Source organism: Dasypus novemcinctus, chromosome 9 (genome assembly GCF_030445035.2).
Source record: "Dasypus novemcinctus isolate mDasNov1 chromosome 9, mDasNov1.1.hap2, whole genome shotgun sequence".
Classification (NCBI taxonomy): domain Eukaryota; kingdom Metazoa; phylum Chordata; class Mammalia; order Cingulata; family Dasypodidae; genus Dasypus; species Dasypus novemcinctus.
The window spans coordinates 123,842,797-123,968,676 of NC_080681.1; the positions used below are offsets into that span (position 1 = coordinate 123,842,797).

At 49.0% G+C, this 125,880-nt stretch overlaps 2 protein-coding genes across 4 annotated transcripts in view; both read right to left on the bottom strand.

The window, feature by feature from the left end:
- TMEM201 (transmembrane protein 201) overlaps nt 1-13,378 on the bottom strand; it is a 22,255-nt gene extending 8,877 nt beyond the window's left edge. The window contains exons 1-6 of the mRNA XM_004470603.5: nt 13,201-13,378; nt 7,331-7,451; nt 6,430-6,624; nt 5,125-5,295; nt 3,601-3,953; nt 2,867-3,070 (exon numbers count right to left, since the gene is read on the bottom strand). Coding sequence (XP_004470660.2) covers nt 2,867-3,070; nt 3,601-3,953; nt 5,125-5,295; nt 6,430-6,624; nt 7,331-7,451; nt 13,201-13,313 — 1,157 coding nt within the window. The 5' untranslated portion in view covers nt 13,314-13,378. The remainder of the gene's footprint in view (nt 1-2,866; nt 3,071-3,600; nt 3,954-5,124; nt 5,296-6,429; nt 6,625-7,330; nt 7,452-13,200) is intronic.
- A 3,208-nt stretch (nt 13,379-16,586) lies between these two features.
- On the bottom strand, nt 16,587-61,524 carry SLC25A33 (solute carrier family 25 member 33). Of its 3 annotated transcripts, XM_004470600.5 has the most exons (8): nt 48,566-48,673; nt 46,252-46,305; nt 37,357-37,536; nt 26,515-26,592; nt 23,873-23,973; nt 22,080-22,146; nt 18,668-18,948; nt 16,587-17,065 (listed from the first exon to the last, which is right to left on the bottom strand). In XM_004470600.5, the coding sequence occupies exons 2-8, from the start codon at nt 46,263-46,265 to the stop codon at nt 16,863-16,865; spliced, it is 924 nt and encodes a 307-aa protein (XP_004470657.1). In that variant the 5' UTR covers nt 46,266-46,305; nt 48,566-48,673; the 3' UTR covers nt 16,587-16,862. The 3 variants fall into 3 exon arrangements, with proteins under 3 accessions (XP_004470657.1, XP_058160446.1, XP_071073897.1); XM_058304463.2 differs by lacking the exons at nt 46,252-46,305; nt 48,566-48,673 and adding an exon at nt 61,301-61,524; XM_071217796.1 differs by lacking the exons at nt 46,252-46,305; nt 48,566-48,673 and adding an exon at nt 58,789-60,986.
- Nucleotides 61,525-125,880: the final 64,356 nt, after the last annotated feature.

The window sequence follows — 125,880 nt, forward strand, 5'->3', positions numbered from 1 at the left end:
ACAGCGTCTAAGGCCCGGAGTCGCATGTACAGTGCTGGAGGGTCACTAGACAGAGTCCACGGGGCTACACGCGGGAGGGCGACGGCGGCGGCTCCTTCCCCGGCAGGCCGAGGCGCACCTGGTTGCCGGGCGGGTGTTACCAGAGGCGCCTTCTCAGGTAACTCGTTTTGGGAGGGGCAGGGGTGCAGGAGGCGGACCCCGGTGTCGCCCATCTCCACTGAGGGTGGGCTGGCAGCTGAACCCGGCGGTGGGGGAGAGACACGGGGCCATGTACCCCAGCTAACAGGCCACAACCCCAGGGCCACTGGCACGTCTTCATCCCCTCGACCGAGTCAGAATATTCTCCAATTGATGAAAGCATAAGGGACAGACGGAAAACGTTACGCCTTGCACAAAACCCTAAGAAGGCCAGGCCTCTGGGCGCTCCCGTCTCCTGAGGGCTTTCCGTGCCCTGCTAGATGGCAGGGCCTCCTGGCCAGCGAGAGCTGGAGATGGTTAGTGTCAATAATTGAGGTTAAACACACACGTACGCACAGACGCCCTGTTCTAGGCAATGCCAAGGAAAGCCGGAACTGGCCTCATACCATCCGCTTCCTGGAGCTACGGCACGGGTTGGCGCGGCCAGCAGGCTGCGCGTGTGCCCCCGCCACCCTCCCTTGTGGGCTCTGGCCCGGGGGAGGGAGTGAGGGGCCAGTAAGTGGTGCCTTACCCTCTCCAGGATCGCCCCCTGGAACCCCGGCTCTTCCTCCCCGCTGGACCTGCAGGAAGGGCTGCCCCCCGTCCTCACCTCACCCCTGCACAGCCGGGGCCTGACTTCCACCCCACAGCTGACCCTGGAGGAAGGGAGCCAGGGACCTCAGGGCTCTCCTGACCTTCCTGAGCTCTCCCCGGCTGCCCTCCGATCACAGGGGCCAATGGGGTAGGGCGGCCGCTCAGGTCCCCCCAGCTCGGTAGCCTGGTACCAGCGGGCTGGGGCATCCGGCTTGGGTCCTGCCGGGCGCCACGCTCTCCTGCCCACCTGCCGCTCAGACCCAGCAGGCTGGTGGGCCCTGCCGGTGTCAGCCGTGGGCATGAGCCATCTGCTCTGGCCTTCCCTGAGTTGTACGAGGTGGAACGGTGGGGCGGGTGAGCCCCAGGCCCCTCCTGTGCTGGGGAGGGCAGCCCACCCGGGGTCACTGGAAGGCACCACCAGGCGGGGGGTGGCTGGCCCACCTGCCTGCCATGGCCCGAGAGGCAGGCCGGGCTGAGGACTCCTCTGCACGTGGACAACATTCTGTTTCCAGAACACACCACCCTGCGTGCTCTTCCCCACAGCTCACGATGGGAGGCACTGGTCTCTTGGTGCCAAAGGATGGAAGAAGAAACTTGGGCCCAAGGAGGCCACAAGCTCTAGCTGCCCAGGACTATGAAGCAGGTCCGCACACAGGAGGCACTGGGATCCAACTCTCCCAGCTCTCCCGCTGGTGCACACCCTACTCCTCGCCATCCTCTCCAAGCTCTGACCCTGGGGGACAGGGCCAGCCACCAGGGGAGGGAGGAGAGCTGGAAACCCACAGGGGCCAGCGCTTCAGGGGTCTCCCCAGATGGTAAACTGAGGCTGAGCACAGCAGGGACCTGGTCAAGACCACAAGCCAGCGAGTGGCAGGTCTGTGCCTGGCACAAAGCCTTGGCCACACACAGGCCTCTTCCCCGGGGCAGCCGGCGTTGGCAGGTGGCACCCCTGGGTGGCCTTCCCTTCCCCCCTGACTCGAGGTTGGGGGGCAGGTGGGCTGCTCCACTGTGGAAGTGGCTGCCAGGGGCCTGGAGGATGGGTGATGGCCACAGGCCTGAGACGACAGGGCCAGGGTCATTGTGGGGGGCTGAGCTCCTAGGCCTTGCTCCCAGGCTTCCCATGGGATGTGAGGAGGAAACTGGGGACCCAATCCCCCAACCCCCCGACCTCAGAGCCCATGAGCAGCCGGTTGTTTAGGGCTGTCTAGACCAGGAAACCCCAGCCCTGGCAGGAGCGGGAGGGGCGTCCAGGGAGCTGTAAGGCGTGCGTGCCCAGCTCTTCCTGCCTGGCCTACAGCAATGCCCAATAAATAATTGATGAGTAAAAGAAAGAAAATTAATCCTCCCTCAACCAAGGAAGCTCACGCCACAGCTTAGAGAGAAACGGGTGAGCACGAGCAGCTTTCTCCTGCCTCCTGGGACGGGTCTCTCTGCACAAGCTCACGGTCAAGGCCGGGCTGGGCCCTGGCCCTGCGAGCAGCTACGCCCAAGAGTTGCACTCAATTGCTAGGGGAGGAGGCGGAGGGATGAAGGGGTTGCAGGGAGGTCTCAGGGCGCGGGGAGCCCAGCAGCAGCCCCTGGGGGCAGCCCTGCTGGCAGCCAGCAGGACCAAGGGACAGGCCAGATGCTCTACATGGGGATGGGGGCAGGCGGGGTCACCTGCCGAGTGGTCACTGCCCCTGCCCAGGCTCTGAGATGGGGCGAGGTGAGGGCAGAGGGTGGCAGGGCCTCCAGCCTCCCCTGGTGGCACCAGAGCCAGGAAAAGGGGTGCCCAGAGCTGTCAGCCAGAAGCCACAGGTTAGAGTGGGCTTGTGGTCCCCGGGGCGGAGGAGGGGGTGCAGCGAGAGGGTCTTTGGCTAGAGAGGAGGCAGCAGTGGTGAGCAGCTAGAGGCCCCTGTCCTGGCGCCACCGAAAACGGGTGCAGGGCCGACCCCTCGGGCAGGTGGAGGGGCCAGGCCAGGACCAGGGGCGCGAGGCGGGTGGGAAAGGGGGAAGGAGAGAGAAGAGGTGCCCTGCTCCGGGCCGGGGGGGCAAGCGCTGGGTCTGTCCGTCCGTCTGTCTGTCATCCCCCCGCAGTCACTGCTGCTTCTCTGACCTGCGGGGCCGGAACCTCCGCGGGCCCATCGCCTTCCTCGTAGCCACGGCGGCGGCGAAACCCACCAGGCAGCACAGGGACGTGAGGCCGAGCTTGAGGGTGCCCAGCCAGCTGGCGGGGGCTGCCTGCAGGTGCTGCTCGGCCAGGTGCAGGCCCAGCAGCAGGGCCCACAGGCAGGAGGCCAGGGCGTCGATCCGCCGGAGCCTGCGGGGCGGGACGGGCGGCCTGAGTGCCTGGGTGGCGGGTGGCGGCCCCTCTCCCCGCCTTACCCCCCACTTCCCGCCGGGCCCGCCGCAGCCCACCCTGCTGCGGGGACGGAAGGGAACGTGGCCCTCTCAATTCCACCCTTGATGCCCCAGGCTTTGTGTCCGAGCCGGCCAGCGTCCGCCCCAAGCCTGGGCGCCCAGGCCGGCTAAGTGGAGCCGAGGACGAAGGCTAGAGGGCAGCAGATGGGCACGCAGGTTTTGGTGCGGGGCTGCTCAGGGATCAAGGAGGTCCCGCTTACACCCCCCACCATCGCCCGGAATTTACAGCCCGAGGCAGGGAGGAGCGAGGCCACCGGGCCCCAGTGCCAGCAGGCGCCCCTTAGGGCATGTGGCCTGCTTGCCCCCCACCCTACCCGCTGGACTCCCAGCGCCTGGGGAACGGGGTCCACGCCCCGCCCCGGGCTGGGATCCCACAGGGCCTCTCGGCTCCCGCCTCGAGCGCCGCCCACCCCCCTGGCCCACACCTACCCGACACGGCCGGCCAGGAGCATGGCCAGCAGGCAGGCGAGCAGGCCCAGGGCCACGAGGCCCGGCTGGTGGCTCTGCCCGAAGGCCCAGGCTTCCTGCAGCCTCTCGGCGGCGTGCTGGGGCAGGAGGCCCAGCAGCTGCTGCCAGCGCTCGGCCCCGGGGCCCGTGCCGTTGTCAGGCACGGCCGAGCCGTTGCTGCCAGGGGGCAGGGCCGGGGGCAGGGCGTCCCCTGGGGCGGAGGGGTCTCGGGCGCCGTGCAGGGCAGCGGTCAGCAGGAAGGCACAGGCCAGGAAGGCGAGGGCGCGGAGCGCGGTGGCCTGTGCCGGGGCCTTCAGCGCGGACGAGCAGAAGCTCTGCGGGGAGAGGAGGGGGGCACTCAGCCAGGCGGCCACGCCTGCCGGCGCCCTCCCTGGGCGCCCCGTGTCCTGGGGCTCTGGACACTGGGGAACCAGGGGCCCACCCCAGCCTGATGGCCAGTGACCCTGTCTTCCCCCTGCACTTGATCCTTCTACGCCCGTCCCTGTCCCCAGATTGGCAGTCTGCCCCTCGACTCCTCGCGTCCCTAAGCCTTCACCCCCAGGGCCCAGGACGGTGGGTAGGCAGGTGGAAGGGTAGGGCTCCCCCCTCTCCTGTCAAGAAACCTGATGCTGCAGTGACCTTGTTCTTCCAAACAGACTCTTCAATCATTTAGTCAGGCTCTCACCCAAGAGCCCTCTTGCAATTTTAATTGCAGTTGCAATCAACGGATGGAAAACTCTAGCAAAAACTAGTGTTTAGTTCTTCGGTCTAGAAATAAGCTGGGCAGGAGGAGGGAGCCCCCTCCAAAACGAGGGAACCCCAGGCAGACAGCCCCCCCCCAAAAAAAAGGGAGCCCAGAGGACAGTGCTTGTCTTGTTTTCAGCTTTGCACATTTGTGCCAATGGAGGTAACACGGCCACGAGGTTGGGGCGGGCTGCAGCCTGGAAACTGGCCCCAGCTGGAAACGGTTCCCAGGGCGAGGGGCTTTGGAGGGGCAGTGGTCCTCACTCCTAACGCTACCCACTACTATCTCATTTTTTAACTAGAATGTCCCATGAACTGTGTACTTCACTTTTAAAAGTCAGGGTCAGGTTTTAGCCGGACATGCTGGGTTCCAGTCCTGGCGTCCCTGCCCAAGGGCGAGTGGCCCTGTATGCCGTGAAGTCACCCGATCCTCCCGGGTCTGGTTTTGCCAGCTGTCAACAGGGCTGCAGCACCTTGGTGCGCACCCTGGGGCGGCCACGAGGAACGGACGCGATGGCAGAGGCAGGTGCCGGGTGCGCAGACAGCCCGGTGCTGGAGGCGTCAGACGCGGCACTGGGCTGCCCCCCATGGGCGCCCGCTGGGGCCAACGCCGCCAGCAGCCTGGCCCAGGAGAAGGGCTTCCCCAGGGCAGGGTCTCAGCTCCAGAGCTGGCCTCGGGTCGCGGGGGTCCGGCCCTCGGGAGGGGCTTCCTGCCTAGGGAGAGTGCCCCCCTCCCATGGCCTGCCCCCGACCCCCGCAGACCTGCGTGCTGTCGGCCTCCCGGCGCCTGAACTGGTGGCTGAGCAGCAGGGCGCGCAGCTGGCGGTTCTGGTGCTTGATGTAGTACTCGACGGCCGCCTGGCACGGCCGGCACAGCTTGTACATCTGCTCCAGGTGGTGCCGGTACACCTCGATCTCCTCGTCGTACCTGCCCTGCAGGACGGGCGACAGCTGCTTGGAGCGGGCGGACCTGGGGCCACTCTCCATCGATACCCGCCGGGGCTCACGAGTGGGTTACCGTCGAACCCGTTCCTCCTCCACCCAAAAGACGACGGCCGCTGCGCAGGGTGACAGAGGGCAATGCCCAGGGCCCACCTTGTGGGTTTGCGCAGGCTGCTGGGAAGCAGGGCAGTAGAGGCTGGAGGCGAGCAGGGGCGCAGCGGGCAGGGAGGCCCGCTAACAAGGCCCTTTCACCCGAGGAGGCCCCTGGAGGTGCCCCAGGCCGAGCGCCCACCAGGAAGTGGGTGCACCACGGAGAAGGGGCACCCTGCCTGCCGCCGCCTGGCTGTGGGCTCACGACCAACCAAGCCCAGAAGACCCTGGGCCCACCTCTGCCCCTCCCCCTGAAGCCACCAAGGCACAACCCACCCTGTTTCGATGGGAACCGAAAATTCCAGGCAGTAGTGGCCGGGGCGGTTATCGGTTTGCTCTCCTCCTGCAGGAGCCTGATGCCCGCCAGGAAGAGGGGAGGCCACCCTCCTCGCTGCGGACCTGTCACCCCGCCTGGCCCCGGCTCACCTTGCTCTCCTCCCTCCACCTGGCTAGACCTTGGGAAGCCGGGGATTCTAAGCTTCTGCTGGGATCTGGCTCCTGAGGCCATGTGACCCCCGAGCCTGGGGGATGTCAGGCAGAATTAGCCGGAAAACAAGGCCCTGTACCCCACAGCGGACTCGGGGAGCACGGAGCTCCCAGCTTGGCCAAACACTGAAGGTCAAGCCTGCCAGTCCTTCTCTAGGAGGCACCACGAGCATCTGTCCCCAGCCCCGCAACAAACTGCCCGGCAGTAGATGGCACGAAGGCCTCAGAAGGACTGGGACGGGATGAGTCTGACAGGGCTGGTGCGGTGGAGGAGCCCATTTCCCCCCACCCCCCGGTGCTGCAGGTGCTGTGGGGCTCTGGGGCTTGGAGCATGCAGGAGACAAGGAGCTCGGCTTGGGCCTCGGTGGAAGAAGCTGCACAACCTGGAAGGCAGGGCCAGCATGGGGAGGGGGGGCCTGGCACCAAGGAGAGGCCGGAGGCCCAGGGTGGCCCCGGCCAGCGCCCTGAGCGCACGCAGCCCTGCCTCACCTCCTCGCGGGGCGTGAAGGCGGCCAGCTGCTTGATCTTGGTGGTCTGGTGGTGGCTGCACCTCCGGCACAGCAGCACCTGGCTGCTCACCCACTGTGGGGGCTGGGTGAGCGCGTGGGGGCTGGGCGGGCTCCTCACCACGTGGTTCAGGTGCTCCATGTACTGCGCTGGGATCGGCTTGTTGTAGTCACCATTCTGGAGGGGGCACCTGTGGTCAGTGGGGGGTCCTTCCCCAAGGGGATGGTCTCCCCAGCACCTCTGCAGGTGGCGGGGGGACGGGGACCCAAAGCAGCGGCCCCACGCCGGAGGCTCTGGGGCAGTTGGGGTGGCCCACGGCCCCTCTTTCTTTTTACGTGACTGCTGACACTTCTCCAGAGAAGTTTTTTCTGTTTTTTCAGGTACCGGGGCGGGGGATTGAACCTGGGACCTCCCGTGTGGGAAGGAGGCGCTCAACCACTTGAGCCACATCTGCTCCCTCCAAAGAAGTTTTATGTGGGATCCTGATGGGCAAGATGCTGAGGCCACCCAGCCCAGAGCCCCCGGTCACTGCCCTCCTGCGCACCGCGGCCTGGAGCAGGTGCCGGCCCACTGCAGTGTGCTCCCGCGTCCACGCACTGCCCGGCCGCTCCAGCTCTCCCACGGCCGAGACCGAGCAGCCCGCGGAGCCTGGCGGCTTTACCACCTGCCAGCACAGACCACGCTTGTTGAGCCCTGCTCTGGTGCAAGGCAGAGAAGGGGCTGCGGAGCTGGAGACACCGCGGCCCCAGCCGACTCCATCCCTCTGGACAAGTCGGCTCCGCTCCCTGCTGCCTCATGCGCAGACGAGGGGCCGCGCCAGGGCTGGGGTGGGGGCGCCCCAGGGGGCTGCGCGGAGGCGAGGGCCCGTGCGCAACGCACGCACCTCCTGGAAGCCGTTGTACTGCTCGCAGTGGGGGCAGTCCCAGCAGTTGCGGTTCCCGTAGGGCACCACCGTGTCCAGGTTACAGAACCAGCAGTTGACGGTCGTGTGCGTCGGCTTCTTCCTGGGGACAGAGAAAATTCCGAGTGGGACCAGCCGGCAGCCCTGGGCTGGGTCAACTGGGGTCCTGCGCCCGGGCCACCAGGGAAAGGGTGACGGGAACAGGACCTGGGGACACGGAGCTAGAGATGCAGCCGAAGGAGACGATGGCTCCAAGGGAAGTGGCCCCGTGGAGGGCACAACAGGGACGCACACGAGGTGCAGCCCCACAGCCCTCGGGGCCCACGCCTCCGGGATACAGCCTGAGCTCACTAGGTCCCCCGGCTCTGGCGTGTCCATGTGCAGAAAGGGGCCACCAGCCCCTCCATGGGGCTCAGACATGGGGGGCAACCAGGGGGAGCCGGCCAGGCCTCGAGCTGACGGGGCTCCAGGACCGCCCTCCCCCGCAGGCCCCCTGGGGTCACTCCCGGACAGGCTTGTTCCCAGGCTGCGGCTGTCAGCGCTCCCCGGGGAGCCATCCAGATTGAAGGAGGCCTCCTGCGCTTCCCAGCCCAGGAGGCCGGGGGCAGGATTAGTGACAGCTGCTCGGCCAGGGCCACCACCCCCGCCCGGAGGCGGGGACCGGGCAGGCAGGCCCACGAGCGTGGACAGGTGGGGCTTATGGGTAATCCCGGCCTAGACACTGGGGGTCTGTGCTCTGGGCAACCCCCCCAGACCTGGTCTCCTGGGGAGAAGGGGTGGCAACAACTGTCCAACCAACAGCCCCAGGAATCTAGAAACAACACGGGCAAAGGGCAACGGGCGGCAGCTGCGTGAGCCCAAGGGCCCTGAGCTGCCACTCCAGCCTGCGCAGGGGCCACCCCCAGCCCCGGGCGGGCCGCCACACCACACCTGGATGGCCCTGGAGGGAGGGCAGGAGCACAGCTCGACCGACTTCTAGATGTGACCCTCAAAGCGCCCCCTCCCCCTGGGTCTCGGCACCTGACGGAAGGACAGAAGTTGGAAGGCTCTTTCCACGCCAAGGGCCGGCTGCTGTCACGGACCGGTCCCTGGCCTGGGAGGAGGGTGGCACCTTGAGAAGGTCCTGCCTCCTGACACCAGCAGCCTCCACCTGGCTTGGCCCCCCCCACCCCGCACACTGGTCACGGGCAGGTTCCTGGGGACACCCAGAAGACCTCCCTCCCGGCCAAGAGAAAATGCCAGAGCAGCGGCTGTTACACAGGGTGGCGGGCCAGGCCCCTGCAGCCCAGCACCACCCCTGGCTCAGGCCAGGGCCAAGTGGACTGCGGGGGGCCACCACCTTGTCCCCAGAGGGCCCAGCAGGCCACACAGCAGGACTGGGTGGGATGGAGTAGGAATCAGTCACATGCTTCATCTGTCAAATAGGGACCGCGACAGGCCCTGCCCCAGGGAGGTCGCTGTGAGCGAAAGACTCCAAAAGGGCCCCTGGCCTGTGCCGGGGCCTCCGACAGCACGTGCCTCCGACAGCACGTGCAGTGGTGGGGGAGGCTGCCGGGGCCGGCCGGGGCTGCAGTCTGGAACCTTCCCTGCCGAGGTGCCGCCTGCCCTGGGACGCGGCGCCCTGGTCCTCGAGCCCTCGGCTTTCTCGTGGCTGATCTGTACCTGCTGCCGGGTCCTCTGCAGGGTGTGTCGCCGTGGGGAGGGAACCCCCTCCTTGGACCTGTGCTACCCCCGAAGCCCTGCACCCAGGACGAGGTTCTGCTCCCGCTGCCTCAGTGGGAAAGGGCCCCCCCCTTCTCACTGTCTGGAAGGACCGGCCCACCGCCCTGGCCCCGAGAATGATGAGGGAGCCGCGGAAGGGGCGAGAGATGGCGCCCTGGGCCCTGGCCGCCCCACCCAGGAACCCACGACGAGGAGGGGCCTGCCCCGAAGGCCCCTGCACTCCAGGGAGCTCCGCCCCGGGGAAGTGGTTCTGCCCGTCTCAGGACCAGCCTGTGCTGAGGGGGGAACGAGGGGAGGCGGGAGATTAGCCCTTGTCCCTGGGGGCCGGCAGCTCCAGCTCCCATCACTCGGGGGCCTGGTGATCTCCGCCCAGGGCTGGGGGACCCCTCTCCAGGCTGGAGCAGCAGCCCACCCTGGCTGGGTGGGGGTCGAAGCTCCCAGGCTCCCTGGGGGCAGCTGGGATGCACAGGTGGGGGTGGGGTGGGGAGCGGAGCTCTGGGGTCCAGCTCGGCTGGGTGGGAACTTGAGCTCAAGTCCCAGGGCTGTGGCCTCCCTCCCTGACCCCCATCCGTGAGGCACGAGTGCGAACGCAGACACCACGGAGGCCGCACGGGACAGCCGCTCTGTCACCCACAAAGCCTTCACTGCCAGCTGGGGTGGTGGGTCCTGGCCTCTAGGCTGGGCCCACCTGCACCTGGTCCCAGGATCCTGCTTTGGCTCAGGGAAGCGCCCCCAGCGCCCCTCAGAACCCCCTCGCCAGGATTCTCTCCCCCAAGCCAACACTCCCACCCCGACGAGGCTGTGGGACAAAGGGAGAAAGGACCCTGGTCCAGAAGCTGATGCGTGGGCCGAGGAGGCCCGGACGTCCAGGCCACCGTCCAGGGCGGGCCCCAGCGGGCGGCAGCCGGGGGTCGCTCACACCAGGCTGCGGCCACCCTGTCAAGCCGGGGCTCTGCTGGCTCCAGGGCAGCTCCGCGCTCGGCCCCTGCCCCTGTTCAAGCCCGAGAACCCACCCTGACGGCACAAGAGGGGCCATGGGCGCTCGAAGGCTGAAGCCCCAGGCAGGTGGGCCCTGAGCCCACCACTCCAGGGGGCCGGGCGATGTGGCAGGTGCAGGCCCCGTCCTGGGGGGCAGGTCTGCGGCCACCCCTCTGGAAAGCCCCAGGCTTGGCTCCCTCTGAGGCCTGAGGAGCTTGGAGCAGGGCTCCAAGGGGACACCCTGGGCCAGCCTCCCAGGTGAGGAGGAGCGTCCTCCCGGGACCCCCCTGTGGCTCCCTTGTTCCCGTGCCTCAGGTGCCCCGAGCACACCCACACTGAGCTCCCCCACAGCAAAACCAAGGCACCCCTCATTCCACCGAGCACGGACCTCCCGGGCTGCAGCGACAGCACCAAAAGGCACGCGGCACTGCTGGGACCCGGCCGGACCCTGCCACCACCAAGACAACACCCCGAATCCACCCCCGGGGGAAGCCCCGTAAACCTCTGGCCAAGCAGCGCTCTAAGAGCACCGCGCTGGGCTTAGAGGTGAGAGCTGAGCGAGACGCTCCCTACTCGAACTCGAAAGAGGACGAGAAAGACGGCCCCACAGGCAGGTGGTGACAAACGCCACAGGAGAGGTCAACAAGCAGGGCCCCTGCTGTCCCCTAAACAAGGGTGTGCCCACCAGCGGGGCCACCTGAGAAGGCGACCTTCAGGCAGGTGCGTGCGGGGGCAGCATCCGCTTGGCTGGGGCGCACGGCCCTGGAAGGTGGTGGAAATGGGGAAGGGGCACGTGAAAGCAGACTGGGCATGTCACGATGAGGCTCTGGCACATGCCGGGGGCGAGAGGGTGGGGGCCTGCTTGTCACCTGCATCCCAGTGGCAGGCCCTAGAGTCTCCAAGCGGGATGGTGGCAGCCTGCAGAGGGGCCCCAGGCAGTGTGGAGAGCGACAAGGCTGTGCCAGGGGGTGGGGGCCTAAGAAGCCACAGACCCTCAGGACCACCAAGCAAGTGCGCCAGCGGACAGGGACCTCCGCCCTGGGATGTGCCGACAGGGGGTGGGGCTGCCAGGACCCCCGAGGTGGCCGTGGGCACCCGCAGGGCTGAGCATCTAGTATGCCGCCAGCACCAAAATTCCGCCTGCCACCATCGTTAACGGTTGTCCAGTTGGGGCTCCCGCAGGGAAGTGACCTCTTGCCTGGGCCAGCCTTCAGGTGGCGGGCAGCAGGCTGGCAGGAGTGCCCCCAGAGAACTCCCTCACCACCCCAGGCCCCTCTCCCGCCGGCAGCCCAGCCTGCAAATACCCACCGGCCAAGCGGCCTTCTCAAGATAAGTCTCCTTCCTGCCCGCCCTCCCGAGGTCATTCAAACCCCAGCCGCCACCAGAGTCCACGCTCATCCCCCTCACTGCGTTCTCCTCGGCCCCTGGCCGCCTGGAGGGACGAGCGCGCAGACGCTGCAGGCCTGAAGCGCGATGGTGGTCCATTGCCACCTCCAGATAAACCCCACTGCCGCAATGCGAACACCCAGGGGCATCCCAGGAAGGGACTGATCCTTACCAACCACGATCAACAGCAACAGTCCCAAGGCCCCCTGCGACCCCCTGGCCCCCGGCGGTCCCCTTGCTGGAGTGGAAGGGCCTTCTGGGTACACTCCTGGCTCCCCTGGCACCCCACTCACCTGACACTTCAGGCCCAGATTCCTGTCTTCAAGAGGGAAATTGGCTGGAAGGCCAGGGAGGGAAAGCAGGGCCCCCGAGCAAAGCCACGTGGCACAGGTGCAAGCCCCAGTGCGACTCCGGCCCCGCTACCCACGACTGAGAGCTGGAGGGCTCAGAAACGACGGCAAGCCAGAGCTGCTACCTGCGCCACGGGGGCTCCGGGGAAACTGCGCCCCTGACCCAGCTCTGCTGCCATCGTGCCCGGGGCCTGTGCAGATCGCCTTGGGGTCTGCACCTCAGGTGCTCTGTGCGTAAAATGCTCGGCTTAGGCCAGGTGGTCCTGCAGACCCCTCCAGCTTGTAGAAACTGGGCAGTGTAGAACTGGGCGCTCAGAGGCCCCGAGTCATGGGTCCCTCAAATCCCTGCTGCCCTGGCTGCCTGGCCTGCTCCCCCATGTGCCCGTCCCCTTTCCTGGAGGTCCCCCCTCCTCAGGCCGCCAGCCAGGATCATCCTACAGACCCCGCTGAAGCCCTTGTGGGGTGAGCAGCAGTACACAGCAGGGGTTAAGGAAGAACAGGCGGCCAGACAGCCCCGGTTCAAATCCCAGCTCTGCCACATGCTGCCCTGTAACCCTGGGCGAGTGCCTTCTCTTCTTTCCCCTGAAATCGGAGCTTTGCCAGCCACTCTGTCCCTAGAATGCTGTCACAACCGCACCTTTCCTCCCTGACCTTATCTCCTGCTGGGGCAGGAGACCATTAAGCTTTTATCCCTGATCCCAGAGGCCAGCCCTGAATACAGGGGATGGCCCGATCTTGGAGCGCGGAGAGGAGAGTGTCCCATGGAACCCGGAAAAGTAGCCACACTCCTTGCCATCCTTTTAAAGCCCTTTGATGCGTCTCCGGCCTCCCTAACATCTTGAGATAGAAATCGGGTTCCAGAGTCGGCCGGCTCGGGTTCAAATCGTGCCTCTGCTACTCAGTAGCGACCCATTCATCCTGGCGCGCCCTCGGGCTCCCCAGAGAGCACAAGGCTGTGACTACGAAATGAGCCACCATGAGGACAATGCTGGGGGTGTCCGCACGCAGCAGGCCCCGAAGCGCCGGCTCCCGGCTTCACCGATCCGGGCGGGGGACTAGCGGCAGAACGCAGGGAAGGGCCCCCGCCTCCATCCTCGGTCCCCCGGCAGCGTGGGCGGCCTGGCGCGGGAGGAACGCGGCCCGCGCAGCTCACCGCGGGAGAAGTTTGCGCCCAGCACGCGGCGGCTTGGCCCGCACCCCACCTAGTAGGAGTCCGGGTGCCCGCAGGGCGCGCTCCCCCGCCTCCAGGCAGCTCTCGGTGGCTCCCCGACCCGGGACTCGTCCCCGCGGGCTCCGGCAGCGTGCAGCCCCGAGCAGCGCGCCCGCCAGCAGGCCGCGCCCCAGCGCGCCGCCGCGGGAGCCCCGGGGAGGGCGGCGCTGCTCCCGCCCCGGATCGGGCCGGGCCCGCGCACTCACCTCCGCGCGATGCGGTAGAGCAGCACGCCGGCCGCGGCGCACGCGGTGACTCCCAGGCCGCCGGCCAGGCCGGTGGCGGGGCAGCCCGCCAGCAGCGCGCTCACGCCCTCCATGGCCCCGGGCGGGCGGCGGGCGCGGGGGGCGCGAGGGGCGCGGGTCCGCAGTCGGGGCGCCGGGGGCGCGCGCCTACTCGCGCCGTGACCTTCGCCGCGCTTTGTAGCCGGCGCGGGCCCGCCCCCTGACTCGGCGCGCTCCCGCCGCGCAGCCAATCGCGGCGCGGGGCGGGCGCGGGGCGGGCCCGGGCGGGCGGGGCCCCGGCGGAAGCGGGGGCGCCGGCCTCCGAGCGCCCCCTCGTGGCGGGAGGTGGAGGAGCCGCGCCGAGGCCAACGGGGCGTTCCCGGGTCCCTCTGGCGCCGCTCGCCAAGTCTGAGCTGCGAGCAGGACCAGATCGGGCTCCCGCTCCCTTCCCGCAGCCTCGGCCTCTGCAGTGGAGGCCTCATCGTCCCCGCAGTCATCCAGTGGTTACAATTCTATGGAGTTTATGGAAACACGGGTGTCCACCAATAGGGGCGGGGCTGAATAAATTAGAGGACAGACTTGGAAACACAAAGCAACTGTTGAAAGAATGTCAGCACTGCAGGTATTGCCTGGACGGATGACACACTTTAAAAAAGCAACATACAGATTACTTTTAGTAACCAAAGTTTGAATAAATAAACCCCTTCAAATGCGTATGTTTGTAGGAAGTGGAGGGTGGTTCACACTGAACTACAAACATTAGAGGGACCAGATGGACTTGATGGAAATATTTCAGTATTGATTTGTACCAAATTACTTTTGTAATTTTTAAAGCAAATCAAGAGAGAATATTTTGTGTTTACACATACATGTTTCATTGTTTACACAACTTTTTCAGTGTTTGAGGCTGACATTCAGGTTTTCTGTGGCTAGAGATGTAATTTAAATTTCAATTTGACAAAGGGCATCGCCGTGGCTTCCAGTTTTCAGTTACTCTGTCCAGCATCCCAGCGGCGAGCATCCACTAGGCTGGGTGTGCGGGGAACCATGTGCAAAGAGGCCTGGGCATGAAATATCCTCTGGCCCATCTTGGAAGTTCATCCGCCATCATGCTGCTTTCCCCCAGCCATGAGCAGTCAAATGAATAAACACAGTAGCTTCCCTCAAAACATGTGGCACTGTATTTAAGGATCACTTTCTTTCCAAGAAAGGTTCAGTGTCTCCATAATGTTCCACTCAAAGGAAGGACCCTGTCATCTATGTGGACAAAGTATCCTTTGAACAGTTGTATCATGTGCACTGGCTTATGTCACCTTGATCAGAGCAGATGCTTCTGAAACAGTAAGCCTCAAGTAAATTAAACAGAGTTTGCCAGACCTTGTCTTTGGAATCAGACCATTCCACAGACTTAAATGCCACTTCTGCCTTTTTCATTCATTTATTCAACAAATTTACTCACTCTGAGTCAGCTTACCACTCAACATCTGTCTGATACATAATGACTCTGAGCCTCTCAGTTATAAAATGTGGACAATACTTGCTTTAAAGGTTGTCAACATTAATTTAAATGAGAAAAGACATATCACTTTGCACAATGCTTAGTGCACACTGGAAATGCAATGACATGTTAACACACGCACACATGCAGCTTCCAGAGTGATATTTCTAAATATGGTTCTGCAATGAGGATTTTTAAAGTCTTACTATTTAAAAATAACGATATCCCAATGAGAAATAAATCATGGGATTTCTCCATTAGCAGCTCAAACAGTAATATTTCCCATTAAAAAAGCCAGCAAGCCCCTTTATAGAGGAAGTATGACATATTATTCTGCTTGTCTTCTCCCATTTTTGGTGCTGAAATTTTGTTAATTTTAATGCCTTGGTGCAGAAGAAAGCAGAAAACTAAATTATACTAAATCATAATCAAATTTATTAATTCAAGAATGTGTAAATGAATATTATTTCTAAATAATCCTGATACCCACTAAGATAATAGTAAGCAAACTAATTTTGAACCTTCCTCATTAGATGAAAACTTGAGGGAAGCAGATGTGGCTCACCTGAAAAAGCGTCTGCCTATCATATAGGAGGTCCAGGGTTCAAACCCAGGGCCTCCTGGCCTCTGCAGCAAGCTGGCCCATGCTCAGTGCTGCCATGCGCAAGGAACGCCATGCCACGCAGGGGTGTCCCCCACATAGGGGAGCCCCACATGCAAGGAATGCACCCTGCAAGGAGAGCTGCCCCATGAGAAAAAAGTGCAGCCCACCCAGGAGCGGCACTGCACACAGAGAGAGCTGACGCAGCAAGATGACACAACAAAAAGAGACAGATTTCCGGTGCCGTCAAGAATGCGAGTGGACAGAGATGAACATACAGCAAATGGACACAAGAGAGCAGACAACAGGGATTGGGGGGGGAATAGAAAATAAGTCTTTAAAAAAAAAAACTTGAGGAAAAGTTAATGTTTAATATGAATATTAAGATAGGAGGATGCTGATAACTGCCATTATCAAAAAGTTAAAATTGAGCTTCTGAAATAGAAATGACTTTACTGTCATGCATTTCTGAAGCACTGAAGCTTGACTAAAGTCACTCATTTTGACTTCAGATAGTTGCCAAAGCAAATTATACTAGAGTTCAAGGACAGCAACTAACCTCCTTTGTGACTATAAAGGTGAACAAAATTAAACTAACAGAATTTGAAAATATTCTCCTCTCATCTCCACCCGGGTATCCTGGAATTGAATCTCTCAAACTACAATGGATCAGGTATTAGAATCTTTCTAGAAATCTAGATTGAAAAATAACCTAATGAACAATACATTCAAATTCTACAGAAAGAGCAAATGGAAGACTCTCTACTACCTGCCTTATTAATCTCTCTCTTTTCCTTATTAAATTTCCTTTAAAAATTCTGGTACTTTCTCATTTCTAGACTTAATTGGAAATATATTCAGGAGCTTGGCGGCCGATAAGCAGTTCTTTAAAACTCGTGTTTTTGGGTCAAATGGGGAGTAAGAGAAAAATTTCAGGAAAATGTTTACAGTTCAAAATACTTAGTGCCAGAAAGCTGTACTTGTTTTTTCTTCTCAGCAGCCTAAAAGCTTAGGTTATAAATCAGTATGAAAAATCTGAAATGCACAAAGGAGAAAAATAGCTGGGATGTCTGTCCTGGTTGGCACAGTACCACCCAGACGTGGTGCTTCTTCCCTGTCCAGCAGTAGCACATCTTAAAGCCATATTGGAAAACAAGTTGTACTTCTACATTGTTTTTCTTTGTATTTCTAGGGCATGCTTCACTGAAATACTTAAGTCTTTAGCTATAGTTTACAGTACAGTGAACATAAAAGAGGACACAAACCAAATTTATACTTAAATTAAATAGCATGATTTAATTTAGTTGCTGCTTAATCCTGAATCCTCTTAAGTTTAAAAAAAAAAAAAGTTATAATTAACTATTAACGTTAATGAATTAAAACCTTCCAGAAAGCGTGAATCCAAAAGGAAATGTCCAACATGATATGAGCCAGATATTTTATGGCCTTTCCTGTTTCAGTCTCAAATGTTCTAAACATCAATGGAAAAAAAAATTCTCTATAGTTTTTCAGTTTTATTCTTCTAGAGCACAATTTTCTGGCCTGTTACTGAATATGGTCTTCTAACAGGTACACAATTAACTCATAGGTAGACAACACAATGGCAGTATTTGGAATCTGCCTGATGAGCTGGGCAAAAAGTCCTCTATAAAAGGCAAGATAACCTTCTTCCCGGAACACCAGGCGAGCGGTCTGGATGAAAGACTTGTACTTGGTGCCTTCCTCACGGAGCCGTGTCCTTATGACTTCTGCAAAGAAAGAAAGGTGCATTTTGTGCTACAGGTAAACTCCATTTCCAGGCAACACGGGGAAGAAGTCAAACTGACTAGCACACAGCTTTATAACTGTCAGTGTACACCACCTCTATATGTCATCTCAGCTCTATTTGTACAGACAGTCACGTAAATAGAGACAGAAAAGTTAAGTTCTTTTAAGAACATTTTTCAATTCTGGGAATTGGTGAATTATGTTGTTGTTGTCCCCCCCTCCCCCAACCCCCGGTTGTCTGCTCTCTGTGTCCATTCACTGTGTGTTCTTCTGTGAACACTTCTATCCTTATCAGTGGCACGGGAATCTGTGTTTCTTTTTGTTGCGTCATCTTGTTGTGTCAGCTCTCCATGTTTGCGGCACCATTCTTGGGCAGGCTGCACTTTCTTCCGCGCTGGGCGGCTCTCCTTATGGGGCGTGCTCCTTGCGCGTGGGGCTCCCCTGCCGGGGGACACCCCTGCGGGGCAGGGCACTCCTTGTGCGCATCAGCACTGCGCACGGGCCAGCTCCACACGGGTCAAGGAGGTCCGAGGTTTGAACAGCAGACCTCCCATGTGGTAGACGGACGCCCTATCCATTGGGCCAAGTCCATTTTCCAAATTGGTGAATTATGGACATTATACATACATAAAGTACAAAATGATGTTAGCGGGTTAAAAATGGCTTAGTTTGAATGGGACTTAATTTAATATGGTCTATGGTTTTTTACTCCCCATTAAGTAAAATTTATAATTTCACTGACGATGTAATTTGTATTAAATACGGCAGTATCTTCAACAAGACATTCTTTACATGACATGTACTCCTGATCTTTCTCCTTCTTCTAGAATCCTCCACCCTGTCCTGCTTAAAAGCCTTCCTGATCTGGCTCTCTCTCACTCAGGTACCCCCAGAGACAGCACTCAGCAGTCCCTACCAATGAGGCAGGCCTCAGGCCTGCACGCTCAAGAGGCATCACCTGCCTCCCTCTATAAGTCCCGAGGGCCTATCTCATGCCAAGATGCATAACTGGGACTCATACCTGTTAGGTGGACTGATCATAGGCATTTGTCACAGCCAAAAGTACAGCACGTTTTTGAAAACAAAATCTGTTTTTCATGGCACAATAAATTAAGCTATGATGTTTTATTTTTAAGTAGGCTGGAATGGAATCAGCTCTTAAAATTCTTTAAAAAATAAATTTACTCAAAGTGGCCTTACACAGCATCCCATTCAAAGTGGAAACTGAGAGGTTTTTTGTGTTTTTTTTAAGTTTGGCTCCTACGTCATTTTTATTTTTTTCAATCAAGGAAATTTATATAAAATCCAGATTTTTGTCATTTTTCAAAACATCAGAAGTTCAGTTCACCAACACAGAGCCCACATTTCTGCACTAGCAAGAGTTTAGCCCAAATTGGGTGGAGCCAAATAGGTTTCCACCACTCACATAACCTACATCTGATGCAGTTAAACCCAGTTTCCCTTGTCCTCAGGCACCATAGCTGCAGGCATCTGTGCTCCCATGTGTGCTAGGTTCCGCTTTCCTGAGAAGGGACCCAAACCCTACAGCTGATTTACTGCTCCAGAAGAAAAGCCCAACATACCATGTGGATAAGCAATGCAGGAGGCACATCCCTTAGAGAAGGCAGCAGCTGCCATGAGTCCAAAAAAATTTGTGGAATTTTTCTCAGTCCCATTTGTAGAAGAGGCTAATGGACCTTCTTTCAGATACTTCTTTAAACTTTCATAAATAGCAAAACAGATTATAGTTTCTGAAATCCCAGCATACGAGGCAGTTAGTCCTCTGTAGAAGCCCCGGATGCCTTCTGTCCGGTAAACATAGCGAGCACACTGGAGTGTATTCATTTGCTTGGAGCCTCTTATTCTGTAGAAAAGACAACCATGACATCCCCGTTAAAACACACACGAATGCACCTGCTGAGTGTACCGAGTCAGAAATGATGCTCAAGGAATATAAGGAAAAAGTAGCCAGCAGGTGAGACGTATCTTCCCTGTGTTGCCATCATGCTGTGCCTGGGCTCTCCATGAGAGCAGGCCAATTAGGTGGGACACCTGGCGGCCACGGACCATTCTGTGCATCTGTATCAAGAGTCATAAAAAACGTTCACAGCTTGTGACTGAAGCCAGTAAGATATGGAGAGATGCTTTAAGTGAAAAGCAGGACAAAATTATAAGTATAGTTTAAACTATGATACAAATATGTGTTAGGAAATCACTGAAGGAAAATACATCAAAATTCTGATAAAGAGGAGAGTATACTGGTGCTCTCTTATTTCTTTAGTCTCCAAATTGCTTATTTTAATTTTTTTACTAATTTATAAAATATAAATATCCACTAGGCTATGAAATAGAAAAACGTTAAAATTAAGTGTTCCTACCCAATGATCTGAAGTATTCATCAACTGCCTGACTGCAGGGCAAAATGAACAGCCCAAGGGACATAATCTTGTTGACAATGGCCATGCGTCAAGCAGCATGCCTGCAGAGATGCAAACCAGCTCGCCCCGCACAGCTCCATCAGCTTTAACCAGTCTCTCCACCTGCCTTGCTGCGTCTCTGCAGAAGCCGCTTGCTGAGCCCTCACTGGAGCAACCTTTCTAACACCAATCGCACCATTTTGCACCCCTTGCTGAAAATCCTCCAATGCAGGGTTTCTCACCTGTGGCACTACTGACATTTCAGGCTGGATAATGCTGCGTCACGGTGGCCTGCCCTGAGCATCACAGGACAACGTTGTGCAGCATCCCTTGCCTCCACCCACTAGATGCCACTAGCATCTCACCCAAGTTGTGGCAACCAGCAAGGTCTTCTGCCACTGCCCAATATGTCCCCTGGGGGTGGAATCTTCCATGCTGTGAATTGTTGCCCCTCTGGCTTCCCACTGTCCTCAACAGAAAGCCATGGCCCAACTCCACACGTCTTCCCAGGACCATGAAGAAGCCTCTCCAGCTGTATCTTCCCATAATTCCCTGCTCTTCCAGGGCACACACATGGCATTACTAACCACTCTCTCTTCTGGCAATTCCCCAGAATCGGCTAAGATTGTCTCAAGCTTGCTTGCTAGCTTGCATTCACTTCTCTGCCTGAAGTGCTCTTTACTGCTGCCCTACCCCCACCCAGCTATTCTTAAGAAGGTGGCCAGGGTGTTGCTGCCTCAGGTGCCCCTGCAGCCCTCTCCCTCCGCCCCTGCCTAGTCAGTCCAGTGGACCCTCACAGTCCAGTGGTGCTGTGGGTCCCTTGTACACCAGACTGTAGTTGCTTCTAGTTCCTGTGGTCCTCTAAATCCTCATGGTTTAGGGACACGTGAACAGAGCCACCCCGACAAAGCTTTCAAGTGCCCAGAGCATGATCATTTGTAGGCAGAATGAAGAGGAGCAGCTAAAAGCTCTCAGCTGACGTGTTCACTATGGGTTCTCTATGTGAACACTTGGCTTAGGAGTGATTATCAAGGTTGCAGGATTTCACCCTGCTGAGTAACTGATCCACTGAAGGCTTCTAAGCAAGGGATCTGTTCCAAATGACTGGACCTGCAGTTCAGGAGGCTATGTCAGGTAGAATGGATTGGGAGAAGACCAATTCAGACATTACTGTGGTAATGAGGGAGAAAATGAACTAAGGCAGGCTCCTACCTATCCTTCTGGGGCATTTTATTCTTTCCCCCTTTCCCCACAGGCAGCCTATAGTCAGAGTGGACTAGGTGGAACTTTCCAGTACCTGCTCATACCTCTATGCAACACAGAAATACGAGTTCTTAGAAATCAAGCGGTTTCTTGAATGTGGATGGGTATGGCAGGGTGATGACATCATTAAGGCCCAACTGAAGTCAGCATCCCTCTAATTACGAAAGCATGCCGACGTCCACGCGAGGACGGTGATACATGGGCCTCTGCACAACTGGAACTATTTTCTAGTCACATTACAGCCATTGCTGTAATATCATAAAACATTGTTTACCACCATCAAATCTTTGAAATTATCATAGTTATTGGACCACACCTGAACCCTGTTATTTATTATTAAAGAAGCAAATTACTTTATCCACAAATTTTCTAATATTGATAACTACATTTCAGTATAATTGGTTTCCATTGTTTTTAAGAAATTTTATTCAAAAAATGCCCCATTGAGGAGCAGATGTGGCTCAAGCAGTTGGGTGCTCACCTCCCACGTGGGAGGTCCCCGGTTCAGTTCCCGGTGCCTCCTAAAGACAAGGAGCAAGATAGCAAGCTGGCACAGCAAGCTGCCCCGAGATGATGCAATGAGGAGACACACCGAAAGACCAAGGCAGGAGGGAATTGATGTGGTTCAAGTGATTGGGTGCTTCCTTCCCCACATAGGAGGTCCCAGGTTCATTCCCAGTACCTCTTAAAAGAAGACAAGCACACAAAGAAAGCACACAACGAACAGACACGAAGAGCAGATAGCAAGTGTAAACAATGGGGTGGGGGTGGTGGTAAATAAAAAAAAGGAGGGGCCCATAGGCTTACCAGACTGCCAAAGGAATCCATGGCACAAAACATTACCCCTGGCTAGAGTTCCAGGGCAGAAATGCAGTCTTTTTGAGGGCCTTGGAAATGAAAATTACCCCTTTGCAGACAGAAGGCATTTACTGTCCTCCCTTATGGTACCTTCAAGATTGAAAGAAAGGCCATCCACAGTGCCCCAAACAGAGGTGAGGTCGGCAAAGAGCAGAAACCCCGTGACCAACCAAGAAGGAAGTCAGGAAGTACAGAGCAGGAAGCACTACTAGAAGAACTCTGCATCCTCCCTTGTTGGTGATTTCTATTGGTCCTTTTTTCCCATGATGACTGACAGTACAATTCTCAAAAGAAAAGGAGTTTCTACAAATGCTTATGTTTAGAAAATACAAGGGAGGCAATGGTTTCGGATAGTGTGCATCTCACTCTACCACTGCAGCTGGGGAGAAGGAAAAAAAAACCCCAAGAATTCTTCCTATATCAAGGAAAGTGGGAATAGGAACAATTAGTAGCTTACCTCCCTTCTAGCTGCATCCGGGTTTTAACCATCCAAATAGGATTCATTAAGGAATTTGTGACAAAAGCTGGAAGAAAACAACAAGAAAATGTTTTCAGTGAACACAGCGCTTAATAAAGCTATCTTTCTATCTTTACAATAAACTATGGGATAAGAAAGTCAATGGCTTAATGATAAAAATGGAGAGCAAGAAGCCGTTACATTCTATATTGCAGGAGGACACTATATTTCCTCCTAAAATCTAACACTTATACAGTTTCGGTGGACCTAAAAGAAATCTCGATTTCAACTTTCTAGTGCCGTCTACTCTTTCCAACCTCTAGGTGGTGCTGTTGATGTGACTCCTAAGGTAACTATGAGACTATCCTAAAATCCAATTTATAAGCTTTGGGTCCAGAAAAAATTTGTTTTAAAAAGTTGCTGTCTAATCCAAAAAGTGGTTTTTGTCTAACTTTGAAATGAAGGAACTAAATCTCCAAGAACCTGCATTTAAACTTAGAAGTTGTAATGCCTGACATTTTAAGACTGTTCGGCTTATGGCATTTTTAAAAACCACTTTACACTGCTAATCATTCAGCCTAACAGAGAAAAAGCAATGCCCTGTTATTAGACATGGTTACTCTTCCCTCATAGCTCATGCCCTCCGAAGTCCCGAGTAAGAGGAGTAACTAGGTAAGATGGTGGTGGTTTTCAACACTCCCTTCAGGCCCACTTCATTTACCAGGGGCTCTTCTGAGTTATCTTTGCAAAAGTTACAAAACTGACGAATATGTTTTGGTTTATGGCTAATGCACTGTCAGCCAATAAAGTGAAGATTAACTTGCTTCTGAAACCACATTTCCTTCTCAGAGCTCCCCATAAAAAAAATGTCTTTTTTGTGTCTAGTGGCTTTCCTTAATATTATTTTCTATTCAAGATCCAGAAATTAATAACTATAAATACTCAAATGGGTTGTTAGTACTTTTACTTGGAATAACAAAGACAGGCAAGATGGAGTGCACACTTTACCAACAGGCAGAAGGCCTCGATTTTTAATAAAATGATGATTTAGATTCTCTAAAATGCCATTCTATTTAAACAAACATAAAACTATGTTAAAAAAAAAACAACACAAAGCTTTTGCCTTAGCAATCTATAAGCCCAACATGGTATTTTGCTATTGTTTTAGGAGGTACCGGGGATGGAACCCAGGACCTCGTACATGGGAAGCAGGAACTCAACCACTTGAGCTACATCAGCTCCCCCAAAGTGTTTTTGTCAAGTACTGGGGGAAGGAGGGAGGACCTTGCTATGAATTTTCTCTAGTGAGTGAAAGAACTTTCTTAAAGAGAACAGAAGCTACCTGACCCGTCACCCACCCCACTGAAAGAAGCCCTGAGTCCTCATTCTATAGTCCAATTGTTAAGGACATTAACTGCCAAGGGTATGTCAGCTGTGCTGGACCCTGCAGGAAGTACGAAAAAGAAGCCCTGAGTTTAGAAAATAACTTAATGGAGAAATAGGAAGACATGAAAAACAAATGAATATTCCTTTAAAAGAAACAACGCTATGAAGTAGCATGCATGAAAATGTGAATTTTTAGGAAGAATAAAAAGCTTTAGTGGTGGAAGAAATGGAACCAAGTTACCAACTGTTCACAAACACTCATTCTATCAACTAAAGCTTTAAAAAAATTATTTTAGGTACAAAAAGAAGCAGAGAGCTTATTTCTCTAATTCCAGAAAAAAGCTGTATGGCACGATGCATGCTTTAGGAAAATGAGAAACTGATCTCCACTCACTAGGGTTACATACCTGCAGAGCCAGCTGAGAAAATATGCACAACATTGCTATTAGGCACAAAAATGCCATTAAATTGCTCTTTGGCTTTGGAGTAACATGCAAAGTACACAGCCCTGTTAGAACAAAGAAAGAATGCTATAAAGAAATTGTCACGGCATGACATAAACTGCTACAAAACTGTCTTCATTCTGAATTAACTCGCCAGAGAAATGTTAATTCTTTAAGCACTAACACATTACATATCTTTTAAAAATTTGTAATATTTCTAAAATATAACACACTTGTCCCGCCCTATACCAAAAAGTGAGTAAGTCAGGTATAATCTAATTTTTTTTAGGAGATACCGGAGATTGAATCCAGGACCCAGGATCTCGTACATGGGAAGCAGGCACTCAACCACCGAGCTACATTTGCTCGTGAGTTTTTTGTTTATTTGTTATTAGGAGGTAACAGGGATTGAACCCAGGATCTCATACGTGGGAAGCAGGTGCTCAACCACCAAGCGACATCTGCTCCCTGCACTATTTCTGAGGACATGGGAGCACATAGGAATGCCACCCTGCAGTGATCTCATGAAGAGGTCCTTGTCTGCCCCTCCAATGAATACGTTCCCTCACACTCCAGAAACTGACTGCTCCAAGTGCGGTTCAGCCTCCTCCCACAGCTTCCTGGTCTTCTCTGTCTGCTTTTTCTTCTGTTTTCCCTCTTATTGGGGCTGGGGCGTAGGGACTGTTGGGATTTCCCTGATTCTTTACTAGCAATGCCAGGGAAAATGCCTTTTTCTCTCTACTGGCCCATGGATCAAACATAAAAAATATTTTTCAGCTTAGGATCTTCACTACTTATTATTGTGTTCTCAAACAGTTTTCCGTTTTTTTGTTTTTTTTCTAGGTTCCATTTGTTCTAAATGGGTTAGGTAGCCAGGAATTTCCACAGATAAACATTACCATATCAGTACTTCCCACATGTAGATAACTCTTATTTTCTGTCCTTACTTTCTATCTGCAATATGTTTACTACAGAGTATTCATAATACTCTACCCCTTATTACTTCAGACAGTACTTTCTATTTTTTAAGTAGAACTGTACACACATATTACAAAATTCCAAAGGGAAAAAAAGGGTTTAATAAGCCTCTGCATTTTTACATCTCCAGGCAATTCTGTATACAAAATGTGAGCACTGATCTTGAAGAACTTGAGAAGCTTTTAGTCTTCACCTTGTATAAAACAATATTCTCATTTTATTGTAAGGCTAAATTCTCTTTAAAAGCTGTTTGAATGTTCTATGAACTATGAATATGGGTGGATACACATATAAGTAAGTATCCCAGGCCAGTCACTCAGCCTCAGAGTTCCCCTTCTGGGAGGCAATTTCATATCTACCTTTCCAGAGATAGTCTATCCATACAAACACACATATATACACGTTTTTTCTCTTATATGTTCACTTTTATTACCACACATATTTATCCTAGGCAGCAGTACTGGCGGACAGACTTTCTGCAAAGATGGAAATATTCTCTGCGTTCTCTAGCACAGTAGCTACAAACGACAGTGCATACTGAGTACTTAAAATGTGGAGAGTGAGACTGAGCAACTGAATTTTCTATTTGAAATAATATAAATTTAAATAGCCCCACATGGCCAGTGGCTACTGTATTGGGACAGTGCAGTGCTATATATTCTCACAGGCTTGAAGATAATGTTTTATTTATGGGGTGGCATTTATCCCTCAAAAAGAATGATCATGTTGGTAAACTAATTTATTCCTCTGGGTGTAATACCCTTTGATTGTATTAAATTCAGCTGAGGTGTCTGATTAGCTTACCTGTTAAGATTAGGGTTTTTTACTTCCTGGGTCTGACATAAATGGACACTCACACAAGCAGTTACACAGATCATTTTTTGATCCTGCCATGTGACAGGAAGGAGAAGGCTCAAACAGCTAAAGCCCTGGGGTGAGATGAAACATTGCCCCTGACAGCTTACAGCAGAGACTGGGAAGAGAGCCGAGACTGATACAGGGGGCCCGGAAAGAAACAAGCCTATGCCAGCAGAGAAACAGAGCCTCAAAAGGAAAAGGTAGCCCACAGGGGCATGCAGAGACCAGCCACAGATCAGCAACCATTCTGCTTCAACACATGGCAACTGACTTTGGTGAGAAAGCAACCTTGAGTTGGACTTTTCACAGCCTTTTAACTGTAAGCTTTTACCCCAGATAAATACCTTTATAAAAGCCAACAGATTTCTGGTACTTTGCATTGGCAGCCCTTTGGCGACTAATACATAAAGTAAAGCTTGAAAGCTTAAAGAATTCCTCCACATCAGTCCTTCAATGTGCATAGGGATCATCTGGGGATCTGGTGAAAACACAGATTCTGATGTGGGTCTGGGGTGTGGCCTGAGACTGTGCATTCCAAACCAGCCCGCAGGTAACACCCAATGCTGATGGCACAGCACACTTTGAAAAACAAAAGTTTAGGTTACAGTTGGCGAGAGCAGATGAATTTTTAGAAATAAGAATAAAATAACTAGAATCTCTTTCATATACAGTCATTGCTGACTCTTTCTGTATGTCAGATGACGGTCACTGAATGCTCTCACCCTTCGATTACACTGCAGGTAGAAGGCAGCTAAGAGTTTAATGCTTACCTTGACGGAGCAACTCCAACCAAATTTGGACCCAAGCCTCTAAAAAGTGACTTTGGTCCCTCCTTCTCCAAGATTGACCTGAAAAAGAAGAAAACACGTATCGTTAAAACCCCTCAGGTAAGGCCTATGGAAAATAACCAGGCGTCAACCTTCATATTAGTTCCTTGTTCGAATTAAATGCTAGCTCTCAGATTCTTATCTGCTTGTAATATTATAATCCAGAATCAGAAGGCCATAAAACACTTTCATTCATTCAGTGAAAAACAAACAAACAAAAAAATACTACAAGAATTACAGCTAGACTAGAAGCCCTTCCCCTTGTTCACACCAAGAGAAAATGTGAGCATTTGTACCACACCCTGAAATCCTATTACCGTAGTGTGAGCACCTGGCCAAGAGTCTGATACCCGGAACTAAGCCCTCCTGATAACAAGACTCACTGTGCAACAGTTCAGAGATTTCTTTGCATGGTATTTCTTTTGGATTTATTCCTTATTTATAATTCTATCTTCTAGATCTTTACTTACAGTCGAGCCCTAAACGGGTATAACAGGAACAGAAATATCAGATGCTTCTAGTTTTCATGGGCTGTATGTCCAGAGTCTAGTATCTCCAATCCAAAGTTAATACTGTGACTATTTTTTTTTAAATGTCCAATATGGTTTCTAGTTAAAAGTAAGTCAGAAAATTTTACAAAGATTTATAGAACATTCCTTAGAGGTATTTTAGCACACCAAGAAAGTGACTCTTGAAGTTGGTTACATTCTTTGCAATGGCTCAATTTTTATGGTTTCTAATAGAGCCTACATTATTACTGTCCTCTCCAATTTATTTATTTATTTTTTTAAACTGAGGATTGTTCTTTACTTGTAACTGATATCTGATCTAGCTCACAAATTACAACCTAGTCCAAGGAATTTATATACTGTTCTACCTTCACTACCTTCTTAACTAGGGTTAAGATAAACACACCTTCCACTTTATGGAATAAATACCCCTATAAAGCTAACAATAAAGTGAATACTGTCAACTTTATTTCTCCTATTTTCCCCTTTTCCCATGGAGAAGATTTCCAAAACTAAGTCGAACATTTTGATGCAAAAGGTTATCTAATATTCTTATGGCCTGGCTGGATGATGTTAAAATTTTATCCATTCACAGTTTTCTTTCCCATTCTTTCCTTCCTCAGAGCATTTTAACTTATGATTGGTTTTTTAAAATCAATTTTACAATAGCATTGAAAATAATAAAATACAAAGAATGAATTTAACTAAAAGACTTGTATGCTGAGAACCACAGAACAGAACTGAGAGAAATAAAAGAAAGCCTAAATGAATGGAAAGACAAATGGGTCAGGCGATTTATTTATAAAGAAGGCATTACCCCCCGCCCCCCAATGATCTACAGAGTCAGCGCAATTCTTATTCAAAGTCTCAGCTGCCTTTTGTGATAAAATTGACAATCCAGTCCTAAAATTCAAATGGGAATGCAAGGGACCCAGAATAACGAAAACAATCTTGAAAAAGAAGAAAATTGGAAGACGCATCCTTCCCAAATTCAATACTTATCACAAAGCTTCAGTAAACGAGACCATGAGGCACTGGCACTAGGATCAGCACGTGGATCAGTGGAAGATGATTTCAAGTCCAGAAACAAACCCTCATATGCACAGCCAACTGGTTATCAACAAGGGTGCTAAAATGACGCAGATAGGAAAGAATAGTCTTTTCAACAAATGATGAAGGGACAAATGGATATCCACAAGCAAAAAGAATAAAGGTGGATCCTGACCTCATACCTCACGTTTTTGTAACTCATATAGAAAAATTAACTGAAAATGTATCACAGACCTAAATGTAAAAAATCCTATAAAACATTCAGAAGAACACAGAGAGTCATGGACCTAGCAGTAAGAATTTTTTTTTAGATATGACATCAAAAGATAAAATATGGTTAAGTTGGACTTCCTCAAAATTAAGAACTTTTGTACTTCAAAGGGTACCACCAAGAAAGTAAAAAGACAACCTATAGAATGATAGAAAATATTTGCAAATTAGACATCTGATAAAGGACTTAAACCCAGAATATATAATTAACTTATAAGTCAATAATAAAAAGACAAATAAGCTAATTAAAAAGTGGGTAAAGGATTTGAATAGACATTTCTCCAAAGAAGACATAAAAATGGCCAATAAAAACATACTTACCATCATTAGTCATTACGGAAATGCAGAAAAAAACCACCAAGACTTTATTTACAACACTAGAATGGCTATAATAAAAAAGATAGAAAATGTTGTTGCGAATATGGAGAAATTGGAATCCTTGTACATTGCTGGTGTAAACATAAAATGGTGCCACTCTAGAATAGTTTGGCAGTTCCCTCAAAAGTGAATCTAAAGTCACTGTACGACCTAGAACTGAAAACACACGCTGCACAAAAACTTGTACATGAATGTTCCTAGCAGCACTATTCACAGGAGTCAAAAAGATGAAATGTCCATCAATAGACAAATGTATAAACAAAATGTGGTTATGTACATTCAATGGAATATTATTCAGCCAAAAAAAGGAACTGATACATATTACAACAGGGATAAACCTTGAAAACCTCAAACTACATGAAAGAAGCCAGACACAAAGGCCATATATTGTATGATTCTAATTTACAAGAAATGCCCAGAATAGGCCCATATATAGCAACAGAAAGTAGAATTAGTGATTTTCAGGGCCTGGGCAAGAGGAGAGCAGTTGGGAGTGACTGCTAAGGGGTATGGAGATTCTTTTTGGGGTGAAGAAATGTTCTAGAATTGGATAGTGGTGACAGTTGCACAACCCTGTGAATATACTCAAAACCACTGAATTGTATACTTTAAAAGGGTGAATTTTGTGGTATGTGAATTAAGGTGTTAAAAAGAAAATAAAACCTGGCAAGGAGGAAGAAAGGGTTCACTGAAAAGGATCTAGAAAGCAGGAATGATAACAGCAGGAACAGTCATAAAACAAAATTTAGTTCTGTGCTAAATCAATCACTTGCAATAAATGATAAAACTGGAACACGGAATGTGGATTAGATAAAAAACATATCAATATTAAATTTCCTGAAATTGAAAACTATACTATGGTTTAAGAGAATACCCCTGCTCTTAGGAAATAAACACTGACATATATCAGTGGGTACAGGGAAACGATGCTGTAACCATTCTCAGAAGGTTCAGAAAAAACATGCATGTATACAATGAGCAAATGTGAAAAAGCAAAATGGTAAAATATTAAAAATTGATGACTCTGGGTAAAGGGCATAAAAAATTATTTTTACCATTCTTATAACTTTTCTGTAATTTTGAAATTATTTCAAAATAAAAATTATTTTTTAAAAGCTTGTTGAAGTCATAAAAATATTGAATTTGTGATTCTAGCCCATGAAATGATGGAAAACAAAGGTCGGTAAACACAATTCTTATGTTTCTATAAATAAATACTGCAAAATGAAATTCACGATGTTTCAGTGAATTTTCAAACTGGTACAAAAATAAGCCATTTGGCCCTTAATAGAAATACAAGAATTGAAAGTTTTCAATTTAAAAATAATTTATTTGTTTCTCCTATCAGTATTGTGTTTTTAAAAAGCTGAGCACCCTGAACAAAAACATCTTTCAAATAAGACCTTGAAGCGACCTAGATTATAATACGGTATGTAATAAAGAGTTTCCAAATGCTAAGTACTTTAAACAGATTTGAAAGCTCAGATTCTCTCTGTGATCATCATTAATGTACCCTGAACAACCCTGAGTTTCCTTCAAGTACAATTAGGGGAACCTCTGGTTCCAAGAGCTCAAAGCCTCTCCTCTATAATGCAGTAGGGAACACACGTCCTCGGGTGACTCCGGCCTTTTAAGAACTGCAGAAAGACTGTCGCCATAGTTACGCATATTAACAGTGGGCAAAAAGTCAAGTCTCTGTTACATAATCCAAATATCTAACCTAGCTGGATGTTTACAAAACTCGTCCGGAACAATCAAGTTCCTACTATAAATGGGTGCACTTCAGTTTCAAAATAAGGCATGTAAGGATACAGACAAATTTTCCCACAGTCACATAAACTTTCATTTAAGAAAGAAATGCAAAAAAGGAATAGGGTCTTATTTGGAGCAGTTCCTTCTCTTCACTAGTTTTAGATAATAAGCAAATCACTGACTAATCCAAGACAAGTATCTCATCTTAATGTCAGGTTCTAAAAGATTAAGACTAGCACACTAATATATTACTTCTCAGATTAAACTTTCAACCACCCACTGTCCTTGATATATTTCAATCTACTAAGGACTAGTTTAACTGTAGAAACTGGTGAAGAAACAGAAAATTTAATTTTAAAAAGGTACGATACTAGAAAAACAAATGAAAATAAGGTGCCTGTGAAGTTTAAAAAATAGAGTTCTGATGAGGGAAAAAAAAAAAAAGACTCATGTTACAGCAGATACCTGAAATAGAGATTTTATTATCTGTTGGTAAATTTAATAGTCAAGCCTCAATGTGTTAAAAATCTTCCCTTTTTCTCTTTAAGTAACTACATTTAAAATAAAGATTACTGGTTTCCCAATGGAGAATTTTTTTTTCCCTACTAACATGAGATGCCAGAAAACACTGATTTGCATTTTGAAGAATAAATTACCTCAAAACAAATTCTGCGGTCTGGTAAGGCTTTTATAGTAGTACCCCCTGAAAGTGTAAAACTAATAACAAGAAGCTTCCTTTTAGAAGAATGACCAGGCAGCGGACTTGGCCCAGTGGTTAGGGCGTCCGTCTACCACATGGGAGGTCCATAGTTCAAACCCCGGGCCTCCTTGACCCATGTGGAGCTGGCCCATGCGCAGTGCTGATGCGCGCAAGGAGTGCCGTGCCACCCAGGGGTGTCCCCTGCGTAGGGGAGCCCCACGCGCAAGGAGTGTGCCCTGTAAGGAGAGCCGCCCAGTGCGAAAGAAAGTGCAGCCTGCCCAGGAATAGTGCTGCACACACGGAGAGCTGACACAACAAGATGATGCAACCAAAAGAAACACAGATTCCCATGCCGCTGACAACAACAGAAGTGGACAAAGAAGATGCAGCAAATAGACACAGAGAACAGACAACCGGGGTGGGGGGGGGAGGGGAGAGAAATAAATAAATTAATCTTAAAAAATAAAAGAAATGAAAAGAATGACCATGTTATTCATTTGGGCTCTTGATAAACCCAATGTCTTCTGAAAATATGAACAGACAACCGCACCAGGCTGTGTGGTAGGGAAAGGCCTGGACTTTTGATAAAGAAGCCTCTCTGCAGACCACCTTCACTGCCTTTAGCTTAGGGATGGTCAAGAGTAGAAACAGCTAATCCAATAACCCAGGGGAGAAGATGGTGGCTGAAAGTAGCCAGCTGTTAAGCCATCCTAAGACAATGCTTCTGATGTCAGTAAACTGCCTCTATGTAAGTGCTAACAGATTATTTCTAGAACTTACTAACAGGAAGACACGCGTTCTCCCTCTGGAACAAGTGTGTTTTCTTCAGATGAGAATTATGTAATTTATTCCACTTTTTGTCCTGACCACCAAGAAACTCAGTTATGAATCTTACATTTAAAAAGCACAGAAAGGACATGTTATAACGACAGCTACTAATATTTATTATTTACATGGTGAGGGGGATGTTAATCCCTTCATATATGCATTATCTACTGACACCTCAAAATTCATTCATTCATTAATATATATCAAAAGCCTACCCTCAGGCAACATTCTAGGAGCTTGGGGATACCCTGGCATTAAAACCAAAGTTCCTACCTCTGAGGAACTTCCATTCTAGGGGAAGTAATGGGAACGGCAGAGAGAGAAAACAACAAACAATAAGTAGACCATATGCTGGACAGAGGTAAGTGTTGTGGATAAAAATAAAGCAGAAATGGAGGATGGGGAGTAGAGGCAGGCTCCTGTTTTAAATAGCAGGAACTCGGCATGGCTTTCCTGCCAAAGTGACAACTGGGAGCCAGCCATGCAGATAATGCTGTGTACAAAGGCCCTGCTGTAGAAAATGTTCCTGGCCTTTTAAAGGAGCAGAGGTTAGTGCATCTGGAGGGGCAAGGGGTAGGACAAGGGACAGCAGGAAGGAGGGGGAGACTAGGAGATGAAATCAGAGAAGTCAAGGGAGGGGGCTGCAGCTGTGTAAAGCCTGGTAGACCACTGGAATAGCGCTGACTTTGGGAGGGAGATGGTATTTGAGCAGAGGTACCTGGAGGAAGGTCTGAAGCTAGAAGTCCAATAAGGAAGCTAAGGTGAGGGAAACAGTTGCTTGGTCCAGGACAGAAGTGGAGGAAGGGGCGGAAAGGAGGTAGATTCTACAGCTATTGTGAAGGCAGAGTTGAGAGAATTTCCTGAGGTTTGAGAGAAATAAGAGGCAAGGATATCTGATTATACCAAAGATCACTGATTGTACACTTTGGATGAATTGTATGCTCTATTTATATGTACTAATAAAATTGGTATAAAAAAAAAATGGTGCCAAGGATGACTAGGAGGCTTTAGGCCTGATACATGGAAGGACAGAGTAACCTTTAACCAAGACAGAGCAGACTCCAGGAGCAGCAGGTTTGGGTGACTTTGGGTTTGTATGTCATACTTTGGGTGCCCATTAAACATTGAAGCAGAGATGTCAAAAAGGCAGCTGGATGGAGAGTGTGAGGCTAGAGTAGAAACACTGTCAGCTTACAGAGGGTACTGAAAGCCACAAGAGTAAATGAAATTACCAAAGGGGTGGATATAGCTAAAGAAGAGGTCGTAGGTCTGAGTCCTGGGACCCTCCAACATCAAGAGGTGGTGAGGGTGGAGATGCAGCAAAGGAAACAGAAGCAGCAGCCACGGAGGAAGGAGAATATGGTGCTAGACATCTTTTTTTTTATTTTTAAAAGATATATAGATCACACAAAACGTTACATTAAAAAATATAGGAGGTTCCCATATGCCCTACGGCCCACACCCCCTACTTTTCCCACACTGACAACTTCTTTCATTAGTGTGGTGCACTCCCTGCACAGCATGGGTCATAGGCTCCTAGACGTCTTAGGCTGTGGAGTGCAAGCACTGTTTCCTTTTGAAGAAAGAAGGTTGGCCTAGCTTCTAGGGCATTTTTTGGTTTGTTTTTTACTTTGAGATACTCCAAATCTTTCTTAGAATTAGGTGAATATACATAAAATATGACTTTGGATGAGTCATTTAACTTCTAACCTGTATTCCCTTAGCTATAATACAGGGGTAATATGCCCGTGTGCTAATCTCATACGTTTGCTGTGGAAAGGGAAGAAAAAAATCAATGAAGTGCTAGAGAAATTCATATTTTTTACTTGAAAGCTCTTAAATATCAGCTGAGGCATGCTGGAGAATCTTAAAAATATATAGAGGGAATCCGGTGATGTGGGAGGAGTGGGGGGCTGGGGAATGGGGGTATATGGGATCCTCTTATAGTTTTAATGTAACATTTTTGTATGATCTATGTATCTATAAAATTTTTTTAGAAATCTATTAAAAAAATAAGAAAAAAAAATAGAGGGAAGCAGATGTGGATCAAGTAGATGAGTGCCTGCTTCCCACATGGGGAGGGTCCCAGGTTCAGTCCCCAGTGCCTCCTAAAAACAAAAAAAAACTTGGAGCTGGGGATTGAACCAGTTCAATCCCCAGCTCAGGGACCTCAAAAAACAAAGGGGAGAGGGGAGAGAGGAAAGAGAGAGGGGAGAGGGGAGAGAGAGAGGAGAGAGAGGATACACACACACACACACACACACACACACACACAGGAGATACAAAAAATACATCTGCAAAAATTTGAAATACGGACACATTCCCATATACCTTCCAGATTATGATTGCGACTTGGCAGGAGTGCTCCTGAGGGCTCTAGAGACATCTGGACACCAAAGTCAGGGCAGACAACCCAGGAAATCGGCATCCTGTTGGTGGGCCTTACCTTGGAATATGTTAATTTATCTCCCCAATGTAACAGAGTTAGACTCATTTATAATTTCCCCACATATGGTTCTTATGCCCCTTTTATTTGAACCTATAATTAGCACTATACTTATATCTTCAGTCTACTCATAAGACAGTTGAGCCCTGAATCTCAGCAGAGTTGTAGCCACCACCTACTCTCCAATTCACTGGACTCACCCAGGATAACTAACAAAATGATGATGGACAATGCCCATTCCAAAAAACAGAGAGTATCTACAACTGCAAGCAACAGAGTTCCACCCATCTGCTCCCATGGGATCTAAGCTCCCGCTCAATCGGAAGCAGAGCGGGCATCACCATCCCAAATCCTCAAGATTGAGGAATGAACAAACATAAGGAGGGAATGCAACTACGGACCAAAGTAGACATTACTATTCTAGTAATGGAGGAACTTGTAACACTGATATAAACTCAGTGGTTGCCAGAGGTTCTGAGGGGAGGAAAAGGAAAGAAAAGGTGTAACATGGGGTATTCTGGGGACACTGGAATTGTTCTGCATGCTATTAGAATGACAGATACAGGTCATTATACATTTTGTCAAAACCTATAAAATTTTGCGGTGCAAAGTGTAAACTGTAATGTAAACTACAGATCATAGTGAGTAGCAAAGCTTCGATATTTGTTCATCAACTCTAACAAACATGCCACACTAACGAAAGATGTTGTTAATGGGGGAAAGTAGAGGAGGAAGAGGGGATGGACGTATATGGCAATCCCCTATTATTTTCAATGTAACTTTTCTGTAATCTAAAACTTCTATAAGCAGGTTGGCCCTGCTGATATCCACAGTCTTTGGTAATAGTTCCCCAAGGAAATAATCATGAGTTATTTGGCAAGCATGTCAAGAGGAAGCTCATTCTGAATGTTAGTAAAGTTAGCAAACTACCTATTTCTGTGTCAATATGCCCAAAGCACTTTCTGTTCCTGAGAAGAAAGGTGCCACCTAAGACACCCCCATTTGCCTAGGCTTGTAAAAAGGCAAACTTGAGAGGTGGGCATTGATCAGTCATGTCTTCTTGAGGACCATGGATTTGAACCTCTGCTTTCAGAAATCAAAGGGTGCCTCTACATTTCTGTGCTTCAGTTTTTCCTGTGCCCATCCCTAACCTCTGCCTTTTGTGTCTCTCATCCCCTTCTCAATGTTTAATTAAAAAGAACAACCTCCTGGAGTCTTGGATACCACCTCCCTTTTCGCACTACGAACCTTGCCCCCAGCAGCTCGTCTTGCTGTCCGTTCTTTGCTCAGGACACTCAGATGTGCCAGAGGCCTGAATGACTCACAGGTTGGTTCTGCAAACAAAACTTACCTAAAAATAAATTAGGCAATTTCCATTTCATTCTACCTTATCTAAAATGTGACTGAACTCTGCTCAAATTGCTGGGTATGGGAAGCAAACATGATTCAACTGATAGAGCATCCACCTACCATATGGAGGGTCCAGGGTTCGATTCCCAGGGCCTCCTGACCTGTGTGATGAGTTTGCCCACGTGCAGTGCTGCTGCATGCAAGGAGTGCCGTGCCATGCAGGGGTGTCCCCTGTGTAAGGGTGCCCACACAAAAGGAGTGCACCCCACAAGGAGAGCCGCCTCATGTGAAAAAAGCGCAGCCTGCCCAGGAGTGGCACCACACACACAGAGAGCTGACACAGCAAGATGACGCAACAAAAAACAGACACAGATTCCCAGTGCCGCCAATAAGAATACAAGCAGACACAGAAGAACACACAGTGAATGAACACAGAGAGCAGACAACGGGGAGAAGGGGAGCAAAATAAATAAAATAAATCTTAAAAAAAAAATTGAGGGGTGTTGTGGTTATTAAGACAGTGCACTTTCATTTTATTACATCATTTTTAGTGCTCCCTAACTAGATATCTACACTGATAAATAGCTATATATCTTTTTTCTTTCTTTCTTTTTTTAGGCATTATTGGGGATTGAAACCAGGTCCTCGGCAAATGGGAAGCAGGTGCTCAACCACTACAGCTACACTCATTTTCTATATGTCTTTCTTGAACACATATTCTATAATCTAAATAACGTGTTGGGTTAAATTCAACTAAATTTCTTGATCACCTCTTTTAAAGAACATGGCCCCAAGCTAAATATAGATCTTGTCAAGTGCTCTTCTGAATCTCTGATTTTTGCTTTAAGCACAAAGTCAGAGAAGCCAAATTCAACTTATAAACATTTAATTGCTTTGTAGGCATACAGGATATTTTTAATGGGGTAAAAATAATAAAATAGGCAAAATAAAAAGGAAAAATAAAACAAAATAGGCAGATACCGTATAAATGAAAAAATTTTTTAAAGTCATTTAATTCAATAATACATGGTACAACATTTCTATATATTTAAAATCACTTCTAAATAAAAGCTAAAAAATAAAAACATTTTACTTCCATTTTACTTCCTTTTGAAATATTCACAATTCTTTTTTTGTGTGATTATTCTTAAGTTTTAATTTTGTCCTCCCACTCCATATCTTCTTGCAAGCTCTCACAAGATTCTGGAAAGAGTGACAATCTGATGCAAAAGTGCTCACTTTTTGCATTCTAGTTTGCTTTGTCAGGCTTGCTTTAACTGTCTCCAGATAAGGGCCACATGAACCCCAGGATCCTGCTGCCAAGGGAGCAAGGGCAGAGTTCAAGGGTGATGGTAAAGAAACCTAATTTCTAGGCTTGGAAGAAGGCCGTGCAAACAGAACATTGCCTTTTCTGTGTGCTTTACAAACAGCCTGTGGTGACAGAGGGGGCGGGGGTGTGTGTACACATGGGTGGCAGCAGCCGGAATGGGGATGGGACTTACTTCAGAACCTGCAAGAGCCCAGGTGTCATGGAGGTCGGTCTCACCATCCCAGCTCCACTAATGGTCCCCAGCTGGACCTGTGGATAGTAGACAGTCCGAAGAGCTAAACGTGACGACTGCAACCTGGTCTTAATGACTTCCAGTGGACAAGTGAAAATAGCACCAACTGTGCCCCCACACCTGGAAGAAAAGAAATGATGGCAGGATCAGAAAAATGATACTCTTCTCCATACAAATGAAACATGACACTTAATTTTGCTGTTTTTAAAAATGCATATATGTCTATTTAGTAAAAATTAGAACATACAGGGAGGTTTTCAAAAAATTTGTTGAAATTCCATAAGTCAACAAGTTATCAGCAGTTAATTGAGCACATCCTTCCAGGCTCTCCATAACTGTGAATGCCTTTCCAAGTTGATACACACATACCAACTTCATCATTTGTCATGTTACATGCAGTCTGACATAGTTATGAATTTCAAAAACAGATACTGGATTATGTTTGTAAACTGGTCTGAAGCTGGGCATGACTAAGTTATGATTAGGACTTTGATTGGGCCACATTATTAGGGCACTGAGTGCCCACCCCTTGGTGGGTGGGGACTCACAGATAAAAGGCATGGCAAAGGACAGCGTTCTTGATGTTGGGAGTTTGATGCTGGTCTTAAGCTGGAGCCCTGGGGAGAGAGAGAGAGCTGTTTGCCTGACAATCATACAACTGAGCTTGTGGAGAAAACAGAGGAGATGAGCCCAGAGGAACACAGTAAGCCTGAACCCTCAGTCATCAGCAGCCATCTTGCTCCAACATGTGAAAATAGACTTTGGTGAGGGAAGTGACTTATGCTTTATGGCCTGGTATCTGTAAGCTCCTACCCCAAATAAATACCCTTTATAAAAACCAACCAATTTCTGGTATTTTTCATCAGCACCCCTTTGGCTGACTAATACACATACTATCCCTCTGTATCAATGTACACTATTTTAACCAACTACCTGCTGTTGGATGTTCAGGTCATTTCATGCTGCAATGAATATTTTAGAAAATGTAACGGTGCACAAACAAAAGTCATTCAGATAATGCAACTCTAGCTTTTCAAGCTACTCTTTTATTAAAGTCTGATTAATTTGTTATGGTCAAGGGATTTTTGACAAGGCTGTCAAGACCACTCAGCTGGGCCAGAACAGTCAATTCAACAAATGGTGCTGGGAAACCAGGTAGCCATAAAACAACATCTATGTCATAGGACTTGCAGAGGGAGAAAAGAAGGGAAAGCGGGCAGAAAGAGTATTTGAGGAAATAATTGATGAAAATCTCCCAACACTCATGAAAGAAAGGAACTTACGTGTCCAAGAAGCATAGCATACCTTGATCAGAATAAATGCAAACAGACCTACTCCAAGACACATACTACTTAGAAGGTCAAACATCAATGATAAAGAGAAAATTCTGAGAGCTGCCAGGGAAAACCAAACCATCACATACAAGGAATGCCCAGTAAGACTTAGTGTGGATTTCTCATCAGAAACCATGGAGGGGAAAGCGGACATGGCTCAACTGATAGCATGTCCATCTACTATATGGAGGGTCCAGGGTTTGATACCCAGAACCTCCTGACCCGTGTGGTAAGCTGGCCCACACACACTGCTGCCGCACACAAGGAATGCTGTGCCACATAGGGGCGCCCCTGCATAGGGGAGCCCCAGGTGCGAGGAGTATGCTCTGCAAGGAGAGCCAAGGCCCCCCCCCATGAAAAAAGCACAGCCCACCCAGGAGTGGCACCGCACACAGAGAGGTGAAGTGGCAAGATGATGCAACAAAAAGGAGACACGGTTTCCCAATGCTGCCTGATAATGCAAGAGGACACAGAGGAACACATAGCAAATGGATACAGAAAGCAGACAATGGGGGGTAAGGGGAGAGAAATAAACAAAACAAAACAAAACCATGGAGGTGAGAAGACAGTGGTATGATACAATCAGGATACTGAAAGAGAAAAAATTGCCAGACAAGAATTTTCTATCCAGCAAAATTGTCCTTCAGATATGAAGGTGAGTTCAAAATACTCACAAACAAACAGAAACAAGGAGAGTTCATAAAAAAAGAACCCTCCTGGGAAGCAGATGGGGTGCAAGCAGTTGGGCATCAGCCTACCACATGGGAGGTCCTGGGTTCCATTCCGAGGGCCTCCTAAGGAAGACAAACAAGACAGCAAGCTGACGCGACAAGCTGGTATGGCAAGCTGATGCAACAAGATGACACAATGAGAGACACAACAAGCAGGGAGCAGAGGTGGCTCAGACGATTGGGAGGTCCTGGGTTTGGTTCCCAGTGCCTCCAAAAAAAAGAAAAAAGATGAAGAGCAGACACAGAGAGCATACAACTGACAGACACAGAGAACAGACAGCAAACGCAAACAATGGGGGGGGATAAATAAAATAAATCTTTAAAAAAAAATCCTCCTTTGCAGGAAATATTAAAGGAAGATTTACAGGCAGAAAGAAAAAGATAGGAGAGAGAGCCTTGAGCCTTAGAGGAGAGTGTAAAAGGCAAAAATAGCATAACCAAAAGAATAAAGACAGACAAAAAGATATGACGTAGAAAAACAAAGAATAAAACGGTGGAAGTAAATAATGCATTTACAGTAATATCACTGAATGTGAATGGATTAAACTACCTAGTCAAAAGATACAGGATAACACAATGGATAAAAAAACAGGAGCCACCCATATGCTGCCTACAAGAGACTCACCTTAGACCCAAACTGGCTGAAAGTGAAAGGCTAGAAAAAAATTCTCCACAAAAACAGTAACCAAAAAAGAGCAAGGGAGCTACAGTAACATATAACATTTAAACAGACATTAAATGCAAAAACATTGTAGGAGATACAGAAGGCCATTATATATTAACAAAAAGAACAACCAGAAAAAAATAGTAGTCATAAATGTCTGCACACCTAACCAAGGTGCCCCAAAATACATGAGGCAAACTCTGGCAAAACTGAAGGGAGAAATAGACATCTCTACAATAGTCATTAGAGACTTCAGCACACCACTCATATCATTGGATAAAACAACTAGACAAAAGATCAACAAGGAAACAGAGAACTTGAACAACATGATAAACAAGCAGAACCCAAAAGACATATCACAGAATGCTGTATCCCAAATCAGCAGGTTATACATTCTTCTCAAGTGCTCATGGCTCTTTCTCCAGGATAGACCATGTGTTAGGTCACAAGGTAGGGCTCAATAAATATAAAATGACTGAAATTGTACAAAGAACCTTCTCATATCATAATGGAATGAAACTGGAAATCAATAATAGACTGGAAGGAGTAGGAAGCAGAGATGTGATGTGGGGGCATTTTCAGGACTTGGAGTTGTCCTGGGTGGTACCGCAGGGACAGTTACTGGACATTGTATGTCCTCCCATGGCCCACTAGGTGGACTGGGGGAGAGTGTAAACTACAATGTGGACCATTGACCATGTGGTGCAGCAGTGCTCAGAGATGTATTCACCAAGTGCAATGAATGTCCCATGATGATGGAGGAGTTGTTGTTATGGGAGGAGTGGGGTGAGGATGGGGGGGAAGTATATGGGGACCTCATATTTTTTTAATGTAACATTAAAAATAAATAAAGACAAAGAAAAAAATTTTTTAAAGTTAAAAAGAAAAAGAAAAAAAATAAGACTGGAAAGGGGAAAATTCACAAATGTGTGGAGACTGATCAATGCACTCCTAAACAATCAGTGGGTGAAAGAAAATATTATAAGTGAAATTAGTAAATACATTGAGATGAATGAAATGAGAAAACAACTTAGCAAAACTTATGGGATACAGCAAAGGCAATGCTAACAGGGAAATTTATAGCCCTAAATGCCTGTATTAGAAAAGAAAGAGCTAAAGGCTAAGAGCTAATTGAACAATTGGAGAAACTAGAAAAAGATCATCAAACCATGCCCAAAGCAAGAAGAAGGAAAGAAACAATAAAGATTAAAGGGGAAATAAATGAAATTGAGAGAGAGAAAAAAATAAAGTCAACAAAACCAAAAACTGATTCTCTGAGATCAATAAAATTAACCCCCTAGCTAGATTAACAAAGGAAAAAAGAGAGAAGATACAACCAAGAAAATCAGAAATGAAAGGAGGAAGTTATGACTGACCCCATAGAAATAAAAAGGATCATAAGAGGATATTATGAGAAACTATATGCCAACAAAGTAGACAACCTAGATGAAATGGACAAATTCCTAGAAATGCACAACCTATACTGATGCTACAAGAAATATAAGAATGCAACAAACCAAACATATTTAAAGAGATTGAATCAGTCATTGAAAATCTTCCAACAAAGTCCATAATCAGATGGCTTCACAGGTAATAATTCTACAAAACATTTTGAGAAGAATTAGTACCAGTCTGTTTAATCTCTTCCAAAAAATTGAAGAGGAGGGAAAACTACTCAACACATTTTATGAAGTGAACATTACCCTAACACCAAAGCCAAGTAAAGACACTACAAGAAAATTACATACCATCTCTCTAAAGAACAGACACAAAAATTTTCAACAAAATACTTGCAAATAGAATCCAATAGCATATCAAAAGACTTGTACAGGAAAGCAGATGTGGCTCAAGTGATAAGGCCTCCACCTACCATATGGGAGGACCCAGGTTTGATCCCTGAAACCTCCTGGTGAAAAAGAAGGGAGAGAAAGCATGCCTGCATGGTGAGCCAGTGACCACCCTGTGAGCCGAGTACCCCCGAGTGTCTGCATGGCAACCAAGTGCCCACATGAGTGCGCACGTGGTGAGCCAGTGTCTGCACAAGTGAGTCATGTAGCAAGATTATGATGCAACAAAAGAGAGATGAAGGGAAGAGTCAAAGCAAAGCACAGCAGAGACCAGAAACTGAGTGGAGCAACTGACAGGGAACCTCATATTAGAGGTCCCCAGGATCAAATCCTTCTGAATTCTAGAGGAGAAAGATGAGAAGATAAGACAAAAAAGAGAAACAGACACAGAAGATCACACAGCGAATGGACACAGACAGCAGGGCAGGGGTGGGGCTGGGGGAAAATAAATATATTTTTAAAAAGACATACACCAGAACCGAATGGGATTTATTCCTCATATGCAAACGTGGTTCACCATAAGAAAATCAATTAATGTAATACACATTAACAAACTGAAGGGAAAAAAACCACATAATCATCTTAATCAATGCAGAAAAGGCATTCAACAAAATCCAGCATCCTTTCTTGATAAAAACACTTCCAAAGATAGGAATAGAAGGAACATTCCACAATATGATAAAGGCCATTTATGAAAAACCCAAAGCCAATATCATACTCAATGGGGAAAGGTTGAAAGCTTTCCCTCTAAGATTGGGAACAAGACAAGGATGCCCGCTGTCACCACTGTTGTTCAACATGGTGCTAGAAGTTCTAGTTAGAGCAATTAGACAAGAAAAAAATGAAATAAAAGGCATCCAAATAGGAATAGAGGAAGTAAAACTCTCACTGTTCACGGATGATATGATTTTATATATAGAAAATTCTGAAATGTCTACAAAAAGGCTACTTGAACTAATAAATGAGTTCAGCAAAGCAGCAGGATACACGATCAATATGCAAAAATCAATAATGTTTCTGTACACTAGTACTGAATAATGTGAGGAGGAAATTAGGGTGGAAAATCAATTTACAGTAAGCAACAAAAAGATTCGAATACCCAGGAATCAAATTTAACCAAGTAAGTACAGGATCTATATTCAGAAAACTATGAAACAATGTTGAAAGAAATCAATGACGAATCAAATGGAAAGACATTCAGTGTTCATGGATTAGAAGACTAAATACTGTGAAGATGTCAATCCTACCCAAACTAACTTATAGATTCAATGCAATACTGATCAAAATTCCAATAGTCTACTTTACAGAAATAAGAAAGATAATTACCAAATTTATTTGGAAGGGAAAGTGCTCCTGAATAGTCAAAAACAGTCTAAAAAAGAGCAATGCGGAAGGAATCTCACTGCCTGACCTTGAAATATATTACAAACTATAGTGGTCAAAACAGCAAGGTATTTGCATAAGGAAAGACACATCAATCAGTGGAATAGAATTGAGAGTTTGGAAATAAGCCCTCAATGCTACAGCCAACTGGTTTTCAAGAAACCTACCAAGTCCATGTCAATGGGAAAAAAGAGTCTGGTTCAACAAATGGTATGGGAGAACTGGCTATCCATAACCAAAAGAATCAAAGAGGACCCCTATTTCACCCCCTATACAAGAATCAACTCAAAATGAATCAAAGACCTAAATATAAAAGCCAGGACCATAGAACTGCTAGAAGAAAATGTAGGGAAGTGGATGTTGCTCAAGCGATTGGGCTCCTGTCTACAATATAGGAGGTCCAGGGTTTGATTCCTGGGGCCTCCAGGTGAAGGCAAGCTGGCCTGAGTAGAGAGCTGGCCCATGCAGGAGTGCTGGTGGAGAGCTGGCACAGCAAGACCATGCAACAAAAAAAGAGACACAGAGGAGAGACAATAAGAGGCGCAGCAGACCAGGGAGCTGAGGTGGCGCAAGAGATCGAGCACCTCTCCCCCACTTCAAAAGGTCCCAGGATTGGTTCCTGGTGCCGCCTAAAGAGAAGACAAGGAGACAGAGAAGAATACACAGTCAATGGACACAGAGAGCAGACAGCAAGCACAAAACAACGGGGGGGGGGGGGGGGGGGGACGGACGACAAACACACAAATAAATAAATAAATAAGAAAATGTGGTGAAGCATCTTCAATATCATGTGGTAGGTGGTGGTTTCTTGGACCTTATGCCCAAAGTACATGCAACAAAAGAAAAAATAAATAAATGGGACCTCCTCAAAATTAAACACTTTTGTACCTCAAAAGACTTTGTCAAAAGGGTAAAAAGGCAGGTGACCCAATGGGAGAAAATACTTGGAAACCACATTTCCGATAAGGGTTTAACATCCATGATATATAGAGATGCTTCAACTCAACGATAAAAAGACAAATGACCTGATTAAAATATGGACGGGAGCAGATACAGCTCAGGCCCACCTCCCACATGGGAGGTCTCGGTTTCAGTACTCGGTGCCTCCTAACAAAGACAAGCTGACACAGTTGGCAAACACAGCAAGCAGACAGATGAGTGAGACATCTCGTAGGAAAATAACAGGGGCAGTATAAAATGGTTAAAAAAAAAAAGGACAGAAGAGTTGAATAAACACTTGTCTCCAAAGAAGAAATACAAATGGCAAAAAAACACATGAAAAAATATTCTACATCACTAGTGATTAGAGAAATACAAATCAAAACTACAACGAAATATTATTTCACACCTACTAGAAATGGCCACTGTTTTAAAAGATAGAGAACTACATGTGCTGGAGAGGATGTAGAGCGATAGGAACATTTATATTCACCATTAGTGGGAATGAACTGAAAATTGTAATGCCCCAGAACTGGGGGAGACGGTGCCCCAGGACTGGGGGAGATGGCACCCCAGGGCCAGTTGTTTCTGAGGATACCAGGAAGTCAAGAAATAGCATTCAGGGAAATGGATGTGGCTCAAGCAGTTGGGTGCCCACCTACCACATGGGAGGTCCCGAGTTTGGTTCCCAGTGACCCCTAAAGAAGACAAGCAAGACAGCAAGCTGACGTGACAGGCTGGTGCAGAGAGCTGAGGCAACTAGGTGACACAAAGAAGAAACACAACGAGAGATACAACAAGCGGGAGCAGAAATGGTTCAAGCCATGGGGCATCTCCCTCTCACATGGGAAGTCCCGGGTTAGGTTCCCAGTGCCTCCTGAAAAAAAAAAAAAAAAAGATGACAAGCAGACACAGAGAGCATGCAACTTACAGATTCAGAGAGCAAACAATGGGGTGGGGGTAAATAAAATAAATCTTACCCAAAAAAAAGCATCCATAGTACAAATCAATGATTTCATTTAGTCACTCAATAAACACCGACTGGTTTAACTATTTAACTATGATTAACTATGTGCCAGGAACTGTTCTAAAGATACAGAGGGGCCCAAAGTCCCTCTGAAATTGATGTGCTAGTGGAGAACAGGCTATGTGCAATTATATGAGTGCACACCACCACGTCATGTTCTGATAGGTGCTATGACAAAAAAGACAGCAGAGTGATGCTACTCTAGATTATTCTTTTAAAAATTTTATGAGATATTTCAGACAAACAAAAACATATGGAAAATATTTCTTAAGAAATAAACCATTAAAGATGCAATTGAAATCCTGATATTCCCAAAACTGAAATCCGCCTCCCCCACCCCGAATTGGCATGCATCTTTCTGCCTTTGTTTACTCTTACTACACTCCACTGAATACATGGCTGGTGCACAATCTCATGTGGCATCTCTAAAAGGCACGGCGGGTGTATCTGATCTAATTTCTGTCCCGATAGTTTTGCTATTTCAAGAATATCACATAGGGAAGCAGATGTGGCTCAACTGATAGAGCATCCGTCTACCATATGGAGGATCCAGGGTTCGATCCCCAGGGCCTCCTGACCCGTGTGGTGAGCTGGCCGCGCAGCCCGCTCAGGAGTGGCACCACACACATGGAGAGCAGTTTCCTGGTGCCACCTGATAATGCAAACGGACACAAGAACACACAGCAAATGGACACAGAGAGCAGATAACGGGGGGAGGGGAAAGGAAAAAAAAAAAAGAATATCACATAAATGGAATTGGTATGTGGCTTGTTGTGTCTGGCTTCTCTCACTCAGCCAAAGGCTCTGAGATTCACCTGTGTTGTAGCATGTAATAACAGTTCCTGTTTTAAAAAAACTGCTGAGTAGTATCCTAATGTATGAATGTGCTACAATTTACTGACCCACTCACCAGATGATGGACATCAGGCTTTATTCCACTTTCGGGTTATTTTGAATAAAGCTGCTATAAACATTTGAAAAAAAAAAGCATAAAAGAATTAGTGGATGGACTCAAAAGTAAAAAAAAAAATCTGACTAAACCTACACTTCCATCTTTTCTTAAGCAATACTATCTGTGAAATCACTTTTGATGGGCTAGTTACATTCAACAATGCCATATCACTAAAATCCTCTCTCTCTCACTCTCTCTGTCTGTCTGTCTCTCTCTCTCTCTCTCACACACAGAGTGACAAAGCTCTCACTCTTGGGAGAACACTGCCCCACAGTAAAGGCTCCTCAAGAGCCATCAGACCAGCTTTCTCATCTTTGCAACCAAACAATATTTACTAAGAAAAGGGATTATTAAAATCAGATTTAATTTTTCATTAAAACGAACCCTCAGAGCTTCTACTTGGCAAGAATGCTAGCAATTTATTCAAAGTACCAACTCCAAATTCTTAAAATAAAGTTAAACTATATTCTATAATGCAAACAGTTCACAAACACAATCTCTCCCCACTAACCAAACTGCATCCATGAGATCTGACTCAAGAGCAGCCCTTACATGGAATGACAACCTTCTAGGACATTAATTCACCCTCCGGCTTGGCATCACATGCTGCCTCTCCCACTAGCCTGGGAGCTCCTTAGGGGTATGTTCCTCCCCTCCAGCACTCAGCTGGAGTAGAGCAGCTGCCACAGAACAGGTGGTTCAGTACGATTAATATGATGCCAGCATCTCTGAGGGGGAAAGTAACAACGGAAAGGAAGGATAGGTCCTGGCACACATGGAATATTTGTTAGCTTCCCTGCTCCACTAAATGTGCTGGAAATTTGGAAGTCAACCCAGCCCCTCAGAGAGCCTAAAGGAAAATCCCACTGCAGTATTTTAAAATCAGGAGTTTGTAGTTCCATATAGCAAGTAAAATTCTGATCACTAAGAGCTGGAAGCTACTGGGACAAATAATAGACACTACTGCCATTTATTGAATGATTATTTTATGGCAAGCATTTAATTCTCCCCCAGTCCTACAAGGCAGCAACTGGTATTTAGTCCCAATTTATAACGAGGAACCTGAATGTCACAGAGAGACTGAAGTATACAGATGGAATAGTGGGGAAAGGGGAGGAAAATAGCCACTTGGGGCTATTCAGGTAAACTTGGTGTGGCAGTTTGATATTGTTTATGAACTCCAAAAAGATATATTGATTATATTCGTAAACTGGTCTGTTCCTCTGGGCATGATACCACTTTTAATTATATTAGACTCAGCTGAGCCATCTGATGAAATTATATTAAGATTAGGGCTTTGATTCAACCACATCATTAGACTGAGACTCAGCATAGAGTCCCAGTCCCCTTGGGCTGATACAACAAGACTCTCACACAGAAGTAGACATACCGGAGAAGAACACAGAGAAAAGAGACAGCTCAACAGACACAGGAGAGGCCCCCAGAAGAGAGATGGGTCTGATAGTGTACAGCTGACCTTGTGAAGAGACCACAGCAGCTGAGCCCGCAAAGAAATGAGCCCCAGGGAGAGAGGCAAGCCTTATGCTAGCCTATAGCTGAGATCGGAAGAAGCTGGGACCACGGAGCCTTAAGAGAAAGAAGGCAGGCTGAACCCTCGCAGACATGCCTGCCATCTTGCTTCAACACATGGCAACAGAGTTTGGTAAGGAAGTAACCTTGAGCTGGACTCTTTAGGGCCTTATGACTGTAAGCTTCTACCCCAAATAAATACCCTCTATATAAGCCAACAGATTTCTGGTACTTTGCATCAGTATCCCTTTTGGCTGACTAATACACCTGGTTTAACTGAGCTTTTTATCTACCATACTGGTTTTTTTGTTTTTTTAAACTGTAGCCCAAAACCCAGCAATCAAAAAAGCAAGAGGGCAGAGCAGGAAAGGAACAATATAGCAAACTACTGTTTAACCCTCACGATCTGGCAGGGGGCATTTTTCCTATTTTACAGAAGGAAAAACAGGGTCTCAAATGAGGTTATATCGTTTCTCAAGCTCACAAAGTGGCTACATTTTTAAACTGAAACCCAAATCCAGAACGTGTGTCTCTAAAGCCTATGTTCTTTCCACTATACTAAGGGTCCTCTACTGGAGTCTTAGGGAAAGACGTGTATATACAGCTTTGTGAGCTAACTTAGACTTTACATTAACACTCAAAAATGGAAAATACTGACTTGATAGCTGTCTTCAAAACTCTAATGAATTTTTTGTATTAAGAAAAAAACTGGAACTTAACAATATGGATCTGTGTAACTTACTCCAAAAACTAGAATATATCTAAAGGAAAGGGGGGGGAGGTGCGGTTTGTAGCTCAGTGGATGAACACATGTCTCCCATGTACAAGTTTCCGAGGTCAATCCCCAGAGTCTCCTAAAAAAAATAAATAAAAGAAAGAAAATGAGATATAATGGGAAATGTTTAAACAAAATAAAACAAAGACAAAAAAACTTTGTAACCTATGTCCTGTCACACAGAATTACTCTTATCTATTACAGTAATAACTGTGTGCTAAAAAAGTATAACATTTAAAGACATTTGAAAAAATGCTACAGAGCAAGATAAAGAACTATCTGAAATCTATTTCTGGTTCAATAGCATTTGAACATAAAATCAAACCATGAACATACTTAAACTCTGCCACTGAAGAAACAGATTCTGGGTAAATCCTTTCATCAGAAAGTCAACAAGTTCAAAGATGGTACAGGTCAACCATCTCTTTGTTTTGTTCCCAAGTCAACTGCAGTCTTTACTTTGGTCAACTGTCTTCTAAACAAATCTGTTCCATTGATCAGAGGATGACTGGGCAGGAGGTATTTATTTTGTTCAACAAAGCTAATGCCAGGCTAAGTGTCAGCCACGGCCTCTTAGGATGGCAGGCTAAGCTCCCAACTAAGACTAAGGTGGGAGGGGGGGTAGGAGATGGTGACAAAGCCCTGGCCTTCTACGCCCACTTCCCAGCTGGAGGAGCTAAAGCACTGTAAGCTGCAGAGGCTTCATTCACAAAACAGACTCAAGCCTACCTCACAGTGTTACAAGAAAATGGGCAAACACTGCAAAGTGTAAACAACCATATTAAAACTAAAATTTACTCCCTCCTCAATACGTAAGCCCCCCTTTCTATTAGAGAAGATCTTAGATACAAAATGCCCAAAGGATACTTTAAGTCATTAAACTGTGTTGGATACATATTTACTAAATTTTATTAAACTAAAATTTAAATTTTATTAAACTAAAATTTCCAAGTAAGAATCTTCCTGAAATTTAGAACAGAATTTTAAAAGATTCTCTCAGCTCAATTCTTTTTCTTTTTTCATGAACCAACAAGCACAAGACAATCAACCTGAGAAGATAATATTGACATACTGACATCTCTAGACTAGCTTTCCAGGTTTTTCTAAAAACATTTAATCATTTTAGGTCCAAACCTTTTAAAATGATAACAAATGATATTCTTTGTAGAAAAAAACTTCATCAATTCTCAATTCTTTGAGAACAAAGAACACCTCTGATAATAGCCTAGCTCCTGACATGGTAAACCACTGCTCAAACAAGTGCTCCACTTTGGATGAATTGTATGCTTTGTTGACATGTATCAATAAAATTGATTTGTTTTAAAAAGCAACAACAGAGTGCTCTAAAGCAGTTGTGTGCAGCTGCGTCTCCGCAGTCTTCTCCACACTTTCCATGAGGCACAATTCTGCCTGCCAGCCTCCCACCCACCTCTGCTTCCCTGACTGCCTTTCCTGTCAGTGATGTCATGGGCAGGTTCCATAACTTCCTGGTAACTTCCAGTTTTTCAGTCCCTTCTAAAATTTCAATCTCAAATCTGATTCAATACTTCCCTCTATCACTACCATCTAGACTTATGGCTTGAGAAGACTTGGGGTGGAATGGAGGGCTTGGGGTGCTCTTTCATTTTTCTTCCCTTCCTTGTAGGGTTGTCTGACAAAGTCTCATGTATGTGGTCCCTGTCTTGTCTGTCTCTAACTGCCTGTGTATTATCTCGGAGGCCTCAGCAAATGCTGATTCCATGTAGATGTTTGCGCTGGCTTTCTCAGTGTGGTGAACAAGCTTACCAGGGGACCCTTTCCTCAACTTGTCCACCTGCAGTCCATCACCCAATGTCATTTCTGCCTTACTTGGTTTCTTATAAAACTGAAAGACCAGCTAGTATCTTGCTCTGTGGCCAGATGTGCTTTCTACAGGCGAGAGACTGCATTAACCCATGTTGGCAGAGGAAGAAGGGTCTGCTGTAGTATGCTTGGGAGGAACATGGTTGGTTTATTTCTGTTAGTGGCTTAAACAGCAACCTTAAATTTAGCTGACAATTCTGTGTGCTGGTGATTTAGGCTGGGCTCAGCAGGCAGTTGTTTTGCTCTCAGCTGGATTGGCTTTGCTGATCTTGACAGGGCTGTCTCACATGGATGAGGTCTCAGGTGGGAGCCTTTGGGCAGCACCACGGTGTCTTTTCTGCCACTGGTCCCCACACTCCTTACCACTAAGCTAGGTGACCTACTGGAGCATCCTTCCACACCCTCCAGGAGCCAACAAGGTGATATGCGGTAGGAAGTCACCCCATGACCTTCCCAAGTACATGATATTGTCCCTTCTTACTCTGCAGGCATGGGTTAATGCAGCTTCTCTCCTGCAGAAAGCATCTGGCCACAAAGCAAGACACTAGCTCATCTCCTGGTGTTATAAGTTCCCTCCATCCACAGCCAAGATCTTCTCAAGAGTGGGGACATGTAGCATGAGCAAAACAAATTGTACTTATAACCTAGCAAGCACCTTAGAATAGGTATAAAGTTTCTACAGAAAAGCACAGAGCCCTGATGATTTTAATATTAACTAGACCTTTTACTTCTATTTCTTTGAAGATAAAATGTATGACATATTCACTCATTCTCTATTCTTATAACCATAAAACATATAGGCATCAGGCACAGTATGTATCTTAAATGTTAACCAGAGCAGAAAACTGGAAAAGTTCCCCAAACCTCTTTTCAGGGATGTCGAATCTATAATTAATTCTCAAACTTGTATAAAAACTGTAAAAGACTGATTAGATTGCCTGTCCACCACCAGCCAATAAAGCCTCTCTTCTAAGTGTTAGAGGAGGGGTATGACCCCAGTGATGAAAGGGCTTTTTAACAGGGTTCAGCTGAGGACTCTAACAGCCAATGCTCAGACAACAGGAAAGGTCACACTCAATACCCAGTTACAGGGAAGTGGCTGTGGCTCAATCAGTTGGGCTCCCATCTACCATATGGGAGGCCCTGAGTTCGCATCCAAGGCTGTCTTGTGAAGGCAGGCTCACCCACAGGCTGCGGAGTGTCGCCCAGCCTGCACTGTGGAGAGGCAACTCAGCAGGATGACACAACAAAAAGGGAGACAAGCCAAAAACAACAACACAGAGGAACAAGCAGCGAATGGACACAGAGAGCAGACAGCAAGCAAGCCGCGTTGGGGGGGGGGGGGGATAAATAAAAAACACCCAGTTACATGGTGATGCCACAGTTCTCAGCCACTAATGTCCAGAGTGGGGTCAATACTCTAAGAAATGTGCACTGTGATTCACTGGCTACAGAAAGAAAACATTACAGTTTCTATTTCATTGTATTTATAACCTTCATCATTTAATCTGTTTTCTGTGTATGATGTTGGTAGGATAATATAAATATACAAGGGAATGTGCATATTTCTAATCATAGGGGTGTGTGATCAAAGTTTGAAGACTTATTCTGACCAGTAGTTCCTAACTGGGGCAATTTTATCCCCTCTTCTGCCAGGACATTTGGCAATATCTGGAGACATTTTTGGTTTTGTAATGCAGGGAGGGAAAGGACAGATAGTAGGTAGAGGCCAGCGATGCTGCTAAACATCCTATAATACTGAACAGGACAGCCCCCTACAAGAAAGAATTACCCATCTAAGGTTGAAAATCCCTGTTTAGATCAATAAAATGGACAACATATTTGAAGGCAGTATAACCAAGGTGGTGGGCATGTTGGTTGTCTCCCCAGCATCCACCTCCCGTTCCTCTGTCCTAACATGACTCTGATTTCTTAAGCCATACAGTTCATACAGGAGCGAACTCACCTCTAGTCCCAGCCCCAACTCACCTGAGCCAATCAGCAATTCCCATCCATCTTGCCACAATTATTTGTTAAGGGATGGATACGTGATTCGGTCTAAGACAACCAGCATAATTCCCCTGGTATCAACAACAGGCTTAGAGATGGAAACATGCCCAAGTCAGTCCAATAACAGTTATGCTCAAGACTCGAATTCAACAGGGAAGTGGGTGTGGCTCAAGTGTCTGGGCTCCTGCCTATCACATGGGAGGTCGCTGGTTCTGATCCCGGTGCCTCCGAAAGAAGGTGACGAGCAGGTGCAGCAAGCTGACACAGGAAGAAAAAACATAATGAGACACAACAAAGCAGGGAGAAGAGGTTTCCAGTGCTTCCTAAAGAAGACAGCAAGCTGACACAAGGGGCAGGTGTGGCAAGCTGATGCAACAAGATGACCGACCAAGAGACGTGGGGAGGAAAAACATAATGAGAGACAAAACAAAAGCTAGGAGTGGAGGTGACTCAAGTGATTAGGCACATTTTTCCCACATCGGAGGTCCCACATTCGGCTTCCGGTGCCTCCTAAAGAAACAAGGAAAACAGACACAGAAAATAAAAAACAAGGGGCTGGGAAGAAATAAACAAATAAATTAAATAAATCTTTAAAAATACTAGGACCCATTGGAGGCCATTTTGTGTTCACAATGGAACCAATCTTAGAATCCAGCAGATAGCACTGGAAGGCAGAGCAGTCACAGATGGAGTACACAGTGACACTCTTGAGCTAGATAACCCCTCATCTAAAACCTCTTCTCCCTTTATAATTCAGGTATATGTGCTAATAATTCCCCTACTGTTTAAAGCCAGTTTTAAGCTAATTTTCTTTTACTTCCAACAGAAAGCCTCCAAAATTATCCTAGTCAATAAAAAACAAAAAAACCCAACTTGTACATAAACTTTTCGAGAAAGCTCTTAAAGAGTTTTATTGTTAAAAATAATCTTCCAATAAGCAGTTAGGACTTATTTTTTTTATCAACTATGAGGAAACTTCTTGGCTATTAATTTATTTTCATTCCTAAAGTAACACTACTCTAGTCACTGACCAGAAAAAGTCCAGAGAAAATGCTCTGTGGGTTTTCTCACTCTGAATAAACCATGTGTGGCAGTTTGAGATTATTTTGTGAATCCCAAAAAAAGAAAGATTATGTTTGTAAACTACTCTATTCCTCCCTGGGCATGATACCCTTTGATTGCATTAAATTCAGTCGAGAGCCTTTGATTAGATTACTTGATAAGAACAATTTAGGGCTTTGGACTAGACTACATCACAATGAGGAGTGATTCAGGTTGAGTATCTGCCACCTTGCCGGTCTGATATAAACCCAGAGACACAGACAGAGAGAGGACTGCAGGAAAACAGAAACCCCTGAGAAGCTGGGCAGACAGAGCCACTCAAGAGGAGATGAGCCCTGCTATATGCCTGGTTGCCCTCAGCTGGGCTCAAACCTTGGCAGAGATTGGTGGCCTCTTGCTTCAAAATGTGGCAGCTGACTTTGGTGAGAAAACAACTCTGATTGTCCCTTAATAGGGATATTTTACAGCTTTGGAACAGTAAGCTTTACCCCAAATAAATCCCCTTTACAAAAGTCAACCCATTTCTGGTACTTTGTATTGGCAGCCATCTGGTAAACTAAAACACCATCCAAAGGATGTGAATGCAGAGTTGGCAGAAAGGCCATGAACAGTGCTTAAATGACATGTCTAAGAGCAGTCACAGGAGATGGTTACTCTCTAGCGTCTATTTGCCTAATTTAGAGAAAAACCTGTTAATTAGGTTTTTTTCTTCATCCTTTCCTTTTACCACTTGTTCCCTTTTTTATAAAAGCATAACCCTCCCTTGATTCTCTACCTTCTTTCATTCTTCTTTTCCATAATTGAAGTCCTGTGTTTATTACCGTAATAAAAAGTTAACCTTTTACCTTTTTACACCCACAAAGTTCTTAATTTTCTCCCTTACAGCTTAAGTGCCTCTCCTCCAGTTAGAAAAACAAAGCTACAATATTACTACTATGGGATTAAACTGGATTTTTCTCCTCTTTGTGGTCAAACAGAAGTACCTAAAATGTTTAAATTATGCACACAAAATTTTACCTTTAACTCCAAGTTTCAAATAGCAAGGGCAATTTTAAAAAACTAGATGTTTTCAACAAGAATCTCTGTTTTCTATGCATACTCACCCATTTTAGGCACTAAAGCCAAGGCCAATGTGCTCTCATTTTAATCATCACTATCCAATTAACAGTAAACTGGTTCCAAACTGCCAGTTTATATAAATGTACAACACAGGTTCAACCAACAAAAGATATTGCCCAAATTCCCTGTAATTCTTCCTATCTTTGGAATTTTGGGTAATTTTTCCTTTTCATCTGCTATTTCTGTAGTCACAAAATACTAGTTGCCTCTTTGATGTTTTATTTGAATACCTGGCACAAGGCTTAAAATTTTGGTTATGCAAATTCTGTATTCACTCAGTTAACGTAAAATACATAGTTTTTGATGTAGCTAATTCTTCTTTAGATGCTGTTTCCTGTATCCTATCTCATTTGAGAGAAAACTAAAAATAGCATCCTGAATGAATAAAAACTCTACGGTAGGTTCTGAGCCTGAAGAGAATCAGTATCTTTCTCAATCTCTCATAGATTTCCAAATCCATAATATCACCTTATGCAAATACAGTTTCAACAAATCTTAACATGAAACCAAGTTCATAATTCACAATCAAAGTACTGCTTCTCTTTATTTGAGACAACTTAGGCCACCTCAATCTACAACCCCACTTAGTTAATCATTCAACAAGTATTGATTAAGCACCTGTTAAGTGCCTTGTACTATGCTTGTGTTATACCAGTGAAGAAACAGACATGGCCCTCATGAAGCTCAGTTTCTAGTGGAATCCTTTTAACGAAATACCACACAATTTAAAAATATACTTTTCACATACACAAAATACACTGTATGAAATGGAAGCCAATTTATGTACACAGCAGTATATTCATATAAACTGTATATAAAATATTATGTGTACCCTATATCTGTCTTATCAAAATTTCTTTAAGCATTTCAAAAAAGTGCTGCATCTTCTCAATATGTTCCCCCAGCAAATATATTAACAAGTGCCATCTCTGTACTCCTTAAAAGTAACCAACTGAGAAGCATTGAATTTGGAGGGGCAAGCATAGTCCACGCATATTATCATGACAGCTGCCCATAATAAAAGGAAAAATACTGAATTTTGAAAGCATTTGTGGAATAGATTTTAAAATCTTAAAGATATACCATATTCCCATTAAAATACAGTTTAAAGGCTATTTTAGTATATTTGATAACTAAACAAAATAAGACCCCTCACACATGTAATCCAGGCCAGGAGTCTTAAATCTGATTAAAGCTTAGTCCAGGTATTTCAGGTACTGAGCAGATCTAAATAGCTGTGCTGCTATGATACTGCTCCTTTCAGCAGATATAGGACATCACCTAGCATCACCTGGGCAACAGAAGCCCCAGAGTTGACAGGACAAGCTTGAAGGTATTGTTTTCAACAGCAAATAAGGCCTAGACACAGAAGGGCCACGGATGATGATTTCAGTGTTCTTGGTTGGACCTTAACAGTAGAAAAGGAACGACAGGTTTTGTTATTTAGAAACAACAAAATTTTGCTTGCACCTCTATTTGTTTTGACAACTTTACTACCCAGATTTTGAGGTGGGGAAAGTGAACATTTTTGTCCTGACATCTATACTCCAGATTTGGGGGGTGGGAGGGAAGAACGTAGAAAACGGCAGATACCCTAAAGAATAAAAATCAACAGCAAATGAATCAAGCTCCCAATGCAGAAGGAAGTCATCCAAAACAGGGGTTCTTAACCTACTTTGTTCCACAGACCCCTTTGCCAGTCAGGTGAAAGCCATGGACCCCTTACTGAAGCCACACTACACTGTGTATTATTTAATAAATACATCATGCCTGCACGAACACATCCCCACAAGAATACTGTGTTTTTGAACTTCAGTACAATCTCATGGGCCCCTTGTTAAGAGCCCCTGCCCTAAGAGAAGGTTGATGACTGTGCTGCTAGGTACCAAAAGCCTGAAAGATGTGCTCTGACTCAGCATTTTCACTTCTTATGGTTTATAGTTATAAAATAACCAGAGAAGTACACATATATACATAGGGATGCCCAGTTATTTATAATGGCAAAGAATGAGCCATGATAAGGAGATTAGAGAAACATTCTGTAGACAATCTCACAGAAGTCCACTCGCTGGGCTTGGAGGCTGCTTTTGCCTTCCTCATTGTTGTGTCACCATGACCTAGGCACTGAAGAGTAAATAAATAGGGACCAATTAATGGTGCACTCATGAAAACCACGACCATGTGGCCACTAAAATTCAATACATTACCAAGGAAAAAGCAGTTTGCAGGAAATTAACCTATTTTAAAACAAAATATAAAATTACATTTGGTAAATATATAAATATATACACACACACACACACACACACAGAACTTCTGTCAAAAGTGCTTTTCTCTAGGTGTTGGTTGGTGGGTGGTTTTAATTTTCTTCCTGTTTTCTGTATTTTTACTTTTTTTCCCTGAAAATATTTTCCTGAGATGAAAGCTAAGAACAATAAGTCAAGCTCCTTGTTTAACAGATCTCTTGAGAATTTCATTTTACCCAAAAGTCAGTTCAGGGGAAATGGATGTGACTCAAGCGGCTGGGGTCCTGCCTACCATCTAGGAGGCCCTGGGTTCAAATCCCGGAGGCTCCTAGTGAAGGCAAGCTGGCCCATGCCCGTGGAGAGCTGACGCAGCAATATGACACAATGAAGGGAGATGCAGAGGAGAGACAGTGAGCGATGCAGCAGACCAGGGAGCTAAGGTGGCTCAAGCAATTGAGTGCCTCTCCCCCATGTCGGGGGTCCCAGGATTGGTTCCCTGGTGCCTCCTAAAGAGAAGATGAGAAGGCAAGTGGATGTGGCTCAACTGATAGAGCGTTCACCTACCATATTGGAGGTACAGAGTTCAAACCCAGGGCCTCCTGGCCCATGCGCAGTGCTGCCGTGCACAAGGAGTGCCATACCACACAGGGGTGTCCCCTGCATAGGGGAGGCCTATGCGCAAGGAGTATGCTCCACAAGGAGAGCCACTCCATGCGAAAAGCACAGCCCACCCAGGAGTGGCGCCACACACATGGAGAGCTGACGCAGCAAGATGACGCAACAAAAAAAGATACAGATTCCCATGCTGCCTGATGAGAATGCAAGCAGACACAGAAGAATACACAGTGAATAGACACAAGAGAGTAGACAATGGGGGTTGGGTGGTGGGAGGGGGAAAGGGAGAGAAATAAATCTTTAAAAAAAGAGAGAAGAAAAGGCAAGCAGACACAGAAGAACACACAGCGAATGGACACAGAAAGCAGACAGCAGCACAAGTGGCAGGGGATTAGTAAATAAATTAAATAAATCTTTTTTTAAAAAAAGTCAGTTCAGGAGAGCAGATGTGGCTCAAGCAGTTGAGCACCTGCCTCCCACACGGGAGCTCCTAGGTTCAGTTCCCCATGCCTCCTGGAAAAACAAAAACAAACAACAAGCAAAACAAAAAACCCAACTCAGGGAAGCTGATGTGGCTCAGTGGTTGAGTGCCAGCTTCCCACATATGAGATCCCGGGTTCAATCCCTGGCCCCCCAATACCTCAAAAAAAAAAAAAACTGTCAGTTCAACCTTTATCTAGTTTCCTCAAAAACATCATACAAGCATCTATCTTTATCTTGAATCATAAAATTAGAGTAACTTGCTATTCTATCAATTTGGTAACACTGTCAAAACTGGAATTCATGCAATACTTTATTCTTGACAAGTACTAAAACAATGACATAAGGCAGGGGTTCTGAACCTTTTTTGTTCCATGACCCCTCTGCTAGTGAGGTGAAAACCATAGACGCCTTATTAAGTCCACACTATACTGTGTATTAATTTATAAATATATCAGACCCCCCACACATCCCTACAAGCATAATGGTTTCTGATTTTCAGTTCAAGCTCACAGATCCCTGGTTAAGAACCCATTATAATTAAAATTAGAGAACACAGAAATGCAATTTACAATCGCATTACACACTAATTTATGTAAAATTTTTAAAAGCAACATACTACTGAAAATATGAATACTACAAGTTAATGTAGGAATAGTTCCCCCTTGGCAAAGAATCCAAGAAACTGAACTGTATTAGTCAGCCAAAGGGGTGCTGATGCAAAGTATCTGGTGGCTTTTATAGAGGGTATTTATTTAGGGTAGACGCTTACATTCACAAGGCCCTAAAGAGTCCAACTCAAGGTTACTTCCTTACCAAACTCTATTGCCACGTGTTGAAGCAAGATGGCAGGCGTGTCTGCGAGGGTTCAGCCTTTCTTCTTCTCTTAAGGCTCCGTGGTCCCAGCTTCTTCCGATCTCAGCTGTAGGCTGGCATAGGCTTGTCTCTCTCCCTGGGGCTCATTTCTTTGCGGGCTCAGCTGCTCTGTTCTCTTCACAAGGTCAGCTGTAGGCTATCAGACTCATCTCTCTTTCAGGGTCCTCTGCAGTGTCCATTGAGTTGTCTCTCTTCCTCTGTGTTCACACTTCCGTAGGAGTGTCTGTTTTATCAGCCCAAGGTGGCATGGACTCTACCCTGAGTCTCAGTCTAATGATGTGGTTGAATTAAAGCCCTAATCTTAACACAAGTTAATCAAACATCTCAGCTGAATCTAATACAATCAAAGGGTTATCATGCCCAGAGGAACAGACTAGGTTACAAACATAATCAATACCTCTTTTTGGAATTAATAAACATCACCAAACTGCCACACTAACTTTAAAAATTTTAAATTCAAGAAGACTGTGTTGTTTCTGTACTGTATAGTTCTTATTTTCTAGGATCTAAAACTAATTTCAACTATTTGTAAACCTGTTATACCCAGCAAAAATATTTATTCAGTATCATTGATTACTGATAGCATTAAACTTTTTGAGATTATGATTTCCAATGGCTATTCAATAAGGAGAAATGCGATAGATTTAAAAGCAGGGCTTCTGGCTTCTTTTGAAGGTTTCAAAGGAAGAGAACTTAGTTCTTTGAGAAGAGGCCAGCTTAACAACAATAGAAACTAGTCACTTTGAGCAAAGCAGCGTGTGTTCCACCCAGACTAGGAGGGACCACTGGGTTGACTAACTACTGGGTAATACACCCTGAAAGAAATCAAGGTGATATATTTTAGGCTGTTGGGAACTGATCAAAATCCATTTCGTTACTATGAAAACATCCTTACTGAAGATGTATTTTCTCTCCTAAATACCTGCAAGTAATCCTGAACTGTTGTAAATGCAATGGCCTCAGACACTACCCTAATAAACTACCCACAGCTCAATTAATCCGGCCAGCTGTACAGGATGCTGCAGTTTGCACCCTCCAAGGGAAGAGGCGGGCAGTGTGAAGGGCACATAAGGAAATTCAGCAAGACAGTGCCATCAGTTAAGCAGCGAGTCTCAGCAGAGGCTGCTCCGGAGCATTGAACTCTCCAGTTGGAAATAGAAAGTAGTTTTTACAAGACCACCTCACTAAAAACAATCAATCAAACTCAAGTGAGCATAATATCATTTTTTAAAAACTATCCTTGTCGGTTTAAAAACCACAAGATTTTAATAAACCTCACGAATGATAAACTGACAGAAAGAGTGCCCTCGTTTAAGAATGCTTCCCCCCTGTGTTACTCCCAAAGGGAATGTCAATGGAGAGGCTGAGGGCAGGGCTCAAGAGATGAATGAGAAAGTCTTCCTATGAAGAACAACCAAAGTTCTTTGGTTGGAGAAAAAGTAACTGGGTGCTCAGCTGGAAGAAAAAGTACAAAGAGCGCACCAAACTTGCACCACAGTTTTTTCTCTGCAGGTAAGTTTCTCAACCATCACTAATTTGTAATGAGGAACACACCTAGGGAACAGTCACAGCGTCAACTAACATACTCAGGTCAAGACTCCAACCACCTGGAAGACTTCAAATGGACCAACGCCAAGAGCTGGGATAAAAGAACATTTGAGTTTTCATTCTCTGAAAACAAAATTAGCTTCCTTTCTAACTCCCCCCTCCCTAGAAAGGGGTTGCCTCGACGGAAAAAAAAAAATTTAAGATGTCTGATTTTCCAACTCGCCGCTCCGAAAACAGGGCAGATCTTAACACTGTTGCCTCCGCATCCATCACCAGCTGAGACACATTTCAACACACCTTCCTGACAGCCTCGGCGCTTTCCCCGTTCGTCTCTCAACACCCCGCTCTCCAGCATCCCTGTCCTCGAGCAACCCCTGCGGTCCTTCTGACCGTCTGAATTCGCTCCTAGGCGACCCTGAGGAACTCGTGGGCGACCCTGAGCACCGACCAGCCCGTGCACGGCTCTGAAAAAGGACGGCCGGGAGAGGCCACGCAGAAGTTCCGGAGGGGCCAGGGCGGCGGGCTGGGAGGAAGCGGGGCGGACTGAGTCACGGTGGCTAGGCAGAACCACCTCGAGTGACACGCACTCACCCCAGCCACGAATTGTTCAAAACGAGAAAAAGCTGGCGACGCGGAGGGGAGGGGCGTCAGGAGCGCGACCCGCGGGGTAGGAGCCCCCTCCGGGAACGCGGCCCGGCGGGGTGCGGAGCCGCCCAGGCCCCACGACCACCCACGGGCCCCTCCCCACCTGCCACCTGACGCCGGGCCTTCCCCCTCCTCAGGGGGCCGCCGAGTCCCCGGGGAAGCGCTGGGAACCGCGCGGGGGGTGGCGGGGATGCGGGCGAGGAGGGGGCGGCGGCCGGGGCCGGCGCGGGAGGCGGGCAGCCGGCCCCGGAGGACTCACCCGCCGGCGAAGAGGTGAAGCAGCGTGCTCTCCTTCTGCTGAGCGCCCGTCGCCATGGCCGCGCCGGCTCCGCGGCCCGCCGCCGCCGGGTGCCGCGGGCGCGTGGTGGCTGGAGGCAGGCGCGAGGTCGCCCGGTCCGCTCGCCCCGAGGGCCCTCAGGCGGCCGCCGGCGCCGCCGCCATGAGCGCGCGGGACCGGACCACCGGCTCCGCTCGCGCCGCGCCCCCCCTCGGCGTCGCCGCCGGCACCTCACCGGCCTCTGCGGCGAGAGCCCGGCGCCAGCCCGAGCCCGGCGCGCGGCCGTCACGTGGCGGAGGCCGGGCCCTGACGTCACGCGGCGCGCGCGGGGCCTGGGGGCGGGGCGCGGTGGGGGTGTGGACCCAGCCGGCGCGCCCATTGGCCGGCGGGCGGCGCGGGCCGGGTGACGCCACCGCCTGGGGCGGGGCCCGCCGGCCGGGGACCGAGTTCCAGCCGCCGGCTCGGGCGAGTGAGGGCCTGGGGTGGCGGCTGGCCGAGGCTGGCTGGCGGAGGCTGCCTGGCCTTAGCCGCAGGCAGTGAATTCGGCCTTGGCTGGGTTTGCCGTTTTTCTTTTCCTATTTTTCGTTTGCCTGTGATATTCAAGATGCGCAGAAAAGATGTAAAAATTACGTCTCACACTCGCGAAAAAACGTGACCAAAACAGCCGAAAATCCCAGCGGGCCCCTAGTATTACTTTGTGTGCTTTTGACCTTCCCCAAAACGTCTTTATGTGCTGCAAGTATTTTGCAGTATGCTTTCGACCTATCTTTTCTGATTAGCTCTGTCCAAACTTTTTCTGAGGTCTATATATCTAAACAGCTTCTCTGCAATTAGGTCCCAAGGTCACTGTCAAACTCGGCCTGGCATCGTCTTAACCTCCAGGTCTCTCTCAAATGATACAAGAGGCCGTCCCTAAACACGCTGGTAGCACATGACCCCATTCTAATCTCCTCGCCTAGGCTTGTGCAGTTACTTTGTTGATCTATCTTGTGAGCCTCCCGACCCTGGAATGTAAACTTCAGGCGTCCGGGGACTTTGTGTCTCTTGTTCATGGTTTGTTCCTGACAGGGTAGCTGCAGCTTTGCAAGGCCCAAGGAACTAATGAATAAATGTCACAAACTGAACTCCTTCTTCCCCTCCCCCAAACCTGCTCTACCACCTGAATTTCCCGTCCTGGTGGTGACACTATCATCTGCACTGCCACCAACGCCAGAAACGTGCACGTTACCTTGGCCTGCCCTCTCTCAGCAGTCCATCACTCACCTGACACTGGTAGCTTCTAGAATTCAAATCAGTTCATCCCCTCCTCCACGTTAGCTCCAGCTGCTGCAGGTTTCAAGTATTAACGGTCTCTCAGGGGCCACCCCTTCACACTTTGTCATTACCCCTCCTCCCTCACCCCCCTCCAGCGGAACCAGATGCTGAAGGGCCTTTCCTCTGCCATCTCCCACAGCTGCTAAAAGCAGTAACCTTGACCAGATCAGCAACTAGACTCCCTGTGTGTAAACAGAAAAAGAGCTTAAGTAGAAGAGGAATTATGTGCAAACACAGGAGCTAGTAGGCCAATGTGTATTTGATTGCTGGGACTCTTCAAAAACAACTCTTAGGCGCAGTCATCCAAAATACAAATATAGTCATTAGTCTATAATAAAGCCATTGCTCCAGGTCTGGAGAGAGGAGAAGCTATACTAGAGCTCAGTAAATGGAGGGAGGGAGGGAGGGAGGAAGGAAGGGGAGAGAAGGGAGGGAGGGAAGGAGGAAGGGAGGGAGGGAACAAAGTGAGTTTCTACGTGTTTCCTGGCTCTCCCAAATGCCTCACTGTTAGGAACTTAGCATTCTTAGCTGAAGATGGTTTAGGAGGCTGAGTGGAGGGGGAGGCACTGCTCCTCCTCTGGGAACAGAGCCCTGCTTCTTGGCTCCTCCCTCAAAGATGTGTTGGAGACCAAGTCCCAGGCTCCTAACTCCAACACAACCTGTGGCCTTCTCTCTTCTTTTCCCAAGTGCATTATTAATTCCTTGTCAGCCTAGTACCGTGACAGACATATCAACAAACCTCCCCATCTCCTTGTTAATAAGAGCTCTGCCTTCACGTTATAGTTTCTCTGGGTTTTTTTTGTGTGTATAATGGCGTTGGATATTCACAGATGTTTGCCAGCCCCGTTGTTTTAGTTCCTTTTTTATGGATAAGCAGGATAGATTTGCCCAAGGTCACACAGCTAGTTAGTGGCTGATGCAATGACCTTTTATGCCTCCATGCTTTTGAACATGTTGTTTCCTCTGCCTAGGATGCCCCAGTCAACTAGAAATAACAAACTAAGCTGCAAGGCCACAGAGGTATTTATTTAGGGACTTAGAATTGCAATGTGGGGAGCACAGGTTCAGTTAGCAGCCCAAATTGTATCCCATCTTGGTATTTCCAGGCAAGTGTATTATTTTTTGTTCGAATTTTTAAAAAATGAATTTATTGTTAGAGAAATTATACAGAATATCATGCATAAAATACATAAAACACACAGAGGGCAAGGGTTTTTAAAGAAAAATATTAGCTAAGTTGTTTGTGGTTGGTGGATATTTGGGGTATTCCAAATGTCCTTCCGGTTTTAGTTTTCTAATTTCTGTTAGTAGAATGCCCTGGGTTCTGGGTTTCTAGGTTCCTTCCTTCACTGTAACAAAGAATTCAGGGATGTGCCGGTTTAATTAGGCCAGCAAAAGAGTTTATTAAATAACAAGAGATAGTACAACCCAAGACACGGTGGTCACACCAGGTGGGGCCCTGGGGTAGGTCTTTTCAAAGCCTTTCCTCCTCCCCCTTCGCCAAGGTAAGAAGGGATCTCAGCTACCTGCTGTCCCCACTGGCTGCTTTTCTACTTTCTCCTGTCAGCCTTCAGGGAACCAATGGGGAGGCCTGTTTGGAGTTATCTAGGGGCTTTTTTTGAGCCCTGGAGGGTCACACTCCTGGACCTCATGACCAAGGTCTTCTGCAGGCTTTTCGGCTCCGTTATGACTTTGTTCTCAAGCAGCTGCCTTCCCTCAGGGGGTTTCCGGCTGGGGTCTCGTGGCCCTGTTCAGATCAGCAGCCTTCCCTGTTTCCTGTACTAACCTGCCTGGCTTCTTTATCTTGCGGTTTGTTTTATGGTCTGATGTCCATAGGGTTGAGGCACATTGTTGCTTGAGGCTTTGTCTACTTTGGCATTTTGTGAACACTGGCTAAGATTTGCCTAAAAGTGATCTCAGAATGCCCTCCCGACTCCAGTTTAAATCTCTTAGCCACAGTCACTCTGATTTGTTGTATTTCTTTTTATACCCTCCTCCTCTGCCAGCTGAACTCCTGGATCTCTTTGGAGAACAGTTCAAATCTCAAATGTTTCCCCACCCCCCAAGTTGAGAGCTTCTCTCTCCCCCAGTGCACAATGGTGGAACAGAAATACTGTGACTGTGACCTGCTGTTGGGAATGAAGCCTGGGACAACATTTTCTGTGGGAAGTCTGACAATTTCTGTCAAAATATTGAAATCCATGTGCCCTTTGACCCAGCAATCTCATATCAAGGAAGCTATCTCATTCATTCATGCAATGTATTTATTATTTACTCTGTTCAAAGTAGTATTGGTTTCATATTTGAAAATCAATCAATATAATTCAGCATATTAACAGAATAAAGGGGAAAAAGCAAATGATCATGTCAATAGATGTAGAAAACACATTTAACAAAATTTAATTTAACCTCCATTCAGGAAAAAAGCTCTTCACATACTGGGAATAGGAAAGAATTTCTCTGTCCTGATAAAATGTGTCCACAAGAAACCTACAAAAAAAAAAAAAAAAAAGAAAGAAACCTACAGCTGATATTATACTTAATGGTAAAATATTTGCTGCCTGCACCCTAAGACAGGCAACAAGGCACAGATGTCTGTTCTTACTCCTTATTCAGCACTGCACCAGAGTTCTGAGTCAGTGGAATAAGACAAGAAAAAAGAGATAAAAGGCATAGAAATCAGAAAGTTAGAAGTAAAGGTGTTTTTACAGATGAGGTAATTGTTTACATAGAAAATCCTTAGGAATTTGTTTAACCAATACTAGAATTAATTAGTGAATTCAGCAAGGTCGTAGGACATGAGGTCATCAAACAAAAAATAGCTTTTTTTTGCTAAGTACAAACAATTTGATTATGAAATTTAAATTCTGTTTACAATAGCAGCAAGAAAACAAAGAATGAAGTCAGAGATTAAAGAGTACATGATTCTAACTACGTGAAATTTTAGAAAAGGCAAAACTAATCTCTAATGGGTGGAGGCCTGAGGCCAGGGATGAGAAGAGGAAGGATTTTGACTACAAGGAGGCCCAAGGGAACAGTGTTTTACCTCCCACATTTTCCCACATTAGCAACATCTTTCCTCAGTGTGGTACATTCATTTCAATTGATAAACACATTTTGGAACATTGCCACTAAGCATGGATTATAGTTTACATTGCAGTTTACACTCTCTGCCCAAGGGAAATTTTGAGGGTATGAAAATGTTCTATATCCTGATTCACGTGTGTGATGGTTTGAGGTTTTACGGATCCCAGAGAAGTATGTTTTTGGAGTTAATCCATTCCTGTAGGTGTGGACAATTGTAGGTGGCACATTAGATTAGGTTTCTTCACTTAAGGCATGGTCCAGAGCAGATCTTAATCCTCCTACTGGAGTCTTTTATAAGAGAATGAAATTCAGAGGAAAGAGAGAAAACCACTGAAGCAAGAAGCTGGAAGCGAAGGGAGAAACCAACGGACACCACCATGTGCCTTGCCATGTCACGGAGGAGTCCAGGATTGCCAGCAGCTAGTCTTCAGGAAGAAGGTATCATCCTGATGATGGCTTGATTTGGACATTTCACAGCCTCAGAATTCTAAGCTTGTAAGCTAATACATCTTCCTTGTAAATGCCAACCCATTTCTGGGCTATTGCTTTCAGCAGCCTAGGGTATATATGTTTTGTTAAAACGAATGAGTACATCATCTTGTATGTAAATTTTGCTCAATAAAGTTGATTTAAAAAGGGGAAAAAAGGCAAGCAGCCTACATATATAAATATACCTATACCGTATCAAGTTTAACGAGTATGTGGACAGAAGATGGTGATAACAGAGATCCACTTATGTATGCTTGGGTTCCAGATAGAGACCTGCCTTCCTCCCCAGAGCTGGTGGAATGAGAGAGGGGATTAGCAAAGAAGATGCTTGTCTGGCCTTTTGAAACCATTCAAAATTTTCAGTGCCTGATGCTTTCTGGCAACATGTTGCAGGTTTCATTTTTCTCTCCTCATCTGGCTGACTGTCAAACCTCTAATTCTTTCTCTTTTTTTTCCTGCTAATTGTTTCTCTAATCCTTGTTATTCTACAAAAGCTGCCGGCTGATGAAAAACATTCCCCCAGGTTTGGGGTTTTAATTTCTTTGCACGGAATTGTAAGGAGCCCTGCAGTTCTGCCGGAAGCTAAGCCTAGACTTCTACTGGAGGTTCCTCTAGAAGGGGAAGGCGGCTGCAAGACGTGGGTTCTGCCCAGGGGCTGGAGGCCAGGTGCGGCAGGTGGTGTGGTTTGGGGCACAGGACAAATTCCCAGTGGGCTGCTGCACTCCCTCTTTTTGTTTCTTCTCAACAGATCCAGTCTGAGCCAAGTTTCCGGAGGCAACCCTAATGAGGCTCTGCGAGCCAAGCTTTCTAGTTAATGAAAGGCCTGTTTTGTTCCCGGCTCAGGCAGGAACAAGTTTCTGCCAGCAGGTCTCACTTTCCCTGTCTACAAGGCTGGAACCTGTTTTTCCGAACTCTTTATGGGCTCTTTGTCCTTGCCCACACATTTCCTTGGTCACTTCTTAGAAAGAAAGCTACTTTGGTAGAATGTCCATTGTAAAAGTCCTAGATTTGTGTTACTTGTATATATTTTGAATAATAATTTGGTGGATACTAAATGACAATCACATAATCGGACAGACTGGCTGGCAGGCACCACTGGGGTGGACAGTGCCCTGCTCCTGCCTCTTGCTGCCCTCACTCCCAAGGCTCTGATTCCAGCCTGCTAGGTCCTTAACCTGCCTGTGTTGCAGTTCCCTCACCTGTAGAATGACGCAAGTTATGGCACAAACTTCAGAGTAAAGCTGACCAACAGCTCTGTTGACACTTTGTTCAGGCAATGTTCTACATCCTTCCAGGACCCTGTAAGGTAGGATCAGTGACAGTATCTCCATTTCCTATGGCATAGAGGGGCTAAAAAACAGGTCCTGCTAGTAAGTGGCGGAGCTGGGATTTGAACCAGGCAAATGCCTGGTTAGAGGCTTAGAGGCCTGCCTGTGGTCAGAACTGAAAAAAACAGAAGCTATAATGAGCATAATCTCCAGTATCTATTTGTATCCATCAAAATGCCCCCAAGAACTAGAACTTTTGTTTCAAAAGTAGAACTGCTGGTGGTGGGGCAGGGAGGGGTGGAGAGAAAAAGGTTAAGGATATACATAATCCTCAAAAAACAAAAAAAAGGGAGGTGGACTTGGCGCAGTGGTTAGGGCGTCAGTCTACCACATGGGAGGTCCACAGTTCAAACCCCGGGCCTCCTTGACCCGTGTGGAGCTGGCCCACATGCAGCGCTGATGCGCGCAAGGAGTGCCATGCCACACAGGGGTGTCCCCCGCGTAGGGGAGCCCCATGCACAAGGAGTGCGCCCCGTAAGGAGAGCCACCCACCCAGCGCGAAAGAAAGTGCAGCCTGCCCAGGAATGGTGCCGCCCACACGGAGAGCTGACACAAGAAGAATATGCAACAAAAAGAAACACAGATTCCCCTGCCGCTGACAACAACAGAAGCCAACAGAAGCGGACAAAGAAGAACACACAGCAAATAGACACAGAGAACAGACAACTGGAGAGGGGGCGGGGAGGGGGGGAGGGGAGAGAAATAAAATAAATAAATCTTTTAAAACAAAAACACCTGAGAACTGTCCATATATTGAGCACCTGCTGTATGCCTGCCTCATAGGAAGGATACTGTAAACACAATCCCTTACCCACATCCCTGGGGTATGCTTCTCAAGTCAGAGTTGTTCTGACGATTTTTGAGAGGTTCGAGGGTGCATATACCACACATTTACATGACTCCCTAAGGCCTGGGCAGCACCCCATCATCCAGCACACAATGCTTCTCAACAATCACACTGCCTGGGATTAAAAAAACACCCTGTGTTGGTCAGCTAGGGTCAGGGTTTGCCATAGATTGAGCTCATGTCAGCATTAGCGGAAGGCTCTGGGTTCTGGCTTCTAGGTTCTTGGCTAATGTCACAGAAAAGAATTTAAGGACATGCCATAGGATAGGCAAGGGAGTAAGAGTTTATAAAGAAACAAGAAATGAGAAAAGCGCACGGTCTGAGTGCTGCAGAGTGAGACAAGCACGTGGGGCCCCAGGTCAGGCCCTTTAAGTCTTCCCCCTTCATAATACTGGGGGAGGGGACCGAGCTGTTTGCAGTTCTGATTGGTTGCCCCACCTGTCAGTTTTCAGGGGGGCCAATGGTGAGGCCTTTTGAGGGTATCCCAGGCTTTCCCTTGAATCCAAACGGGATTCTCTTTCCAAATGAAATTCTCATGGCTGGGGTCTAGCAGGATTCCTCAAGTTTCCGGGTGGGGCCTCAGCCACCTTTGCCCTTTCGCTATACTAACCTGCCTCATTGGGTCATGTTCTTCTGCCAACTGAGCTACATATTTTTTTTTTCAGAAGGTACCGGGGATTGAACCCAGGACCTTGTACGTGGGAAGTAGGCACTCAACCACTGAGCTACATCTGCTCCCATAAGCCTCTATTTTTGGAGTTTCTTGGAGTTTAGAATTTCAGATGAGGGATGGTGGGCCTGTGTTCCATTTCACCCTCCCAACACCTCAAGGATGGCCAGGCTGGGTACCAGGACTGAGGTCATAGCCGGTAATAACCCCAAGGCTTCAGCATACTGTGCTTCTGCTCGAAACCAGGCAGGACTGAACACTTCCTGTACCTTACCTCATGAAACTTCCCAACAAGCTGTGTCCTGTGTTCTCCCCATTTTACGGACAAGTAAACTGAGCTTAGGAGAAATTAAGTAACTTGCTGTGGGGACACGGAATGCCTGCTTCCCCCTCCCACTAGTTATTTGTAAAGATTGCTGGAAAGGGTGGGGTGGAACTAGCCAACAGCCCCACCCCCTCGGGTGGAAGGCCGGAAAGAGAGACCTCAAGAGGTCTAACCTGTACTTGCGCACGTAGACTATGGTCAAGTTCATTATTAACTATACCTGTTCTCATTGCACCCATTACCTATACCACAAATATGTGCAATTCCCTGCTTGCGCATGTACACTCTCTGCTATATTTTCTATATAAATCTGTAACCCCCAAGGGGCTGTGCATAGCTGCTTCTGGCCGTCCAACAACAGGTTTCGTGAGTAATTGTGAATAATAAAGGTATGACCCTTTCTCTGGAATATTGAATTCTTTGGTCAGCCTTCCTGGGCTTGACCTCCTGCGTTACAATTGGCACAGCCGGCAGGATATTCCAGGGTCTCCTAACAGTGTAAGAGCTGCAAAGGTAATAGCAGTCACAGGGAACTCTATGGGGAAGTCCCGTGGCCCTGTACCTCTAGGTGGTTTGAGCTGGCTCACCTCAGGGACACTTGGGGTCCTGTATGTAACTTGGGGGATGCCCCATATATGCCTGCAGGATTAGTACGGTTAGAGAAGAACGTAGAAGATATCATCATGAAAAGAAAGAGTACTGCGCCATGGCTATAGCCGCTGCTTGGCCCCTTTAGCAGCCTTTAAAAACTGCTCAAGAAACAGCTGGCTGCTGAATCCCCTAAGCACTGGGGAGAAGAGGAACTTAAATTAGAAGGGAATTTGCAGATGTCCACCTCCACCTTAGTGACAGGTCTCTCTGAGCAACAAGATAAAAAAGAGATAGTGATTCAGGTATTGAAACTATAAAGGAATCTTTAAGTCACATTAAACCACTTGTGCAAAGGAAGGCTAAATCACAAATACAATACCCCTGACAAGCAGAGGTGCTAAAAGGGACACTTGTCAATGAAACCACGATTGTAAGAAAATATTCTGTTAGAGTTAACTGAGATAAGGAAAACATTCCAGCAGCAACTCTGCAAACCCCCTGCCACCTGAATGGCGTGACTGTAGGCTAGTGGGGGCTGATAGAATTAAACTTTTGGGAAAGTAGAAAACTTAGCAACATTAATGTTCTGTTTTGTTTCCATGCTAATTCTAATTGGGCCTGGATAGCCACATTGATAAAAATTAGTGCTGTTATAGTTTAGTAACTTTTGATCTGGACAACTCTATGAAAGAAAAAAAATAGAAAAATGCTAGCAGCTTTGTACACCTGCAGTTAAAATATATTACAAAACTAAAAACTCGTAATACTTGTGTACACTGCAGAAACTTTTATTTTTTAAAGATTTATTTTTTATTTATTTCTCTCCCCTCCCTCCCCCATCTACTGTCTGTGTCCATTTGCTGTGTGCTCTTCTGTGTCTGCTTGCATTCTTGTCAGCGGCACCGGGAATCTGTGTCTCTTTTTGTTGTGTCATCTTGCTGCCTGAGCTCTTGGTGTGTGCGGTGCCACTCCTGAGCAGGCTGTGCTTTTTTTGTGTGGGGCGGCTCTCCTTGCAGGGGCATATTCATTGCACATGGGGCTCCCCTACACGGGGGACACCCCTGCGTGGTATAGCACTCCTTGTGCGCATCAGCACTGTGCGTGGGCCAGCTCACCACACGGGCCAGGAGGCCCTGGGTTTGAACCCTGGACCTCCCATGTGGTAGGCGGACACTCTATCAGTTGAGCCAAATCTGCTTCCCCAGAAACTTTAAATAGGATGTTATTTTGACAATGTTTTGAGTTTTAGTCACATTTTATTTATTATTTTTTAAGATTTAATTAATTTATTTCTCCCCCCTTCCTCCACCCGCCCCCGCATTGTCTGCTCTCTGTGTCCACTTGCCATGTGTTCTTCTGTGTCTGCTTGCATTCTTGTCAGACGGCACTGGGAATCTGTTGCGTCATCTTTTTTTTTTTTTTTGCATCTTTTTGTTGCATCATCTTGCTGCGTCAACTCTCCATGTGTGCGGTGCCACTCCTGGGCGGGCTGCGTTTTTCAAGTGGGGTGGCTCTCCTTGTGAGGCATACTCCTTGTGCCTGGGGCACCCGTACGCAGGGCGCGCCCCTGCATGTCAGGGTACTCCTTGCGTGTGGCAGCTCTGCATGTGGGCCAGCTCACGACACGGGTCAGGAGGCCCTGGGTACTGAACCCTGGACCCTCCATATGGTAGATGGACACTCTATCAGTTGAGTCACATCTGCTTTCCTAGTCACATTTTATTTTGATCAGAATTTTTATCAAGGTGTTAAAAGAAACTTTCGATTTTTTGAATCAATAGCTTATTCCTGAACTTCAAACCTAAGTGTACTCCTGAAGAGTAGTAATCCAAAATATATGAATTGGGAAGCGGACATGGCTCAACTGATAGAGTGTCCACCTACCATATGGAAGGTCCAGGGTTCGATACCCAGGGCCTCCTGACCTGTGTGGTGAGCTGGCCCACGTGCAGAGCTGCCATGCACAAGGAGTGCCGTGCCAAGCAGGGACACCCCTGCATGGGGTTGCCCCATGCTCAAGGAGTGTGCCCTGCAAGGAGAGCCGCCCCATGTGAAAAAAGCACAGCCTGCCCAGGAGTGGCACCGCACACACAGAGAACTGGCACAGCATGATGATGCAAAAGAAAAGAGACGCAGTTTCCCGGTGCCACCAAGGGTCCAAGCAGACACAGAAGAACTCACAGTGAATGGACACAAGAGAGTAGACAACCGAGTGTGGGGAAGGGGAGAGAAATAAATAAAATAAATCTTTAAAAAAATATATATGTGTTAAATGTCTGTCTATCTAAACTGCTAAATTAGTGCTTAACTGCATTTATACTGGTCAAGTATTCCTAACTGGTTGCTGGTTGCTGGTTACTAGTGAGAATGTTTCCAAGGATGAGTTTGCATATCTCAGGCAACACTGATTCCAGAGATCTTAAAAGAAGATCAGAGATGTGAATGATGGAGGGCTTGGAGAGAGCCAAACAAAAGGAGTAAGAAGTTTATGTCAAATTAGTGAGCTTTATATTTCTGTTGGTATGTCCAGCAGTTCGATATTATTTATGAATTCCAAGAAGAAATATAGATCATGTTTGTAAAATGGTTGGTTCTTCTCGTGTGATAACTCTTTGATTGTATTAGATTCATCTGAGATGTCTGATTAAATTCTATTAAGATTAGGGCTCTGATCCAACCATGTCATTAGAGTGTGACTCAGTGTCGAGTCCCAGCTCCTTTGGGGATAGAACAGAGGCACTAACACAAAGTAAAAACACAGGGAAGAACACAGAGGAAGAAAGACAGCTCATTAGACATGGCAAGGGAAGAGCGATGAGCCTGATAGTCTACAGCTGACCTTGTGAAGAGACCTGAGCAGCTGCAACGGGAAAGAAATGAGCCTTATACCAGCCTACAGCTGAGATTGGAAGAAGCTGGGCCCATGGAGCCTAAGAGAAGAATGCAGGCTGAACACTTGCAGATGTGGCCCACCGTCTTGTGTCAACACAGGGTAACAAACTTTGGGTGAGAAGGTACCTCTTATGATACCTTGAGTTGGACTCTTTAGGACCTTGTGACTGTAAACTTCTACCCCAAATAAGTACCCTTTATAAAAGCCAAAAGAGTTCCGGTACTTTGCATCAGCACCTCCTTTGGCTGACTAATACAGTATGTCTTAACTTTTTTGTGTTTGTCTGTTTGTTCACTAGATATTTTCATATCTCCAGATGGTAATATTAAACTAACAAATGAAAATTCTTAAAAGAGCTCTATTCAAATAGCCAAAAATGAAATCATCACTAACATTGATAATGAGTATGGATACTAATAAAATAAATTAGCATTATATGTATTAAATCTTTAAGATGATGAAAATTTTAAGTTTTTGAAATTACTACAAACCTCTTTTTTTAAAAAATGTTTTTGCCTAAATTGAAATGAATAGTTGTGGTTTTTTTTCCCCACAGGAAAGAATGAGGGATATAAGACTTAAATGAATACAGAAAGAAGTAAAAGGGTTTGTGGAAGCCATTTCATAGTCAATGAGTTTGATAAGTTTGTTCAAGGGAAAGTGTTTTGTCCTAGGATAAGATGGTTGGTTTTCATAAAATCAGGATGGAAACATGTAGAACAAGACTTGAATGCATATGACAAGTTGTAGTAAGGATAGCGGAATTGAATTTCACTCACTGTTTACTGTAATTCAGTAAGCTTATTTATAGTTGGAATTTGTCTTGAGATGAATAACCAGTCTATGTGGTTATGAATAGTTATGAGGAGTTTCTAAAAGCATTTTCCAAACTGAAAGATTAAAATGTAAATGACCTATTCTGGGAAATCATTATTAACTAGAAATCTAGGAGTTGATGTTAATAACAAAAAGTAACTTTATGGCAAAAAAACCTGTCCTTGATCTGTTTATAACCTCTGCTTCTGTAAACATCTATAATTACTGTTTTCCATATAATATTAGATGAAAGTATAATGTTTTAATCATGGCTTTAATTATTTCAAAGATAGCATATGTGACAGAAAGAAGCTTTCTGCCTCGGAATCAAGAGGTGCGTGCTTTCGCGCACATTTGTCTAACTTGCTCCACATCTGCTGACAAAGCAGCCCTGTGGCTACATAAAGAAAATGGCCAATGGGGAGTGGCCGGGGTGGTGGTGGTACATAACAGATTATTGTAAATTAAAGCAACACCTCTGCTGTACGCAGCAGTCCCAAACATTGCTACCTTATTGCTAGAAATTAGTACCCAGTACTATCCCTTTGGTTTAGAACTTGCTAAGCCTTTCTTTAGATAAGTCAAGCCAGCCTGCTTTCACCTGCCTGTGGGGAGGCCCACGGTGGGTTTTGCAGTGCTTCTCTAAGGCTATGCACACCGCCCAACCATCTGTCCTGGCCTGGGGGCAAAGGATCTGACCACTTGGAAGAGACCTGTGGCTGTAATCCTATTTCATTATATTGATGGTATTATGTTACCTGGTAATTCTCTTTCAGAATTAAAAGAAGCATCAGAGACAATGGTATCTTATTTTAACAGCCTGGAATGGCCAAACAATTGAGACAAACTGCAAGGTCCCTGCTGCTCTGTCAAATGCTTAAGCACTGTTAAAGGACAACGTTTTCAATTAATGGCCTTTCTGGGATTGTTGGGGTACTAAAGATCCTTCATGCCTCATTTAGCTCAGATATTAAAACCATCGTATGGGAAGCAGATGTGGCTCAAGGGATTGGGATTCCACCTATCACATGGGAGACCCCAGGCTCAGTTCCTGATGCCTCCTGGAGAAAGCAAGCTGACGCGACATGATGATGCAGCAAAAGAGACACAAAGAAGAAAGACAACGAGATACAACAAACCAGGGAGCTGAGGTGGCTCAGATGATTGAGCTCCTTTCTCCCACATGGGAGGTTCTGGTTTCAGTTCCTAGTGCCTCCTAAAGAGAAATGAGCAGACATAGCACACAGCAACCACGAACAACGAAGGGGGGGATTAATAAATAAAATAAATCTTTAAAAAACCCACCATTGTACGTGTTAATCAGGAAAGGTTGTGCATGGGAATGGGAAAACTCCCCACCCCCCGGCCCCCACAGGCTGCTTTTAAAGAAGCAAAGAGGGCAATAACACAGGCTCAACACTAAACGGGGGTGGACCCTGACTTGCCCTGTCAATCGGATGTGGCCAGCCCCAATGCTGGTTTTGCGTGGAGTTTGTGGCAAAGGCAACATTCTAAACAAACACCCCGTGGGTTTTAGTCACAACTGTGGAAAGGGGCCAAGGCATGATATAGCCCCTTAGAAAAGGCGCTCGGCGCAGCATACCACGCCCTGCTGCGAGGAAAGGGCCTAACCCCATAGAGTCCGGTCCTCTGAAGACTGCCATCCCGACCCAGACCAGAATGATGAACTCTGGATTTCAGGGTTCACCAGCACCCCCTGCGTCCTTGCCTTCACTCTGCTCTGGAAACTTCCCATGAAAGTGAGGCAGGTCGGTCTAGAGAAAAAGGGGAGACTGAGTCACAACTGGGACCCGGCAGAGAACACGGCCATGAGACCTGGCCCAGAAGCCCCCCGAGGAAAGGCTGCTACTGAGAACAAAGCCGGAAAGACCCCACCAAGGCCCTGGGCTCAAGAGGAAGCCCCGGATAACTCCAGAGGAAAGGCCTCCTCACCGGTCCCTGAGAGCTAACAGGTGGGGCTGTACGGCAACCAAGCAGAACAGCGAAGAGCGGGCCCCTCCCCGGCCTTAGGAAAGGGAGAAGGGCCTTAAGAAGGCCTAGCCCAGGCTCCCGCCCTGGGGCGCACTTGCACCTGTGTCTGGGGTGTATACTTTTTTCTTTTCCCTTGCTACTCAATCAACTCTTTACTCCCTTGCCTGCCCTATGGTGTGTCCTTAAATTCCTTTATGCAACACGGCCAAGGACCTAGATTCCAGAACGCAGAGCGTTCTGCTAACAGGAGCCAAGCTCAGCGGGGAAGAGCCGCTCGCGGCTTCGCCTCCATCATGCCCAACAGAAGGGTGAGAAACAAGAGCTCGCTCTAGTTTCCTGTAAGACAACACCGTAGCTGGTGGCCAAGAACGTAAGGGCAAAGCAGGGAGTCCTGATGCAGGCAGTGCGGATGGGGCCGTGTCCCTGCTGATGTCCTGGCCGTGGCTTCTGCCTCGTGGAACCAGGCACACAGCAACATTAGGCTCTGATGAGGCCCTGTTCAGTGGGCTTTTTTCCTGGGCTGGAGGGCTCAGGGAGGCAGAACTGGGTACCCGCTCAGAGTGCTGAAGACGTAACGGGCCAGCAAGCCCGCGGTTGAAGACTTCATTAGCTCCTGGACATTAGCCAAGGTCCGCTGGCCTCCGGGGGAGCTGGCTCCAGTTGCAGGCTTGGAATCGCTACAGGCTGAGTGGGGCACAGCCCCGAAGGCTGTTGTCCTGGGCCGGGTGGCGGGGAGAGAAGGGACCGGGAATCCTAGCTAACATTTATAGACTGCTCACTCTGTGCTGTGCATGTATTAACTCGTTTCATTGTTCCAACAACCCTATGAGGTGAAGAGTAGCAGTACTGTCCCATTTTACATATAAGGAGAATGAGGATGGAGAGATAGAATCGCCCAAGGTTATCTAGCGAGCTAACGGCGGAGCTGGGCTTTGAAGTTGAGTGCTTTGGCTCCAGAGCCTGTGCTCCAAACCCCACCCTGGACTGGACTGGAAGCTCTAAGCAGGGTGCAGCCTCCGACTTTCTCCTGCAGGAATTCAGGTTTTCTATTAGCCATCTTCTCTCTGGACCCCCCTCTGTGGGCTGATGTGGGTTCTGTTACTAGAGAGGAGGGAGGAAGCAGGGCGGGGCAGAAAGCCCTGCTGGGTTCTCCATCACCATCAAAGCTAATGGCTGAGTAATGGTCAAGCCTGCTCTGCCCCTTCAGGCTGTGTGACTTGAGCAGGTTACCTAACAACTCTGAACCTGACTTTCCTCTTTTATTAAACGGTGCCTCAAATGCTTAACTTTGCTTGTTCGTTGCTCCCAAGTGCACCCCCTCTCTGAGTCAGAAGCAGCCCCTGCTGGCTTCCTCGGTCTTTCCATACTCTTTCTGCAGTACCCAGAGGTCCACCATTGAAGGACACGTGCAGGGTGGGTTACAAAGTGGTGGAAAACGTGGTTCTACGGCTCAAAGCCTGCCAAGTCTCCCAAGGCTGTGATGGGGTGAGTATCCTTTCTCTAGCCCCAAGACTAAGGCGGCGTTCACATGACTCCCAGCTTCTATCTGTGACACTGCGCTTCCCCTGAGCTGCATTCCGGAACAGTCACCTGCCCATTCGATACCTCCAGGTGGGTACTGAGCCTGCAGGTAGGATTCGACAGCAATGATACCCATCTATTGGTTTTCAGACTGACCATCCCCCATATCTGTCCCCCACCCCACCCCACCTGCCCCACTTCCTCACAGATGTCCTCGTTAGAAAGGTGGCCTCAACTGGGAATCAGAGCCAAGAGGCTTGGCATCATCGCATCATGGGCAGTCTCATGATATTCTGTCTTTTGCACAACTTATACCTGGATTCCTCCTCCAAGTCTGGTGAAGAAGACCTGCTTCCCAGCCCTCATGGAGCCAGCGTTCCAACAGGAAGATGGGCCATAAGCGAGGAAACAAACAGTACGTTACACCATTACCTTGCATCTGATGCTGTGAAGGAGATAAGCAGGGTGCTGTGTTGGGTAATTGCTTTAACCCCGTTGGAGAAGGTGGGCAGGTGGTCGCCTCTCTGCAGAAGTGACATTCAGCTGCAGTGTAGAGGACAGGAAGGAACTAGACTTGTATGAGCCTGGGGAGAGTGGTCTGTCCTGGGAAACTGGCTTACCTGTTTGTTATTGTAAACGTTACACCTGTTAAATGTAGCAGTTGTTAGATGTTGCAGTTGTTCCCTGTTATTGTAAATGATGTTGCAGTTCAGATAGCAAACAGCTGCTTGGTAGTTTCCCAATAAATGCGATGGGAAAACTAGGGTTGAGGCTCTCGGTTCCAGAAGCTATGAGTCCCCTGGTCCCATCTTTATCTCCTCTCTTGTGTCTCTCTCTCTGACCCTTATTTCATAAATCTGCGTTGCCTTCCCTTCGAGCCAACCTATTGTGAGCTGATGGCAGCAGTGGTCCAATGAGAGGCAAGAACAGGTGCAAAGGCCCTGTGGTGGAAAAGAGCTCAGATTGTTGGAGAAGATGGAAGAAGGGGGCCAGCGTGGAAGAGAGGTGATGGGATGGAGAGGTAGGACTGTGCTGGGCCAGGTAGGTGCATGTGCATGGGCCCAGATTTCTACCTTGAGGAGGTTTATTTCCTAGCCAGGGACTGTCTCACACCAGCCTGGGTTCTGACTCCATCTGTGTTAGTCAGCCAAAGGGGTGCTGATGCAAAATACCAAAAATTGGTTGGTTTTTATAAAGGGTATTTATTTGGGGTAAGAGTTTACAGATCCTGGGCCATAAAGCACAAGTAACTTCCCTCACCAAAGTCTATTGCCACGTGTTAGGGCAAGATGGCTGCCGACGTCTGCGAGGGTTCAGGCTTCCTGGGTTCTTCTCTTCCCGGAGCTCTGTTTCTTTCTAGGCTCAGTTTCAGCACCCACTCCACAAGGCTAGCTGTGGACTATCAGGTGAACGTCTCTGTCTCTCTCCCTGGGGCTTCTGCCCTGAGGAGCCGCCTCTATCATCCGTGTTCTTCTCTTGTGTGTTTACTTTTCTGGGCTCCAGCTCAAAACTCCCAGCTCTGTCCTCTGCCATGTCTTTTCTACTGATGTGGCCCAATCTAAATCCTAATCATAATTTAATCAATTAAAAGTGATACCTCTGGCAGACCAGTTTACAAACAGAATCCAATAATTATTTTTGGAATTCAAAAACAATGTCAAACTGCTGCAGATGGCTTGAGGGGGGGGTGTGTGTGCCAGGGGTGACAGCTCTGTGAAGGGTGGACTTTGACATAGCAGTCTGCCAGCAAAGACAGGTGAGGAAACTTGTTTGTCTGGACTCAAGGAGGAAGGGGAACATAAAGCCCTGAAAATGGATACCCACAGGCCCTCTTGAAGTTTGGGGTTCAAATTTACACTACTTTTGTGATCCAGAAAGCACCAAAGTGTAAGGTTTTGTCCCCCTTTGGTTTCCCCTGTGACAGTGATTTGGGGGCCAGTAGTTTGGGAGGTGGTCCCAGGAAGCACACTGAGGGAGCATCTCCCCTCACCACGAGGCAAGGAAGGGAGCAGGACGTAATGGGCACGCTGAGGAGCAATTACCGCTGCGAGGAGCTGAGGCTCAGTCCCACTGGGAGCCCCCGAGGCTGGAATGCGTCTCAGAGTCGTCCCCCTGAGGCGAGCGGGCTGGGAGTTTATCCACCAACTCTGTTCCTCGGTGGCTACGGGTTGCTCCTGGGGGCTAGCTCCTGGCTGCCTCCTCAGAGCGTGCACTTTCCCACAGCCAGGAAATGCCTCAAGGATGAACAGGAAGCCACGCGGGGACTGTCTGCTGGTGACATTTGGGGTGGGCCAGGGGGATACCAGTGGGGCCCCGACAATCTGTGAGCCTAAACGGTCCCAGCAGGCAGGGCCTGGGGAGTCCAGCAGAAGCCTTGTGCCCCCAGTGCTGGCTTTGCAGATGCCCCTGGAAAAGCCTGGCTGTGTGTGAGCGCAAACCCAACATTTCAAAGCACGGCCTGCCCTGCCCTCCCCCGCGACAGCTCCAGATCTTCATGCCTCCCTGCCTTTGTACGAGCTGTGCCTTCTGCCTGGGACTCTCCCCTTTTCCTGTCCGTAGATTCAGTCGCCACCTCCCCACGTCACCTCAGTGCTCTCCTTCCCCAGCCTCGCCAACCAGCCCTCAGCAGGTCCCCAGGGGAGAACGATTTGTTTACGTTTGCTGTCCCTGGTTCAGTTTTCATCTCCCTGCCTAGCCCAGGAAATACTGATGAAATGAATAGATAACAGGAAGGGGAAGGCACCGGCTGACTGCCAGCATGCCCTCTAGTCCCTTCCTCAAGGGAGGGGCCTTTCTGCAGAAAAGTTGGTGACCTTAGTTGCAATAACCCCACGTCCTTGAGGGCAATAACGGCTGATTTCTTTACGACAGCCGGTGGATTTTAGACCGGGTCTCTCTTCAGAGAGTGTGGATCTCCTGGGTCAGCCTGGGGCAGCGTCTGTCCCGCCCAGATCTGCCAGTCCCTCGGGAGACCGGTCCTGGCAGCCGTCCCGGGGAACGCACTGTGCTCTGAGCACGTGGGGATGCTCCCGCTTGGCTCAGCTCTGCCTTCAAGGGCCTTGCCCAGAGGCGCTTGGCTCATCCCAGCGGGTCTGCCAGGGGCAACCACCAGGGCAAGCCGACCTTTCACCTGGGAACCCGGGCTGGCCTTCAACCCCGTTGTCCAGGCCACGGCTCCGGGACCCGGCAGCTGCGTATCACGTTTCCATACCCGGCACTTTAGAAGCATCTTGTTCCTGGGTGGGAGATCCTTCACAAGTCACAGGTCAGAGAGGGGTCAACTGGACAAGTGTTTTCACAGAAGGATCAAGTCCCCGGTGGGGAGGGGCCAGGGATGAGGATGTCCACTGTGTGGTAAGGCTGCATTTTAATTAAAAAAATATTTTACAGCTCAGATTTGGCACCAGGAATCATAGCCATCAACAAGGACGGAAACAAACAAAAAGATGGATTTAGCAGTGGTATTCCCTAGGCTGCTGTAACAAATGACCAGAAACAGGATGGCTTTTAAAACAACAGAAATTGATTCTCTCAGTGTGGGCAGGGCCAGGCTCTCTCTGAAGGCTCTCGGAGATGCTCCTTCCTGGTAGTTACTGGCCATCGTTGGAGTTCCTTGTGACTGCTTACCTCCAGTCTCTGCCTCCATCGCCGCATGACCTTCTCCTACATGTTCATCTCTCCTCTTCTAATCAGGACACTGATTGTCGGATTTAGACCCACCTTCACCCTGGGTGATTGCATCTTTTTTTTTTTTTTTAAGATTTATTTATTTATTCCCCTCCTCCCCCTGGTTGTTTTGTGTTCGCTGTCTGTTCTCTGAGTCCGTTCTGTGTGCTCGTCTTCTCTTTAGGAGGCACCAGGAATGGAACCCAGGACCTCCCATATGGGAGAGAGGTGCTCCATTGCTTGAACCACCTGAGCTCCCTGCTTTGTTGTCTCATTGTCTTTCCCCTTTGTGTCTCCTTGTTGCATCATCTTGTTGCATCAGGTTGCCATGCCTGCCCATCATGCCAGCTTGCTGTCTTACTCGTGTTCTCCAGGAGGCACTGGGAACTGAACCTGAGACCTCCCATGTGATAGGCAGGAGTTCAACCACTTGAGCCACATCCACTCGTGTGACTGCATCTTTTTTTTTTTTAAAGATTTATTTTTTATTTATTTCTCTCCCCTTCCCCCCCACAGTTGTCTGCTCTCTGTGTCCATTCACTATGTGTTCTTCTGTGACTGCTTCATCCTTATCAGTGGAACCAGGAATTTGTTTCTTTTTGTTGCGTCATCTTGTGTCAGCTCCCCGTGTATGCGGCACCATTCCTGGGCAGGCTACACTTTCTTTCGTACTGGGCGGCTCTCCTTACGGGGCGCACTCCTTGCGCGTGGGGCTCCCCTACGCGGGGGACACCCCTGTGTGGCAGGGCGCTCCTTGCGCACATCAGCACTGCGCATGGGCCAGCTCCACGTGGGTCAAGGAGGCCCGGGGTTTGAACCACAGACCTCCCATGTGGTAGACGGATGCCCTAACCACTGGGCCAAGTCCACTTCCCGTGACTGCATCTTAATGTAACAATTAAGGGTCTGCAAAGACCCTATTTACAAATAAGATTCCATTCAGAGGTATTAGGGGGATAGGACATGAACATACTTTTTTTTGGAGGGGCAGAACAACTCAGCACCCCAGGATCATTTTATTATCCGTCTGACAGGATGGTTTCTTTGATGAGAATAGGATTGGCCAATTACAGCCTTAGGGCCTGTTTTTGTATGGCTCTTGAGCTAAGAATGGTTTTTACAATGTTAAATATTTGGAAACAAAAGCAAAAGAAGAAGAATATTTTTGTGAGACATTAAGATGATAGAAATTCAAATTTCCATGTCCATAATAGTTCCCAAAGTACCACTGGGAACACAGCCATGCCCATTCATTTACATGCTGACTACAGCTGCTTTCTGATGCAAAGGCAGAGTTAAGTAGTGGCAATACAGAGAAAATATTTAGTATTTTGAGGCAGTTTAGTACAGGGAAATGAGGAGAAGACAGGTCACAGCTGAGAGCTGGCAGACAACATGCCTGCGAGACCCCGCCTGGAAACCCCTATTAACAAAAAACAAAGCTGGAACATCCCACCAAGGCCCTAACCACAAGGCCCTATTTCTTTGGAACCCTTTCTGAAGTCAAAGAGGGGCCCCAGATATTTCCAAACAGGCCTTCCAATTGGTCCTGGATAACTCCAAACAAAAGACCTCATCATTGGCCCACTGAAAGCTAAGAGGCAGGGTAACCAATCAGGACAGCAAATTTTGGGGGACTCCTCTCCCAAAATTAAGAAGGGAGAGGAGTAAAGAATGGCCTTAATAAAGGCAGATTCTCAACCCAAAATGCTCGCTTTGCCTAGAAGAGCCCACATCAATATCTCGGTGTGTATTTCCATTCTTTTCTCCCATTTCTCAATAAATTCTTTTTACTGGCCTACCTATACTGGCATGTTCTTACTTTCTTTTATGCAACATAGCCAAGAACCTAGAGGAATCCAACAATCCCCCAACTTTATTTCGCGAGCCAGCCAGGAGTTCTAGAAGCATGTAACTCTCCCTGATACCTGGCAAGGACTGGTGAGTCTAAACTTTTAATTATAGCCTGTCTGTGCCCTCTTTTGTTTCTTCCATTTAAAGTGGTTTCCTGGATAGGCCCCTGTAGTAGACAGCCAAAAGGGTGCTGATGCAAAATACCAGAAATTGGTTGGTTTTTATAAAAGATATTTATTTGGGGTAGGAGCTTACAGATACTAGGCCATAAAGCACAAGTTACTTCCCTTACCAAAGTGTATTTTCATGTGTTGGAGCAAGACAGCTACTGACATCTGTAAGGGTTCAGGCTTCCTGGGTTCCTCCCTTCGTGGGGCTTGCTTCTCTTTCCTTTGTGTGCTTACTTCCTGGGGCTCCAGCTTAAGGCTTCAGTATCAAACTCCAACATCAAAACTCTACTGTCAAAAACCCTCAACTCTGTCCTTTGCCATGTCTTTTACCCTTAATGGGTGGGGACTCAATGCCCTACAGGCACAAGAATCCAATATAATCTAATATGCCCAGAGGAAAAGATCAGTTTACAAATGTAATCCAATATTTCTTTTTGGAATTCATCAATAATATCAAACTGCTACAGCCCCCACAGTCCATAACCTCAGTCTGTCCAGGCTTCTGGCTTCCTCTTCAGAGGTGGTAGTGTGGAGCCCCCATGCCATGTAGATCCAAGGAAGCTCTGGGTGGCAGATGAAACTGTCCTTGAGACTTCACCGGGCAGGTGGCCTAAGTCGAGAGGGAGTCCACTGGAAACCTCCCAGACCCTCTCTGTGAATTCAAAATGTCTATCACCCATTGTGTCCTCTCCTTAAGCCACTAGTTAACTCCTTTTAATTAGAAGTCTTTTGTCTTCTAACTGCTGCTGTCTTCATTTTGGGTCTGTGAGATGCTTTAGCAGGCCTTAGAAACTGAAAATGCATTTGTGAATGAGACAGGAGTCCTACCCTTCACAGCCGTGGGGATGTGAGATGGCCTTTGGGGCCCCTGAGGCTATTTGCTGGCCAGTTGCAGAACAATTCCTCTAGTTTTTAAAAAACGGGCTTTTAATGTTAGGTTTAACTGTGGAATTCAGTCCCAGGATGTGGCCATGAGATGAGCTCGCTCACTCATGGCTGTCTCCTAAGACCTCTGCAAAGTGCGCTGAAGTAAGGTCTTTGGTCAGTCCCTCTCCTATGGTTAGCCTGGCTTGGGGGTTTTGGTCTGGGAGCCAGACCCAGACATCCCCAAGATCTCTAAGGCTCTGGGGATGCCCAGAGAACAGAGACTTCCAATTCCCAGAAAAATGGGGTTGGTGAGTAGGGCTCCCAATCTCCAGGACGCTGGATTGGCGAGCAATCCATCCAGTCAGGTCTAGTGGTGGGATGCCACCCAGACAGACTAATGTGTTTCCTCCCCTAGAATAATGGGTGGCTCTTCCAGTATTCTAGCAGACTCCCCTTTGGGGTGTTTTCCAGAAACTGGAATGACCTGCCTACTGATGGTCTGAAAAGGAAGAAGCTAATCTCTTTCTGCAACACCATGTGGACACATTACAAGCTAAAGGATGGCCAGGAGTGGCCACTAAATGGGACCCTCAGTCTAAACCCTATACTCTAGATAGCTCTACTGTGTAGAAGGGAAGAAAAATATGTAGACTTTCTCTAGATGCAGTTTTTTTGTGTGTGTATGCTGAAGTAATTTTTTTTGTCTTTTTTTAATATTACATTCAAAATATATGAGGTCCCCATATACCCCCACCCCCCTTACCTCACTCCTCCCCCCATAGCAACAATCTCCTCCACCATCATGAGACATTCATTGCATTTGGTGGATACTTTTCTGAGCACTCCTGCACCTCATGGTCAATGGTCCACACCATAGCCCACACTCTTCCACGTTCCATCCGATGGGCCATGGGAGGACTATATGCAGTTCTTTATAGCTCTATCTCATAAGAAGAGCCTAAGGGTTCTTGTTGGTTGTGCTACACAGAAGGAAACCCCAAAGGGCAGAGTAAACCCCTTCCCAAGAAGGAAGAAGATATCTTGAAGACCTCCTTCTTAGGAGCCCACCTCACTATGACTCAGCCCTGGACCTGGAACCCCCTTTAAACTCACCTCCAACAGGGGCTTCAGCACTGCCCCCATATGCCTTGAGGCCTAGTATGGCAGGTTGTACCCAAAGTGGAGCCTCCTTCCACCCAGCTAGGAAGTCTGAGGGTCTTTACCCTTCAAGAGAGTAGCTAATGGGGACTCAGGAACCATTAGGGTACATGCTCCCTTCTCTAGGGCTGACTTGGCACAGTGCAAAGAGAAGTTAGGTCGGTTCTCTAAGGGCTCCACCAAATTTTCTGCAGGGTTCCATCACCTCACAATGATCTTTGAACATGCACATTATTCTTTCAACTTGCTGCACCCTAGAGGAAAAGCATAGCATCTGGCCTGAGACCCAAGGGCATGCCGGTAAACTGGCCGCCCAACAGCCTAACTAGTGTGCGGTGGGAGCAATGGCAGTTCTTAATGCAGATCCCAGGGGGATCTATCAAAGGGGACAGGCAGAGCTGGAGGCCAGAGACGTATGGCCACGTGTCTCCTCGACGGGATGAGGAAGTGCATTACCAAAGCGGTCAGTTACAGTAAGTTCAGAGAAGTTACTCGGGAGCAGGGCGAGAACCCAGCCTTACTTCAGGGAAGGTTGGTAGAGGTAATGAAGAAATAGATTCCGGTAGATCCTAGCTCTAATGAAGGACAGATCCTCAAAGCAACTTACTTCATCAGCCAGTCTGCTCTGGGTATCCATGAGAAGCTGGAAAAGCTCTCTATGGGTTCCCAAACTCTCATGCACACCCTTTTAGAAACAGCCTTCTCAGTCTTCAACAATTGAGCCCACCTTGCCAAGATGGAAAAGGCAAGGGGCAGTAGGCTGAGGGCCCAGGAACAGGCCCACCTTTTTGCGGTCACCGTTAAAGACACCCCGCCATCTCAGGGCCCCCCAGGTTCAGGCTCCACGTCAGCTGGAACCTGTTTCAAGTGTGGAGGGGCTGGTCACTGGAAATGTGACTGCCTCGAGCAGCCTTGCCACTGGTATCTGCCAGGGCCTTGCCCCAGGAGCAGCAAGGATGGGCACTGGGCCTGGGAGTGCATCACTCCCCGAAGACAGAACAGAGCTCCCCTGCCAGCCCTGCTCACTGCATCCAGGGAGGACGGAGGAGGCCCGAGGCCCAGCATGGGTCCCTGGACAACGCTACGAACCATCAGCCAGGAGGAGTCTCGAGTGACCCTTGATGTGGCAGGTAAGATTGTTCATTTCTTAATTGATATGGGAGCCACTTGTTCTGTCCCAACCTACCTCTCTGGACCTCTTTCATCTTGGTTGTGTATAACAGTGGGAGTTGATGGAAAATCAAGGTCTAGACCATTTACCAAACCTCTCCCCTGTAGACTAGGGGAATAATAAGCCATCTGTTCCTAGTTATTCCAGAATGTCTTCCCATTAATGGGACGAGAGCTTCTCCATTCCCTAGGGGTTAGCATTTGATTAATAGACCCCATCCTGAACTCCCAAATGTATGATGCCTCAGAAACGAGAGCGAGTGAGCCTGCATTTGACATTATCTGTCTGGCTACAGTGTTAGCGTCAGACCAGAGACCCAACTAAGCAAAATCTCCCAAGAACTAGCCGACCAAATAACCCCTTTGGTGTGGGAAATGGGAGCTCCAGGATGGGCACTCTGGGTTCCCCACTTTCCATCGCTTATAAACACCAACCAGCCCTACCCTCATAGAAAGCAGGACCCCTTAAGGAAGAAGCTCTTCAAGGCCCAGGATTAAAAAGTTCTTGCAGAATGGCCTTCTAACCCCTGCCCATCTCCTTGTAACACATCCATTCTTGCTGTAAAGAGTCCCAACAGCACTTAGCAGCGGGTTCAAGACTTAAGAGCAGTCAATAGCTTTGTCATACCCATTCATCTGGTCACGCCCAACACTTACACTCTGCTAAACCAGGTCCCAGAAACTGCGTCTTGGTTTACTGTTCATGACTTAAAGGATGCCTTTTTCCGCATTCCTCTCTACCTGGACTCCCAGTTCCTTTTTGCCTTTGAATGGCAGGAGTCGGGCTTTAAACCTCTGGTCCAGCTTACATGGACCGAGTTGCTGCAGGGGTTCCAAGACAGCCCCCGTATTTTTGGGAATGCCTTAGCTCAGGACCTGGCTGACGTCCACTTGCCTTAGCTCCCTCTTACAGTGTATGGATGGTCGGTTGCTTTGTAGTCCAAAAAAGGAAATTTCTGATGACAACACTGTTTTAGTCCTTAATTTCCTAGCTGGTGGGGACTAAAGAGTGTCGGCATACAAGGCACCAATCTCTCAGAAAGTCTCCCATTTGGGGTTTCTTCTCACCCCTGGGGAAAGATCTCTCTCCCCAGAAGTTCAAGCCATCACTCGTATTCTCTGGCCCCAACCAAGCAACTCCAGGCTTTCCTAGGGGTGGTTGGTTACTGTAGACTGGGGATACCGAGGTTTGGGGAACCAGCCCAGTCACGGTACTGTGCTATGGCAGGGACAGATAGCCACCCCTTAGAATGGGGACCAGACCAGGAGGCTGTCTTCAATGCCTTAGCCCTCCAGCCTGAGGAATTCCTAAGCTCACAAGCCTGTCTTTCTGCCTGTAACTGAGAAGAAGGGAGTGGCTCTAGGGTGGTTAGTCCAGAAACTGGGTGACTAGTTCCTTATTTCTCTAAACTCCAGGATAACAGCGCAAGGATGGCCACCTTGACTAAGAGCAGTGGGGACAACCGCCCTTTTAATTGAACAAGCCACCAAATTGACCTGGGGGCAACCCCTCACAGTCTTCACCCCACACCAGGTGAAAGACGCAAGAGGCCACCAATGGCTTACAGGCAGCAGGTTAATTAAATACCAGGCTCAATTACTTGAGAGCCCTGAGGTGCAGCTAGGGTGTGTCAGACCCTCAACCCAGCCACCCTGCTCCCTGCAGGAGGCCCAAGGTCAGCTCCTGAGGAGCCCCTCCTCCACTCCTGCCTTGAGACTTTCAGTCACAACAACTCAAGTAGACGGGATTTAAAGGGCGAGCCTCTGGCAAACCCAGACTGAGTCCTTCACAGATGGCAGCAGTTTCATCAGGGAAGGAATTAGAAGGGCAGACTATGCAGAGGTCTCAATTTGAAGTGACAGAAGCCCAAGCCGTTCCCCTGGGACCTGGGCCCAGAGGGCAGAGCTGACTGCCCTAAATGAGATTTAAGGAGCTAACATTTACACAGACTCCAAGGTCAAGTTCCTCCACGCCCACTCTGTGCTATGACAAGAACGAAGCTTGCTTGTTAACAGTGGGTCGTCTACTAAGCACCAGCAAGAAATCCTGGACCTACTAGAGACTGTTCTGTTGCCCTGAGAAATAGCAGTTATGACTGCCCAGGGCCCCAGAGAACAGACACTGCTCTAGCTAGGGGAGATGTCCGAGCAGATGCAGCAGCTAAAGCTGCAGCGCAAACCCATCTCCCTCCTAGCTGTTATCCCAGAACCTGCCCCCTCCCTAAGGCCCTAGAAAATGCCCAGGGTGAGCAGACCAGAGCGGCCAGCCTAGGGTTCACCCTGCAAGCTAGTGGGTGGCTTGTTAAGGAAGCTCCAGTCTACCTGCCCGGAGCAGTGCAGTGGAAGGTCCTTCACGGACTCCACCACCTCCTCTCATCTAGGGAGGGATGCCCTGGCCGGCTTAGCCAGATGGGTCTTTGAGGGCTAGGGCCTGGCAAAAGCCATGGAGGAGGTCACTAGGAGTTGCTCCTTATGAGCAATTAATGACCCAAACAATGGGAGGCTTAGCAAACCTCCTTGAAACCTCTGTCCTACTTTGGGGATCATACCCTGGGAGGACTGGTACATAGACTTTACCCACATGCCATCCTGCCAGGTCTATAAGTACCTCCTAGTACAGGTTGATACTTTTACTGGGTGGGTGGAAGTGTTTCCCACTAGAAGGGAAACAGCAAACAAGGTGGCTAAGGCCCTCCTAAAGGAAATCATCCCCAGGTTCAGATTGCCTATGTCCCTCCAAAGTGACAACAGGCCAGCTTTTACGAGATAAATAACCCAAGGTCTATTGGCTGCCCTCAGAATTAAATATCATCTTCGTAGTTCCTGGAGACCCCCATCCTCAGGGAAAGTAGAATGAGCCAACTGTACCCTGGAATGAATTCTGGCCAAACTTTGCCAGGAAACTGTCGCCTTGGGGCACCAATCAACCCATTGCTTTGCTAAGGATACGCATAGCTCCAAAAGACCCACGTCAGCTTAGTCCCTATGAAATGACCTGGTCCTAGATCAGGAGACCCAGGAACTCACCAAATATTTTATCAGTCTAGGTAAAACTGAACAAATCATCCAGGAGCTCAGGAACAAAATCCTCCTTAGCTCCAAGCGTGAGTTGCCTTTACCTAAAGTTAAACCAGGAGACCAGGTGCTGATCAAAACATGGTAGGAGAACAGGCCTCACTCCCAATTAGGCCAAAGGGAAGGGACCTTACCCTGCAGTTCTGATTGCTCCCACAGCTGTTAAAGTTAAAGGAATTGCCAGCTGGGTGCGCTTATCCTGAGTGAAGCCCGCTGTCCAAGGAAGCGCCAACACACTGGAAGTACCTGCTGAGACGTTCGAGTGCCAGCCATTGGATGGCCTGAGATACCTCTTCAAGAGATAAAGTTAAGTAGTGTTTGAACCAAAGACAGTACATAAATTGTGGGCTATTTCTCCTAACTCTAGCCCAAATGAAGCTGCATGTAGTCTACTACATCATCCTACGGCTAGGAGGAAGGCAAGCCGGAACCCCTTAAGAAATCACGTCCAAAAAGCAGCCAACATTGGAATGGGAAAAGTGGACATGGTGGCTGATGGGTATGGGGAATGGCAGGAAGAGATGAGATGTGGAGGCGCCTTTGGGACTTGGAGTTGCCCTAGATGGTGCTTCAGGGGCAATCACCGGACATTGTAAATCCTCCCAGGGCCCACTGGATGGAATGTGGGAGAGTATGGGCCATGATGTGGACCATTGACCATGAGGTGCAGAGATGCCCAGAGATGTACTTACCAAATGCAATGGATGTATCATGATGAAGGGAGCGAGTGTTGCTGGGGGGGGGGGGGGGCGGGGGAGTGGTGGGGTGGGGGTGGTGGGGTTGAATGGGACCTCATATAATTTTTTTTTAATGTAATATTTTTACAAAATCAATAAAAAATTAAAAAAAAAAAAAAGCAGCCAACGTAGCCAATAAATTCTCATGTTGGCTCTGTGTGTCCCAACCACAGACAAGCATGGCCAGCTGCTCCCAAGCATTGGGCAATCACCCAACTCCCAGTCCAGCCTATTGCCACCATATAACCCAGTGCAGGGATAGAACACCGACAATCCCTCAGCCAGCTTCTCACCACACACCGAGCCAGCAGCATCACCTTAGAACCTACCTCTCTCCCTCTAGTTAAGGCCTCTGTGCACTCCAGTTCACACACCTAAGAATACTACTTTCTACTCTACCTCCCAACACTCCTCTTCTCCTTTCCTGGGCCAACTTAGTTTTATCTCCTGTAACACCTTCTGGGTAGTCCCCCAGATGGTCAAACACTTAGGTATGCTGACCGCTTCCCCTCGAATGGTCTACTTACCCCAGTACCCCACCAATACCACAATGTTTACCAGCACCAAAGACCCACTCAAGGCTTGGTGGCCTAGGGGAGAATAGTAAGGGACTCAAACACTACCCAGTACTGTTGGGGACACCTTGCTAGCTCACATGATTCTATATTTCTAAGCACAACTTATGCCGACCAAAACATCCCACCAAAGATGCTGTGGGTGTGTTGTAAACTAGAACCCTATGGTCTGGGAGGAGAAACTGATCTTGTCTGGGACACCCAGAGAAGCATTGTAGCAGTGTGTTATTGTTTATGAATTCCAAAAATAGTTATTGGATTGTGTTTGTAAACTGGTCTGTTCCCCTGGGCATATTAGATTGTATTAAATTCAGAGTTTTCAGTTTTACTTGATTAAATTATGATTAAGGTTTTGATTCAGCCACATCAGTAGGACATTGGGTCCCCATCCCCTTGGTGGGTGGGAACTCATAGAGAAAATGACATGGCAGAGGAGAGAGTTTGAGTTTTTGATTCTGGAGCCCTGGGAAGTAAATACACAGGAGAAGAACACGGAGGAATAGAGATGGCTCCATAGACACAGCAGAGGCCCTGGGAAGAGAATGAGCCTGATTTCCTACAACTGCAGCTGAGCTCAGAGAGAATGTGCACCAGGAAGTGAGATGAGTCTTTTGCCAACCGACAGCTGAGATCAGAAGAAGCTGGGACTGGGAAGCAGATTTGGCTCAACTGATAGAGCATCCGCCTACCACATGGGAGATCCAGGGTTCAAACCCAGGGCCTCCTGACCAGTGTGATGAGCTGGCCCACGCGCAGTGCTGACATGCGCAAGGAGTGCTGTGCCATGCAGGGGTGTCCCCGGCATAAGGGAGCCCCACGTGCAAGGAGTGCACCCTGTAAGGAGAGCCACTCCACGCAAAAGAAGTGCAGCCTGCCCAGGAGTGGCACCGCACACGTGGAGAGCTGATGCAGCAAGATGATACAACAAAAGAAACACAGATTCCTGGTGCCACTGACAAGATCCAAGTAGACACAGAAGAACACACACAGCAAGTGGACACAGAGCAGACAGTGGGGTGGGAGGGAGGGAGAGAAATAAATAAATCTTAAAAAAAAAAAGAAGCTGGGACCATAGAGCCTCAAGAGGAAGAGGAAGTTTGAACCCTCACAGATAGCACCCACCATCTTGCTCAACATGTGGCCAATGACTTTGGGTGAGAAAGTACCTCTTACGGTACCTTGAGTTGGTCTCTTTAGAGCCTGGTAGCTGTAAGCTTCTACCCCAAATAAATACCCTTTATAAAACCCAACAGATTTCTGGTACTTTGCATCAACACCCCTTTGGCTGACTCATACAAACTTCCTGTTTCATAACCTAGGGCCCAATGGGTGTACGCTGGTACTGTCTGCTGCTAGCAGGTTAACCAGTAAGCTGATGACTGTAAGCTCTAAAGAAGGCTCCAGCTCACCAATAACTGATCTCACATTTACTGCTACTTTGAACAATCAAGATGGAATTTTCCTTCTCTGTGGACACAAGGCCTACCTCTCCTTGCCTCCCCTTGGACTGGTTTAAGCTCACCAGTTTACATCACCCTCTCTATCTACTATAGGTCCTAAAAACCTCATCATGCCATTTCCTGTATTTTCTCAACATACAATAACTAAAAGGGCAGTGCCTCTTCTTATCCTCCTTTTAGCTGTTCTAAGCATAACCACCACTGTGGGAACTGTGGTTGACAGTTTATACCAAACCTAGCAGATCTACCACCACCTCTCCCTGGAGTTAACCAAAAGCATAGAAGTAACTAGCCATGCCATAGATGCCCTAAGACAGTAAACAGACTCTCTTGCTTCTGTGATGCTGCAAAATCGTAGGACACTAAACATGCTAACAGCAGCACAGGGAGGGACATGTCTGTTTCTCAAGGAAGGATGCTGTTTCTATGTAAATTGCTCTGGAATAGTCTTGGAGAGCCTTCAAAACCTGGAAGATGAAGCCCACCAACTTACGCAGCCTCTGGAGACACCTGACCTTTTTTATTCTCATGGTCAAATCAATGCCTTCCAGAACAAGAAGTTAGTCATGTTGGGATGTCATCCATAGTGCCGGCTCATCTTTCCTCAACCTCGATAGATTAGCCAGAGTTTTCCATCCTGTCAGGCAGGGACTGCTGCCCTAATCAGCAGGAAGCAGCTACGGAATAATGACCGTCACCCTCCAGCTCCCCTTAAGAAGAAGGGCGTAAACTCTGAGGGGAGGAGTTGTGAAGGTTAGTACAGGGAAATAGGAGAAGACAGGTCACAGCTGAGAGCTGGCAGACAATATGGCCATGAGACCCACCCAGAAAGCCCTATTGCTAAAAACGAAGCTGGAGGGCCCTGCCACGACCCTGATCACAAGGTCCCATTTCCTTGGAACCCTTTCTGGGGTCAAAGGGAGGCCCTGGATATTTCCAAACAGGCCTTCCCATTGGTCCCAGATAACCCCAAACAAAAGGCCTCATTGCTGGCCCACTGAAAGCTAACAGGTGGGGCAACCACAGGACAGCAAACAGCTGGGACACCTCCCCCGGCATTAAGAACGCGGAGGAGTGAAGAATGGCCTTAGCGAAGGCAGGTTCTTGACCCCAAATGCTCCCTCTGCCTAGAGGAGCCTGCATCAATATCCCAGTGCGTAATTCTGTTCTTTTCTACCATTTCTCAATAAATTCTTTTTACTGGCCTAACTAAACTGGCAATATCTTACATGCTTTTATGCAACATAGCCAAGAACATAGAGGAATCCATCAATCCCCTGACTGCGTTTTGGATCAGGGAGGGAGGGAGAGGGAGGGAGGGAGGATCCACACAATCACTTGGTTTCACACAGGGGTTAAAATGCTCTTGTTCCCCATATCCTTGGAAGGGCACGAGTGATCATGGCTACTGTAGATCCACGTACTTTTGGACAGTGGAGTTTGTACCAGTGTGTGGGACTCAGGGCATCAGGACGGTGCCCCCTGACAGTCCCTAAACTGGCTCTGCTGAGGAACATACATGTGTAAAAATTCTTTATTCTGCCTCATACTCTATTGATATTTCAGTTGGGTATAGAACTCTAGGTAAGAGAGCATTTTTATTTGAAATTTGAATACATTGCTCCATTTTCTTTTTTCTCTTTAAACATTTTTTAAAATTGTGGTAACATATACACAATATAACATTTCCCATCCACATTTATTAAATTTCTTTAAATCAAAGTGTATCTGCTCTAGGCCCCTGTCTAGCTGTGTGGAGGGAAATTCAGTATCAGCCATTACTGTAGCTCCTGCCCTCCAGGGGTTCTGCCAACATTCCATGCCACATGGCACAGAGTACTGGGACAGGACCTGCAGAAACCGTGGCCTCCCTGTCACTGCTGATGTGTGTAAAGCAGGTGGTCCTCTGCTCCATTGCCAAGATAAGTTACGGGGTGGAGGCTTGGCTGAAGCTGGGAGCCCCATCACCACCTGGTCCTGGGGTCCAGCTCTCCACCTCCTCAAGGAAGCTGTTCCTTCTGAGACACTCTTCCTTTCTGGGAGCATCCAAAGGAATGGGCAGGCCCTCTGTTGCTCCTTTGTTGCCTAAAGGCAGATGCTGCCACCCCTGTCTGACAACTCTTTTTGGAGATGGAAGGCTCTTAACTTTGCCCCAGAGCAGAGAATCCCTGAGTCTCCAGCCTCAAAACCCAGCCAGGATGTCTTAAAGGTGGGGAAAGGAAGAGAGTGAAAATTAGCTGCATTCTTTTCTCCTAGAGTAGGGAAACAATAGCCTCATTATTTCACATTCAGTAGGTGATGCTGACACAGTCCAGCTCCACCATCAACTGGTCTCCCTGGCCAGGCCTCTCGCAGACTTGGCACGGGGACGTCAGCATCAAACTTCCAGTGCTGCCCCCCTTCCAGCTTCATCAATGAGTCCCCTCTTCTGCATTTTTAAAAAGAGATTTTATTTATTTCTCCCCCCTCCCTCCATTGTCTGCTGTGTGTTCTTCTGTGTCTGCTTGTCTTCTCATTAGGCAGCTCTCGGAACCAATCCTGAGAGCTTCCAGAATAGGAGAGAGGTGATCATTCTCTTGTGCCACCTCCACTGCCTGGTCTGCTGCATCTCTTATTATCCCACTTCTGTGTCTCTTTTTGTTGCATCATCTTGCTGCACCAGCTCTCTGCGTGGGCCAGCACTCCTGCGTAGGCCAGCATTCCACCTGGGCCAGGTCGCCACATGGGCCAGCTTGCCTTCACCAGGAGGCCCTGCGTAACCATCCCTGGACCTCCCATATGATAGATGGGAGCCCAATTGCTTGAGCCACATATACTTCCCTGCATTTTGTTTTTGCCTTTAAATAAATTTTTTACTTTTAGAATAGTTTTAGATTTACAGAAAAGTTGCAAAAATAATGCAGAGAGTTCCCATACACCTATTTACCCCACTATATTGTTTACACCTTACAATTAACTGAAGTTCATACTTTATTCAGATTTCTCTAGTTTCTAACTAACATTCTTTTTCTATGCCAGGATTTTTATCCAGAATACCAATTTACATTTGTTGTCATGTCTTCTTAGGCTCCTCTTGGCTGTGACAATTTGTTTTAGTTTCCTAGGCTTCTTGAAGAAGATGCCATGAAATGGATTGAAGTTTTTTTTTTTTAAGTTTTTCAAACTTTTATTTAAGTGCAGTGATCCAGGATGGTTTTAGTTCTCAAAAGCAGCTATCTGCTCCTCCAGCATATCTGTTCCAACTTTATCATATTGACACACTGTCTGAAGTTTTTAAATTTTGCATCCCCCAGGAACTAGTTTAGAAGAGCCCAGACCAAGCCATCTGCTTGAATGCTTCTGTGCACTCCTCTAATTTTGCCATATATGTTTCTTCATCCCAGGGTTTCACATCTAGTAACATGGAAGACTTGGCAACAACTGTAGTTTTTTTGGCTTTCTTTGACTCACACTGGGCAAGGCATTCTCTTAGCCATTTAACATCTTCACTTTCCTGAAAAGAAGATGCAGATGGGTCGGTTTTAACAATGGTAATTTGTTAGCTTGCAAGCTTACAGTTTTGAGGCTATGAAGATGTCCAAATCAAGGCATCATTGACACGATGGTTTTTCTCTGAAGACCAGCTGTGGGCAATCCTGGACTCCTCTGTCACATGGCAAGGCACATGGTGGCGTCTGCTGGTCTCTCCCTTCTCTTCCAGGTTTTGTTGCTTTCAGCTTTTCAGCTTCTTGCTTCCATGACACCCCCCCCCCCCCCCCCGTATTCATCTTGTTTACAAAGGACTTCAGTAAGAGGATTAAGATCCATTCTGAATGAGGTGGGTCACACTTAATGGAAGTAGCCTCCTCAAAAGATTCTACTTACAGTGGGTCCTCACCCACAGGAATGGATTAATTTTAACTTTCTGGGGTGCGTACAATTTCAAACCACTACATGGTATGTCAGATTTTTCTTGGTTTTGATGACCTTGACAGTTTTGAGGAGGACTAGTATCTTGGTTTGCCAAAGGGCTGCCAATACAAAGTACCAGGGATGGGCTGGCTTTTAAAATGGGAATTTTATTTAGGGTAAAAGATTACAATTCTGAGGCTGTGAAATGTCCACATCGAGGCATCATCAGAGATGCTTTCTCACCAAAGTCAGCTCCTGGTGATCCTGGGGTCCTGCCACGTGGTGAAGCAAGATCGTTGCTGATCTCTGCTGAGGTCCCTGCCCTCCCCTCCAAAATCTACCATCTTTTGGAGCTTAGCTGTGGGCAAGTCCTTTCAGCCTTGCACTGCTCTGTGGTTCAGACTCTTGGGGGCTTTGTGCCAAAGCTTTGGCTACTGGTGGTCTTCGAGTCCACTCTCACATAGCAGGACCAAAAATGACGACTTCCTTTTCCTGAGTCTGTCTCTCTGTGTCTCTGTTTATATAAAGTTCCAGGAAAAGGGGGGAGACCCAGCCTGAACCATGCTTCACTGATGTAGACCAATCAAAAGGACCCCACACCCCAGGAATGAATTAGTTAAAAAATATAATCTTTTTTTTGCATTCACCAAATTCAAACTCCGCACTCTGAATCCCAAAAAGACATGTTCTTTCCATATGCCAAGTACATCCATTAATTACAATATTCCAAAAGCTGTGAATCATTCCAAAAACAATGCTAAGTACAAAATCTCATAAAAATCAGTCATTGATGGGAAGTGGATATGGCTCAATGAATAGAGCTTCTGCCTACCACATAGGAGGTCCAGGGTTCAATACCCAGGGCCTGCTGACTCACATGGAGTGTGGCCACATGCAAGGAGTGCTGCCCTGCACAAGAAGTGGCCCCCACGCAAGGACTGCAGCCCCGTGCAGGAGTACAGCCTGCCCAGGAGTGGTGCTGCCCACACAGAGAGCTGACGTAGCAAGATGAAGCAACAAAAAAGAGACACAGAGAAGAGACAGTATGAGACACAGCAAACTAGGGAGCTGAGGTGGATCAAGAGAATGATCACCTCTCTCTCTCTCTGGAAGGTCCCAGGGTGGGTTCCTGGAGCCACCTAATGAGACTACAACAGACACAGAAGAACACACAGTGTATGGACACGGAGCAGACAATGGGTAGGGGGAGAAATAAGAGAGAAAAAAATCAGTCATTGAAATGCAGTTTGTCTTGGGGCAACATTCTCTTCTGGCTGTAGACCTGTGAAACTTAGAAAACAAGTTATCTGATTCCAACATACAAAGAAGGGCCAGCCACAGGGTGAACACTTGCATTATCATATGGAGAAATTGGAAGGAAAACAGGCACTATGGGTCCCAAACAGTTTTGAAAACCTGCAAGGCATACTCCATTAGATTTCTTTTTTTTTTTTTTTAAAGGTTTATTTATTTATTTTCCTCCCTTCCCCTCTTCCCATCCTGCTGTTTTTGCTGTCTGTGTTGTCTTCTCTTCTCATTTTCTCTCTTCTAGGATTCCCTGGGATTTGATCCTGGAGACCTCTGATGGGGAGAGAGGTTCCCTGTCAGCTGTGCCACCACAGTTCCTGGTTTCTGCTGCACTTCACCTTGACTCTCCTCTGGTCTCTCTTTTGATGTGTCATCATTTTGCTGCATGACTTACTTGTGCAGGGCACTGACTCACCACACGGTCACTTGCGTGGGCACTGGCTCACCACATGGGCACATGGGCACTCATGTGGGCACTGAATTGCCATGCAGGCAAGCTTTCTCTTTTTTCTTTTTTACCAGGAGGCCCCACAGATCGAACCCAGGTCCTCCCATATGGTAGGTGGAAGCTCTATCAGTTGAGCCACATCTGCTTCCCTCCATTAGATTTTAAAGACTGAGCATCATCTCTAGAATGATGTCTTCTCCACGGGGCCTCCTGAGGCCCTCCCTTTCCACAGGCTTACCCAATGGCCATCTTCTCAGTTCTACCCTCATCAAACATCTTGGTGGCAGCTGAGCTTCAGACCTAACTCCGAGAACATTAGGGTGATAGTCACACTTTCCCCAATCTCTGGGGTACAGCTTCAACCCCCTTAGTACAGTGGGATGGTGGCAACATTCTCCCTAATCTTTGGTTCACAGGTCCAACTCCCTCATTACAGTAGGTGGTGACCTAATGCTCTTGCTCTCTAATCTTTGTGGAATACCCCATTCTCTCTGTAATCTGGGGTGACTGAACTCTCCCTGAACAATGGACTAGAAGATCCACTCTCTTCAAATGCCTGGGCAAACTCACCCTTTCCACACAAATGGGTGGGGTCCCTCTCCTGGCCTGAGAAGGTGTTATAAGTCCAGACCTCAGCTTCTAGGGTTTTCCTCTTGAAACTATTTTCCCTCCAATCTTTCCCCTCCCTCTCCCTTTTAGTCCAGGCTGACAGTGGTTCCATTCATACAGATCTTGCAAAAAGCTTGTTGGTTTAGCATGCAGGAAATGGGTCCAAGCCATCAGAGTAAGACTTTCCACAAGTCCTTTCTGAATAACTGCATTTCCAGTCCTGACTTGCAAGGGAATGGCTGCCTGTTTCCAAGTAGAGTTAAGTCCTCACATGGGGCACTGCCCTCTGGGGACTTATTATCTGGGAGCTTGGAATTTCCCAAATCATCAATTTCTGGTTTCTTTGTGCCTGGCAGTTTAGGTCTCAGCTTATCTCTTTCCTCTCACATTTTGCTATAAGCTGCAAGTAGAAGTCAGGCTGCATTTTCTACATTTAATTTGGGATCTCCTCAGTTAAATGTCCAAGTTCGTGATTTTCAAATTCTGCCTTCCATCCAATAGGAGTCAGTTTTGCCACGTTCTCTGCAACTTTAAAACAAGAATCACCTTTCCTCCAATTTCCAATAGCACATTCATAATTTCCATTTAAAGCCTTACAGAAGCATCTTTAGAGTCCTTATTTTTGCCAACAGTCTCTTCAAAGCAGTTTAGGTATTTTCGATCAAGCATCTCACAGTTCCTCCAAAAATGACCCCTTATCCACTTATAAAACTCTTTCAACATTTTTGGTACTTTCAGGCAGCGTGCACCATATTCTCCTGGTACCAATTTCTGTCTTAGTTTGCCGAAGGGCTGCCGATGCAAAGTACCAGGAATGGGCTGGCTTTTAAAAGGGGAATTTTATTTAGAGCAAAAGATTATAATTCTGAGGCTGTGAAATGTCCAAATCAAGGCATCAGCAGAGAAACGTCTCAAAAGTCAGCTCCTAGTGATTCAGGGGTCCTGCCATGTGGTGAAGCTAGATGACTGCTGATCTCGGCTGACGTCCCTGTCTTCCTTCCAGAATTTACCATCTCCTGGAAATTAGCTGTGGGCAACCAGCTCAGGGCTTGTCTCATCAGCATTGAGCTGCTCTGTGGGTCCCGCCTCTTGGGGACTTCATCCTGAAACTTTGGCTGTGGGCGTTTTTCAAGTCTGCTCTCACATGGCAGGACCAAAAATGCCAGTGCTTCCTGTTTCTGTGTATTCTCTCTTTGTGTCTCCATTTTTCAGAAAGCTCCAGTAAGAGGGCGGGCAGCCAATATGAGTCATGCTTCACTGATATACTCCAATCAAAGGGACCCTACACCCATAGGAATGGATCAGTTCAAGAACATAATCTTTTTTTTTTTTTGGAATTCACCAAATTCAAGCTGTCAGAAGAGGTTAGGTATTTTTGAAGAATGTCTCTCATTTTGGGTTTGTCTGGTGTTTTACTTATGATAAGACTGGGGTTATGGATTCTTAGGAGAAGACCTAAGGAGAAGATGAGGTAAAGCAACCATTCTTATCATATTGTAATCAAGGGTATGTGCTGTCAACTTGACTTATTGCTATAGAAATTGACCTTGATCACTTAGCTGAAGTTGTGCTTGCCAGATCATCCCCTATACAGTGACTCCCCTCCTCTCCTTTCCATACTATACTCTTTGGAAGGAAGTCACCATGTGTAGCCCATACTTAAGTGTTGGGGAGTCATGCTTCTTCTCCTTGAGATGTTAATATCAACATAAATTATTTGGAATTCTTCTGGATGGGAGACTTATCTCCTCCATTTCTGTGTTTATTCAACCATTTACTTGTATCAGGTATGGACTCTTGGATATTTATTTTATACTTTGGATTATGATCCAATACTATGTTATTTATTTTGCTTCTCAAATGGTTCCATCTGTGGCCAGGGAGAGCCTTTTCAATTGGTTCCTGTATCCCTTTGACATGTCTTCATGGTCTTGATTTTTGAGCACTTCTTTACTTTTGGCTTTACAAGGTGCTTCAGACTCATGTATTCTCTGCCCCAGCCCTAGAATCAGTCACTTCTCCATGAATCCCTTGTTCCTTTTTATTGGAGAATGATATTAGAGGCCAAAATCTGGACACCGTATGTGCTTGTTGATATTCAGGTATCATTGCTTCTAGCCTTCTCAGTGGACAGAGTTTGGAAATATATGTATATATATTATACTACCCAAGTATATACAGGTCTATAATTTCTATATTCATCCATCTATAATAATATATTAAAGTAAACATGAATTCACACTATCTCCAGTTCTGATCCAGCCTTTCCTCTTTACTTATCTACAACATCTCACTCCAACAGTGGCTTTCATAAGCCATCATCCATTTACTTGTTTATTTGAGCCCAGTATACACATGTAGTGGCTGAGAATTGTCAGGCAGCAAACCCGTAGGAATCAACTTTAACAACTAGCACGAGGGAAGTGGACTTGGCCCAATGGTAAGGCATCCACCTACCACATGGGAGGTCCGTCATTCAAACCCTGGGCCTCCTTGACCCGTGTGGAGCTGGCCCATGCGCAGTGCTGATGCACGCAAGGAGTGCCGTGCCATGCAGGGGTGTCCCCCACGTAGGGGAGCCCCACGCGCAAGGAGTGCACCCTGTAAGGAGAGCCGCCCAGCGCGAAGGAAAGTGCAGCCTGCCCAGTAAATGGTACTGCACACACGGAGAGCTGACACAGCAAGATGACTCAACAAAAAGACACAGATTCCCGGTGCCACTGATAAGGATAGAAGCGGTCACAGAAGAACACAAAGTGAATGGACACAGAGAGCAGACAACTGGGGGGTGGATAAGGGGAGAGAAATAAATTAAAAAATAAATCTTAAAAAAAAAACTAGCACACAGTGCTTATGCATTGCTCCTTTTGTTTCTCGTCTTACAGTCTACTCATTTCCATCTTTTCTCTCCACCTTTTCAATAAGGTTATGTCATACATTTGTAATGTAGTTATATTCTTTCATCACTGTCTGTATTCTCTCCTGGGATCCTCAAACACCTAGCTGATTTTTAAAAAGAAATTGCATACATTACTGTTTCACTCTGTTCTGTAAGGTTCTACGGGTTTCGATAAATGCCCACCACCACTCCCAAACCCCCCATACCTCTCGAATTCAACCTTCCCTCTTCTGTTTCCCGTTTATGCTTTCCCTCTCCCTCTTCTGCATTTTGGTTGAGCTCACCTTTCTCTGTGGGCTCCTTCCCACCAATGTTCAGCATAATTTGACACACCTTCTCTCCACATGCCTGTCTTCCTCCAGCTCTGGCCTTACATTCTCCTCCCCGTCATGTCCTCAGCCCGACTTCTCTCCTTACTAGCCCACTAAAACTGCCCCCACCAATGTCGCCATTGGATCCTTGATGTGAAACGAGGGGGCCGTCTCCCCCCATGGCCATTTCCTGGAGCCAGGAGCCCCTTTCCCCTGGCATCACCCTCTGCTGGATCCCTCCTCCCTCTTGGCCTGGCCTGCTCCAGCCCCCTGGGGGAGCTGCTCCTTCCCTGCTCCCCTGGGCGAGGTGCCTGCTGCCAGGGCTCAGCCCCAGGCCTCCTGGTCTTGCTCTGCGGGGCCTCTCCCCAGCGACTCGCGCTCGCCCGGGGCTGCGGTGAGCACCGCCTGCTGGAAAGAGCTTCCACTTGACGCCGCTGGTCCAGGCTCCTCTCCTGAGTGCCGGCGCCACTGGACTTCCCACAAGGACGGTCTCACGGCCACTTCAAGGTCCGGGACCCACACCTCATTCTCTCTTCTCCCAACATTAGATGGGAAGAAATCACCTCAAAGTAGTGAACATAAAAAAAGAAATAAAAAATCCAGAAAAAAAACCATTTAAGAAATTAGTTAACCGCCTGAGGGGCTATCATTTCTCATCCTACTATTTTGCTGCACTTGTTGGTCTTGCGCTGTCCTGTCACCCCCCAGGCTGAGCTGCAGTGAGCCCCGGAAGCATTTGGAAGACTTTCCTATGATAACTTAACATACCTAGACTTGATTGTGAACCATACAACATAGTCCACCAAACCCCACTCACCTTCCCCTTGGCACATCCAGAAAGTGCCTGCAGCCAGGTTAATGCACCCTACAGAAGGGGAAATGAGTTGGCGGGGAAGTCACAGCAGAAAGAAGAAAGAGTCAACTCATTGCAGGTAAATACCTCATGTCTGCAAAGTTCGCAAGGAACTTTTGATCAGCAGAACCTCATTGTTAGGGTCCCTGAAACTTTAGCTGCATCCGCCTCTGCATAGGGCACGTGGAGGCGTTCAGAGCTGAAGGTTTCCTGGTATTATAGATGAAATGATGCACCCGGTTCTGCTAAGGTCTTTTTACATTTTTCAGCTGGTGATTCCAAATGAAAAGCAATGATTTAAAAACGTGCTTACGTGAATATTCATAGCAGCTTTATTCCTGATAGATAAAAGGTGGAAACAACCCAAATGTCCACCAACAGATGAATGGATAAACAATGGACTATTATTCAGCTGTTAAAAAGAGTGAAGTTCTGGGAAACAGATGTGGCTCAACCAACTGGGCTCCTGTCTACCATATAGGAGGTCCAGGGTTCGATGCTCAGGGACTCCTGGTGAGGGCACGCTGGCCCACGCAGCAAGCTGGCCCACGCAGAGTGCCGGCCCATGTGGGAATGTCACCCTGTGCGGGAATGCTGTCCTGCATAAGAGAGCTGCCCCACGCAGGAGTGCTGGCCGATGTAGAGAGCTGGCGCAGCAAGATGACGCAACAAGAGACACCGAGGAGAGAAAATAAGATGTAGCAGAACAGGGAGCAGAGGTGGCAGAAAAGAGTAAGTGCCTCTCTCACAATCTGGAAGTTTCCAGAATCGGTTCCTAGAGCTGCCTAATGAGAATACAAGCAGACACAGAGGAACACACAGCAAATGGACACAGAGAACAGACAATGGTGGGGGAGGGCGGATAAATAAAATAAATCTTTAAAAAAAGTGAAGTTCTGGGGAGCAGATGCAGTTCAAGTGGTTGAACACCTCCTTCCCAGGCCCCAGGTTCAACATCTGGCAGCTCCTAAAAAAAAAAAAGCAATTCTGACAAATGCTACACTATAAATGAACCTCAAAACTATGCTAAGTGAAAGAAACCAGGCACAAAAGACCACGTATTATGATCACATTTGTAGCAAACATACAGAACAGGTAAATTCTTTGAGATAGGAAGCAGACTAGTGGTTGGCAGGGGCTGGAGGTTGGGGAGTTGGGGGATGAGTTGGGAGTGATGAAAATGTCCTAAAATTGATTTAAAAAATTTATTCCCCCCCTGCCGTTCTCCCCACTGTCTGCTCTCTCTGTCTGTTCGCTGTGTGTTCTTCTGAGTCTGCCTGTGTTCTCATTAGGGAACTCCAGGAACCCATTCTGGGACCTTCTGGAGGGGGAGAGAGGCGATTGCTCTCTTGTGCCACCTCAACCCCCTGTTCGGCCACGTCTTCTTATTCTCTCTCCTCTGTCTCTTGTGTCATGTTGCTCCCCAGCTCTCTGTTGGCCAGCACTCCTGGCAGGGCGGCTTTCGGCTGGGCGGCACGCCCACGTGGGGCTGCACTCCCGTGCGGGCCGGCACTCTGCATGGGCCAGCTCGCCATGTGGGCCAGCCTGCCCTCACCAGGAGGCCCTGGCCATCGAACCCTGGACCTCCTATATGGCAGATGGGAGCCCAGTTGGTTGAGCCCTATCTGTTTACCCCTAAAATTGATTTTCATGATGGTTGCACAGCTCTGTGAATACACTAAAAACCTGTTGAATTGTACACTTTAAATGGATGAACTGTAGAATATGTGAATTATACCAAAAACAAACAAACAAAAGTCCTTCCTGATTGCTTTTCTGCAATCTTCATTTAAATTAGAAATACTCACAAATGGGAGGTGTCTCTGTAAATTCTCAGGCCGATTCAAGGTTACAAAGTCACTTTAACAAAAATCCCAATTCAGGCCGAGAGGCTTTGGGCCAGCCAGGACCAGCCAAAGAGGCTATTGAAGGGGTGATGAAGCCACACCACCCCGGAGTCTGCTGTGTGTGTCTGTGGGGTTCCTTAGGCTGGGGCGATGGGGCTCGAGTGGGGATATGGAGGGAAGACTGTGGGCAAAGAAGAAAGAGTAACGCCTGTTTCAGCTTCTGTCGTCTCCCTCTGCTGTAAAACAGTGAGAGGTGGGACTGGACCTTGGGATTTTTTGCAAGTGACAGAATTTTAGCCCTGTCTGTGGGACAGTTGCCCAGCCTTGGAGGGACCCCTTCTTGACATGGTTGCAGTAGCAGAATTAGGAAATAGCAGCAGGGCACCCAAAGCCATCAGCCCCAGCAGCTAATCTGCCAGGGAGTGTCGTACACCATGGTTCAGGGCCACTGGGGCTCGTCATGGGGTCGCCCGGGGACTCCAGGTGGGCTTCCAAAAGAACTCGCTCTCCCTCGCCTTCCAGCTCCACCTGTAGACTCTTGGGCCATGTTTGAAACCTCTGTCCATCAGTAGAGACAGGAGCCCAGCGTATCCCCCAGTGCCCCGTCTTCCCTGTGCCCCCAGCGGATGCTGAAGGAGCCGGGGTTTAGCTTCCCGTTCACCATTCAATCACCTGAACTTTTGGCCCTACAGCAGGCTGACTGGTGGCCTCCAAAATATATGTCCCCTGGAACCTGTGGCTGTGACCTTATTTGGAAAAATGGTCTTTGCAGCTGTACTTAAGGATCTTGAGACGAGATCAGCTTGAATTAGCTGGGTGAGCCCCAAATGCAGTGACGAGTGTCCTTATAAGACAGACCCAGGGACCAGAGAAGGCCATGTGGAGATGCAGATTGGAGGGAGCGGCAACAAGCCAAGGACACCTGGACCCCCGGAAGCTGGGTGAGGCCGGGCAGGCACCTCCCCAGAGCCTCAGAGGGAGCCCGGCCCTGCTGGCACCTCACGTTGGGACGTCTCGCCCTCAGCGCTGCGAGGGGAGGAGGATCTGTACTTTAAGAGACCAAGCTTGTGTTCACTCATTTTGGCAGCCCGGGAAAGTGGTACAGGCCCCCAGCACCCCGTCTGTGACATATCTGAAAGATCACACGGCCTTTATCCTGTGCTAGGGGCTACGTAGGTTCAGCATTTTACCCGCTTGCACCCCTACTGCCCCGAGTTCCCTGTGCAGTGGGTGCAGTCAGAGTCCCCTCTGCCCACACGTGCGGCAGGCTCAGCAGGTGCGGGACCTCCCGTGGGACGCGGCCCCTCCAGGGCTCCTGCTCTCCGCCACCTACTTCGCACGGGGACCTCGGCGCCCCTGGCCAGTCCTCCTCTGGCATCCTGTGGACCCAACTGGGGCCATCGGAGGATGAAAGGGTTAAATCCCAGCCTTCGGCCCCCAGGCGCAGAATTGGTGCTGTAGCCTGGCCTGGAAGGCTCTCTCCTGCCCAGCTCCTCTTGCTGCCCTGCCAAGCCCAAAAGTGTCCTGGAGAGGAGAAGGATGCTCCCGGGCAGCGGGGAAGGAGAGGTGAGAGCCGGAGGTGACCCCAGAGAGGCACCCGCTCCTCCTCCAGACAGGGACACCCAGCCGGAATCAAAAGGCGCGAAAGGGGAAGCAGACATGGCTCACCTGATAGAGCATCCGCCTACCATATGGAGGGTGCGGGGTTGGATCCCCAGGGCCTCCTGACCCGTGTGGTGAGCTGGCCCATGCGCACGGAGTGCCGTGCCATGCAGGGGCGCCCCTGCGTAGAGGTGTCCATGTGCGAGGAGTGCGCCCCTCATGGAGAGCCACCTGCATGGGAAAAGCGCAGCCCGCCCAGGAGTGGCGCCGCACAACAGAGAGCTGACGCAACGAGATGACGCAACAAAAAGAGACGCAGTTTCCCGGTGCCGCCTGACAATGCAGGCGGACACAGAAGAACACACAGCAAATGGACGCAGAGCAGGCAACGTGGGGGAAGGGGAGAGAAATAAATAATATAAATCTAAAAATATTAAAAGGCACGAAGGCGTGCTGGCCCGTTGCTTAGCTCTGGCGCGTGTGAGCAGGAGTGAAGGGCAGGGTGTCCGGACGGTCAGAAGCGAGGGGGCCATCCACGGTCCCTGGGGAATGACCCCGCTCTGGGCTGCTCTCCCAGGGCCCCCACCCTGCACCCAGCCTGGCCCTGCACAGCCACAGCTTCTGAGGCCCCGGGGCCTCATCCCTGAGCCTCGCGCCCCAGCAGAAAGCAGCAGGGCGCGATCAAAACCTCAGGATGACGGCACAAACCACGCGCGGGTCCCGGGCTGAGGGATGCCCATGGAGGGCCAGAAACATTAGCCGGGTGACCTTTCCCAGGCGGCTGGAGAGCCCGTCAGGCGGTGAGCAAGTGCACAACAGCTCCCGGGAAGGTCGCCTGAGCCAGCGCCCTCTGCTCGGGGGCCAGCCCCTCGCCGGTCACGGTGCGCGTGCTCGGCCTCCGCGGGGCAGTTATTTATATGCTCTGGCTGCCACCAGTGGCTCCTGGCTCAGACTGGTTTGTGTGTCTCGGGTCAAGGACTTTTTTTTTTTTTTCCCCCTGGATGTGACTCTGAACCTGAGCCCAGCCAGGTGACCCAGAATCAAGTCGCTGGATCGATTCTCGGTAGCCACTCACTACTAAGACCTCAAGGGTCCACTCTGGGCAAAAATACCTTGACTGTGGGAAGAAGGACACACAGGGGCTAGGAGGGGGGTCGGGCCCCCCAAGAGCATCTGCCCAGAGTTTGTGCCTAATCTCAACCCTTTGCTTTTAATAGTTAATTAATTAATTTATTCCCCCTCTCATGACTCCCTTGTTTGTTCATTGTTTTTTTGCTCGTTGTTTGCTCCTTGTTTTTGCTCCATGTCTGCTTGTTGTTTTCGCTCAATGTCTGCTTGTTGTTCTTTATCTTCTTTAGGAGGCACTGGGAACCAAACCCAGGACCTTCCAAGTGGGAGGCGGGTGCTCAACTGCTTGAGCCACATCTGCTCTCTTGACCCTTCACTTTTTTTTTCTTTTTTTCTCTTTATTTATTTTTTAATGTTACATTAAAAAAATATGAGGTCCCCATATACCCCTCACCCCCCCACCCCACTCCTCCGCCCATAACAACAACCTCCTCCATCATCATGAGACATTCATTGCACTTGGTGAATACATCTCTGAGGACCGCTGCACCTCATGGTCAGTGGTCCACATCATAGCCCACACTCTCCCACATTCCACCCAGTGGGCCATGGGAGGACATACAATGTCTGGTAACTGTCCCTACAGCACCACCCAGGACAACTCCAACCCCCGAAAATGCCCCCACATCACATCTCTTCCTCCCACTCCCTACCCCCAGCAGCCACCATGGCCACTTTCTCCACACCAATGCCACATTTTTTGAGCCTTCACTTTTTTTTTTAAAGATTTATTTATTTATTCTCTCCCCTTCTCCTCACCTCCCCCACCCCCATTGTCTGCTCTCTGTGTCTATTTGCTGTGTGTTCTTCTGTGTCCACTTGCATTCTTGCCAGGTGGTGCCAGGAATCTGTGTCTCTTTTTGTTGCGTCATCTTGCTGGGTCAGTTCTCCATGTGTGTGTCACCACTCCTGGGTGGGCTGTGCTTTTCTTATGCAGGGCGGCTCTCCTTATGGGGTGCACTCCTTACATGTGGGGCATCTCTATGCAGGGGACACCCCTGTGTGGCACGGCACTTCTTGTGCGTGGCTGCACTGCATGTGGGCCAGCTCACCAAATGGGTCAGGAGGCCCTGGGTTTAAACCCTGGACCTCCTATATGGTAGGCGTGTGCTCTATCAGCTGAGCCACATCCGCTTCCCTCGACCCTTCACTTTTATTTAAAGTCAACTGAAGTCCCTGGAGAAAGGGCCTCAGGGATGTAGAGGGTAGGCTCAGGGCCACGCTATGGCAACTATGGGTCCCTTACTCCATAAAAAATATTTAAAAGGACACTTTATAACTGCATTGCTCTAGAAACAAATATAATCCAGGCTGGATTTGTTATATTTGTTATTATTATGTTCATTTTTCTCCCTCTGATTTTATAAATCATTTTCATGGGCTCCTAAAGGCTGGCACTGCTGGCTCTTCCTCGGCCTCCTCCGTCCTCCTTTGAGTCTTCAGTGGCTCCGGGTATCGAGAATTACTGTGCTAAGAGCACTGCACATGCAAAACAGTGTTTCTCCACAGAAGTACCTGGGGTGGGTACCTGGCTAGCCCCAGCCCACAGGCGAGGAAACTGAGACGTGAGATAATTTGTCCAAGGCCACACCGCCTGACCAAAGGCAATGCCCGCCGCACCCGCGCGCCCCGTCCTGACCCCTGTGCGAGCTGCCTCTTGACCAGCTTGGGGCTTTGAAGAGGGTGCATGCCCGCTGCTGGTGGCGAGCGCCGCAGACTGGTGCCCGAGGCCTCTGTAACCGGGCCGGTGGGCTGAGCCGGGAGTAGAAAGTAAAGTCCAGCGAGACCCGCCACCTGGGAGTCCCCTCGGAGCCCCGGCTGGGCCCGGGGACCGCAGCGCTGCCCAGCACACGAGGCCACCAGGTCACCCCGGCCTCGGCTCCCCTTTGTGAGAATTAGAAAAAAGGCGCCCCTTCCCCCAAACCCAGGGACCTGTGGCGAGCAGCGCAGACCCTGACGTCGTGTCCAGGGCAGTGCTTGGAAGGACGGCCTCACTGGTTGATGGGGGAAGCAGCAGAGCTCGGGGGGCTGGCGCTGGGGTGCGGCGCGGAGAGGGGGCCGCGCTGGGCGCGCAGCCGGGGGCGCAGGGCCTCTGCCGCTGAGGGCTGGGGGGTCCACTGCGGGGTGACCCGGCCCCGGGGCCCCTGCTCTACGAATAAGGCGGTGGGAGTGGGCAGGGCCCGAGGGCAGGACCCCGCGATGGGCTGAGGAGAGAGAAGGGTCTTGGGGTCTGGGGTCCTGGCTGGAAATTCTGGAAATGGCCCCGTGGAGAGAAGGAGAGGGCCCCAGGCCCGTGTCCGCCCAAGCGAGGCTGTCCCTGGTCAGGGCTGTCCGGTGGGTGGGTGGGGGGGCTGGGACCAGCAGGGGGCGGTGCTTAGAATGATCCACCCCCCAAAACCTTGCGAGAGCCCTTCCCCCCCATCACCCCCCCCCCCCCCCCGGCCCCCGAGCTGGGCGGGAGAGGAGGGCGGCGCCGCCGAGGAGAAGGGGCTCCCGGGAGGGTTGGCCAAGCCTGCCCCGAGGAGGCAGAGGCGGCCGGCGGCGGTTCTCCCCGTCGCCCCAGGCCCCCAGGCCCCAGCCTGCGAGGGGACAGCGGGGGGGCGGACCGCGACCGAAAAGCAAGAGCCTCCCTCCGAGCTCCCCCACTCGGCACTGGAGTCCGGGACAAGCCGTCCGGACGACGGGGGTCGTCACGGTGGGGGAGACGGCCCGAGCTCCCGCGGGGACGCGCGGCCCCGGCCTGGGCAGGGCCCCCGCTGCCCCCTGGCGGCCGACGGAGGCGAAGCGGGCTGAGCCTCCCTCGCCCTACAGCGGCCCCCGCCGCGCTTCGCCCGGGGTGGGCACGGGGTCTAGCCACCCAGTTCCCCCAAAGGCGGCCACGCTGTTTTCCTCCAGTCTCTCCTCCAGGGTCCTGGGCCGCCATCCCCAGGGCTGGATTGGGGGAGGCTTGGGGGGCTCTGTGGAGGGTGGTGCCCCCAACGCCTTCATCCTCCCATCACCCACCGTGCACAGGTGGAGCTCCAGCCCGGGTCCCGGGACCATGCCCCCAGGAGACCCCCGTGTCACTGGTGTCGCCTTCTGGGAAGACAGTGCTAGCCTAGGACAGCCCAGCACCCCGTCGCCAGGCCAGAGCTGCCAGGGCTGGGACTAGCAAGGGGGCCAGGCGACGCCCTGGAACAGGAGGCCCAGGGGAGAGGTGGCAGGGCTTCAGCCCTTCCCATCTCCTCCAGCAACTCACAAAAGGAGGGAAAAAATCAGTAAAGGACGAGTTTCAAATTCTCAAGTTGCTGGAACTGCAGTTCATTTGGTGAAAGAAGAAATGAAGAGAAAGCAATAATCTACCCATGAGATAGTTCACTGACCATTAGGAGGGAATTCCAGATCCTGCTTTTTAAAAAAAGTTTACATTTTCCAATGTATTTTTTTAAAAAAATTATTTAATATTCCCCCTCCCCTCCTCCCTCCCTGCCTGCTGTTTTCGCTGTCTGTGTTGTCTCATTTTCTCTCTAGGGTTCACCAAGATTTGATCCTGGGGACCTCTGATGGGGAGAGAGGTTCCCTGTCAATTGTGCCACCTCAGTTCCTGGTTTCTGCTGTGCTTCACCGTGACTCTCCCCTTGTCTCTCTTTTGATGTGTCTTCATCTTGCTGCGTGACTCACTTGCGCGGGGCACTGGCTCACCATGTGGGCACTTGCACAGGCACTGGCTCGCCGCGTGGGCACGCTTTCTCTTCTCCTTTTTCACCAGGAGGCCCCAGGGATTGAACCCAGTTCCTCTCATATGGTAGGCGGAAGCTCTATCACTTGAACCACATCTGCTTCCTGTGTTTTTTTTTAATAATTTTTTTTGTGGTGAAGTTCACCCAACTTGAAATTCACCATCTGAAAGTGAACAATTCAGTGACATTTAGTACGCTCACATTGTTGTGCCACCACCACCTCTATTTTGTTCTAAAACATTTCTGTCATTCCAAAATTAAAACCCTGTACCCATTAAGCGCTTTCTCCCTCCTCCCCCAGCCCCTGGCAATCACCTATCAGCCTCTGTCTCTATGGATTTACCAATTCTGGACATTCATATATATATGGAATGATACACAGTGTGATCTTGTGTGTCTGGCTTCTTTCACTTAAGTAATGTTTAGATAATCCATGTGATAGCACTAGCAGCTGTGTTCCTTTTTAAGCTGAATTTGATTCCATTTTATGGATCGTAGAGTTCATTTAGAAAACCCATTTGAGAGGATGAAGTAAGGAGTATACATTTCTATTTTTTTAAAAGGATTTATTTTTTTATTTATTTCTATCCTCTTCCCTTCCCTCCCAGTTTTCTGTCTGTGCCTATTCACTGTGTGTTCTGTGTCCGCTTGTATTCTTGTCAGCGGCATGGGAAATCTGTCTTTTTTTTGTTGTGTCATCTTGCTGCGTCAGCTCTTCATGTGTGTGGCACCACTCCAGGGCAGGTTGCACTTTTTTTACACAGGGTGGCTCTCCTTATGGGATGCACTCCTTGCCTGTAGGGCTCCCCTATGTGGGGGACACCCCCGCGTGGCATGGCACTCCTTGCATGCATCAGCACTGCGCGTGGGCCAGCTCCACACGGGTCAGGAGGCCCTGGGTTTGAACCCTGGACCTCTCTTGTGGTAGGTGGACGCCCTATCCGTTGAGCCAAATGCACTTCCCCATTTCTATTTTTTAAATTCTTTTTCTCTCTCTCTTTTTTCACATTTTTATTAATAATACCTCTCTGGTACTGAGCCTCAGAAGGTTTATGACAGCTCTCAGGTAAATGTGTCCCCAGCTCCAGCTCAGCTGGATGGCCCCCTGAAGCTTTCCCTGTGGGAATCCTGGAAACACCCCTTAATAAAGGTACGACTCCCAGGACATCCTGGGTGTGATTGGATTCTGGAGGAAACTGGTGGAGGGACTGATCTGCAGCTGGATGGAGCATTTGGGCCCAGTTTGTGAAAGTGGGGCATTTGAGCCAAGTTTGTCTAAATCTCAAAGGGCCAAATTGGTCCCAAGTGACATCTGCATCATAATATTTAAGTTTAGTGTCTCGATGTCTCCAGGAGGTCAAGGTGCTGCCAGCAAACCGGCTCTGTGGTTGGGCTCGCAGACGGCAGATGGTTCCAGAAGGAGCAGAGTAGGGCAACTGAGTCCAGGGAAGAGGATGTCAGAGAGGGGATGTATTAGTCAGCCAAAGGGGTCCTGATGCAAAGTACCAGACTCTGTTGGCTTTTATAAAGGGTGTCTGTTTGGGGTAGAAGCTTACAGTTACCAGCCCTAAAGAGTCCATCTCAAGGTACCATAAGAGGTACTTTCTCACCCAAAGTCTGTTGCCATGTGTTTAAGCAAGGTGGGGGGCAGTGTCTGCAAGGGCTCAGCCTTCTTCCTTCCTCTTTTAATTTTTTTAAAGATTTATATATTTCTTTATCCCCGCTCCTTGTTTGTGCTCACTGTCTGCTCTCTTTCCATTCGCTGTGTGCCTGTCTTCTCTTTAGGAGGCACTGGGAACTAAACGTGGGACCTCCCATGTGGTAGGCGGGAGCTCAATCGCTTGAGCCACACCCGCTTCCCTTCTTCCTCTTAAGGTTCTTTGGCCCCAGCTTCTTCCAATCTCAGCTGTAGGCTGGCATGAGGCTTGTCACTCTCCCCAGGGCTTGTTTCTTTCTGGGCTCAGCTGATCTGTCTCTCACAAGGTCAGCTGTAGGCGATCAGGTTCATCCTCTGCCTGGGGTCGTGTCTATGGAGCACTCTCTCTTCCTGTGTATCTGCTTCTGTGTTCTCCTTCTCTGTGCATTTACTTCCCTGTCTTTGAGCATCATAGGCTAGCTGTGGGTAGGGACTTAAACAGACTTGCCCTAATGACGCGGTCAAATAAAAGCCCTAATCTTGATTTAATAATGTAAAAGTGAAAACTCTAGTCTAATACAATCTAGTATACTCAGAGGAACAGATCAATATTTCTGTTTGGAATTCATCATTAATGTCAAACTGCCACAGGGGACAAGGATTCCTGGGAGAGACTGCCTGAGCTGGGAAGCCAGGGAGGGACCTCTCCTGCCCAAGGCTGGACCCAGTCGTGTCATCCCGTCACTTGTTTTTCACAGGCAGAATCACCCTGTTTTTAAGCAGGTACTGGGAATTGAACCCTGGACCTCATACATGTGAAGCAGGTGCTCAACCCCTAAGCTACATCTGCTCTCCCAGAATTATTCATTTTAATGGACTTAGATATCTCAGGGGGGATTTAGACAAATTTTAGGTTCTAGGCATTTGAGAGAGGGTAGGGTTAATTGCGCAGGATTTTTCATTCTTCTCTGACCGGGTCCCAGGTACATTTTCTGTTTAAAAAAATAATTTTTTCCGTGATAAAATTACATGAGAGCTGGGGAAACTGACCAAAAGACAAAACCTTTGTAGCACCGACGCGCACGACCTTGCACACAGCTGCAGCTTGTTTCTTTCTGTTCATTATGAAAGCTGCAATTCCAAACCAGGTGTTAAAAACAGAAAAGCCGGTTCCTTCAACAAATGAATGGCGGGGGTGGGGTGGGGAGAAGACAAAGGAGGGGCCTATAGATGGAAAGAGATTTAAATGACAAATCGACTAATCTCCATGTATCCCGGTTCACACAGTCTTAAAAAACAGTAACGCGTTAGCCCTTTATTAGCTGGCTGATAATAAAAGAACACTGGATAATTTAATGATGCTGAAAAAGTGTTTTTTTAGGTGCGATAATAGTACTGTGGTGACATTAGAAGAATCCTTTTGGAGAAGCAGGCAGGAATATTTATGGGATGGACTAATACATTCTCTGGGATTTGCTTTATAAAATAATACAGACAGTGGGCATGACTAGGGTTCAAGATTTAACGAGATGGGCCCCAGGGGGGCAATTGATGAAGCTGGGTGAGGGGGATACGGGGGTCACTAGACGATTCTAATTGAAGGCGCTGGGTGGGTCGGACCGGTCCAGTCCCTGGACGTTGGCTTGGAATTCCTGGTGCCCACCAGGGGGCACCAAGACCACACTAACGCAAGACTGAGGGCCAGAAGGGGGGGGGGCTGTCTGCTGGGCCCCCCTCAGCAGCTCCCTTGACTATTGCTTGAGATCTGCTGCGATCTCAAGCTCCTCCTGGGTGGGATCAACGTACCGATCTGCCCACGGATGAGGTGAGGCAGCACCTTGTCCGAGAACTTGCAGGGGAGGAGGGCTGGGTGTTCCTTGCACCTGCGCAGGGGCCACAGCTCTCTTCTCATTCGGATGTCCTCCCCAAGAACATCGTTTCTTTGGTTTCCGTATCAGCGCTTCTAGATGTCCCCCACCTGGAACCGAGTCCACGGGGGACTCGGGGTCTCCTGCCCCTTCCCCCGGAAAGCCTGGTCCGGAGCATGGAGTTAGAGTCTCCAGACTGCACCATGAAGCTGGCCTCTCAGAAAGAAGGGTCTGAAGAGTTGGGGTGCACTGCAGTGGATCACACCAGTCACCCCCACAGTCCACACGCGTGTGTCCACGCGTGCACACAGGATCAGGCCGGGCTCGCGAGCACCTGCGGTTCACAAAGGGCCCAAACCACCCTCGTATGCTGCTGGTGGGATCGTGCAACGGGGCAGCCACCGTGGAAACCGTTCGGCAGTTCCTCAAAAAGTCACACGTAGAATCGCATGTGACCCGGCAATTCCGTTCCTAGGTATCTCCCAAGAGAACGGAAAACATACATTGACACGCTGAGATGGCACGTGAATGTCCTGGTAGCGTTATTCATAACAGCCCCAAAGCAGAAACCACCGAATGCCTCATCAACGGGTGCGTGGAAAAGCCAAAGGTGGCCTGTCGACACGGCGGAAGGCAGTTCTACCAGATGCTGCAGCGTGAATGAATGAACCTTGAAACCACGATGCTGAGCGAAAGAAGCAGGCACAACAGGCCACGTAGCGTGTGATTCTGTTGATAGGAAACGTCCACAATAGGTAAACCATAGAGAAGGTAGATAGATGAATGGTTGTCCAGGGTGGGCCTGGGGATGGGGGAGATTGAGGGTGCCGCTCACAGGTACTGGGTTTCTTTTGGGGGTGATGCAAATATTCTGGAATTAAATAGTGGTGATGATTGCACAATCTTGTGAATACATTAAAAACCAACCACTTAACTGTACACTTTAAAGTGGCTAAAATGGCGGGGGAAGGACAAGACCATCTTTTGCTCAGGGAGCAAAAGGGGTGACCTTGACAAGAGCACTTTCAGGGCAGGGAGGCGAGGGCGAGGGGCTGCCTGCTGCAGGCTTCGGATCCGGCTCTTGGTCGTCGTTCTAGAGCAGGTCCTCAGATGCCCTGCGCAGCCCTCTCTTCCTTGATGCACCTGCCCCCTCCTCTTTGAGGCTGTCTTTCCTTGCCTTCCAGGACCTCGCACGTGCCTCGTTTCCTCCCTCCTCCCTGCCTGCTCCTTCTCTGTCTCCTCTGCTGGTTCCTCCTCTTCTCCTGACCCATCCGTGATGAGGCACCCCAGAGCCTGGTCCTTGGACCCTCTTCTGGTCATGCTCACTCCCACGAGCTCTCAGCCAGTCTTGAGACTTTAAGTGCCACCCAGTCATCAACTCATCAACTCAGCCCCGACCTATTGCCTTAATCCAGACTCCCACGTCCAACTGTCTCCTTGACCTTGCCGTGGGAGGCTGAGTGGGAAGCTCAAACCAGATTTCTGCAAAACCAACTCTGCCCCGCCAAACTCTCTATCTCACAGACTTCCTGATCCTTGTAAGCAGCAGCTCCGTCCCTCCAGCTGCTGGGGCGACGGCGTTGGCACCATCCTTGGCTCTTTCCCTCATGCTCAACATCCAATCTGCTGGGAAATCCCACGGGTTGTGCATCCAAAATGTGCAGACACCGCCTGCTCCTCACCACCTCCCTGCTGGGTCTCTCACCTGGATTACGTCAATAGCCTCCTAATTGGTTTCCCTGCTTTTACCTTTGCCCTTCTGGAATCTTCTCAACACAACCTCCACCTTGGTCCTTTTATTTATTTTTTAAATTTTTAAAATTTAAATTTTATTTTTTTAAGGTGCCAGGGCTGGGGATTGAACCTGGGACCATGTATGTAGGAAGCCGGTGCTCAACCACTGAGCCCCATTGGCTCCTGTTCCTTTTATTTTTTTAAAATATTTACTTATTTATTTCTCTCCCCTTCTCTCCCCCCTGCGCCAGTTGTCTGTTCTCTGTGTCTATTTGCTGTGTGTTCTTTGTCCACTTCTGTTGTCAGCGGCACGGGAATCTGTGTTTCTTTTTTGTTGCGTCATCTTGTTGTGTCAGCTCTCCGTGTGTGCAGCGCCATTCCTCGGCAGGCTGCACTTTCTTTCATGCTGGGCGGCTCTCCTTATGGGGCGCACTCCTTGCGCATGGGGCTCCCCTGTGTGGGGACACCCCTGCGTGGCAGGGCACTCCTTGCACGCATCAGCACTGTGCATGGGCCAGCTCCACACGGGTCAAGGAGGCCCGGGGTTTGAACCGCGGACCTCCCATGTGGTAGACGGACGCCCTAACCACTGGGCCAATTCCGCTTTCCTCCTGCTCCTTTTAAATCACAAGTCACATCACATCACTCCTTCACTCAAAACCAACCACGGCTCCCATTTTTCTCTAAGAAAAAGCTGAAGTCTCTTCAAGGCCCACAAGGTCCTGTGATCTGACCCCCTGTGGTTGGCCGAACAACAGCCCACAAAGAAGAGCACGTCTTGGAACCCGCGAATGGGTTTCCTTACGTGGTGGAAGGCACTCTGCAGACGTGACGAAGTTACAGACCTAGAGATGAGGAGATGATCCTGGGTTGCCTGGGTGGGCCCTGACTCTAATCACAAGTGTCCTTTCAGAGGGAGACGGAGGGGGATTTAATTGCAGAAGAGGAGAAGGTGACGTGACCACGGAGGCAGAGGTTGGAGGGATGCAGGCCCATGGCACCTTCGAGAAGCCAGAAGAGGCAAGGAGTGGACTCCACCCCGCTCCATCCCCCAAACTCCAGAAGGAGCCAGCTACCCTGACACCCTTTTTTAAGGCTCATCTTGGACTTCGACCTTCAGAACTGTAAGAGAAGAAATCTATGTTGTTTTAAGCCACTAAGTTCGTGGTCAGGTTGTTACAGCAGCCATAGGAAATTAACATACCTACCCTCCTTACTCTTTGACCTCATGGCCCAATCCCCTGTCTTAGTTTGTCAGAGCTGCTATGACAAATACCACACAAGGGGTTGGCATAACCAACCAGAACTCACCAACTCACGATTTTGAGGGCCATGCCCTCTCCTGGAGCCCAGAGTGTTCTCGGGCAGCTGGCTGCACTCCTTGGGGCTCTACCTCCAGCACATGGCGAAGTCTTTGCTCTCTGTGGCTTTTCTGACTTCGGGCTTCTCCTGGCTGACTGTGTCTCTCTAAGGCCTCCGGGCACATGGATGAAGGCCCAAGCTCATTCAGTGGGGCCACACCTTAACCAGTACTTATATCTCCAAAGGGCCTCTTTATAAGCAGGTCCACACCCCCACGATGCAGACTGACGCTGGAACTGTCCTTTGTGGGGGACGTGGTTCAGTCCCTGACAGCCCCTCTGGCTTGCTCCCTCCCAAGAGCCACGCTGACCTTCTTGCGGTGCCCCCGGCATGCCAGGCACATGACCCCCTTGGGGCATTCGCCTTGGCAGCCACCTTCCCCCAAACACCTGGCCAGGTGCTGATCACCTCAGGTGGTGGCCAGGCCACTCCAAGTGCTCCACTGAAATTCGTGGCCCAGCCTCCTCCTCTTGAATTCCTTTCCTTGCCCTGGGCTTCCAGTTTAGTCATTTTTAAGCATATAATTCATTAGTTAATTTTACACAAACTGCTTTTAATTTACAGCGTTGTGCTACCATCACCGCCATCCCTTACCCAATCTTTCCCATCATCCCCAAACGGAAGCTCTGTCCCCATTGAGCAGTATCTCCCCCTTCTCCCTCCCCGACTCCTGGATGCCATGAATCTACTTTCTGTCTCTGTGAATTTGCTTGTTCTAGATATTTCATACAACGCCTGTCCTTTTGTGTCTGGCTTCTTTCACTCAGCATCATGTCCTCAAGGTGCCTCCATGCTGTAGCAGGTATCAGAGCGTCATCTTTCATGGCTGAATCATATCCCATTGTATGGGTACTCCTGGAACTCGGTTGAATTTTAAAGGAATAAACGTAAAGTCCCATAGGGAAGAGCAACGTACATCTCACTCCAGTACAGGATGGGAAAGTGACCGGAAGCTGGCGGTTTTCTTGATTCTTGTCTCAGTAAGTATCGGCGGTGTGGGAAACGAACATGGCGCTGGAGCGCAGGGGTGGGCGTGGAAATCCCTCTTTTCCAGAGGTCCCGGCCCCTGTGGCTGATCATGGAGGAGCATCGAGAGATTGCAGGGTCTGCGGGAGAGTTGAGGACTTGGGTTCAAATCCCCCTCCCGCTACTTCCCGACCCTGCTGTGGTTAGTTATGCAGCCTGCCCCGAGCCTGATGCCAATTCCATGTAACGGGGATCGTGGCACCTCGACTGGGTGTTTTAATGAAATGAGATCATACAGAAAAGCCCTCTGGCGAGTCCCTGGGGCGTGGAGATGCTCCACAAGCATTTTCCCAGGGACTCTGGGATGCTGGGGTGCCCAGGGAGGTGGTGGGCCTGGGCTGGGGCTCTGGATAACCCTCCGAGGCTTGGCTCTGCAGACGGACCGTTCTTGAGGCAAAAACCAAGAGAGCGTGGCATGAGGCAGTTTCCTCTTGCGGGCTGAAGAAGAGGATCCAGAAAGGATGAAAAAGGAGGAGGGAGAAAACCCACAGCAGAGTCAAACTCGGATGGGGAGGAAATCCACCAGCAGCCCAAATGCTCTCCATCCAGCCAGAGCCGCGTCTGCAGGAGGCCGCCGGGAAGGGCTGGCGCAGAAAAGTCCCCTTGGAGATAAGAGGATGTTTCTTATCAGGGGAATTTTCTTTTGAGTCTTTGCATGTAGAGTTCAGACAACTTTGGAGGGAATTTTGAGGAGAGAAAGCAATAAAAGTGACAAAGAGGCTGGAAGGCCCAATTTATACAGGTGGATGAAATGACAGCTCAGCCTTCGCCCAGATTTAGGGGAGGCTGGGCCTCATTCTGGCCGATTTTAAGGGTCCCAGAGGGGAAGAGAAGCTTGGGAGAGTCTGGGAGGACGTAAGGAGGAATGATGTGATATTAGGAAAAGGAGGCGATAGGCCGAGGATCAAGGCGACTTCTGGGCAAAAAGCCTGTTGGGAGAATGATAGTGTCCCAGGGCGGCGGAAAGGCCCTTTGGCTTGATGGAGTTAACCTTTCACACAAGCAACGTCCGAGGGACTCTGTGGAGAGACCACCTCCCTCCCAAGTTGGAAATTTCATTTCTAGGCTCTTCGACTCTTTTCTCCAGGCTGTTTGGAAATGCCCGAGTTGGCCGCTGGAGTTGGAGGGCTGTGGGCGCGCAGGCTCGGGGGAGGGCTGCGCCATGCCAGCCCTGCTCCCTCCAGGAGAGGCCCAGGTAGCAGGTGGACAGGATGGCCAGAGAGCAGCTTCACCCACAGGAGCGTGGAGGAGGGAGCGGGGACCAAAGGCAGGGTGGGTGCTTGGAACCTGAGGGTGAACGGGCAGCGGCTGCAGGCCTCGGGCCCGAATGCGGCAAGCATCCGGCCCTCCCTTTTGGACCTGTTTCTTTGACTTCTGTGGTTCCTCTGCCCCTTGCCCCAACATTTGTGACCGACACCTCGTGTTCTCACGTCCCTTGCCTCCTTTACCAAGTCCATTTTTTTTTAGGTGCTGGGGATGGAACCCGGGACCTCATCGTGGGGAGCAGGTGCTCAGCCACTGAGCTACATCCACCCCCCGATGAGAGCTGGGTTTTCATTTGTCTGTCTGTTTTTAGGAGGTACTGGGAATTGAACCTGGACGCTCGTACGTGGGAAGCAGGTGCTCGGCCTCTGGGCTACATCTGCTCCCCAGGCCAGTCCATCTTGACCGGTTGGCCCAGCCCTTCAGAGCAGGTGGAAACATTTGGGCCGTTTGCCCCGGGCCCCTCGTTTTACTGGTAAGGAAATGGAGGCCTTACTGAAAGGCGAGGGAACTTCATGCTCGTGTCTGGGAGGCTGGGATCGTGGTGTGAGGACCACATGCCCACAACATGGGCTGCCGTCGGCGCCTCTCAAGCCCGCACGCACCACAGGCCACTTGGGGGAACAGAAACGCAGAATCTGCTGGGGCCTGGGCGTCTGCATTTCCAAACGGCTTCCCGGACGCTGATGCTGCTGGTCCGTGGACACCACTGTGGTGGTGAGGGTGTCGGCCCCCTGAGCCCCCTCCTCAGAAGACACACTCAGCAAGTGACCTCAAAGCCAAACCAGGGAAGCGGACTTGGCCCAGTGGTTAGGGCGTCCGTCTACCACATGGGAGGTCCGCGGTTCAAACCCTGGGCCTCCTTGACCCGTGTGGAGCTGGCCCATGCACAGTGCTGATGTGCGCAAGGAGTGCCGTGCCACGCAGGGGTGTCCTCCGCGTAGGGAAGCCCCACGTGCAAGGAGTGCGCCCCATAAGGAGAGCCACCCAGCGCCAAAGAAAGTGCAGCCTGCCCAGGAATGGCGAAGCACACATGGAGAGCTGACACAACAAGATGATGCAACAAAAAGAAACGCAGATTCCCGGTGCCACTGTTAAGGATAGAAGCGGTCACAGAAGAACACAGAGAGTAGACAACGGTGGGTGGGGAAGGGGAGAGGAAGAAAAAAAGCCAAACCAAGCCCAAGTGCTTCTTGGCCGCAGGCACCACCCAGGCACCCCCGCATTTGCAGGCTGCTGCTTTTGTGTGACAACAGCAAAGCTGGGGGCTGCGACAGAGCCCGGATGGCCCGCAGAGTGGAAGTGTTTATTACCTGGAATAAGTCTGCAGTTACCTGGAATAAGTCTGCAGACCCTGAAATAGGTGCTTTCTGGCAGAGCACCCTTGCAATCCAATGTGCGTTTTAGGCGAATCTTTGGGCAGACAGTTTTGGGAGAACAAGGTGAGGTGGGGTGAGGGAGGCTAGAGGTGTAGGATGGCGACCCCTGCAGAAGTCTGGCCGGAGGAGGGGGTGCCTGAGGAGTGACCATGGTGGGGTGGGGGCAGGAGGAGGCTGAAATGATGGACCTGGGTCACGGGGGGACAGGGACGCCTTTCCTAGGACAAGGAACCAAGGAGAACGAAGAGGCTGGGCTTTGGGGGACAAGGTGTTTGGCTTTGGACAGGGGGTGTTGGGGGTGCCTGAGGCCTTTCTGGGGGAAGGCAGTTCTCGGTGGGACAGAGAAGAGCCCGGACATTGGAGGAGAATCTGAGCAACCTGCATAGAAAGTTCCTTCACTCTTTGTCACATACTCATTTGAGCCAGGTCCTGTTCCAGACACTGGGGATGCAGTGGCCGAAAGGGCAGCCAGAAATCCAGGCCCTTCGGGGCTTGCATTCTGGAGGGCATGCTACTCCCCAGAAGTCGCCTGTTCCTGAGCGCAGGGACCATTTGGAAACATGATCCACCTGCTTCTAGACTTCCCAGGAGCACAGTCCAATGCCATGACGGCCTGCCCAGCTGCCGACACTGAAGGAGCATGTGGCTTCCAAGGTGCCCCCCCCCACTGTGTGCCTCACACGTGGCCACTCTGTGACAAACCCATAGGGAGAGGTGATGCGGGCCACAGGGGGCCAGTCTGGAACCTTCTCTCTGTCCTGGTCTTTATGATGTGGCCTGTGCAGGACCCTCCCTTGGGCAGTGTGGCCTTCTTGGAGCCCATCTTGCTCTTCCCTTTACTGGGAAAACGGGGTCATCCTTTATCTGGGTGCAGCCTTCGTCATGCTGTCTTCCCTTCCAGAACAAAGTATTCATTCAAGCCAGGAGGGAGGACTTGCTTGCTGGGGAGGGCGGGCCACCTCCATTCCTCCCCCACAGGGACCCACTAAGCACCCAGGCCCAGCCAGGGTGCCCCTGGTGGAGTCTGGGAAAGGTGGTGGTGGGTGGATTGGGTCCCAGCACAGAGCTAGCCGTTAGAATTCCTGGGCTGGGGTGGAGAGGGACCAGGGCGGTCAAATGTGATAACTGGCTTGGAGCACCCCAGACGGGCAACTTTCTCTCCCTGGCAGGTGGACGGTGGGGCTGGCAGGGGCCGGAGACCACCCCGGGGGTGGGAGACGAATCTTGCCTGCATTTCAAGACACCAACAGCCTCCTTCTTGCACCCCAGGCCCTCCAGGCAGCCCATTCCCCAGCAGGCTGGGCTCGGCGGGGGGTGACAGGCACATCCTGGGGAGAAGGGGCCAGCTCAGGCCCGCACCACCTGCTCTCACCTCACCTGGTGCCCAGAGGGAGCCCCAGGAACAAGGAGGGGGCACTGAGGGCCTGCCCGCGCTCACCGACCCGGGGTCAGGACTCGAACCTCTCTTTCTGGGGGGACTCGACTCACGCCCCGCCCCCCCATCAACATCCTCCTGGGCTCCTCTCCGCTCACGGAGGCCCTGGGTGGAGGCTGAGCCAAGCGCGTGGAATGGAGCGAGCGGGTGTGACGGCCTGGCCAGCCTCCAGCTCGGAGTCATCCAGCGAATGACCCTGTCTGACAGCCGCTCGCTCCCGCATTTCAAAAACACGAGTGTCGCTACGAGACGCAGCAGACAGGCTGTGGGTGAAACTGCAAGGCCTGAGCAGGGTCACCCAGGCTGGAGGGTGGCACGAGACCTCGGCCTCGCAATCAAGAGCGGGTGTCGGAGGCCCCCCCGTCTCTCCCTGTCACCCCCAAACGGGTGGGGTGAGTGGGGGCTCCTGGGAGGGGAGGGCCCAAGAGGCCAAGCTCAGCCAGCGCGGAGACCGGAGACCGTTGGAAGTTGCATCCTTAAATATGGGACAGAATGGGAGCTGGCTGCTTGCCCGGATGAACGCTGCTGGCATCAGTTTAAACTTGGCTTCTTTGGGAAAAACCGGGGAAATCAGCTCTCTTTGAAAGCGGCGTTCCAAGGCATTTCATTCACTCATTCAACAAACACGTACTGAGTCACGCCTTGCGCCGGTCCGCAGTGACCCAGGCCTGACGTTGCCTCGAAGGATCCTAGTTTGGGGGGTGGTGTCGGGAGGAAGCCAGGGACAGATAATTAAAAATGTTGCATAGGGTCAGTGCTGGAGGGGAGGTGGGGCGCTGAGCGGGGGAGGCTTTCTGGAAGAGGTCATGCCCAGATTGAGCCTTAAAGCGTGAGTAAGTGTTTGGGTGTCAGGGTGAGAGGCGAAAGCAAAGGTCCAAAGGCAGGGAAACAACTGCGGGGTGTGCGTGCATGCACGTGTGTGTGTGCGGAGACCCGTGTGGCTGGAGCATTAAACAAAGGCAGGGGCTGAAGAGGGAGGGAGGCAGGACGGCAGGAGAGGGGGCTGGAGCGGCCTTTGTTGTGTGGATTGACTGGGTCTCTTTTACTTGCCAGCGGCAGAACCCCCATTCCTACCAGCTTGCGCACAAATGGATGTTACTGAAAACGAAAATGCCCAGGGAGAGCTCTGCCTTCAGGCTCGGCTGGATCCAGGCGCTCAGTGTGACTAAGACTCCTCCTCCCCCTTCGTCTCCGGGTGGGCTTTCTCTGGTGGGCGTTGCTGTAGGGTGGTAAGGATGGTGACCAGCATCTCCAGCCTCTCCTTCTGCCCAAGTGGAGAGGGCGGCCTGCTAATGGTTCCAGGGGCTGTCCTGAGGCTGCTCTCTTTGGCCCAGATGGAGGCACAAGCCCATCCCTGGACCAGTCCCGGTGACTTGAATTTGCAAGGCCCGGGTCCTGAGCCAACCTTAGAGGCAGGGGGTGGGAGCGGGGGCACATGCAACAAGGAGAGGGGAGGGAGGTGCGGCCCCCCTAAAGGAAAACAAGAAGGGGGGCGGGGTCCTGGGCCCGCAAAGACCACAGAAGTCTGCCCTCCAGGCCACCTGGGATGTGACCCCATTCCCGGGTCAAAGCTCCCTCTTTTCATAGGAGCTGCGGGGGCGGGGGTGGGACGCCCTCTTTCCTGCTCTTCCTGCTCTCTCCCTTTTTAAACCTCAGAGGGTTTGGGGGAGAGCCCCGTGCAGGGCAACTCTGGGAGCGGCCGTTGGCAGGGTCCTGCCTGCCGCAGGGGCCGTGGAGGTGCCCGGATGATTTGCACAGAGGCCAAGTTCATGCATTTTAATAAGACCTGGTAGGGGGAGCTCCAAAGCGACGCTGAGGGCATCTTGTTCACAGGAGAGCGTTTGCATGAGGTTTCCGGGGTGGGTGCTCCTAGCAGCTGTACCTGATCCCACGCTGCCCCCCGCCTGGCCTTGGAGAGGGTCGTGTGGTTCCACAGCAGCCAAGGCTGCGGCCGCAGCAGCTGGGAGGACTCCGGCGGCCTCAGCTGCCATCGTGCCTGGGCACCGGGGATGCTCAGGGGACACCACCGTGGGAAAGCGCTGCTCCTGGGGAAGAAAGCAATTCGGCCTGAGGCTGTGAAAGGGAAAGGGTTTTGGCTCTCTCTCTCGGGGTCCTTCCAGATCTTCCACACCAGGCCTCGGGCAGAGCCCAGAGCTGACTGGCAGGTCGCCCACAGTGAGCAGGGCTGGCTCCTTCTGGACCAGGAGCTGGAGTCCAGATCCCCTTCCTCGGGGCGGCGCAGCACCAGGCGGTCGTGGCGGGAGGAGGCCCTCGGGCCCCGCACCGTGCGGGTCTGGCGGGGACCCGGGGACCGTCCTCGGGCAGGCGCGGCTCTCTCCTCCTGCCCGGGCCTGGGTCAGCGCAGCCTCAGGGCCGCACAGGACATGGCCCGGCACCACCTGCCCTGCGTCGCCTGCACTACCCTGGGGCCCATGACTGGGGGTCGGTCCCCTTTTGGTCCTAGTTGCCACTGGCTTTCACTCCTGCCCAGATTCCCTCAGGGATTGGGTTCTAGCCGAGCCCTGTGGCCTGAGTTCGAGAGATGCCAGACAAACCACTCCCCTGACCCCTAGTTTCCTTGTCCCCCTCGGTGGACGGTTATCACCTGAAGCATTTGCCCGCCGGCACGGGGCAGGTGCTCCACAAACACGGCTCTCACTGCCCCACCTTTCCCTGGAAACGGCGAGCCCCGTGACCACACGATGAGGGGACCATCGCGTCAGAAGGAGCACATCCCCGGGGAGCCCGGGGACAGCCCGGCTCTCCCCGCCACCCGCTGCCAGAGCCCCTGGAGGGCCGACCTTGAGGGAGCAAACGGGGCGGTCAGCCGGGAAGGGCAGAGGCGGCCGAGTGGAGGCCTGCGGGCAGGGGGCCCCTGGCCGTGAGTCACCACGCGGGCCCTGCGTGGCCGCTGACACCTCCACCCAGCGGGGAGGACCGTGGTGACCTCATGCTGCTTGTCCTCCCGGCCCGCTGCCCACTCCAGCCCTGCCCGCGTCACGCACCCCCCGCCCCGGCACGCACAGCCGGACCAGCAGCTGCGGGAGCCAAGCCTTCCGGGGCGTTTATGATTTGGAATGCCTGTGGACTGGGCGAGGCGAAGGGCCTCCACTTCCCCCAGGGCGGCCGGATCAGGAACCCTGGAACAGCAAGGCTGCCTCTGCCTCAGCGAGAGCGCGGAGAATTCCCAGGGCTAGGGCTCCTTCTCGCTCCAAAAATAATGGCTTACAGATGGGGAAATTGAGGCCCAGAAGAGTTAAGGACTTGCCAGACACCTCCGAATCAAAGAACATCTTGGAGAACGAGCCAGGATTGGAACTGGGAGCTCATCTTGGGCAAAGTTCTGTTCTGTACCCTGGACCAGCGCCCCACTTCCCACGCAGTGTTGGGGAGCTCAGCTCTCCTGCTCCTGGCTCCAGGCTGTACCCCCGGGTCAGGGCACCACGGCTCCTGCCCTCCAGAAACAAGTCTGTTTTCTTTGTTCTCCCCTCCTGAAAGCAGCCACATCCCTCGCCAGCAGTCATTTCTGCTCTCCCAGCCCACCCTGCCCTTGGACGTGGAGAAAGCTCTGGTGTTTGGCCACTCTCTGGCCAGCCTCCCGTGAGCAAGAATTGTCGGAGAAAACCGAGTGAGGTGGGC

Excerpts from the sequence above, each read along its gene's own strand:
- SLC25A33 (XM_058304463.2), bottom strand. The coding sequence starts at position 61,356 with ATGGCGACGGGCGCTCAGCAGAAGGAGAGCACGCTGCTTCACCTCTTC. Across the intron at positions 37,537-61,300 it reads CTTCACCTCTTCGCCGGCGG|GTGTGGGGGCACAGTTGGTG; the intron begins GTGAGTCCTCCG and ends CTTTTCTTCCAG. Across the intron at positions 22,147-23,872 it reads TTTCTCAGCTGGCTCTGCAG|CTTTTGTCACAAATTCCTTA; the intron begins GTATGTAACCCT and ends GTTTTCTTCCAG.